The sequence below is a fragment of the Silene latifolia genome, chromosome 10, assembly GCF_048544455.1.
Source record: "Silene latifolia isolate original U9 population chromosome 10, ASM4854445v1, whole genome shotgun sequence".
Taxonomy (NCBI): domain Eukaryota; kingdom Viridiplantae; phylum Streptophyta; class Magnoliopsida; order Caryophyllales; family Caryophyllaceae; genus Silene; species Silene latifolia.
The window spans coordinates 4,424,614-4,533,773 of record NC_133535.1 but is presented as its reverse complement, the minus strand read 5'-3'; the positions used below and the strand labels follow the sequence as shown (position 1 = coordinate 4,533,773).

General features: G+C 40.0%; 5 protein-coding genes, 2 long non-coding RNA genes and 5 other non-coding genes across 20 annotated transcripts; 9 read left to right on the top strand and 3 right to left on the bottom strand.

Moving 5' to 3' along the window:
- The first annotated feature begins 7,220 nt into the window (after window positions 1–7,220).
- On the top strand, window positions 7,221–10,609 carry LOC141607037 (germin-like protein subfamily 1 member 17). Of its 2 annotated transcripts, XM_074426413.1 has the most exons (3): window positions 7,221–7,513; window positions 9,822–9,859; window positions 10,175–10,609. In XM_074426413.1, the coding sequence occupies exons 1-3, from the start codon at window positions 7,363–7,365 to the stop codon at window positions 10,412–10,414; spliced, it is 429 nt and encodes a 142-aa protein (XP_074282514.1). In that variant the 5' UTR covers window positions 7,221–7,362; the 3' UTR covers window positions 10,415–10,609. The 2 variants fall into 2 exon arrangements, with proteins under 2 accessions (XP_074282514.1, XP_074282512.1); XM_074426411.1 differs by having other exon boundaries at window positions 9,822–10,609.
- Window positions 10,610–15,165: 4,556 nt separating this feature from the next.
- Window positions 15,166–17,009, top strand: LOC141606967 (putative germin-like protein 2-1). The gene is made up of 2 exons (XM_074426346.1): window positions 15,166–15,310; window positions 16,432–17,009. Exons 1-2 carry the CDS (start codon window positions 15,166–15,168, stop codon window positions 17,007–17,009), a joined length of 723 nt encoding a protein of 240 aa, XP_074282447.1.
- A 581-nt stretch (window positions 17,010–17,590) lies between these two features.
- Window positions 17,591–22,379, top strand: LOC141604788 (uncharacterized). The gene is made up of 2 exons (XR_012526220.1): window positions 17,591–18,105; window positions 18,185–22,379. It is a non-coding gene; the product is annotated as an uncharacterized LOC141604788 (long non-coding RNA).
- On the top strand, window positions 18,951–19,035 carry LOC141609912 (small nucleolar RNA R16). The gene has a single exon (XR_012527815.1). It is a non-coding gene; the product is annotated as a small nucleolar RNA R16 (small nucleolar RNA).
- On the top strand, window positions 19,208–19,301 carry LOC141609911 (small nucleolar RNA R16). Its single transcript, XR_012527814.1, has one exon. It is a non-coding gene; the product is annotated as a small nucleolar RNA R16 (small nucleolar RNA).
- LOC141609932 (small nucleolar RNA snoR20a) lies at window positions 20,030–20,122 on the top strand. The gene has a single exon (XR_012527834.1). It is a non-coding gene; the product is annotated as a small nucleolar RNA snoR20a (small nucleolar RNA).
- Window positions 20,239–20,321, top strand: LOC141609908 (small nucleolar RNA R38). The gene has a single exon (XR_012527811.1). It is a non-coding gene; the product is annotated as a small nucleolar RNA R38 (small nucleolar RNA).
- Window positions 22,380–24,328: 1,949 nt separating the features above from the next.
- Window positions 24,329–25,787, top strand: LOC141604784 (uncharacterized). Its single transcript, XM_074423281.1, has one exon. It carries the CDS (start codon window positions 24,561–24,563, stop codon window positions 25,614–25,616), a length of 1,056 nt encoding a protein of 351 aa, XP_074279382.1. The 5' UTR covers window positions 24,329–24,560; the 3' UTR covers window positions 25,617–25,787.
- Window positions 25,788–27,496: 1,709 nt separating this feature from the next.
- On the bottom strand, window positions 27,497–41,946 carry LOC141604782 (putative disease resistance protein RGA3). Of its 6 annotated transcripts, none has more exons than XM_074423279.1 (4): window positions 41,593–41,946; window positions 39,857–40,499; window positions 28,991–31,296; window positions 27,497–28,396 (listed from the first exon to the last, which is right to left on the bottom strand). In XM_074423279.1, the coding sequence occupies exons 2-4, from the start codon at window positions 40,452–40,454 to the stop codon at window positions 27,659–27,661; spliced, it is 3,642 nt and encodes a 1,213-aa protein (XP_074279380.1). In that variant the 5' UTR covers window positions 40,455–40,499; window positions 41,593–41,946; the 3' UTR covers window positions 27,497–27,658. The 6 variants fall into 6 exon arrangements, with proteins under 6 accessions (XP_074279380.1, XP_074279379.1, XP_074279377.1 ...); XM_074423278.1 differs by lacking the exon at window positions 41,593–41,946 and adding an exon at window positions 40,733–40,882 and having other exon boundaries at window positions 39,857–40,694; XM_074423276.1 differs by having other exon boundaries at window positions 27,497–31,296; window positions 41,593–41,814.
- Window positions 41,947–42,920: 974 nt separating this feature from the next.
- LOC141604787 (uncharacterized) lies at window positions 42,921–49,490 on the top strand. The gene is made up of 3 exons (XR_012526219.1): window positions 42,921–43,143; window positions 49,179–49,264; window positions 49,343–49,490. It is a non-coding gene; the product is annotated as an uncharacterized LOC141604787 (long non-coding RNA).
- On the bottom strand, window positions 43,542–77,900 carry LOC141604783 (putative disease resistance protein RGA3). 3 transcript variants are annotated; one of them, XR_012526217.1, is made up of 5 exons: window positions 77,014–77,900; window positions 45,354–48,750; window positions 44,336–44,427; window positions 43,936–44,256; window positions 43,542–43,803 (listed from the first exon to the last, which is right to left on the bottom strand). XR_012526217.1 is itself a non-coding variant. In XM_074423280.1 (2 exons), the coding sequence occupies exons 1-2, from the start codon at window positions 77,657–77,659 to the stop codon at window positions 45,365–45,367; spliced, it is 4,032 nt and encodes a 1,343-aa protein (XP_074279381.1). In that variant the 5' UTR covers window positions 77,660–77,900; the 3' UTR covers window positions 44,944–45,364. The 3 variants fall into 3 exon arrangements, 1 of the variants encoding a protein (XP_074279381.1); XR_012526216.1 differs by having other exon boundaries at window positions 43,936–44,245; XM_074423280.1 differs by lacking the exons at window positions 43,542–43,803; window positions 43,936–44,256; window positions 44,336–44,427 and having other exon boundaries at window positions 44,944–48,750.
- An 18,957-nt stretch (window positions 77,901–96,857) lies between these two features.
- Window positions 96,858–96,964, bottom strand: LOC141610411 (small nucleolar RNA R71). The gene has a single exon (XR_012528321.1). It is a non-coding gene; the product is annotated as a small nucleolar RNA R71 (small nucleolar RNA).
- Window positions 96,965–109,160: the final 12,196 nt, after the last annotated feature.

Below are 109,160 nucleotides of genomic sequence, written 5' to 3'. Positions count from 1 at the left end.
TGTCTCCATATGTAATGGTTGTTAAACAACCTTGTTTTGTATAATTATCACTAATGATGAACTAAATGGGACAGTTTAATCCCATTCTTAAACATGTACTAATGTTGTTTTATTTTTTGGAGGGAGCAATTAACTTTATGCTTTATCTTATTTAACTACTAATTATTCAACACTCTCTCCACTCAACAAACCCCACCAAAGTCCTTTATTCATTCTTTATTCACTTTCTTAAAATTTGTGCCCCATCCAAAGGGGAAGAAAAAGAAGAATAGGAGGGAGTATATTTACCACACCTGCATTATTTTTCAATGTGGGACAAATAACACACGAAAAAGTACACCATCTTTTTTGCACTTATTTCGATCTCCAACCCGATTTAATAATAATGAGAAAATACTATACTATCTATTTATATTCGTACGTTCTTTTCCATTTTTTGCCACAATTAAAATATGTACAAATGATATGATTTAAATTACATTTTTTTTTCCTAACACGACTTTTAAGATGTAATTGAGGGAGCAATAAAATGTATAAACAAATGCAAAATATTTTCTTTTTCTGGTGCGATTTTTATTAATGGTTAAACATTATGATGTGTTATAGTTACTCAAATGTAATGAGGCATAATATTACCTATATTTGAAAGTTAAAAAGATTTAATTCTACTATTTATCAAAGTAAAAAAGCTCATTATTGATTTGTTTGTGGATTCAAGATCTTTTTATGCATCACTTGATTGTATTATAATTCTTAAATTTTCTATTTTTTTTTTTTTTTTTTTGGTGACGAGGGGTTAAATTTTCTATTTTAGTATAGAGATTATCATTATATGACACATTAATAACCAATTTATGTATATTTAGCACCCATTTTATTTTTTTATTATGATTTTATCTTAAATAAAATTATTATATTATCGATTTTTTTAAAATAAACATTATAATATCACTAATATAGTAATATATAATCGCTTTTATAAATATTTACGTGATTAATATTTGTATGGTATTGTTGTAACTAAGGTTTGTCATTAATACAAACTCCTATAAGAACTCTCTAAGATAATTTTTAAGCGATTCAAAAGATCGATTTTGGGTTGATACCCCTAAGTTTCAAATATGACTTATATTTATAATCATGTGATATCTCACCTCATGATAATCTTCTAATGTGGGACAATTCAACTATTTATATGTAGTATATTTACCACATCTACATTATTTTTCAATGTGGGACTAATAAATATGTGCAAATAATATGATACTATATTCTAATGCTAGCATTTATTTACCACGAATTTAATTATATAATTTTTCAAAAAAAAAAAATTATGTTACGTTTTTGCTAAATGAGATGTATAAGTTTTTATACAAAAATTATATAATGATATAAACTCTTAAGAGCTCTCCAAGACAATGCTTAAGAGACTCAGAAGGTTTTGGGTTGGTATTTAGGTTCTAAGGATGCCTTCGATTTATAATCATATGATTACCCACTTTATGCTAAACTTTCGATGTGGGACAATTCTATTATTTATATGTAATATATTCACCACACCAACATATTTTTCAATGTGGGACAAATAACATACTTAGAAATACACCATCTATTTCGCACATAATTCGACATCTAACCCGGGTTAATAATAATGAGCAAATACTATACTCCCTCGATTCAAGACCAAATACAACATTCATTTTTTACACTATTCATGAACGAATAGAATCTTTACGATTTCTTGCAATATGTAAGACAAAATATGGTCATGTGAGATCTTATTTGATTCACTTATAAAGTACAATGAGAATATCAAATTTTTAAATTTTTTATAATGTAAACTTAAAGATATTTACGTTGTAGTTTGTGTCTTGGCAAGTGTGTAAATGAAAATGTTGTATTTGGTCTTGAATGGGGGAGTACTATTTATTAATATTCGTACCTTTTTTTTATAATACTTTTTTGGCAAATGAGATGTATAAGTTTTTATATAAAGATTATAAACATCACTTGAATATAATACATAATATAGAAAAAATATGTATATATCATACTGTGAAGATAACGATATAAACTCTTAAGAGCTCTCCAAAACAATACTTAAGAGACTCAAAAGCTTTTTGGTTGGTATATAGGTTCCAATGATGACTCCTATTTATAATCATAGGATCACCCACCTTATGTTAATCTTTCGATGTGGGACAATTTTATAATTTATACTTATTATAATCACCACACTAACATTGTTTTTCGATGTGGGATATATAACATATTAAAAGAAGTACACCATCTTTAATTCTCGTATGTGCAAATCATATGAAATCTATACTCTAATGAAAGCATTTTTTACCACGAATCTAATTGTATTATCTTCATAATTTTTATAACAACATTTTTTTGCCAAATGAAATGTCAAAGTTTTTATATAAAAATTAGAAACTTCTCATGAATATAAAATAGGAAATATAGATATTATAATAATTAAAAGATTCTCCACTTTATTTTTTATGTGGAAAATATTATTTATGAAACTTTCCTAAATTAATTTTTGATGATGTGGACGCTCTAGAATCGCTCGAAAAAACTCTCTTTTATATATATATATATAGATTTTGCTAATAAACACCAATTTGCCAAAAAATTCCAGCCCTCCGGTACTATTATTTGGGATCTAAAACTGACTTTACGAGCCAGCCTTTTTAAATTCGTTCGACAACCTTCTCAAATAGAAAAAATTATGAAAAACACAATGTTATAAGATCCAATCAATGATATTATACCTCAGTAGCCAGTGTACACCAGAAATGAGACGATAATTTCTTGCAAACTTGAATGAACTCGAACTGTATCCGATCCGGTTGACTTGTTTACCAGGTCTACGTGAACGTACTGTATTAACTTAGAAAAAGAACACCATGCATTTAAGAACAAAATTAAAAGAACTTGAAGATTCAACAAATTAAACGTTAGGTTAAAGGTATATATCAGGATGAACAGCTGCCTAATTGTTAAGTAATTGATGGATTAATTGGGCAAGTAAAACAAATAAACAGATGATGTTCGATGTAGTATAGTAACCAATAGATCCAGAACAACCACCACCATGCATGCGTGTAGTTGGTAATCGATAAGCTTGATTAGGGAGGTTTGATACGGTGTAATAACCATCTTAATTATATTAAAATTTTAATTTGTTGGACACGTCTTAGTCAAATGCTTAATTTGGCACGATATTAGACCTCAGAAGCATCTAAATAAAAAGGTTTAAATGGATGGATATGATGTTATATTATACGTAAATTATACTATACGATAATTGGATGAAAATGACCATGATCATTTTATAATAAAATAGCGATCATTTTACGTTAAAAAGTGATCACTAATTATTACTCCATAAAATGAGCACTTTTCTTCGTAGCACAATACAACCATTTTATAAAATGTAATAAACTTACAAAAACCTATCTTCGTTCGCTGAATAATTATATATGAGTTTTTAGGGGTTACTTATGGATAAATATTTGTAAAATTTATAAGTAAAAGATTCCACAATAAAACAAATAAATTGTAATCAACATAAAAAAGACTAACTAATCACAAAAAGTGCGTATCATTCGAATTTGTCACACTTGGATGGTTGAATTAATATAAGTGAATAAGTGATTAGTAGGTTATTACTTATTAGGTAGACCTGGGATTATTAGCAGCGGCAAGTTCTCTCGTCATCTAAAAAAATATCATTAACGTATTAATGAGCAACTTGATAGTGTTAATTATTTGACATTTTTTTAGTGGAATAGTTATCTAACGTGGGGGGTGGGGGAGTGTCTTACACTTGGCCTATCTTTGTCAACGTTTCTTTAATTATTAGTAGTTGAAATTGAAATTTAGGGTTTAATGATTATTACACTTAATTAGTCAAAAAATTAAAAGAGTAATTAAGATTGGTAAGCTGTTTATTATGCTCTTCATCTCTTCATCACCATAAAATTTAGTTGGCGGATCGATCCCCCACAACTGCGATTGAGAGGGGTTTAAATACCGTAATCCTTGGACACGCCCCGAAATCCGGATTAGTCGGCCCAATGTGGTTCGGATTACCGGATGGTTTAGACCAAAAAAAAAAAAATTAGAATTGTTTTAGGGCAGTTAATTGTGCTTGTATTTATTGTATTTAATTAATGATTATTTCATAGGTCTTATATTACTCCAAATTTCAACTTTATCCGGCCAATTTAATCCCTCCTATCTCCCTCCTTTTCCAAATCAGACTTAGCTAATTTTTTTAATGGCTATATCAGATAATTTATATACGTTCTTTATTTAATTCTAAATTAATTCATTGTCTTTCTTCTTCGTTTACTCATCTCCTTCCTAAACTACCTCATATAGCGCGGTAAAAAAATTAGTTAACGTTGATTTGAGAAGGGAGGGGAATAGGAGGGATTAAATTGGCTTATTTGAAGTTCCGAATAATATAAGAAGGACACACATAGTTTGGATTAAAAATTTAAATAAAACTTTTTATAGGAGTACCTTTTTTCGTGTATAGTGGTGGAAAGCGTAAATTTAATTAACAATTTAACTACACATTATTCCATGCCGGAGTATATATTATTTCTCTTCCATATCATTCATTGCTTTATTAATGAGTGTCATATCGTTTCAGGAAATCACTTAACTCGTTTAAAAGATATGTAGATAAGAGGTAACTAGTTTTTAAACCCGTGCACTGCACGGGTGGTAACGGAAAGTTTTGTCATAATTAAAAACTTATATAATTTTTAGATTTAGTAAATTTACCAAATTATAGAAAATTTTACTTTGTCTACCTGTATACTTTGAAAATTTTATTTTAAATCTTATTAGAAGCACTCTACCATTTTTTTATTTCGACTTTTTAAATTATGAGAGTGGAAATCTAAAAAATGAATTAAGATTATTGTAGATATCACAACCTGTTTATTTACGTAATATATATTTAACTTTATGCATTATTATACACTTTCAACTATATTATTTCTCTTGTTTGATCTCCTTCGATTCTCTACGTTCTCTGACATTTTCTCACCCACCCATCCTTTTTCTGGAGGTCAGAAACCAACATTGGCCACCACGGCCAACTACCTCGGGACCCACCCAACACATCCTCCACCACGTCCAACACCTCCATTCCACTGGTTCACAACCTCCCCCTCAACCTACCTCATCAGCCTCTATAACTAACCACCACCCTCCAATCCATATTCTACCTCCTCCAATTCATCAACCCCAACCCTCTCTTGCCTCTATCATCCCTTACATCCCCTATATTTCCACCGTACTTCCAACATGATCATCATCCTAGTCCCACTCCATGTGTAACCCTCTAATACTCTTACGCATGCGCCTCCTCACCCCATCATTACCCATCCATATTATTACTACAAAGACTTAAAGTCACAAAAATGGCATTTCGTTTTCGTCATCTTATCAAATAATATCGTTTTAGTTAGACTTACTAAAGACTTAAAGTTACTTAGCTACCGTACCAGTTAATTTTAGAGCCTTAATCTGTTAACGTAAGTTATATTTATCTTTGTCGACAATTAATCTTTCATATAATTCCAAAAAAAAAGTTACTCACATGTCCCCATAAATAGTGCTCTAGTATTTACATATTACTTTCTCATTTAAGTTTATTGGTCTCATTACTATGTTATTGTCCAAATATGGATATAAAAATGAATCAAATAAATCTATTAAACATTAAAATATGAACAAATTAGTTAAAATAATAGTAATATTTTGTGATAATCCGAATCACTCAACCGCTACCAAACAATTATACATGTATTAAAGAACTTAAAAGGTATTTGTAACACTGAGAATTGAAGAATGTGTAAAAAAAAAGTGACGTGAGTACGAAAGGCGAGATACAAAATATTTGTTTCAGACTTGCCGATATACGAAATCTAAAAGTTTATGAGTTGTTCTCAACCGGATGGATTGTACTTGAGTACTTGACTGAAACGAAGGGGGTGTTGATAAACCTGCACATTTAACAAAATTGACTTGGAGATCGGAACCCTTTTTTCATACGTAAATAAGAGGTTAAATGATTAAAAATACATCATTTAACCCAAAATTATTCGACCGATAATGACCCGACCTGAACCGAAAGGGTAGGCTGCTTCCGATATGACTCGAGTCTCGACCCGACTTGACCGATCGAAACCCGATCCAATTGACACAATTGCCACCCCTAGGCATAATCAACAAATGACGATAAAAGTTGTCAACCTTGGCATGATCAACCGTTCCAGACTAATTCCAATAGTAATATATTTAGGTTAACTATATGGATAAAATGATAATAATAAGAGACGATGAACGTATGTCTCTTGAGTAGACTATTTCAAAAAAAAAAAAAAAGCGACAATAATTTAAGCTCAATCTTTGATTCTTTGGTAATAATAGCACCTGCAAACCTTCAACATGACATTATTAGTGAGACTAATCATGCCATGGAGGCATGGATTAAGCTCTCTGTTTTCCCAATCTTCGTTGATAATATGGAACACAATATTTATACAGAGAAGATGCAAAGTCATACAGCTAACCTATAGTTTAGGAAAGGTAGCAATTAAATAGAAGATTTGCTAGCTAATTATACGGAGAAAATATGTGAAAAATATAGTAACTAATTATTGTTAGGAAGATTTTATCATTGTGGAGGTTATTGCAATCGTAATTTGATTTCCATCTTTCACAATTATATATTATATTTAATTTTATATTTAATATTCATATATGGATATTAAACTTGACATTAAAAAGGTGGATAACATGTGGCAAAGTATTGTGAAGTGACACGTGGTCCACGTGGTAATCAAAGAAGTAGCTGGTTATTGCTTTAATATAATATATATTAGCTGGTGAATGACATGTATTTACCCATATTTTTGTAGAATAAGGCTGAAATTATTTGCATTTGACATGTGGCAGAAGCCATCTGCCGATGACATGTGGCAGATGGTTTCTGCTTTAATATAATATATGATTAACGAAGAGAATCCAAATCGATAAAACCGTAGCTTATCTATAATAGTGATATATTTAATCCTATAATTAGCTTGAATAGTGCACTTAGAAAAGGACGGTGGCTCAATTGTGATCACAAATACGACGATATGAATACGTTGCACGTACCGACACATGCATGGTTGTTAGTTCACTCTATTTCGAGTATAAAACGGTCACTACTTAGCAACAATACATACTACTACTTTTTTGCAAAACCTAATTGATTAGTAAGATTAAATAATATTAATATAATATTAATAAGCTTACTAGTCATACTTACTTGTGTAATTAATTATGGGAAAAAACCCTAGTGAATATACCATATTGGTGATTACTACCATTTGCATGGCGATTACGATGAGCTTGAACTTTAATGAGGTCGATGCTTCTGATCCTCCTCCGCTTCAAGACTTTTGTGTTGGTATTGAAGATCCTAAGTCTGCAGGTTCGATTTTCATTTAATACAATACTCGTATATATTTTTGTTTTCCAGTCGTTCAAATCGATAGTTGTTATTTGCTTGTTCTCTACGTTGCAAAATAATTATTGATCGAGATGAAAGGAGTATATATTGTTGAGTAATAATATCTTCGATATCATTGTGTGGTATCTTGCTAAGAAGTAGTTAAGTCGGCGAGCTTGACCATGTATATATAAACTGTAGTATATATACTAACACAAATTCGCATTTGTGAAGCACTAACACGTCATAAACTTTTATGACGTTTCACAATCGATTTAAATAATGTTAAATAAATTTTAAAAAGTGGTTATTGAGATGTCACAAGTCATTTTTATCCCAAGCAAAAATAGCTGATATACGAAAATGAAAATTTGTTGAGTTGTCGAATTAATGACTATATCATCATGTCATATATATATGGATCACTACATTAGATAGAATATTTTATTTTATTTGCACAAGATTGTTAAATACACGTAGCAATTTATGTTTTAGTCATTTGTTTAACTTTTTCTCTCTTTTCGTGAGTGAAATTGTAAATAAAGGTAATTAAATACGAGTAATATTCTGTAACTCTGTAAGTGATACTAAAAGACTAGTATAGAGTAATATTTTACATAGTAATTCAGGCAAAAACTATCGCCATGAATTTAAAAATTTCTCTTAAATCTACATAGAATTTGAGTAGAGATCACCTGTCCCACTTTTATGTCCCATCTTGTGTCCCATTCCCTTAAGATCTTGACACATCACACTTGAAATAATAAAAATGGTAATATTATATCTCCTAATGCTAATGTGTCATTAGGAGAAGTAATGGGACACAAGATGGGACATAAAATGGGACAGAGGATCTGCTCTGATAGAATTTTAAATTCGTAATTTATTTATTTGGCTCCACAATTAGGGTTGAGCAAAACCGGTTACCCGATCCGGTTTTGCAAACCGGTTCGGTCCCCGGTTTTAAAAAACCTTAAATTTCTTAAACCTCACCCGCACCTCTTTTAATCCGGGTAACCGGTTTTTCTGAAATTTTCAAACCGGATTTGAAAAGCGGTTACCCGAACCGGTTTTCAAACCCGGTTTTTGGTTGAATGCTCTTGAATGGCACAATAATTATGCTGCCAATTTGACTTTTGAAGTCAGTCGTTGTCAAATGTTAAAATTACTTCATAAAAAAGTCATATATATTAAAGTTCAAAGAGTCATAGACATGTAAATGGTGTTCAAAACTACAATTAAAGAGTCACAGACATCTAAAATTACTTCATAAAGAAATAGGCTTTTGATGTTTTGGGCCTAAGTCTTTGGCTTGGGTGTGTTTAACTCATAAATGAAATTATGTTTTTGAGAAAAAAGTCAATCCGGTTTTAAAAGCGGTCTCCGGTTTGGTTTTATTTAGACCCGCACCCGCACCTCATTTATGCTTAAAAATTCGGTTCGGGCCCCGCACCGGAAAAAACCCGAATTTTTCGGTCTCCATTATTCGGGTTTCGGTTCGGTTTCGGTTTAAAAATGCGGTTCGGCTTTTTTCGCTCAGCCCTATCCACAATTGTTTTTTCACATTTTGCTTGCTAAGATTATGTTTTATCAAATAATGTGCACTTAGATCGATTATGTTGTATTATATATCCATGGAAAAATTTTAATTCCAATTTTCTCATTTAATGGGAAATACGCGAACAATCGGTCTTCTGAAATTGTAACAAATTCCAATTTTAATTCCAATTTTCTGAAGTTGTCGACTTAATGGCTACATCATCGATCACTACATTAGATACAATATTTTATTTTATTTGCACAAGATTGATAAATACATATAACAAATTTCTGTTATAGTTATTTGTTTAACTTTTTCTCTTTTTTCGCGAGTGAAATTGTAAATAAAGATAATTAGGTAATTAAATACTCGTATTATATAAGTGATATTGAAAGACCAATAATATTTTACATAGTAATTCAGGCAAAAATGTCGCCATGAATTTAGAATTTTTTTGTAAAATCTAAATAGAATTTTGAATTTGTAATTTATTTATGGATTTATTTCGCTCCACAATTGCTTTCTCAGATTTTGCTACGATTATATTTTATCAGCTAATGTGTACTTAAATCGATTACGTAGTACATATTATCCATGGAAAATATTTTAATTCCAATTCTCTCTTTTAATGGGAAATACGGGAACAATAGGTCTTCTGAGAGACCGTATCCATCTTGAAAAATCTAACATTGTTTTTTCTTTTTTTTTTTTTTTTTTTTTTTTTTTTTTTTTTTTTTTTTTTTTTGGCAGTGTTTGTCAACGGATTGATATGCAAAAACCCAAAAAAGGTAACAACCCAAGACTTCCTATTCAAAGGGTTCAACGAAACAGGAGACACAAACAACCTCCTCCATATAAACGCAACATTAATAGACGTAGAACGTCTCCCATCCTTAAACACACAAGGCGTAGCAATAGCCCATATCGACTACGGTCCATTCGGGTTAAACACGCCTCACCACCACCCTCGCTCATCTGAAATCTTCGCCGTATTAACTGGCACCTTATACGCGGGTTTTATAACCTCGGATTATCAATTATTTAGCGTAGTACTTAATCCAGGGGATTTATTCGTGTTTCCTCAAGGTTTATTACATTTTCAGTATAATTTGAAGAAGAGTAAGGCTAGAGCGATTGCGGCCTTTGGTAGTCAGCATCCTGGCCGAGTTAATAGTGCTCAAGGGTTGTTTGGTACGAAACCGGCGATTTTGGATGATGTTCTTACTAAGGCTTATCAAGTTGATGATGAGGTTATTCAGAAGCTTCGAGCTCAGTTTTCTCGTTCTTTAAATAATGAGGTTCATATTGGAAGATCTGGTAATAATTTTGTTAAAGATGTTTGATTAAATGTACGAGATCGCATGTGATAAGGTGGTATTGAAACTCGGTGTCATTCAGTAGCTCCCTATCACTATTCATTTGCTTATGATTTGTTGTATATCATTAATAAACGTGTGTATAATATACTACTCCGTACTTGTTTACTTAATTATTTTGCAATGTGATTATAGTGTCAGAATAAAGGTACTAAAAAAATGCATGAATACACACACTTTGATTGAATTGTGTTTTATAAAACCTTTATTTGTTGTTTTGGACGTCCATTTCATTTCATTTGTAGATGATTAAAGCAAACGATGGCTTCAAGACCTTTAACTGATGGTTATGTTGGAGTCTTAACATAAAATTGGGCCGTGTCAAACCCAGTTATAAAAATGGTTTAGTGCCTACAACTCTCTTTTGGGCTTACAGAAGCAATCTGCTCCGTACTCCGTTTCAAGATCACATCGTTCGAACGTCTAAACCTTAGACTCTGATACTACTTGTTGGGCTCGTAGTTGCGTTGTCATTCACTAGTCCACATTAGTACGACTTTGGTCCAACCCTCACATTTCGGTTCTTAAACTCCTTTTAAAATCCGTCGGTAAAAAAGCACGCTCGTTATAAAAATGTTCTTTCATCCTTTTGTGATATAATTATGAGGTAGAACTTGAATTTGCCCCTAATAAGACCTATCTATACACGTTGAAAAGTTGTATTAGTCATTTTTTTTATTCCTACAATTGTATTATTAGGAGCAAATTCAACTTCTATCCCGAAATGACCCAAACGACACAAACGATCCGACCTAAAATAACCCGAAAGTGACATGAGAATATGTTAACCCGAAAATCACTCGATCCGAAATGACCCGTCTTAAACCTGGCCCAAATGACACATTTACCAGGTCTAATTATAAATATGTTAAGAATTCATCAATGAAAAATATGCCATTCTTATCCATTTTATCATTAACTAGTATAGATCTCGCGCGAATGCGCGGTTTTTTAAATAGAAATATTAAAGAAAATAATAATTATACAACTAAATCAATTTGAAATTTAATTGTAAAATTTATTATTAATGTTTTGTATTAATCGGTGGAAAAAGGAAAGTTCAGTATAACTCAGTTATAGATATAACTAGGTTTGGTGCCCGGCTTCGCCCGGACTACCTCTATTTACCGTTAAATTTTATTTTCAATGAAATAAATTATGCTGGAGTTGTCTAACTCATACGTTTACTCTTTGTAACATATTTTCTAGGGCATATCTTGTAATTATGATGAAATTTAAAGTTTATTTTCAAATTATGAGACACGTTCACTACCTCGCTATTAATATTATTACTTTCACGACATTCTTTCTCAATATCATTACGTTCACTACTCCCGCGGTTACTATTGTTTCTTTAACTACTTCCTATATTTTTTTTATGTTAAATTCATTATTCCCATTAATTTTATCCAACTTATATTTAAATAAATAAATATTTTCTTGGGTCAATTGGTTATTTAATTGTTCATACTTTTTCTCATTGTTACCACTATTACTTTCACTACATTCGTAGTTACTTTTACTACTCCCACTATCATTATTATAACTGTCACTACTTCCACATTAATACCGTTAATTTTAGTAATCTCGTTGCGGCTACTATTACTTTTACTACATTTAATTTAATGTATAATTCTATGATGATAGTAATTAATTACATAAGTGGGGCATGTTAATTTTAAGGAAAATCACTATATTCTTGTGTTTTCTAAAGGATTGTACTTTTTCACATACGGATTTACTCTTTCACATATGACTTTTACAATATTACCCTTTATCATTTTTTCATCCCTTCCACCCAATTTATTTTTTTTCTCTCCCTTCCCTCGTCTCCCTCCACCACCAACTCACCAACACCATCTCCTTCACCAACTCTGGTCAATCCAATTGCCGGCAAAACCTCATTCCGAACAATCTACTTCTGCACACTTTTCAATAAGGATGTCAGAATTTATAAATTCCGCAGATCATCAATTTTATCACATTTGTAAAATAATCTTTTGAAGACAAAATGGGTAGAACTTCTACTCAAGTTGCTCAAAGTTTGAAGATTTGGTGTGTGCTCTTTCCGTACCATGAATTTGAAAAGCAGCATGGCCAAACAGATCAACATGTGATACTAATCTATCCAAAGCATCCAAAACATCATATTCAACTCGGAAATTCACATATAAGATTACATTTTCTCTAAATGATAACCCTAATAATTTCAGTACATCGTATTAATAATTGCTAAATAACATAATTATTTTACTAATTGGAGAATTATAATTCATTGTTCAACTTTTTAGAATAATTAGATTCGATTTCTAAGTTTGGAAAAAGGATATGTGATATGGAAATTTTTCGTATGTGAAAAAGTAATTCCGTTTCTAAATTTAATTACTTTAATTTAATGTAATTTCCATAAATATTCTTCTCAAGGCATCTTTATATTATACTTTTAACCAAAACTATATAATATCTACATTGAGTTCCTTTTATCAGGTCCATCACACGGTGCTATCAATTTAAAACTATATAGTATAATTAATTTGTATAGATTTCTTTAATTACATTGAAGTCCCTTGGTTTCTGGAATTAATATATAGTACTAGTATTGGTGTCCGGCTTCGCCCGGGCTACCTTTACTTACCATTATATTTTTTTTTTCATTAAATAAAATTACTTAAATAGTATAACCCATAAATTTATCATTAATATTTTTTTCTATGACATATCCTAAATTTACGATGAAATAAATTTTGAGACAAATTCACTACTCCCGCTATTAATATTACTACTCCCGCTATTAATATTTTAATCTTATTAATAAAACAATAGTAAAACCATTTCACTACTTGCTCATAATCATTGTTACTTTTTTCCGCCGTAATTATTGTTAGTGTCACTACTGCCGCTTTAATATTGATAATTTCACTACTCCCGCCGTAATTATTGTTACTTTCCTATTCCCGCATTAATATTGATTATTTCACTACTCCCGTTGTTGTTTTTACCACTTTCACTAATCTCGCTGATAATATTGTTACTTTAACTATTCAAATGAGTGATTATTATCATATAACTATATCAAATGTTACTATACATCTAATAAACCATAAAGTTTAATAAAATTGCATAAATTTTAAATTTAATATATAATTTTATGATGATAATAATTAATACCATAAGTGTGCATGTTTATACTAATTAATTATTTTATTTTAAGAAAATTGATCTTCAAGTCTTCTATAAATATTTAGGAAAATTACCAAGCATCTTCTTTCTTTTAGTCTTTTTGAAATTGACCATCTTAATTAATTATTTTAGTCTCTTACAAATGTTTAGGAAAATTACCAAGCTTCTATATAATTTAATTTTAACCCAAACTATATAATATTTGCATTGAGATCCCTTAATCGGGTCCATCACACGGTGCTAGTGATTTAAAATTATATGGTATAATAAATTTGTATAACTTTCTTTAATTATATTGAAGTCCCTTGGTTTCTGGATTTAATATATAGTATTGATTGATATAATGAAAGCCAAGTTATAGGTATGATATGATAAAAGTCTAATTACAGATATGATATAATGAAAGCCCAATTACAGCCAAATTCATTTAGGCGGAAAAATTTTGGAGATCTCTTATTCTTTTAGTATAAGGGGATTAATTCATTTCATGTTCTCCACAAATGGTTGTATTATTATATCGAGACTTTGCTCTTTATTTGATGGATTACGGCTATACTATATAATTTGACTCTAATATTATAGTCATAGTTGTTTTCTTTAATTAGTTTGTTCTAAATATATTCGTGCTTGCACTCCTAGGTTTCGAGACTTGGCTCTTTTAATTCGCTCGACGTGCTTCGACTACGATGTTTGGAGACCCGGCTTTGAATGTGGATCATATTGACTTTTTAATTACCTCATTGAATTATTTGTGGAGCACTAGCACGGGCTAACCGCATCCACATTCGCATGTGAATTACTCTTTTCATTTCGATTATTTGCTTACTTCTGATTTAACCACTTTACGACTTTGTAAAAACGGTCTCTTAATAAGCTATTGAGATACCGTCTTTCGTGAGACTTACTCTTTCCGTAAGACTTTGGAAAGACGATTATCAAAATAAATGAGTTCTTTTGATTAATAAAGATATTTAGATATTACTCAGCAGATTAATATTAGCAGAAACAGATTGGTCAAACAGATTATAAATGACACATTAGATTGACAGATTTGACTAGTATATATTTTAATTGGCAGATTTAGTACGATACCTTTTTGAATTATGAAACATCTGCCGAAAATATGCCTCTTACTTTATAAAATTTTTAAGAAAAAATACAATTGAGTGTGAATATGGAGAAGTTCTGATATTAATTTACTCAATTATTATAACTTGTATAGTTCTATAATTGTGTAAATACACTACGAATGTAAAAGAGAGAAAAAAAAAACAACTCAACCGTAAAATAGAAATTCTAAGCTCGCGTATCAACTGTTAATTTGTTATTACTAAACAATAAAAATAAAAATAATACGTGTGACGTTACTTATTTCATTATCAACATACATTTGACTTTATATAAATATACATAAAAATTTATGATAAATGAAATAAATATTAACATAGTTGCTGCCCTATTGGGTATAAAAATGCCCTAACTGAATAGCTAATTATCCATTATCTATTGTACTAAAAAACCTTAATATTTGTCAAATTATGGTAAAATTATGGGAAACTTGTGTTGCTATGTTAGTCATTTGCATGGCATTTGCTATGAGTTTTCACTACTATAAGGCAGGTGCTTCTGATCCAGCTCCTCTTCAAGACTTTTGTATTGGTGTAAATGATCCTAATTCTGCAGGTTCATTTTTCTTAATTACATTTTTGATTTTACCTTCTTAATCATTGTCTTTTTATTTTAATAGTTCGTGTATATAATACTCCCTCCATACCAGACCAATGGTAACATGATAAAAAATGGGGTTTTTAAGAAAAGATGGTGAAAGCAGGGGTAAAGAGGGAAAAAAATAGGTGGGGTATGTAATTGTGGGTTCATTTGTGAGTTGATAGGTAGGGTATGTAATGACATTTTGTGTAAATATAAAAAAGGTATAAGGATAACTTGGTAATGTTGTGGGCCAAATAAGGAATGTTACCATTGGTGTGGTACGGCCGTATTAGGTACCATTGGTCTGATATGGAGGGAGTATTAAGTTTAGTCTAAATTTGAATCGGGTGGGATCATTATTAGGTGATAAAGTTCTTCCTAAAATTACTGCATTTTCAGGATTCAAACTCGAAATCTATTGTTAAGCTGGAATAACCTCTTACTATCTGATTTAAATGCTTAGTTATAAGTTTCTTCTTAATCATTGTTTGCTAGTCATTTATTAGCTTAATAATAATGGAGTTTCACCTTGTAATGAATATATTACACATAATACTGTCCTACAGAAATAACATTTTGTCTCTATAATTATAATACTCCTTCCATTATTTTATATATGTCATTCTCACATTTCGAGGCACTCACTTCTCTCTTCAATATCTCTCAAAATATATAAGTTAATAATATGAAATGTATACTCTTTTGAAAACAAATTTTATGACGAATCTAATGATATAATTTTTATAATTTTTTCTAGAGTATATTTTTATATAATTGAAAGTCAAAGGCTTATCTCGTAAAATGAAAACGTCATATATAAAAGAATGGAGGGAGTAGTACATATATTCTCCAATAATCATTTTTCGTTTATGTATGTATTCGTTATTAGCGTAATCTAGTCTCAATAATTTTGGAGAATTTGTGCCCGATAGGGTGACTTCATATATGTGTTCGAATTCCCTTTCCCCTATGTTGTATTGACCTTGCGTTTCAGTTGACACTAGAAAATTATTATTATCTCATATGAGAATTTATGTTTGAAATAAGCAAATATTTATTTTAATTTTCACAAAGTTGGTGATTTTGTTTTATAGTGATTGTCAATGGGTTGCTATGCAAGAACCCGAAAAAGGTGACGTCCCAAGATTTCGTATTCAATGGATTCAATCAAATAGGAGACACAAACAACGTCTTGGGTTCAAATGTGACAGTAGTGGACGTAACACTATTCCCGGGACTTAACACACAAGGTGTGTCCGTAGCCCATGTAGACTTCGGACCATTTGGTCTAAACACACCTCACCACCATCCCCGGGCTTCCGAGATCCTAACCGTCATAAGTGGAACCATATACGTTGGTCTGGTAACCACTGAATACGAGCTATTTAGTGCTGTGCTTAACACGGGTGACTTGTTTGTGTTCCCCCAAGGTCTGGTACATTTTCAATTAAATTTGGAGAACACAACCGCGAGAGTTAATACTGCATTTGGAAGTCAACATCCTGGAAGAGTTGACCTCCCTCAGTCATTATTCGGAGTAATGCCCAAGATATTAGACGATGTTCTTACTAAGGCATACCAAGTTGATAAATATATTGTTGAGGAACTCCGATATCAGTTTGATGCTTTAAATGGGATTGAAATTGAAAGGAGTAGTAAAAAAAATGAATGAAGACTTATAAGTGATCACGGTTTAACAGGGTGTGAGAACGTGTTACTGCGAGATGAATTTAATAATTACTCATTGAAAAAATCTTAAATTTATCAAGTATACCATATCATTGTATTGACATACACACATTTATTTTCTTTTTCATTTGTCGTCTTCTAATTTCAATAGGTTATGAAACTATGAAAGATTCTTGTATAAATTTGAATGAATTCTTATAGCCTTCGCTTTGTGTGTTTGATATGTTATTAGTGTATAAATATTTCTATTTCTACAAATTTTATGTTTATTTAGATTAGAGTTGGCAATTTTGACTGACCACACTTGAGCAAACTCGACTTGATAGAACCTGAGAATTTTGCAAATCGAAATCGACCTGACCCGATGATGACCCATAACCCAACACGACCAGATGATTAGTGATCCGAACCCGATTGACGACCTGACAATTATTAAGCTTAATATTGATCAAAATTAAGTGATTACTATTTTGTTTTTAAGATTGACTTAATAATGAAGTAATTAAACAAAATAATAGTCGAAAATTGAAATAATGCGATAAAGTAGCATGATAATGTCCCAGCCCAAAACCCAACCCGATCCGATACAATATTTGGCCCGAAATAACCCGACTCGACCCGAAAGAATAGGTTGACCCGATATGACCCGATTACCACCTCCAAGTGGTGATGACAAAAATGGGCCACAAATCACAATGCATGAAATTGAAGCTTATGACCATATTATGATCCAACCCAAAAAACAAAACATGACTCCCAAACCCTACTTTTTCTGCTTCTTATATTTCCACTTTGTATCCGCCTCATACCTCTCATTCTTTCTTTCTCTCTGCTTCCTCCTAATTCTCAAGGTCCTCTAGGTCACCATTACTGTATCCCGACTGAGCAGCAGTAGCTTAATTAGCTTAATCTCGAGATTAAGCTACTACTGCTCAGCCGGGATACATTTATGGTACGCCGAAAAGACACGAGAATTTTAACGAGAATTTTAATTTAAGTAGAAGCTCAGCCGGGATACATTAATGGTAGTCCGAAAAGACACGAGAATTTTAATCTTAATCTTAAGACGGATATATGAGGTAAAGCCAAATTGTCATTCCCGTTTTAATCTTAAGACGGATTTACTCGTTTTAATGTTTTTATTGGTATTTTGTGCAGCTTTCTTCTGGATTGCTTCTTGTTACTGGTATATTTCCGCTATTCATTGTTTTTTGTTTATATTTTGCCTCATCCACTTATCATCCTATCCCACACGATATATATATTTGTTTAATCGATTGTTCTCTTAATTGTAATACTGTGACTCTAGCTGTTGTTTTTGGGTTTTGATAAATTAATACTGCATTTGAAGGGATTTTTACTCGGTCCGTCCCAATCATTTGTTTACATTTGAAAGGATGAAAAAGGTAAACAAATAATGAGACGGAGGGAATAATGGAATATCATTTAATTAAATTGCTTGTGCTTTTTTTTTTGTTGCATCTGACTTATCTTCTCTTGAGTGAACAATACAAATTGCAATTTCTCAAGAGATAAAACAGATGCATATATTTAATCTTGGTCAGCTTACCAGCCCATCGCATTTATGTATCGTTGCTTTGGAGTCAAATGAACTTGCCAATATTCGCATTACAATTAGTCTCACTATAGACGGATACATCTGTCTATAGTTATAGACGATTCAAATATACTAGAGTGGTGACATTTTTGGGCCCCTCCACGCAACTTGTTGCTTGTCTTATAATTAAATTGCGTGAATATTTGGCCCACCTATAACTATAGACGGATATCTCCCATCTATAATGAGAATTTGTGTTTGTATTATTGTTACCGATTACTCCCTTCCGTCATTACTTACACAAGAATAAAAACATGAGCCTGTTGAATGTGAGGGAGTACTATTTTATACCTAATTACCCAGAGAAGTTGCATATGATGAAAATAACTTATGCTTAACACTGAATTTCTTTCTTGTTGACTACAAACTTCGCTTATTATCTGATGCTCTTCTCTAGTTTAATTACTAATTTTTCACGGGTTTTCTTTATTATCTTGTTTATCAACTTTTTATTTGAATTACTTTCTTTGTCCCTGTCATTTGTTTATCTTTTCTTTATTAACTTATTCAAAGATAAATAAATGATTAAATGTTTGAGACGGAGAGAAAGCTAATTTATTTAGATGGGCAAGTGATGAGAAACAATGCAATACTTATCCTACACACTGAATCTTTTTTCATGTAGATCACAATCTCCGCTTATTATCTGATGCCCATCTAATTTATCGATTTCTATATATATTGAAAAACGGTTTTTCTAACGTGTGCCCTAAGGGTAACCGGTAACCTATTTGTGGAAATTTTCGCAAGATATTTTCACTAGTTATGGTAAAATGATTTTATGCTTGAATATCTTATTAGAATACCTTGTGAATATTTCCACATTTATGTTATTAAGGGGCACACGTTAGAAAAACCGATTGAAAATTTATCATAAAATTTGTTGAGGTTTAATTGTGTTATGTTTGAATAATAATATCAATGATGAGATATTAACAGACGGGCGGTCGGAATTGATGCCATGTCGAATGTCTGCGTATTTCCTTAATTGGGACTTCTCTGAGATAATTGTGTTTTTAGTCTTCTATTACTGTAATTGATGATTTATTGATGGGAAATTTGGTTTACGAATTCTTGCAATGATGATTAGCAAAATTATGTCTGGACTTATGAAGTTCACCAGAACACTGATTATTTATGCTTTTTATATTTGCTGAGCAAGAATTAGTTCTTTATTTTTCTTATACGACTTTTTTAATGATGGTTAAAACGGTGAAAATGATGTAAATTTTCGAGGAGTTATTGATTACTCATTGAGTTATATGATTATCTCCAATTTGATAGGAAGATCTGATTCATCCTCTTTATCATTTTTTTTCAATTTTTATTTTTACGTCTTTTAATACGTTTTTAAATATCGGTTTGAACTTTGATCATTAAATTAAGCCAGTGATGATTTCAATTTGGTTGGTTCGGCAATGCATTGATTAACATTGCATAATGTTGAAATATTTTATTGAACTAGGACGGTCTGAGGCTTATTTTATTTTTTAAATACTTTTTCAATGTCTTAAATTTGTTATTTTTTAATCCAAATTTGATTTATTCAACAATGTTTTATTAGTTTTATTGGGTGGTAAACTGGTAGTATATAAATTGCGGATGATGAGAAAATTTTAAATTACAGTTATCCCTGTCTGATAATTCTGTGATGAAAATTTGTAATCTGACGCAATTATATTCTCTTCACTCTGTTTTACTTCCTAGTGTCTAATACTCCGTATCATTTATCACAAATTCTGGTTTAACACGGATATCTTTTCATTTTAAATTTTATCCTGGATATGCCACTCTTTCTAGTCTAGAGAGCAAATATTCCTTTATTTATAAGTTAGTAAATGGAGTATCTACAAGAACTATTCCTTTATTTTATCTTCACAATTTGGTCTTGTTCATCATCTTTTTTAATTTGGGTTACACCTAATTCCATCGACATGCTTTAAAGTTCCTGTGGCAGAAGTGATATTCACTGTGAAATTATCGCCACCTTTTAATTTTGTGATAATCACTCCCAAGTTCTACCGTATTTGGATCCTCCTCGTTAACTCCCTTAACTAAAAGGATAGGTCAAGGGGGTATTTACCCTATTCATTTGTCTTCTGCCTCCTTTGTTAGGACTTCGGAGTACTGGGCCCTCCAGCTACTGGAAAGGTTCCAAAGCCAAAGCCGTAAAATTTGGGATCGTACTTTTTGTAAAAGTGGTTGACTTATAATTACTCGTATATACATTTAGCGTTCTGTTTTGATACATTTAGAGAGCAGCACGAGAGTTGTGACCGCATTTGGAAGCCAACATCCCCGAAGACTTGACATCCCTCCAGCAATATTCGGAGTAATGCCCGTTATTTTAGACGTTTTATTACTAAGGCCTACCAAGTTGATAAGAACATTATTGAGGAGCTCCGATTCTGTTTTCTACTTTCAATGGGATTGAAATTGAAAGCATCAGTGAAAAGTTGAGTGAAGACTGGTAAGTGATCACGGGTGTATGGGGTGCGAGAATGTGTATTTGTGCAATGAAATTAATACTCCATTGACACACTCTTTTTCACTAAGAATATTTTTTTATTTACCTAGTATACTAAAATGTCATTCCATTGACACTCTTTTTCACTCGTCTTCTAAATTCAATAGGGTATGAATCTTTGAAAGATTCTTAATTCGTATAGCCTCACCTTGTGGATAAAAGGGATAACAAGATAGGGGACTGGCTAATTGATGAGCGAAGGTGTTGGAATGAGGTGAAGCTGTGTATGCACCATGGACCTTCAACAATTTGGAAAATTGAAGTTCCTCCAAAGGTCCTAAAATTCTTATGGAGGGCGTGTAGCAGTGCTTTACCTTGTAGAGCTAATGTCAGAGGCGATTGGGAGATGCAGACCCGGTGTGCTCTCATTGTCAAAGTGGTGGTTGTAAGTGATTTCCTTGCTCTATCTTTTTTTTTTGTGTCCCTTGGCCCAAATTATTATGCATTGGGAGGAGCTGGTGTTTAGGTGTTTGAAGCGGGAAGTGGTTTGTAAGGCTGTTATGGTACTGTGGGCAACCTGGAATGCTAGGATAAGGCTTTCCATAGGGTTATAAGCAACCCATGGCGGATTGCCGAGGAGGCATGGAGTTATTAGGAAGTGTGGAGGGAGCTGCAAGGGGAAAAAGGAGGGGGTGGTGAACTGGTGATTAAAAACCGCAGAGACGGGCTGTGCACTGGCAGTCTTGCAACAACTTAAGGAAGGAGTAATGATAACTAATGTCGATGCAGCAGGGTTGGGAGAGGTTGGTACTAGAATGGGGCTGGTAGTCAAGGAGCTTTTGTTTTGTGAAACGATAATTTAGGACTGTCAACTTTTGTTTTGTGCAACGAAAAGGAAATAGGGTGGCTCGTGGCATGGCACGTTTGACACCGGTGAATTACTCGACTAGATTTTAGGTACCATCGGTGCTGTTGGCCGTTGAAGTTTTTGTAATATCAGACATTTTGTCTGCTTTGATTAATAGAATTCCATATTTTTCCTCAAAAAAAAGGTCGAATGGATGTTTGTATTTCATTAATTGGATTAGTAGTCGATGTTTTCTTATTACTCCATAATACATCAAGTCGGATCCAAATACACCCCTACTAGAGTAGTAGTTTGTAAAAGTGATTACTAAAAAACCCGTTGTACAATAAATTTATGTAAACAGTCTTGTATAAGTTCGTGAAGACGTGTCCTCATAGTTTAGGAGAAAAAGGATTACGCATCTGATGTAGTATTTTAGACTTTGTAGTTTTTGAGCATATATACATTTTTTCTGAGCATATTACCATTTAAAAATATAATTATTGAGCAATATTATATTTTTTTAGTAAATGTGCTAAAAAACTTAATTAAAACAGAACTTAAAATTTTTAATATAAAACTCAGAAAATAAACAATAAGAGGTATTACCTCAAATGTATAGTCTATGAAGTGATAGTTTAGTGATTTATTAATTAATTAAAGAAAACTTTCCTTATTTTTGCATCATCGTTCAAGTATGGTTTAATATCATTCTAACGATGCTCATTTTAGCATAAGTAATTGGTATATTTTAAAGGGTGCTGATTTTCGCAGTACACATTTTACTCATCGCAGTACACTGTTGACAATTATACCCCTCTCATTTCCCCCTCCCATTTTCCCTCTCTAATTTCTCTCTGATCTGTTCTCTCGGATTTCACAAATAAATGTATTGTTTACTACATCGGAAAAAAAAATTCAACACAATCAACGTATTCCGTACTACACAACTTCATGTTACCAACACCATCTTCTACCCATTTACCACCAACACCATCACTATCGGTGGCTACATGCACCGACTACCCACGCATAAAAACAATCAAGAAACCCTAGTATTTCTCAAGAAATACTCAAGATTTGCGTTGCTTTTGGGCCATTTAACCTTCAACTAGAAGGCTTAAACGTACAGGAAACAAGAACAACTACCAATTTCATGCATTCTTTATGTGATAACCCAAGTACACTTCCTTCCTTAGCATTCCTTCTCTCAGACGAATTTAAGAGCCAATTTTCGTCATTTTGTGGATCCTTGAGAAAGCCACGACCGCGGTATACCATAATTTCCGGATAAAAAGATTAGTCATTAATTAGTAATTAATGGATTAATGAGTTAAATATCTCCTCTAAACTTGAATTATCATTCATAACCGAAGAATTTTGGGTATTTTGAAGGAGATAAAGGGATAACAATAAAGAGAAGTTAGAGAGAAGTAGTTTTTGATGTTTTTTAGTCAAGGGTAAACAAATGAAAAATCAGGTACAAAAAGTACTGTAATGAGTAAAAAATGTACTGCGAAAATAAATTGCGTATTTTAAATTTATCAAAGTAAGCGATTATTTCGCAAACTATAAATAAGATGCTCCTCTTTGAAGGTGGCAAGCACAATGACCGGGACGATAATAAGTCTTAGAATAGGTTCTTTTCGGCCAAAAAGAGTTAAACTTAATTTAGGGTTTGTTTGGTAAACAGTAGATTGACAAGTTTTTAGCATATTGAGACATTTTAGCATGTTTGACGTTTTTACAATATGCTGCTCATACCAGCATATTTAATCAGTAGATTAGAGAGTATTTCAATTGACAATTTTATCCTTGAGAAAAAAATATGTTATTATACTTACCAATAATTATTCCATGTCCATATTAGTCATTTTACAAAAAAATAAACAATCTGTTAATCTGAAATTGCTAATGACCAAACACCATTAACAAATTTTGCTAATTATATATTTTGGTCAAACCTGCTAATATAATCTACTAAACATAATCTGCTTTCAGAACCCGCTTATGCCAATATTAACCTGTTGTTTACCAAATAGAGCCTTAGTGAAACTGAACATTTTAGAGTTGAAGTGAACTGAAATCAGAGTTAATTAAAGTTCATGTTCTTTTCGGCTGAAAAGAGCTTACTGAACTAAATGAAACTGAATTGAATGAAGTTGAACTGAATTGAATTACATTTCACTTCGTCTGTGATGTCATTACAGATGGACCATAAAAACGCGTGGATCAGACCGGACATAATTAGAAAATACATAAGAATCAAATTAAGCAACATTATCTTCTTACAAAATTTAAGCACAATTACCCATCTTATAATATGTGTAAACAAAGTAGAAAATAAATTCAATAATGTTAACGATTTTAAAGATTCTTTGATATATAAGGTCGGTCCATAGTCCGATCCGCGATCTACTCGATTTGATCAAGGACTGTACCGAAGACCAAATAGAGTAAATAGGTGGATCGCTGCCAAACCAAATAAAATTCGACCCGGTTTGGTCCGGATCACGAGTGAACACCCCTACCTGGCTACTTACACCCTTTAAATTGCCGAATTCATTTTACAAAAAATCATTCAAGTTCGCGAGAAATCGAAATGCAGTGCTTGAAATTCAATGGCAGATACAATTTTATCCATGGCGGTTTCCAACGTCTTCTACTCTACTCAACATCAACATCAACACCAACATCATCTTCAAATTCAACAGATTGTTTTGCAGAATACATAGCTGATACTTTAGGGTTTTCTGACAAAGAAGCTCTCTCCGTTTCAACCAAGTTCCTTAAAGGGAAGAAGGTAAATGATTCTCGTTTCGTCGAAACTGCAAATTCTGTTGTTAATTTATTCAAAAAACATGGTTTTGATGAAACCCATCTCAGAATAATTGTGTCTAAACAGCCTCGATTATTGTCTTGTAAAGCAGAATCAACCCTAATCCCCAAATTTCAATTTCTGCAAGAACAAGGGTTTTCTGAATCTGATATCATCCGGGTTATTTCTGCAAATCCCACAATTTTAAATTATAGTATTGATTCTTCTATTTTGCCAGCATTTCAGATTTTGAGGCAAGTTATGGGTTGTGATAATTATGTTATTAGGGTTCTTTCGAAATTAGGGAATAGAGAGATTTGCAGTGTAGTTAAGAATTTGTTGCCTAATGTTGAATTGTTGGATAGTTATGGAATCTCAATTGAGTTTATGAGAAAACACTTGCTTAGGAATCCAGCACCTTATATGCGGAATCCGATTGTATTTAAGGAGGTAACGATGAAGGTTGAAGAGAAATTAGGAATAACTCGAGATTCTACGGTGTTTCTGTATGGGATTGACTTGATGTTTGGGTTGAGTGAGGAGCGGTTTTTGTCGAAATGCCGAATATTTAGTAGTTTTGGATGGAGCCAATTTGAGATTGAGACATTTATGATGAAAAATGTAAGTTGTTTTGCGTATTCTGAAGAACGAATTAAGAAAAGGTTGGATTTTCTGATGAACGAGCTAAAAGTCGAGCCTGCTTACTTAACATCTAGGGGTAGGTTATTCACTCTCAGTCTGGAGAAAAGAGTAGTGCCTAGATATAAGATAGTACGGGTTTTGAAGGAGAAGGGTTTGTTGACTCAAAACGCTTGTGTCTATGGAGCCATTACAATGTGACTAAATACCCGCTCCATGAGACAAAAAAAAAAACATCAGGCGCGGATTCAGCATTATGGCTGTCTCACACAACTAGGGCTGCGCACCGGACCGGAATCAACAAAAATTTCGGACCAGGACCGGAGACCAAACCAGACCGGTTGGAACGGAATTTGTCATTATATGTCCACTTTTTTCGATTATGATCCATTGAACCGAATTAAAATATAATTTTAAGAAAAGAAATTCAATTACAATAATTACTGTCCAAACAGATTCGGACCGGGAAAACCAGTCGCGGACCAAAAACCATAATTTTAAAAAATGTTGAACCAGAGTTAGTTTGAAATTTTTAATTTCGATCCCGATCCAATGGGTTCCGGTTCTTGCACACCTCTACACACAAGTAGACAAGTCTAGAAAGTAATTGTCGCTTCAAAAAAAAAAAAAAAACAAACAGAGAACAAGAAACGGAACTTGACCAATGCGCACCAAGTTCACCACCGCCGAAACACCTTTTTTGCCGTCGGCACACCTGCAGGTCACCAGTCACCATCTCCGGCATCGTTCACCGCACCTTGAATCACTACTTTTACTAATTCTCTCTTTATTCATCAATCATCATCATCTTCGTCTTTAGAAGTAGTAATTTAATTGTGCTATTACAGCTCTCGGAAGTCTAATTCTAGATAAATCGTTTGGTTTTTTTTTTGAAAGAAATGATCAATTCATTAATAAATAGTCATACGACATCTACAAGTCTACAACATGTGACAAATTTAAACGAATACAACTCGATTAGACCCAAATAAAATAAAACCTTGTTCAAAGAAAGATCTGTAAATTTGAATTGCTGCAAATCATGTCCTCTATCATATCGCCGCAAACAGCTAGCTTTTCACAAGAGGATCATAGGATCTTGAGCCTTGACGAGAGACGATTTCATCTGACCAAATTGAGTTCAACCAACAAATTGACAACATATGTAATACCATATAACGATCTATTATGAAACTGATCTTCCGCATCTTCACCATATGAAGAACGACCAAAGCGCTCTTCTTTATATTTCCAATTGAACTAGAACCTAGAAAAACAAGGACTGAAAAAATTACGAACTGAAAAAATTACGAAAATAGAGATAGACAAACGGATCTCATCAAAAGGGAGACTTTTATTAATTAATTCGTGAAGTCCCTAATTTAATTGATGAAGGTTGGGGTTTTTTAGAGAGGAGAGAAGAGAAGAGAGAGAGTTTTTAATTTGACTTACCGGGATGTAAATTAATTTTAATAAATCGTTTGGTTTTGGTGATATTAGGAATGCTAAGATCAGTTTTTCTCTCTCAATTTCTTGAAGTGAATCTCATATTATTGATTATTCTTTTTGACGGTAATAATTTAATTTACTTTATGAACCCTCTTCAAATAACTTATATCAGCCACATTTTTCCTTAATAGGGGTATTAAAGTCTCTTATAAATGGTTTTTACATTGTTTATTGTACAACCGTTTTATATTTTAACTTAATCGAAATAAAAGCGAATCCATTTTTGAAATAATGCTCAAAAATAAAATATTTGTCGTTTTGGGTCGGTTTTGAAAATATTTGTCAAAATGGTGTCCACGTAGGCTCGGGATTTCTGGACCTAAAACACGCCATTGAGAATGGCGGGTTTCGGAGCGGAAACACGTCATTCCCTATGGCGGGTTTATGTATTTTTTTTTTTAATTTCTGTTAGTTGAAAAAAAAAATTGTTGTAAAGACACGCCATTGCTAATGGCGTGTTTCCTTCACAAAACACGTCATTGGTATTTTCAAAACCGACTCAATAAAACTTCACAATCCTTCCGCAGAAAAGAAAAGAAAAGAAAAAAAAAAAAAAAAAAAGAAAAAAAAGATGGTGGGATAAGGTTATATTAAGTCAAACTCGACAAAATGCAGCAACTCAATTACAACACAAACCCATAGTAAATCCTCACCTCTTTCAACACTCACCACTCAACCCCACATCCAGCCTTTCAAATGAAAATTCCACGATGATTTACTTGCCTAGTTACGATTCACTCCATGTTTTGAATTACCTCATCATTTATCTTAATAAAGGGTATATGCGAGATCTTGGTCCAATCAGAGCCAACATCTTTGACACAACTTTCAGCTAGGATTGGACAATCCGAAATACGCAGTTCCCTTAATCGGGTCATCTGTAAGAAAACCTCCTTTGATGGTATATCTTTCAATTTCTCACATCGTATCAACCTTAATTCCTCGAGAGATGAAAGACGACCCACCCATTCTGGAAGTTCTTCCAAGTCATCAAAGTCCAATATCCACAAAGATTTAATCTGAGTGAGAAGTTGAAGTTGTTGAGGTAGAGACTTTATATTTGGGCTTCCTTTAAAAAATAATTCACGGAGAGATTGATTTTGTTGAATGGGAGACACATCAGAGTAGTATAATTCTTGTTCCTCCTCGTCATTGAACCCGGCGATTCTCAAAGTTGTTAGGTTAGGGAGATGTTGAACCGCCTTCAACAAGGAAATCATCAACTTTATGGAATTTCCAGCTTTAAATATCGTATTTAGACCCTTCAACTTGCTGAAATCTGGCGTTGGGCCCTTTATAGATGGACAGTCAAGTATTATGAGCGTCTCCAAAGACACGCATTTTTCCAAGCTGGTAGGGATATTACTTAGTGCTTCACATCCACAAATGGAGAGCACGCTTAAGGCAGCGAGTCCGTTGAAAAGATCATTTGGAAGAGAAGTAAGAGCAGGACAACCAGACACAAAAATATCCTTGAGAGATGCAGCTAACTGCAGCTCACTAGGTAAAGACACAAGCTTTTCACATGTCCAAATACAGAGCTCGCTCAGGGAAGCGAGTCCGTGGAAAAGATCATTTGGAAAAGAAGTAAGAGCAGGACAATCAGACACAGTTAAATTCTTGAGAGATGCAGCGAACTGCAGCTCACTGGGTAAAGACACAAGCTTCTCACATTTATAAATCTCCAGAATCTCAAGCTTCATGTTCGCAGTTGGCGATGCTATTGAAAAGGATCGGATGCCAAGATTAATTATCTCTACTTTCTTGAGGGATTGGAAATTCAGTGTAGGCAATGTTTCCAGCTCAGGACAATCTCTAACTTGAAGAACCTCAAGACGAGGAAAAACATTTGTTGCATCTGCTGAGGGTGACAGGACACATGTCTTCAACGCTGTGCAACCAGTAATCTGAAGCTCTATCAGAGATGGAAATGATACATGATTGACACTGCGATTGTTGAAATCTGGTGTTCGACCCTCTATCGTGAACGTTGCTAAAGAAGCGCGTTTTTCACATCTACCAATAAAGAGGTTGCTCAGGGAAGTAAGGGCAGGGCAATCTCTCACAATCATTGTCTTGAGAGGTGCATCGAACTGCAGCTCCCTGGGTATAGACACAAGCTTCTCACAGTAAGATATTTCCAGTGTCTCAAGCTTCAAGTTCACTTCAGGTGACAACATAGACGAGGGATTTTGTTTGGTAATCTCCAACGATCGGATGCCAACTTTATAAAGTTTTAGTGTTTTAAGGGATTGGAAATAATCCAAGGCGGGAATTGTTTCTAGCTCAGGACAATATATAAGTCTAATAACATCAAGAAGAGGAAATACAATTGTTTCTTCTCCTGTGGATGGCAAGACCCATGTCTTCAGTGAATAGAATTCGGATATCTCAAGCTCTGTCAGAGATGGGAATGACACACGATGAACCTTGTTATTGCTCTGGTTCAGAGGAGCACCATAGAAATCGTTTCCTATGCTTTCCACTTTGAGTCTACGCAAAACCAGATATTTCAGACAAGGTAGATGCCCTAGTGTAGGGAGCCTCTGGCATCTACTGCAATTCAGTAGCTTCAAAGATGTGAGATTTTTAAGCAGCGAGGACGAACCGCCCTCGGACACAACTGCCATCCTCATCATCCAGGAAGGAAACATCAGACCAAAAAAGTGTCGTAGTTCCAAAGATGTTATGTTTGGGTGAGGTTGAAGGCCATCTAGAACATCTTCATCAAAGCTCCCACCACTAATTTCATCTCTGTTCCGGACCCAATCTAGGGTTATACTTGAAACCTTAGCTTTTCCAGCAAGGTCAGCTTTCCTTGCATTCTCCTTAGTTTTCACACGTTCTAGACCAGAGATATGGATCTCGCCCATAAGCTTATGCAGACCCCCGAGTTCGTCAATAGACCATCCATCTTCATCATCACCCAAAGAAAGACGGGGTAAGGTGTGGAGGTTAGTTAATTCTTGTAATCCTCGAGATGCAAGCATGGAAGAAGTTGTTGGGATATGAATTAAGTTAGTCAACCTATACAATATTGCTGGGAGGACCTCCATATTGTAACATTTAAGAAGTCTGAGTGTTTGTAGAAGGTAAAGCTTCCTGATTGAATCTGGCAATGTTTTGATTGGATTATCTGACAGACTGAGAAATCTGAGATGTGTAAGCAAACCAATAGAAGAAGGCAGCTCTTTTATCTTACATCCGTCAACAGAAAGTGTATGCAGGTACTTTGCATGGGCCAACACATTGTGTGGCAGTCCATTAGAAATTGTTCTCAGCTTCATTAGTGTCTTTGTTATAGGAATGTTGGATAGAGCTTCAATATCTTTCTTATCAATAACTAAATGGCGACAACTGTCAATTTTTTGACGACCATTTAGTTTCCAGAACAACAAATCCTTCCCAGAAACATCCACGGCAAGATCATAAACTAAATCGTGCATCTTATATCTTGATGATCTGGTTTCCAGCAAAGCAAGCCTTGCCAAAATATAGTCACGATCATCAACTTCCTTTACTTCATCTAGCAATGAATAGTTCAGCAAAACCATTAGATACTTCTCGCCAATTTCCTCCATTGTCAAGCTTTTTATTTCAGATCCATCAAGGAAACCCTGAGCCAACCAGATATCCACCAACTCATCCTTTTCCATCAAGCTGCCTCTAGGACAGAAAGCAGGACAGTAAGCAAAGCATTGCTTTAGAGAGGGATAAGGCAAATGGTCGAAGGTCAACCTTAGTGATGGGAGGATCTGGTTTTCATCATTTTGTGGCAAATCCCATATCTCACTTTTTTCTATTAATTCCCATTCACTTGGAAGCTGCTTCGATTGAAGTATACCTCCGATTGCTTTTATGGCTAAAGGGACGCCTTTACACTTTTCAACAATCCTTTTTCCAATTTCCTCAAATTCAGATATATTTGGATACGTCACACCTACCAAAGCTCTCTGCTTTAAAAGAGCCCAACCTTCCCCTTCTGATAGTTCTCTTAACGAGTGTGTGTATACAGCTTGGGATCCCGTTGTGACTTCAATGAGACGAGTGGTGATTAAAATCAGACATCCTGGAAGTCCCCCGATCCTCTGCAATGCATTTTTCAGGGAACTCCATAGCTCTTGATTGTCGCACCATACATCATCAAGGACAAGCAAATACTTTTTATTCTTCAAATTTTCTTGAAGTTTGTTTATGATTGCATCTATGTTGGACAAATTTCCTTTATTTGATGTAACGTATTCAAGCATCTCATTCAGGATTCTCAGGATGGTAAAATTGTCGGACACGGTTATCCAAAGCTTTTTCTCAAAATGAGCTTCAATATCCTTGCTGTCATATAGGCATCTTGCGAAGGTCGTCTTGCCAAGACCTGTTAACGCGTATAGGATCAAACCAAATAGTGAGTCAAACAAAGTATCAAAATATTTACTAACTCTCAAAAATTATCTTCAACTTTTCATTATATGGAGACATATTTGTATTTTGATACGTTTTGTCGATTACAGAGGGAGATATACTAACTCTCAATCCGTCTTAAATAACAATTTGTGACATATTTGTACTTTGATACGTCTTGTCGGATTACACAGAGATATACTAACACTCAAAAATTAACTCTCAAACAAAGTATTACAGACAGATATGATCATGTGAGGTTGATTACACAGTGAGGAACAATGGCGTCAATTTGCTTCATGAATAAGTTAAGGAACAATGGTGTCAATCCCGCTTCCCTTTCACCAAAAAAAAAAAAAAAAATCACACTTAATGAGAAAATTAAGTGTGTTTTACTCGTATTTTGTAACTCCTTATGTGGGTATATTATTACTAGTAGGAGAGAAGGCATGTGTAGTGATATGCACATCACACATTAAACAAAAAGGCGGCATCTCTAGGTTCTATGTTTGCCCATCATTATGAGACTTGGATTTGGTAATGGGCACTTTGCGAACATAAGGATCCAATCGCTTATGCATAAGTTATGTCTCCTTATCAATCAATCAATAGTATATATTAAATTCAGAAACCAAGAGACTTCAATGTAATTAAAGAAAGTTATACAAATTAATTATACTATATATAATTTTAAATCACTAGCACCGTGTGATGGATCTGATTAAGGGATCCCAATGCAAATATTATATAGTTTGGGTTAAAACTAAAATATATATAAGCATGGTAATTTTCCTAAACAATTGTAAGAGACTAAAACATGGTCACTTTCCTTAAAATAAAATAATTAATTAAGATGGTCAATTTCCTTAAAATAAAATAATTAATTAAGATAATCAATTTCAAGGAGACTAAAAGAAAGAAGATGCTTCGTAATTAAATTATATAGTTATATGATAGTAATCACTCATCAATACTATATATTAAATCCAGAAACCAAGGGACTTCAATGTAATTAAAGAAAGTTATACAAATTAATTATACTATATAGTTTTAAATCACTAGCACCGTGTGATGGACCCGATTAAGGGATCTCAATGCAAATATTATATAGTTTGGGTTAAAATTAAATTATATAGAAGTTTGGTAATTTTCCTAAACAATTGTAAGAGACTAAAACATGGTCAATTTCCTTAAAATAAAATAATTAATTAAGATGGTCAATTTCCTTAAAATAAAATAATTAATTGAGATGGTGCTTGGTAATTTTTCTAAATATTTATAGAGACTAGAAGATGGTCAATTTCCTTAAAATAAAATAATTAATTAATATAAACATGCACACTTATGGTATTAATTATTATCATCATAAAATTATATATTAAATTTAAAATCTATGCAATTTTTTAAAACTTTATAGTTTATTAGATGTATAGAGATGTTAATTATTTAACATACAAAAATATAATATAGGTAGGTTATAAATAATTCAAGTTAAATTCCATAATATATTATATTGCATAATTCTTTCGATTTGATTTAATGCATATATGTAATATATTTATATAAATATATAATCCTATTAAAATTACATGCCTAAGTAGTAAAAGTAATTTCGTCTGTAAAGAAAAGAATTGTAGTAACATTGGATATAGTTATATGATAGTAATCACTCATTTGAATAGTAAAAGTAACAATATTATCAGCGAGATTAGTGAAAGTGGTAGAAACAACAGTGGGAGTAGTGAAATAATCAATATTAATGCGGCAATAGTGAAAGTAACAATAATTACGGCGGGAGTAGTGAAATTATCAATATTAATGCGGCAGTAGTGACAGTAACAATAATTACGGCGGGAGTAGTGAATGATTACGGGCAAGTAGTGAAATGTTATTACCATTGTTTCATTAATAAGAGTAAAATATTACTAGCGAGAGTAGTGAATTTGTCTCAAAATTTATTTCATCGTAATTTTAGGATATGTCATAGACAAATATATTAATGATAAATTTATGGGTTATGCAACTTTAAGTAATTTTATTTAATGAAAAAAAAAATAATAGTAAGTAGAGGTAGCCCGGGCGAAGCCGGGCATCAATACTAGTTTCAATAGTAGAAGTAACAATATTATCAACGAGATTAGTGAAAGTGGTAGAAACAACAACGGGAGTAGTGAAATAATCAATATTAATGCGACAATAGTGAAAGTAATATATACACAGCTTTCCATGATTTTTGTCTTCCAAATAAGGTTGTTAGAATGGTTATAGTTGTGGAGCTGGACCACCAGCATAAATTTAAGGTTGATGGCCCAGGAAATGAGAGAATTGGAATTGACGATAGTTCTTGCAAGTAACAGGTTAAAGTTTAGTGTAAGTAGGTATAGTGTTAGGTGATGTGGTATGTCGGGTGTATCTGTGGATTTTTTGTGGTTTGGAGTGATGGGAGGGGTGTTTGGTGGTTTGCAATGTACTAATGTGGCATTTGGTGTGGTTAAGAAGGTTAATTATCGACAAAGCCCTGGTTTATATGCTTATTTGGAGAAGTATATTATGAGTATTCAAGTAAGTCTTGGTTTGGGAAGTGCTGGTAGCGATTGTTTCTTTAGTGAATGAGCTTGTGAGTTGCTATTAATGATCAATTGGTGAATGGTTCAGCTGAAGGTTTCTTTTTTCGAGTGAGGAAGTTATGAGTTAGTATTGACATTCTTTGTCAGGAGTATATTTGTACGAGCGATTCTCGAGTATTATAGAGGTTGAGATGGTGGAGTTTATTGTTTGCAGTTACAGAGAACAATTAGCTATTTAGTTACCCGCGAAGAAACACCTGGTGAGTCGGAGTTGAATATGATCCATGAACACTATATTTTCTGCCAAAAACATGAGGGGTTTTCATTAGAAAACTGAAACTGATATGCGGACACTATCAACGTCATGAAGGGCTTGGTGTTGGGAATTGGAATTAATATGGATGCGTAGCCTACCGAAAGAAATACCCTGTATCACTGTAAAAGAAATACAGGCTTTGGTAGTTAACAGTCTTGAGGATAAATCATGTACGGGAAATATCATGTAAATAGAACTAGACTTTTATTAATTTATCTAATGGTTAAGGCAATATTTTAATGTGTGGTCATTAGATACTAAACAGGTGAATCAAATATTCAAAGCTAGAATCACATAACTTTAGTTTTCAGATAGTAGGCGTCTTCTTTTAACATGATAAATACTAATAACCTGATTAGGAGTCGTTGTGAGGTGCAAGTCTATGCTGTGATCAAACTTACTGAACTGCGTTAAGGAACCTGATCACTTCATTGGTGGCTTTTGTAGCATTCAATAAGGTTTGTGCAATGCATCATGTTTTTTGGAAGCTACGTTATGCACTCATTATGCTTAATTAGGTTCCTAAGGCTGCTGAATATTCCTAGGCGAAAAGGATGGCAGTGGCAGGACCTGGTTTACTTAGTTGTGATGGATAGATAGTTAGGAGCCGAAACTATAAGGGTACGTGGAAGAGTCCATAAATTGACAATCCAGGTATAACTTCACATTGTTCTCTAAATAAGCATATTTTCCTATTGGATCAATTTTTCGATGTCCATAAGTAACATTTGAAGCAGGTTGTTGATAAAATATTTGCCAACAGAGAGGTATTTTCCTTAAGTTTTAGTGATTTACTCTGCATTTATGAAGGTTTACCGATAACTTAGAAGTGGAAAATACAGAAATTTATCATGTTTGATTTATCTCAACTGTTAACTTTCATATCATCAATATATGGAAGATGACGACAATCCGAGCTTAGCTGTTTATGACGGTTGATTGCTAAAGTTAAATGACGACAATATAAGTGAGATGAAGAGAGTATTTCTTAATAGTATGGACCTATGGTAGTCGATGTATCATTATCTGATGCAACATATTAGCGGTCGTGCCATATTTTGATGAAGGTTTGATGATATCTAGCGTTAATCGAACAGTGAAATAATTGTGAACCTTAGATTGATTTAATTCATTCAAAACCGGGATCCATGTATAAGTGGCAATCGTCTTCATTTGCTTTTTTATTATTGTTTCCTACTAATTCAGCATGTTTGTTTGATTAGGCCACTTAAAAAAGGATACCGGTTTTGAAGACGCAGTTGTGCCCTTCGATGCCGGAAGCAGGTGAATAAGAAATTCTCTTTTCAGTTGGATAAGTATTTTTCTTGCTTTACTGTTGGAAACATTAGTTTCTTTATTTTTGGGTGTGTTGAGGAGCTTGAGCCATGGCAGCTCTTGGTTGTCTGTTTGAGAGTGGTGCCTGTTAAGAGTGAAGAGACATCCTTGTCTAGATAAGGTAGTTCAAGTGGTGGTTGTTTAGTACTTATGCTATTGTATAGGAGGTTTAAAAGCTGGTTTTACCTAGAGATTAGGCTATGATGGGTTTACATGCAGTGTGTGACGATCCGCACACTTCGAACCCTTAGATTTATTTATGCTTATGTAATTTCATTTCCCTTGTACATTTGTAGTAAGTATTTTCTTAGTAGTTTTAGAATAGGTTTCCATAAATAGGTATATCGCTATTCTACACTAAACTTGTAAATTCAATGTTTCCTGCTACCAGGACCAAACTATCAAATTTGCCTCTATGAGAGGTGCTAGTCAATGAAAAACCGCTTCTCATCCAAAAGCTTGTTGTTGCTTGTTGCTTGCTTTCAATAATCGTATTGCTTACTTTTATTGTTTTCGTGTGCCGGACTTGATAATCGTGACTAGGATTCCCGACACATCGACCCGAGACCCGAGTATCGTGCTAGTGGGCGATCCCTCACTAGTACGAAGATCTTTGTCGCTTGCATCTTGCCTTGAGACGGGCAAGGGTGCGCGCCACGGTCCGGCAAAAGTAGCGGACCGTGACACAATGGTTACAGAATAAAAATACTTTAGCTTTCTATGATTAAGCTTGTTTTGAATTTCTTGCTTTGGCACTAGTACGAAATTCTAAGGAACTAAGGAGCATTTGTGTGAAAAAAAAGGGTAGTTTGTTCACATATAATAGGTAGTAGGTAAGTATGTGCAAAGTTGGTATATGTAACGGGGGAATTGTGGTTAGGGTGTTTTGGGGGAGAGTGCCGGTGAAGGGAGAGTGAGACAGGCTTGTTAAGGTAGGGGAGAGTGAGACAGACGCGGTGGAAATGGTAGCAAGGGCTGAGTAGGAAGTGGGATAGGAATTGTGGTGGAGGAAAGGACGAGGGTTAGTTGTAATAACGGATAGACTAATTTTTGTATGAAGTTGTTCTTGCTTAAGACCGTCTTAACTTAAGACCTCTAACGACCTTCTTTTATTTATACTTTTATTTTAATCGGGTGTGGGAGTCGTCTTAAGTTAAGATGGTCTTAAATAAGACTATGCTTTCAGTAATCCATGCCCTCCATGTCTTCCAATTACTCTGAACCACTCATTTTGCTCCCGACTCTCCCTCACTTTTCATATTTTTTCATCTCATCATCTTTTATCTTAAAATTCCTCTACCTTGACTTCCCAATTACAGGTTTGTAATTGCTCATCGATTTGGTTTCTTAGCACCATTTTTAAGTTTGTTAAAGTTGATCATCAATTTGGTTTCTTCTTACCGTTTTTAGATTTATTGAAGTTGATTAATCCCTATCCTTTTGTGGGTATATTAACTTTCCAAATTAATTGTTGGTTGCTTAATTAACATGCTGGTTATTGATGTCAGGTGCATTTGTTATGAAGTCCTTGCTATTATGCCAGGTCTTCGTCTTTCGGAGTTTTCAACAAGATCATCATTTTTAGTCGAGATCATCATCCAGCTTAGTAAACTTCAACATGGGTGTGTTTCAATATTTTGCTCTTTTTTTAATTTTATTTTATTGTACCTTGTGGTTTTTGGTTTACCACTATTCCTACAATAGCGTTCATTGCATTATTACTAATTAAAGTTCTTACTTTGGTGAGTTGTAGGTTTGTTGGATGACTTGGAAGATCTAGGTTTTCTATTTGTTCCTTTAAATCTGTACCGTTAATTTAGCACTTATGATGGTGATGATGACTAGAGTGGTAATTTGCACACGTCACACCCCGAGCTCCTGAACTCCCTCTAATATCCACGTCGTCTTTCCTCTTTACATTCTCTAGTTCCTAAACACCCGTCTCTCTTCCCTAATAGTCTCTACTCAATTGTCAAGTTTAGTTTATGCAGTTTTGCTCCCATGAATTACAGTTTAGGTCTCCTTTTTGCATTGTCACAAAACTCACAATCGGTTTTATTTGTTGCGGGCGGCAATCCATTTGGGTCAGCCTACCAATATACAGGCCGAGTGCGGAAATTTATGCAATATATTAACGAAAATTTATGCTATATATTGAACTTCCAGGACTGAAGATTTTGAACTTTTGAGTTGTTCTGGCTGGTTTACATATGGTATTTTTTCCTTGATGGCTGCTTTTTATGGATTCTTTATCTCACCTCGGACATGGTATGCTACAATGTTACCTTATTCGTATTATTTTCAGGCTTGTGATCTGACACCAATCATGAGCTTCGTTTTCTTGTGATCTAACACCTAACATGAGTTTGAATTTCTGTGACACCAGGTAGGAGAGTGGTTTTTTAGCGAGGTTACAACCACTTTGGGACTGACTATCGCAACCACTTTCTTCAGAAATCTCTACCGTAGTATCTCTTGGCACCATGCTCAATAGGTACCCTCTTTCTCCACTTTCTTAATCTATTCATTTAAATCTTTTTTTATCATTGATCATGAAACCTGTTTCATTTGTTACTTTGATTGTTTCGATCTTTTTTTTTATTTGCTAAAACAGGAGTAATGTTGCTTACACCCGAACCCCGATTACCTCGCAATTTGCAGGAACCAAGTGCTATAAAGGCCCTGATAATGTTGTTTTGACTTTTTTCAGATCAATTGCCTTGTATTTCTTTCCCTTTTGGGTTGTGATTTGAGTTGTGATATTGGTCCATACTCCATACCTTTCTGCTTACAAGTGGTTTCTAAATTTCTCTCATACACGCTTTGATTCATATAGAATCCATCCAGTCCGTTCCAAAGTGATTTATGGGAGTGGACTCCTTGTGCTTATGGAAGTGTGGGGCTACCCATTTTGGCTCCTGAATTATCCTTCTGCTTATAGCATTACTCATTTGATTATATGGTGTGTTGGTTGGTGTCAGATGTGAGACGGTCTCATATAAATCGTATCATGAATGGATCAACTCTTACTAATTTTTTGTCCCATGCCAGGACTTCGTCCGTGGGATATCATAGCTTTGACCATCCAGGTCTCGCGTTCAGGCTTCCACATAAGGTAGATCCATTTATATGCCTTCTTAATGTCCTCGGTTGAATTTCACAAATAGGTTGGCTTATACCCAAATCGAAAGTAAAGAGAGTTCATTTAGTACTCCATACGAGGTTTCGTATCTAAAATAATTTACAATAGGAGGGCCGACATGTAGTTTCTAGGAGTAATCTATTCATGTGAAATAGAGCCACTGTTCAAATAGGAGTGGATAGATTGAGGGCTAATATGGTTGCATGAGCTGACTTGTCTCTTTCCTTGATTTCAGTCACATATTTTGCATGGAATAGTTACCGCCTCTACAATGAAAATTGTTTCATACACTAAATTGGTCAGGTGGACTATGTGCAGGTTCCAGATGCAAGCTTGTAGGTGAAGAAGGGCTTGCTCATGTGGACGAAAATAAATTAGTAGGAAAATCGTTAAGGTTCACATAGGGCAGCTAGGAAAGTAAGATTTATGCGGCTGGGTTATCGTTAAGCCATTAGTTTGTAACTCCAGAATTTGCTAAGCGTGTTTGTTGTCATTGAACTATATTAGAGTTGTATGGTCAGGTTGTTACTTTGTCTTTGAAAAACTTATCATGTAATGTGCTTTCTCTATTATTGTTGTATGCTTAATTTAAAGCAAGTGTCTTATGTTTTCACGTGCCCTTCATATTTCACATAACGAATTAGCCAAATTGGGGCACTGCGCCCGATAGGGCGCGGTGCAACAACTAGTTAAACAAAAAGTACTAAAAATATATCAATTATATAACATTTTTTTTAAAATAAAAAAAATATTAAAGCACATGGGCCGGCCTACGGACAAGGCACGAAAAGACCATGGGCCAGGCACGGCCCAACTACGAAAATGGTCGTGCCATGAGCAGGCCGCGGTGTGGGTTTGGATCAGTGGGCCTGGCACGGCACGGCCCGAGAAGCCCAATATTCGTGCCTGGGCCGGCCAATTTTGGGGGAAAACACGACGGACCGGCACGCAGGACGGCCCAGCACGGCCCATTGCCTACTCTAGCCCCCATATGCACTCAATATAACCTCAAAATGCAGTAATGGTAGCTTTTGTCTTTTGATAACTTGACCATACATGATTACATGTTGTCAAGACTCATGGTAATGACAGATGATTAATACGACATGATTTGGCATACAAAAATGGAAGACAGTACAAATAATTGAAGTCTGAAGTCATATAGTAAGTTTACCTCCTATTCCGCGGATGGCAACCGTAGAAATGTGAGCTTCCTCATTACTTGGGCTGCACATTATTTCTATCAATTTCTTCATCTCATCATTCCTTCCCACAAATTCAGCGGCATTAGCAGATGCATGTCGTCGAGCTTCACTCAATATGTCGCTACCTTCGTCATTGTTTGCAGATGTCCCTGCGATCCCGTCTGCTGTGATCTGCAACTGTTTGAGACCCATGTTTTGGGCGTTCTTGTCAAGTTCATCAAACATGGCTAGGGCATCACGAACCCTGCGAGACATCCTAATGCGAAATACGATGGAGTTGTTACGAGTGAAAAAGTCTTTGAACTGTTTCACAAATCGCTCTTTCTGCTCGTGTTCCCTGCGGATGATTTCATAGTCGTAGTCATCAATGATATCATCAGCAACATAAGCCGCATCCTTGACTTTCAGAACCCAATCGTTGACCTGACCTCTCTTATCAGCATGCTTTGCACTCCCCATGTCTTTGAGAAAGAGCTGGAGGTTCGAGAATTTGGTCTTAAGCTTTTCAAGCTCATCCTTGAGACCCCACATCAACTGCATCTCTTCTATGGTTCGATCCATTAACATTTGACCTATGGCCTTAGTGGCATCAGTCGCCAAGCTGAGGGCCGCCTTTTCAGCCATCACAATGTATTAATAATAAGGTTTAAGTAAACACAAGCTTTTCAATATTGATGGTTTATGGGATGGGTTGGAATAGAAGTACAGAGCACAGAAAGAGTAAAAGATAAGAGTTGGATATATAGTAGTAGAATTCTTTAAAAAACCATGTAAAAAATCAATGAAGAAAAGTCAGACATTAAATTTCTTCGGTAATTCTACCGTATGGCAATTGGCAAGTACACTATATCCGTCACAAAAATAAGAGTGGCTAGAGAGTGACGAGTGATTTATCGTTATACTCTCTATGTAGGTGATATTTGACTCGAACGGATATGCTCGTTACTAATAAGAATTTGTGAAATTTATTTCATCATTTTTAGTTTATAAGGCCGTCCTTATTTAAGGCCCTCATACATTCAAATAAAATAAAGGGGAAAACAACAGGAATATCTAAGAGGTCTAAGTTAAAATTTATCAGTAATTATTCGGTGGGACGGTCTTATACGGTAAAACGATCATTAAATAAACAAACTTTTAGGCTGTCTCACTGAATGAAACGGACTCATTTTGCAATTTATGAAAATTTATAAACGAAAGAAAAATTCTCAGTGTCCTCCGTGAGTACAGTACTCCTTACACCCAAAGCCAATCCACTAAATGAAATATTTTAATGACTTAGGTGTAAGCAGTACTCCATCCCGAAAGACACAAGAAATTTCCTAAAGGAAATATTACCGGTAGTGTCCTGGTCCTGGGTCCTAGCCTAGTTGGAAAATTGTCTTTGGTAAAATTGTCAAAAAGAGTGTTCACATCAACTTCAACATCAATGAGCTTGCAATTGTCTACTGCAAGCCTGTAATTACACTAACGTTTGGAATGGGGCCAAATTTAGGAATCTTCATAATTCTAATAAAGACCACCACTTATAAAGTAGAAACAATGTTAATAATTACTTCAAACAATTGGTTGGAAGAATTTTTTAGACGGTTTTCTTAAACTAAATTTTAATTAATCTAAACAATTTAAATTAATCGGCGTTAAACGAATCAACTTCCAAAAAATAAATAAAAAAAAGAGATAAGAGACAATTAACCATCCTTACCCATAATTTTTCCCGGATTCAACGACGTCGTTTCAATCAACCGCGTCGATCATCATTACCCAAACTTGATTTGCTCATCTTCTGTTTCCTACAAACCCAGTTGATTTAAAAAATTGCCTATTTAAATCATCAAAATCAGGTAATCATCATTACCCAGATTTTAAAATTGTGGGCGCAGAGTTTGGGTTTCTTTGTTGAAGGAATTAAAAAGTGAAAAAGAAGGATGGATCCAAGGGTTTGACTCATCATCTTCTGCATATGCTTTTGATTGAAGTTTTTTTTTTTTTTGTTACAATCTACTCAAATGGTAATTCATGTTAATAAGAGTACTTCGTATTTATACTTCCTACCTAGACATATCCAATGGGTCAAGAGAGCACGTTTTGGGTTCGCTTATTTTGGATTCGGTAAATTACGTCTCAGATCTCTTTGAGTTCGTACTGGTCGGAATTATATGAATTTTGGGTCGAGTTAGGGTCAGGACTCAGGAACCACAGTCCAGGCACGACCTATTTTCTTAATTTGCGGCCCAAGGACGGCCCATGTCGTGCCATGTCCGTGGTGGGCCGTGCGAATCATGTGTCGTGCTAGAATGGATCATAACAATATTATTATTCGCACACTTTATATTGTTAAATTTTGTTCGAATAGATTTTCTCTTTTATATCATTATTTTTTATAATTCAACAATAATGATAGGACGAGCGAGAAAAATATACATATTACAAACATTTAACTGTATCATAATGTAGACAAAAAACTAATTGTACAAACTGATAATTACTCCCTCTCACCAGTCATCAATTCAAGGGTGAATTATCGAAGATGTCTTAGTCTAATGGTTAAAACGAAGATATTGTGGACAATAGCCCTCTGCCCTCTATTGTAATGCCACTAAATACACGTTTTGTTAGATAAAAAAAAAAATCATCAGGCGCGGATTTAGCCTTATGGATGTCTCATATAGTGTTGTGCACCGGTCCAAAACCGGTACCAAAATAGAAATCGACAAAAAATTTGGATTAGAATCGGTCGTGTTAGGAAACATTCCGGTCCAAGACGAACCGGTTGCACTAGATTATGTGATTATATGTCCACTCTTTCCAATTTGGTTCAAAAATTTCGGTATTGATTGATCGGATTAAAATATAATTTTAAGAGAAAAATCAAATAATGAAAATTTCGTTCCAAATCGGAAAAAATGGGTCCCAAAATCTTAGATATATTGAACCGGAGACCAAACCGTAATTTTAATTTTGATTCCGAACCAATGAATTCCAATTCAAATCGATCCATTTTTCCGGTCCAGACCGAATTTTACACACCCTTCCCTGAGTGGCTGAGTTACCCACAAGGCCACAAGGCCACAACTACACAAGTTTATTTAGAAAGTAAATAGTCAAATACATTTCCCTCAAAAATAAAATAAAATAAAATAAAATAAAATACTCTACCGACGCACCAAGTTCACCACCGGCCCAATCACTCCTGCAGGTCACCAGTCACCACTTCCGGCGTCGTTCACCGCCCCTTGAATCACTACTTTTACAGGTAATTATCTCTTTATTCATCAATCATCATCTTCGTCTTTCAAATTAGTAATTTAATTTGTGCTATTACGCCTCTCCGAAGTCTAATTCTAGATAAATTGTTTGGTTTTGATGATATTTAGAAGGTTAAGGTCAGTTTTTCTCTTTCAATTTCTTGGTAGCGAATCTCATGTTATTGATTATGTTATTTGATGGTAATTATAATTAATGATGGCGAGAACCTAAATAATGATGAATTCTAGATAAATCGTTTAGTTTTGATGATACGTATTAAGAATGCTAACATCAGTTTGAGAGCAATCAAACAACAAATCCCAAATAAGAGTAAATGTGAAGGACTCTTAATGTGTGCCCTTAGGGTAAATGTAAGAATCAACTCATTTATTCCATATTTAGTAAAATATTCCTTTAACTTTTTCTATATTTAGACTCTTAATCTGTGCGCTTGGGGCACACGTTAGAAAAACCCATACACAAAACATACAAAAGTAATTCTTTCTTATAAACACACACAAGAAATTTTAGTACAAATACGGAGAACTATCCAGCTATATATGAGGCACCCAAACCGAGCTACATGATACGGAGTAACTCACAACGCGACTCCCGTCAAGCTCGACAGAATGCAGCTACACCCACCTCCAACAATCTCTAACAATCCCTACAAAATAAAATAAAGAGATGAAATTTAAATCAGAATAAAAAGAACAAAATTTGGGAATACGTCTACGTGGAAATTAAAGAATTCGGAACAAGTATTTCAAATAAAAATTTGACGATGATATATACTTACGATTCACTTGATGTTTTGAATTGCCACAAAATTTATAGAATATCAATAAATGGGATATGCGAGATCTTGCTCCAATCAAAGCCAACATCTTTGACACAACTTTCAGAAAGGATTGGACACACCCAAATACGCAGTTTCCCTAATCGTGTCATCTGTAAGAAAACCTCCTTTGATGGTATATCTTTTAATTTCTTGCAATTTCCCAACCATAATTCCTCAAGAGATGAAATTTGTATCAGGATGACCAGCCATTCATGGACTTTATCCTTGTTCAGTGTTCTTCCAGTGCCGTGTAGCGGCGTTGATCAACCTTAGAAGAGACTTAATTATTGTGTATCAAATAGCATTATTGCAACGCAAAAAAGCGGTAAAAATATCATCATGTTAACTTTATTATTACCTTTACGCAGAATCACAATTTTTTGCACGAAAAACTATTGTTGTCGATGACATTACCGATGAAACATCAATCTTGCGCTCTTGTTCTTGCCCCTAAAAATATATGAAAACCAATAATTAGACCTTCAAATAAAAACATTTGGACAATAAATTATATAACCAAGCTTATAATATTTTAAAAAAAATGGAACGCATGAATGCATCAAAAAAACAATATGTAAATAGAATAATAAGATGGAGAATAATAAGTAAACATATGCATCATGAAAAATTCTTGTGTACTCCGGGAGTACGGTACTCCTTACACTCAAGCTATTAAAATATTCTATTTTGTAAATTGCTTTTGATGCATCATAAGGAGATTGATGCATGAATTTTATTTTTAGCACTATGAATTAGACGCATGAGAATTTTTTCTTTTATATATACAAAATAAATTATTCCTTCTAATTCCAATACAATACAAATTCCATAATTAAGATTAGAATATACTTTTATTATTATCTTTCAACAATATTTTTACAGTAAATCGCCAACAAATTTGAGTCCATGAAGGACTTGTGTTATGATAAACATTAGAATTAGAGTAACTCTTAAGCTCTCAACCGAAGGATATTTTTAAGAAAATATGTCGTGGGTATTTCCTAAATCTCGGACTCTCTATAATCGCTCGAAAAAAGTTTATTAATATAGATGGATATACATTGATGATTGATTCTATTTGATGGTAATAATTTAATTTACTTTATGAACCCTCTTCAAATAACTTCTATCAACCACATTTTTCCTTAATAATAGGGGTATTAAAGTCTCTTATAAATGGTTTTTACATTGTTTATTGTAAAAACGTTTTATATTTTAACTTACTCTAATAAAACTTCACAAGAAAAGATGGTGGGATAAGGTTATATTAAGTCAAACTCGACAAAATGCAGCAACTCAATTACAAACCCATAGTAAATCCTCACCCCTTTCAACACTCACCACTCACCCCCACATCCAGCATTTCATATACTTACCTAGTTACGATTCACATGATGTTTTGAATTGCCTCACCATCCATATAAATAGAGGGGATATGCGAGATCTTGGTCCAATCAGAGCCAACATCTTTGACACAATTTTCAGAAAGGATTGGACTCCCCCAAATACGCAGTTGCCTTAATCGTGTCATCTGTAAGAAAACCTCCTTTGATGGTATATCTTTCAATTTCTTGCATCTTATCAACCATAATTCCTCAAGAGATGAAAGACGACCCACCCATTCCGGAAGTTCTTCCAAGTCATCAAAGTTGCATATCCACAAAGATTTAATCTGAGTGAGAAGTTGAAGTTGTTCAGGTAGTGACTTGATATTTGGGCTTCCTTTCAAAAGTAAGGTACGGAGAGATTGATTTTGAAGAATGGGAGTCACATCAGAGAAGTATAATTCTTGTTCCTCTTCGTCACTGAACCCACCGGTTGTCAAATTCGTTAGGTTAGGAAGATGTACAACCGCCTTCAACATGGAAATCATCAACTTTATGGAATTTCCAGTTTTATATAGCTCTTTTAGACCCTTCAACTTGCTGAAATCTGGCGTTGGGCCCTTTATAGATGGACAGTCATCTATTGTGAGCGTCGCCAAAGACACGCATTTTTCCAAGCTGGTAGGGATATTACTTAGTGCTTCACATCTACGAAGGGAGAGCTTGCTTAGGGAAGTGAGTCCGTTGAAAAGATCATTTGGAAGAGAAGTAAGCGCAGGACAATCAATCACTTCTACTGTCTCAAGCTTCATGTTCACAGTTGGTGACGCTATTGAAAAGGATCGGATGCCAAGATTCTTTATCTGTAATTTCTTGAGGGATTGGGAATTCAGTGTAGGCAATGTTTCCAGCTCAGGACAACTTATAACTTGAAGAACCTCAAGACGAGGAAAAACATTTGTTGCATCTGCTGAGGGTGACAGGACACATGTCTTCAACGCTCCGCAACTAGAAATCTCAAGCTCTATCAGAGATGGAAATGATACATGATTGACACTGCTATTGCTGAAATCTGGTGTTGGACCCTCTATCGTGAACGTTGCTAAAGAAGCGCGTTTTTCACATCTACCAGTAAAGAGGTTGCTCAGGGAAGTAAGGGCAGGGCAAAAAGTCACAGTCATTCTCTTGAGAGGTGCATCGAACTGCAGCTCCCTGGGTATAGACACAAGCTTCTCACAGTTATCTATCTCCAGTGTCTCAAGCTTCAAGTTCACTTCAGGTGACAACATGGACAAGGGATTTTGTGTCTTAATCTCCAACGATTGGATGCCAACATTTGAAAGTTGTAGTGTTTTAAGGGATTGGAAATAATCCAAGGCGGGAAATTTTTCTAGCTCAGGACAATTTGTAAGTTTAATAACATCAAGAAGAGGAAATACAATTGTCTCTTCTCCTGTGGAGGGCAAGACCCATGTCTTCAGTGAATTAAATTTGGATATCTCAAGCTCTGTCAGAGATGGGAATGACACACGATGAACCTTGTTATTGCTCTCGTTCAGAGGAACAACATAGAAATCGCTACCTATACTTTCCACTTTGAGTCCACTCAAAACCAGATATTTTAGACAAGGTAGATGTCCTAGTGTAGGGAGCATCTCGCATCTACTGCAATTCAGTAACTTGAAAGATGTGAGATTTTTAAGCAACAACGGGGAACTTCCACCCTCGGACACAACTGCCATCGTCAGCATCCAGGAAGGAAACGTCGGACCAAAGAAGTTTTGTAATTCCAAAGATATTATGTTTGGGTGAGGTTGAAGGCCATCCAAAACATCTTCATCATAGCTCCCTCCGCTAATTTCCTCTCTTTCCTTCGCCCAAGCTAGGATTATATTTGAAACCTTGGCTTTTCCAGCAAGGTCAGCTTCCCTTGCATTCTCCTTAGTTTTCACAAGTTCTAGACCAGATATATGAATCTCTCCCATAAGCTTTTGCAAACCCCCTAATTCATTTATAGACCATCCATCATCATCATCATCATCACCACCACCCAAAGAAAGACGAGGTAAGGTGTGGATGTTAGTTAACTCTCGTAATCCTCTAGATGCGTGCATGAGAGTAGTTGTTGGGATATGAATTAAGTTAGTCAACCTATACAATATTGCTGGGAGGACCTTCATATGAGAACAGTCAAGAAGTCTGAGTGTTTGCAGAAGGTAAAGTTTCCCGATTGAATCTGGCAATGTTTCAATTGGATTATATGACAGACTGAGAAATCTGAGATGTTTAAGCAAACCAATGGAAGAAGGCAGCTCTTTTATGTCACAATCATCGACTGATAGAGTACGCAGGTACTTTGCATGGGTCAACACATTGTGTGGCAGTCCACTAGAAATTGTTCTCAGCTTCTTTAGTGTCTTTGTTATAGGAAGGTTGGATAGAGCTTCAACATCTTTCGTATCAATAACTAAATGGCGACAACTGTTAATTTTCTGATCATCTTTTGGTTTCCAGAACAACAAATCTTTCCCGGAAACATCCACAGCAAGATCGTAAACTAAATCGTGCATCTTATATCCCCGTACTTCACCCTTTACTTCATCTAGCAATGAATAATTCAGCAAAACCATTAGATACTTCTCGCCAATTTCCTCCATTGTCATGTTTTTAATTTCAGATCCATGAAGGAAACCCTGAGCCAACCAGATATACACCAACTCATCCTTCTGTACGATGTAATTTTTAAGACAAATAGTAGAACAGTAAGCAAAGCATTGCTTTAGAGAGGGATAAGGCAAATGGTTGAAGGTCAACCTTAGTGATGGGAGGATCTGGTTTTCATCATTTTGTGGCAAATCCCATATCTCACTTTTTTCTATTAACTCCCATTCACGTGGAAGCTGCTTCGATTGAAGTATACCTCCGATTGCTTTTATAGCTAAAGGGACGCCTTTACACTTCTCAACAATCTTTTTCCCAATTTCATCTAAAATTGAAAAATTTGGAGAAGTCCCACCCAGTGACACTCTCTGCTTTAAAAGAGCCCAACCTTCCTCTTCTGATAGTTCTCTCAACAAGTGTGTGTATACAGCTCGAGATCTCGTTGTGACTTCTATGAGACGAGTGGTGATTAAAATCAGACATCCTGGAAGTCCCCCGATCCTCTGCAATGCATTTTTCAAGGAACTCCACAACTCTTGATCTTTGCACCATACATCATCAAGGACAAGCAAATACTTTTTATTCTTCAAATTTTCTTGAAGTTTGTTTATGATTGCATCTATGTTGGACAAATCTCCTTTACTTGATGTAACATATTCAAGCATCTCATTCAGGATTCTCGGGATGCTGAAATTATCAGACACACTTATCCAAAGCTTTTTCTCAAAATGAGCATCGATATCCTTGCTGTCATATAGGCATCTTGCAAAGGTTGTCTTGCCAAGACCTATTACCGCGTATAGGATCAAACCAAATAGTCAGTCAAACAAAGTACCAAAATAAATACCAACTCAAAAAAATTATCTTCAACTTTTCATTATAATTTGTATTTTGATACGTTTTGTCGAGATTAACTCTCAATACCTCTAAAATTAGAATTTGTGATTTTCATTATTTGGGGACATATTTGTACTATGATACATTGATACGTTTTGTCGATTATACTATGTGATCATGTGATGTTGATTACATAGTGAGATAAACAATGGTGTCAATTTGAGTTTGTTGGATGTCGTAAATATCCTCTTACACTTTGTGATCCACCCTAAATTGCAAGAGTACTTGTGGATGCTAAATTAAAAACTAAGAGATAGATGGCTAATTACGATGGATGATAAACAATGGTGTCAATTTGATTTTTAAAATTTGTGGCAGAATACAACATTGAAGAATTAAGATGAATCTAATCATGTGAATCCGTGCAATGATGGAGCTTCAAGGTCGTTGAATCATTGATACCGGTATGTGTCGTCATTTCTTTCGATTCACCAGTTTAGATATGATGTTATTTTTTCTCATCTTTCTTTCTAGTTAACCAGTTAATTGAATAAAAGTTTGAAGGTAGACAAAACATCGTCGGTCAATCAGTGCCAAGCATATATAAATATGCCAACTTTTAATGCATTCTAACTCTTTGATTAATTGCTTGAACAAGAGTGAATTTTCATGACCGTTTAGGGGATTTACAGAATGATTTTCATTATCAGCCATTATTTTATACGTTTTTAATTTTTTTTAAGTTGGTCTAATACTCCAAGGATGATGCTAAAAATACATATTCTGTTTGGTTAGCATGTTACTCTGTATAAATCTTTTGTACAAGGTTTTGATTTTATGAAAAGTCTTTAATTTTAAGACGCTAGCTTCTTATAATACGGAGTATTAGAGAACAGGAATGATCGTGAGGTTACTTTCGGACTTTATAGACATTTGGTAAATTCAACATTCCATACGATTCTTTAATTGCTCTCAACCTATAGTTTCATGTTTTGATTTCAACATAAAAGAAATAATTAGTTAGTCTAATTTAAGACGGAGGTATCCGTCATCTATATTAAAACGCGCAAGTATTATACTCTAAAATCGAGTAGCTGCAAATATATCCACTAGAATTGCTGTTAATATTAATAACACATATCTACTGAGTTTTGCAAATGAGTATTAGTTTATATTCGGAATTATCAACCTGCCTTGAATCCATGATACGTGAGTACATGGTTTATGGCTTATTGTAAGGTAATTAGATGGTCGTTAGTTCAGAATTTGCAGCTTTTTTTATTTGTTTCAGTTTTTGGTAAATGAGTATTTACTTACCTTCTAAACTATATAAGCATGGTGGCTAGGTGTCACGGTCCGCTACTTTTGCCGGACCGTGGCGCGCACCCTTGCCCGTCTCAAGGCAAGATGCAAGCGACAAGGATCTTCGTACTAGTGAGGGATCGCCCACTAGCACGATACTCGGGGTGTGAGTCGGGATCCTAGTGTCGATCCCACAAACACGGCTTGTTTGTAAAGTGAAGGCAAAGAGTCGTTCACAACAAAGCAACAACAAGCAATACGAAGGCACAAGGTAGGAAGTAGATTTTCATTCACTAGTACTCCCTAAAGAGGGAAATTTGATTATTACATCCTGGTAGCAGAAGACATTGATTTTACAAGTTTAGTTCAGAATAGCGATATACCTATTTATGGAAACCTATTCTAAAACTACTAAGAAAATACTTACTACAAATGTACAAGGGAAATGAAATTACATAAGCGTAAATAAATCTAAGGGTTCAAGTGTGCGGATCGTCACACTCTCCCCCACCTAATCTGTTGCCGCCCTCGGCAACACAAAAAATCTTGAATGGTGCTTCAGTGAGACATCCTCGGTGAGCTCTGACTGTCCACGCAGTGTTGGGGATTGGCTTGTACAACTCGGCTTGAATGTGCGCTTCGTCCCAAACAATGACTGGCCTCTTCGTCCCTTCAAGGATAGGCCGGAGTTCCTTGACATAGAAGCTGCCGAACATCATGTTCTCCAAGTCCACCACGTGCTCCTTGTCTCTCGGGAAAGTCCACTTTGCCGCTGCTTGAAAAGTCCTCTCTCGGGATTCCTTCAAGTACTGGCCCAACGGACCTTCATCTTGTCTCTCGTCACTTCAACACCTGCATTCAAGGGAATGTGAGATCTCCAGGACGCCGAATCAGCATTTCGGCGCGGCCCCTTGATGGTACGGGGCCTTATCTCTTTGGGGTCGACCGACCCATGCAAACCAGGACGTCGATTCAAAGACATCGACGCGGCCCCTGATGGTACGAGGCCTTATCTCTTGGGTCGACTGACCCGCAAACCAGGACGTCGATTTAGCACATCGACGCGGCCCCCTGATGGTACGAGGCCTACTTCTTTGGGCATCTCGGCCCTCCTTGTCTACTCCTCGGTGAGGGGGTAGACTCTTCTTTCGTCCCCAGGCCACTTAGCATCGTAGTTAGCCTGGGTCTTGTTCGCCCTCGGCACCACCGAACCTTTAGGCATTCTCCAAGGTCGCATCCCTTGTTTCGGCGTCGGTATCACCCTCATAGCCGAAATTCGATGCTGCCCCTTGTCTTCGTCGCTGTCTACCGTCTTCACTACGATAGATCCCATTAGTAGCATCGATCCGTCACTCGGTTTCAATACCACCAATGCTTTCTGAGTACTAACTTGAAGTCGTCCAGCGGAACGGTGGTGAAGTCGAGCTCCCCTGCCCACTCACCCACTTGGACCGCGACCTTCTTAGCCACTCCTTGGACGCGTCTCATTTTCCCATTGACCGCTTTAGGCGGTGTTAGCATCCCATGAGAACTAGCCCCAACCGATCGCCTTCCTCTTTCGTAACAAAGTTGTGGGAGGCGCCCGAGTCGATCAAGGCTCGTGCTTGCTTCCCATTCACCATCAAGTCCACGTACATGAGCCCGTTGGATTTCTTGGCGGAGGAATCTTCGTACTTCCCCATCGCGCTGATCCTTTGAATTGAGCCCATTCGTGGTTGGTCTTCCCCATCACTCGAGTCTTCGTTACACTCTTGGTGATAGTCGGCCAACGCCCCATCAAGACGTTATTGAGCCCCTTTCGGCATCTTCTTGAACATGGCATTGAACTCCGCGTTGTTCGGACAATCGGCCATCTTGTGAGGACCCTTGCACACAAAACACGCGAACGGTCTCTTCGTAGTAGAAGCAGTAGAGTTTTCCGCCTTCGAAGACGAGCTTGAGGGCGAGTTTGTAGTGCTCGCCAATTGGGCTAGACTTCCTTGTGAGCGGAACCGACTGTTCCCAACCGAAATGGCGCTGTTTTGTGGCCTTTGTCCATTGTACCCACTTTGTGACACACCAGTATTCCCCGTTGGTGCCACAACTCTTGGTGCCTCTCGTTCCCCATGAAAGTCGAGCAGGCGCTCCGCGGCCGATATGGCCGAAGACAGAGTTTTGGGATTCTGCCTCATGACCTCCTGTTGTGCCCACCTCTTCAACCCGTCAATGAATTCGAATGTCCTATCCGTCTCGGACATTTCGCTAATCTCGAGCATGCACGCCGAGAATTCTCTCACATATTCCCGGATTGATTTGGTGTGCTTGATTTCCTTCAACTTCTTCCGAGCAACAAACTCCGTGTTCTCGGGGTAGAAGTGATCCTTCAAGATCCTCTTGAAGTCGGCCCACGATGTCACCGTAATCGTGCCCGCATCGATTTCCTTGTACCTAGCCCTCCACCACATCTTGGCATCGTCGACTAGATACATGCTTGTCGTGACAACTTCCGCGTCTTCGTCGAGCCCACTTACTCGGAAGTATTGCTCCATATCGAAGATAAAGTTATCGACCGCTTTCGAATCCCTCGCCCCATCGTAGGCACGAGGTGGAGGTGCCTTCACCTTATGGCTCCCCAAAGATTTCCCGTCATTGGCCACTGCTTTCACGAGCGTGGCACACGTGTTCTCTAACATCTCAACCTTTCGATGTAGATGATTGATCTCTTCCTCCCGATCGTCGGGGATCGCACCACTGATCGCTTGGATGCGGGTGTCCATCCCGTCCACCTTCGTCTCAAGGTCACAAACCGTCTTTTGCAACTCCTCGAGGCTCGCAGCCATCCGCATAACGATGTCCTCGAGTTTGGGAAGCTTGACGTCGATTGTGTCCTCTAAGGCATCCACTCGGTCCTCGATTGTTTCGCCCATTTTCTCGATATCGATGAACAAATGCGGCGTGCAGAAACCCATCCGAAGACCGGGCTCTGATACCAAATGTCACGGTCCGCTACTTTTGCCGGACCGTGGCGCGCACCCTTGCCCGTCTCAAGGCAAGATGCAAGCGACAAGGATCTTCGTACTAGTGAGGGATCGCCCACTAGCACGATACTCGGGGTGTGAGTCGGGATCCTAGTGTCGATCCCACAAACACGGCTTGTTAGTAAAGTGAAGGCAAAGAGTCGTTCACAACAAAGCAACAACAAGCAATACGAAGGCACAAGGTAGGAAGTAGATTTTCATTCACTAGTACTCCCTAAAGAGGGAAATTTGATTATTACATCCTGGTAGCAGGAGACATTGATTTTACAAAGACATTGATTTTACAAGTTTAGTTCAGAATAGCGATATACCTATTTATGGAAACCTATTCTAAAACTACTAAGAAAATACTTATTACAAATGTACAAGGGAAATGAAATTACATAAGCGTAAATAAATCTAAGGGTTCAAGTGTGCGGATCGTCACACTAGGGATGACAACGGAATCCAGATACTGTCCAGATCCTGAGATCCAGATCCTACGGAGCGGATATGGATCGCAATATCTACTGAGTTTTTGCCAAGGCTTCGTATATTTTGGCCCATTAGGTAAAACTATTTTTCTTAGCCAGTCCATGTCTTGACCAAACTCGAAAATGATCACCTCTAATTGAATGTTATGAAAGCTTATTCGTATGGGAGATTAAACATCTATATTAATAAATATTATACTATATAATAATTTAGATGTACTATGTATGCATGTTCATTAACACGGACATACATAGAGTAGCAATATTTTTACAAGCTACTATCAAAAGTCAATTACATTCTCTTTCCCGTCTAAGCCTCCACCCCGTATAACACGCAAGTCTCATTATAGAGCCTACCACTAATCACATGGCCACTAGATATTATGAACTAATTTACTAATTCAGCCAATTAACCCTAATCAATCCAAAAATCGTTTTTTCTTTAGCGTATTTTGTATGCGGTATTTCTTTCACATGGTTCATCATAGTTGCTATAATTTACGGCTTAATGAATCAGATTTAGTGATTTACCATGTGTCTACATATTATATTTACGAATCAAAAGAAGTAAATAGTAAGCTTTCTATTTGACTTTACTTTGTTTTTAAATCATATTTTGACTATACTTTTTTTTATATGTATGCTAATCATATTTGTTGAAAATTTCAAAATGTATACTCCTTATACTTTGAAAGACCTTATGATGACGAGTAAAATATTTTGATTCTAATGGTATTTTATATATTTTTCTACACACGTAATACTACTTTACCAAATTCCATTCGTCAACTAACCAAATTAATCATCACTAGATCTGTTATACGGTTTGGGTCAGGAAACGGGTGAGACATACGGGTCGGATCATACGGGCTACGATCGAATTAGGGCCAGAATACGGGTCAAAAAATAGGTTTCAACGCCATTTTTTACCATTTTTTTAATTGAAAAAATACTTTAAAAAAAATTTAGACATATTTGATATTAATGTTTTAATCATATTAAATTGATATATTAATTATATTGACATAATAATAGAAGTTAAGTTATTTTAATAACTATTTTATTATTAAAGGTTACAAAAATTGTATAATATTGATTTTTTAGCTATGTTTGTAATTCAAAGTAAAAAAACTAATTATTTTTTAATTATTATTTCAAATATAATATATAAATATAAATATTTTAATAAAATTCTCGATTAACGTGTCATTTCGAGCCGAATAGGTAGTGTGTCGAGATTTTTCGCGCCTTGACCCTAGAAAAAGGGTCAAGCGGATCGGATTTTTGTGCCGGGTTAGAAAGATGTACTCCGGTCCCTCCATTCAACTTTTATCACTCTAATTTAATACTCCCTCCTATTCTACATAACTCTCCCTTTTCATGGAAATAAGGATTGTTGTGGGGTAAAGTGATTAAAATAAGATAAAGTATGAGTATTATGGGGTATTGTTGTGGGGTGGGGTGATTAAAATAAGTATAAATGTTTGCCAAATAAGGAAATAGGGAGAGTATTGTAAATAGACGAAAAAGGAAATAGGGAGAATTATTTAGAATAGGAGGGAGTATAATACTTCTCACATATATTTCAGAAGTGGGGTGATACAAGTTGAATGGAGGGAGTACTCACTATGATCCTCAAAATAATTTATACTAATTCAAACACAACAAATATTAAGAATGACAAGATCACTTGAATATATCCATTTATAGTAATTGGAGAGAATGATTAGCTTTAGGCATTTGATGTTATAGCAGTGTTATAATGTTATTTTTTAATTCTCTATATTACGATGTTGTTAACTTGATTTATATAAAAACATCCAACTATACAATATCAGAAGTATAAAATTTTAAAACTTAATTTTATATACGGATTTTCTAACATGTGCCCTTAGGGCACATGATAATAATCTAATTAGTGAAATATTATTGTGAATATTTCATGATAAATTAGAATTGAAACTCATATTTACCATATTTAGTGTAATAATCTTGAAAATCTTCCCCTATTTAGCTTATTATCATGTGCCCTAAAGGCACATGTTAGAAAAACCCGTTTATATATTATTTATATTTATATATGTCCGTGCGATTTTGCATGGGTCCTAAGCGTATATTAGATATTGTAACAGCCACATGAATCTTATTTAGTGTGTGTTTGATCTAACTTTTAAAAGTTTTTTTTGGTTAAAAAATACAAATTGGGCACACACATCATTTTCTAAAAAGTTAAAAGTAGTTTTTTAAAAACTCAAAAACCATTTTTTTGTCCTTAAAAATAGAAATAACAATTTCATGTTAGGCTTACCTTGTTAAAAGCATGTTTGACTTCACTTCTAAAAAATGAGTGTTGTTTTTCAAGCTTTAGTGTGTGTTTGGCCTTACTTTTCAAAGTGTTTTTGGACTTGAAAACACTCTTTGGCCAAACATATCATAAATTTAAAAGCTAATAGTAGATTCTCAAAAGCTCAAATACCATCTTTTTGCCCATAAAAATAGAAGCATCAATTTGATGTTTCTGTTTCTTGAAAAATACTTTTGAAAAATTAAGCTTAAAAAATAAAAACTCATTTTAAGCTAATTAGGCCAAATATGCTCTTAATTTTCTAAAAGTGTTTTTTAAAAGTAGAATCATCAAATTGGTGCTTTTATTTTAGGGTTATTTAATAAGGATACTCTAACCTATGGATGTGTTTCTCAAAATACTCCAAACTATATTTTAACTACCAATAAAATCAACAATTACACCTTTTCTCTATAAATAGAATCTGTGTTTTTGTGACTTGTTATAAGAGGTAAATCTGAGCGGGGGTGCACCCTTTACCTTTTATCAATCTTCATCCTCCTTTATTTCATTCGTCCTTCCACTGTACTTTTTTTTTCAAACCATTTAGTGAGTCATTACGTATCAAAATTAGATATTCAATTAAAATCAAACAGTTCCCACACGGGACTCCTAGATCGGTTTTAGACATAATGTACTCTCTTCTTTTTTTTTTACTGTTTTTTTTAGGGAAATAATGTACTCTTTTCACTTTCCTAGACTGGATTTTTTCAGTAATTTTGACTCTTAAAGTTTTGCATACTTTATCGCTTTTTATTTATTTTTCAGATTTATTTTGAATAACTTCTTTGTCTTATCAACTTCATGATCTATTATTTGCTTTGTGATTAACTTGGGATTGCACGAAATCAAGTGATCTAATTAGCAACACTGATTAATAGGTTCATGCTGATTTGGGATTGAAAATCTAATCAACTGTTGAGTGGGTTAACCTTGATTAATTTGTGATGTGAATTGGTAATTGTAATCAACATTTGTTTCTAATAGCGACACTATCCCTGGGACTCCACTTTCATAAACTAAAATTAGCTTTTTGTTTGTTTATTTATGTTTGTATGCAGGTTGAGTAATTGAAACTGTTTCGGGTGTAATTCCAGAGCAGATGTTTGTTGCCACTCGTAGCTAGTAGGATGATGTCCTTGCTTGAATCCTCCTTGCGGTCTCCTGAAACGATGAACAAACTGAGGGCTCGGCTTTGGCCGAGCGTACTCACTCCGACGCTCAAGTCAGTGAACTTAGAGAGAGGTTGTTGTAACTTGGCTAAGGGTATATTGTAGAGAGATAAGATATTACCAGATGAATAGTGGTTATTAGGTCAATTTGTGGATCCTTTCCTCAATGAAGGTTGAGGAGTATTTATAGGCATTCACCTTTTGTCACGTAGTGGCCAAGTGGCCAAATGGCTATCGGTGAAAAGAGGCCGTTATACCCTCGGCCGATGGACTGTGGCGGGAGCTCGCCGAGGGTCTTGGATATGAGTACGCAGATTTGTGTCATTTGGCGAGTTATCGGCCGAGACCGGGTGACAGCCGATGGGCTTCGCGGCTAGACTGTCTAAGTCGTTGACTTTGCTATGGATACCCTTGACCTTGCTCAATATGTTGATTTGGTCACGGTGCGAGAATATGCCCCATCAATTTGCCCCAGCGTAGTCTATGCCGTGGTATGGGCTCCGATGTATGTTGAGCGTATATTCTGCGCAAGTATTTTTGCAAAATTTAGTATCGGCTTCTTCGGAAGCATCGGCGTGGTTCTTGTTAGGCCGTACCATATACCCCCCTCCACATGGATGCGTAAAGGGTATCCGATGTGGGAAATAATGTGATGCCGGCCGAGACCAGGGCCGAGAGTCTTGGTTATTTTTGATTGCCCCCCCGTGCTTCATGGATTGGTCGATCATGTAGCCGGCGGAGAGCAGGCGCCTAGGAATTTGTTGAGGGAGATGAACAGGCGAAGAGATGTGAATGGGCGTGTTGAATACGCTGGTAATCGTAGCATTGATTGACATTCTCGTTGCAACGATTGACATTCCGCGGTTGCATGTCCGACACGTGTCCGCTTTGCCGATTGGTTGACGCTTCATGGTGTGCCCTAATTGGTCCTTCTTCATGGGCTTTTCCTATAAATAGGGTAGTTACTCGTGATTTTGGCCATTACTTTCATTTCCTCAAATTTTCAAAATTTTCTCCCAAAATCTTCATCTCTCTAAACCTTCAAGGGCTTTCTTTTCTTCCAATCTTCGGTCTTCGATCCGTGAGTGTATTTCTTCAAGGTAATCAAACAAATTTTCTTTTATTTCGTTAGTAATTTGCGAACATGTCCTCTGTTGATCTGGGGGCTAGTACTTCTGCGCCAGGGGGGTTCCGTCGCGCTTTGACGAGGAGGAGATATTAGAAGCGTCCCGTTAAGGTTTGGGGGCCCTAGGTCTCCCTCTCCCATTCTTTGTCTGCCCCTCCTGGAGGAGTTGGAGGATGAGGATGATGTCGATGATGAGGGGGCTCCCGTTGATGGTGGAAGGACGACTATCCCGGATCATGGTGAGGCCTGCACGACCGGCCTCGACCGTGTATTTACAAATAAATTCGCAAGCGATTCGGAGAGACTCTTTTCGGAGATCATTTCTCCTTCGGTGAGGGGTATAAGATTGTTATCCCCGAGGAGGGTCGGGCGGTCTCTTTGTCCTCCCCGGTCATATTGGCGTGTATATTAGGCATCCGGAGTATGGGCTCGGTTTCCTTTGAATGAGCACGTCATGGCCATTATCAAAGCTATGAACGTTGCCGTGGCCCAACTGCATCCGTTGGCCATGAGGACGATAGTCGACTTTGTGTGGATCTGTCTTTTTAGGGGGAGGTCCCATCGATTAACTTGTTTCGCCGCCTCCATAGTCTTGGCCGTCAAAATCCGGCAAAGTGGGGTGGTACGGCGTACGGGCGGAGCGGGCTACGTCTCGTGAACAAACTCACTTCTTGCAAAGATCGCAAGGGCGATGGGTGTACGTCCAGTCTTGGGATGACTACCCGTTGCCTCGGTCTTTCGAGCCCCGTTCACTTACGGTGTGAGACCGGGATGAGTATGAGAAACACATCACCGGGGTAGCAAGGTTAAGATGGACGCTTCGTTTGTCCCCCTATCTTGTGGATGAGAAGCGGGCGATGCGGTTGTTTGATGCTAAGGAGGGATGGTGCCCCAGGCTCGGATTATTATCCAGGATGAGTTGCTATGCGCGCGTCGGCCTCATCCGGCCCTCGGGGTGAGTGGGGTCGGTGTGAGGCCCACTTTTGCTTGTTATGTTTCTTTTTCAGAGCCTTGTTTTACTTCCTTTATGTAACTCTTGTTTGATTTCTTGCAGATCGGTTTGGGCGGGATTTGTCTGAGAAGGACTTGAAGAGGCTAGGGCTTGACAAGGACGGGAAGGTTGTCAATCTGCGTCCTACGGCTGATTCGAAAGATCGCAGGCTATCCCCCAACGAAATCATGGAAAAGCAGACTAGGGGATTGGATCGGGAGACGGCCCCGCACGGGTTCTTGTGGGCGTCGAAAAGATCGAAGAAGGCGGCGTCAGTCGGCGGCGGTTTCAACGCCAACTCCTCTTCGCCCCGGTGGTCCAAAAGGATCATGTGGAGGTGATCAACATTGCGAGGAGGAGGTGACCGTTGCTAAGGTCCCTTCTCAGAAAAAGAGGAAAGACCCACCGTCTGCTTCCACCGATCTGGGGGGAAGCACGCCTCTACCCGACCCTCCAAAAAGAGGGTCCAAAGCGGTACGGATCTAACTTGTGGTTCGGATTTAGCCGGTTCGTTGGACGTTTCGATGACGAGACTTTACGATGTGTCAATGCACGGTGACATGGATGCCCTGTGTAAATTTTTTGTAGATCCATCACCGTGGCGGCGTTCTCACCGAAGCGAGCGGGGAAGCGACTGAAAAGACGATTGAGAAGGCGGGTGTGGGAATGTCACCGTTGACTCCGCACCCCAGAAGGCTACTCCTACCGAGCTTGTGGCGGAGGGTGAGAGAATATATAAGAGGTTGGGGAAATGGAGCCGTCTAGCCGCCTCTCTCATCATGGAGCAGGAAAAGGCCGCGGCCCAATCTGGGCCACGGATTGCAAAGCTCAAGCTTGATCTCTCTGCCGCGAGAGGGGAAGCCGGTAAGGCTAAGCTGGATCTTCGTGTTGCCGAGAAGCGTGGGAAGGAGGCCGAGAAGCCGCTCTTTGAAGGCCGAGAGGGCCAAGGAGTTGAGAGGCGATGGCGCCACGGCCAAGATGATGGAGGAACTGGAGAGGTATAAGGGTGCCTACGACGCCGTGGTTGCCAAGAGGGACGAGTGGGAGGATCGGTTCCAGAAGCAGGCGGAGGTGCTCAGGGACACACAGGCTATCCTTGCTCAAAAAGAGAAGGATATTGACATGCTTCAAGATGATCTCCTCCCAAAAATGTGCGTTCAATTCGGGACCGGCCGAGGAGGCGCCAAGGAGGCAATCGAAAGCTCGATCCCGACGGCATTTTCCGTGGGATAAATATGACCGACTCCTGGATGAGATGGTCAAGCTGCGGAAGCGTGGCCGCCGAGAAGCGGAGGCGGCGAAGGCGGCTCGGATAGCGTTGGCCAAGACGGCCTATGATGCAAAGGAGGCCGAAAAGGAGGCCGAGAGGCTAAAGGTGCACGAAAATGTCGAGCCTTCTCTTGAGCCGGCACCGTGGATCTGCTTGCCTCGATGGGGGAGCAACAGGCATAGGGAGAGGCGGTCGTCACGGACTCACCGGCATCTCGGATAGCCTTAGGCTGTTCGGGGCCAACTATTGAACCTTTCCTCCCTGCCATCTTTTGGCGCTTCAATTGACATGCTTGTAATCTTTTGCTTTTCTTTTCCCTTGTTTGTAAAAACTTTCTTGGTAGGTTGTGTTTAGGCTTACCCCTATGGGGACGGCCGTCGTCTGTATTCTTCTTACAACTCTTTTACCAAAGTTTATCCTTTTGGCCTTTGGCTTGGCCGAGGCATTGATCAACCATCTTTGTTTGTCCTTTTTGCGTTATTAATTGAGTGCCTTTGTTTTTACCTTTGCGTTATTAATTGAATGCATATCTCAACTGCGTAACGTCTTTGATGTACTGACCGGTGCGTCCCCGTCGCTCTCGGCAAGTTGCGGAGGTAATGGGGGTTACGGCTCGATAGCAATTCTTCTAGCGTACCGGTCATTGTGTCCCCGTCGCTCTCGGCCAATTGCCAAGGTAACGGGGTTATGGCTCGGTAGCAATTCTTCTAGCGTACCGGTCATTGTGTCCCCGTCGCTCTCGGCCAATTGCCAAGGTAACGGGGTTATGGCTCGGTAGCAATTCTTCTAGCGTACCGGTCATTGTTTCCCCGTCGCTCTCGGCCAATTGCAAGGTAACGGGGTTATGGCTCGTAGCAATTCTTCTAGCGTCACGGTCATTGTTTCCCGTCGCTCTCGGCCAATTGCCAAGGTAACGGGGTTATGGCTCGGTAGCAATTCTTCTAGCGTACCGGTCATTGTGTCCCCGTCGCTCTCGGCCAATTGCCAAGGTAACGGGGTTATGGCTCGGTAGCAATTCTTCTAGCGTACCGGTCATTGTGTCCCCGTCGCTCTCGGCCAATTCTTCTAGCGTAACGGGGTTATGGCTCGGTAGCAATTCTTCTAGCGTACCGGTCATTGTTTCCCCGTCGCTCTCGGCCAATTGCCAAGGTAACGGGGTTATGGCTCGGTAGCAATTCTTCTAGCGTAACGGTCATTGTGTCCCCGTCGCTCTCGGCCAATTGCCAAGGTAACGGGGTTATGGCTCGGTAGCAATTCTTCTAGCGTCCCGGTCATTGTGTCCCCGTCGCTCTCGGCCAATTGCAAGGTAAGCGGGGTTATGGCCCGTAGCAATTCTTCTAGCGTCACGGTCATTGTGTCCCCGTCGCTCTCGCCAATTGCCAAGGTAACGGGGTTATGGCTCGGTAGCAATTCTTCTAGCGTACGGTCATTGTTTCCCGTCGCTCTCGGCCAATTGCCAAGGTAACGGGGTTATGGCTCGTAGCAATTCTTCTAGCGTCGGTCATTGTGTCCCCGTCGCTCTCGGCCAATGCAAGGTAACGGGGTTATGGCTCGGTAGCAATTCTTCCCTTTGGGTGGCGATTATGGAGGACAGGCACTTGGATGGAAAACTTGGTTGTTTCTTCATTTAAGATCACGCGTTGGGGTGTCCACATTGGGTTTGGACACCTCCGCCGCTATACAAAGTACTTTCTTAAGTTGTCGGTGTTCCAATGGCTCATCAAAGGCACGCCCTCCATGTCTGTCAGCCGGTATGTACCCGGCCTCATTTCTTCAATCACCTTATAGGGACCCTCCCAGTTGGCCGTTAGTTTACCGTGAATATTTCCTTTGTTGGTGGCGGCCGACTTTCTTAGGACTAGATCTCCTACTTTTAAGTCCCTCTTGTGGACTCTTCGGTTGTAGGCTCTTCTCATCCGGTTTTGGTATACTGCCAAGTTGAGGCGTGCCGTATCTCGGCTTTCTTCGACTAGATCCAGGGAGGCTTTAAGGCCTTCCTCATTTTCGACTGGATTAAAGGTAGCGTTCGAATGTCGCACCGTCGCTTGATTGGTAGGGCGCCGGATCCGTAGACTAAATGGAAGGGAGTGTACCCCGTTGCTTCTTTCTCGGTGGTCCGTAGGGACCACAGGACGCCGGGTAGTTCATCGGCCCATCTTCCTTTAAGGTCTTCCACTGTCTTCTTCAAACCGTTGAGGATTGTCTTATTGGCTGCCTCCGCCTGTCCGTTGCTCTGTGGGTGGCAGACGGAGGAATACGCATACTTGATGCCAAGCTCTTCTAACGAGTTCATTATCGAGTCACTCCAAAATTCTCGGCCGTGGTCAAATACCATGACTTGGGGCAATCCAAAACGGGTTATAACATTCTCCCAGATTACCTTTCGACGGCCATTTGTGGTCTTTGTCGATCTGCTACGGACTTCAACCCATTTGGTGAAGTAATCGACGGCGACGATCAGGAACTTCCTTCCTCCGGAGGCCGTTGGAAACGGCCCTAACATATCCATCCCCCACTGTGCGAAAGGAAGGGGGCTAAGCACCGGTTGTAGGTCTCGGGAAGGAGCATGTATCACTGGGGCATGCATCGACGATTCGTGCACTTCTTGGTCTTTGTTCGGAGTCTTGAAGCATGGTGGGCGAAGTAGCCGGCTCGGAGAGCTTTGTGGGCTAGTGTTCTTGCCCCCATGTGGTGTCCGCATATGCCCTCGTGAATCTCTGTCAATATTAGCTCTGCGTCGGTCGAGCCGACACATTTCAAGAGTGGTCTTATTACGGACCTTTCGTATAGTTCCCCTTCGAATACCAAGTACACGGCGGAGATCCTTTTGAGCTTAGCCGAGAGATTGCGGTTATCCAGAACTCACTTGTGAGTTTGTATTTCATTATCGGAGTCATCCACGTTGTCTCGGTTTCCACGTCCCCTATCATGCCGATGGTCTCAGTGATGCTCTTCGCATTCCTGATGTCTACAAGCACGGTTCGGCTAACGTTTTTGACGGTTGGTGGCAAGTTTTGAGAGAGCGTCGGCTCGGTTGTTCTCGGACACGGGGACACATTGGATTTGGAAGGATTTCAATTTTGCTATGTCGGCTTTTACCCTTTCTAAGTATCTTACCATCCCGTCATCCCGAGCCTCAAACTCTCCTCTGACTTGGTTAGTAACTTGAAGTGAGTCCGTCTTTAACACAATGTGTTCCGCTCCGTGCGCTCGGCCATCTCGACTCGGTTATCACCGCCGTATTCGGACTCGTTGTTCGAGGCCGAGAAGGTGAACTTCAAGGCGTACTCAAACTCGTCTCCGTTTGGGCTGATGATAAGGATCCGGCTCCCATTGTTCGTCGTGGAGGAGCCGTCGGTGTAAACCTCCCATACACCTAGGTTTGGCTCTTCTTGATATGTGCATTCGGCTAGGAAATCTGCAAGTGCTTGCCCCTTTATCGAAGGCCTTGGCTTGTGCGAATGCCGAGGCCGGAGAGTTCTACCGCCCATTTGATAAGCCTACCGGATTGTTCGAATTTCTCCAAAGCTTTTTCCAAAGGCTGGTCGGTTAGGACCAAATCACGGGATGAGCGTCGAAGTAGGGTTTTAACTTCCTTGCGGCAATGACGACGCGAAAGTCGCTTTCTCAATTAGTGGGTAATTTCTCTCGGCGAGCGTGATGTATGGCCGACAAAGTAGATTGGGTGTTCTTTGTTTGTCTTCTTCCCGATGATCACGGCGACCGTGGCCGAGGTAATCGCTATTATGTACGGTATAGCGTCCCCTAGTATCGGCACTGGACAGGTGTTGGGAGAGTCGAAGATGAGCTTTTAGTTGCTTGAAAGCGCGCTCTGTTCCTCCCCCCCAGTGAAGTCTTTATTCCCTTTCAACACTTTGAAGAATGGGGTACTTTTGTCGGCTGATCGAGAGATGAAACGGGCGAGAGCCGCCATTCTCCCGTCGACATCATAACCTCTTTTCGATTCCTTGGTTCCGCAGATTTAGGATTGCTTGGACTTTATCCGGATTGGCATCAATGCCTGCACCGACGAGCACACCGAGGAATTTACGCCGGACCCGGTTGCACCGTTGGGTTGAGCTTCATCTTGTATTTCCTTAGCGAACAAAATGTTTCCGTAAATCGGCCGGTGCTCATTTGTCGGACTTGCTTTTCACAATAGCGTCGTCGACGTAAGCCTCAATGTTCCGCCCTTTTTGACTTTGGAATACTTTGTCCACCGATCGGTGTACGTTGACCGGCGTTTTCAAGCCAAACGGCATCATTTTGTACATGTATGTGCCGTTCGCGGTGATGAATGCGCATTTAGGCATGTCCCCCTCATCCATGAATACCTGGTGATATCCCGAGAAGGCGTCTAGCGAGGCTCGGCATGGTGTAGCTGCCGTGGCGTCGATTAAGCTATCTATCCGAGGCAAAGGGTAACAATCCTTGGGGCATACTTTATTAAGGTTGGTAAAATCTACGCACATTCTCCATGCCCCCGATGATTTCTTCACCATTACGACGTTGGCTAACCACTCGGGATAAGTACAAGGCATAATAAAGCTCTTTGCTAGTAATTTATCTACCTCGGCTTTGATGGCGTCATCTTTCTCGGCCGAGGAGTTTCTCATCCTTTGCTTGGGCGAATGCGGGGAGTACGTTTAGCTTGTGAACGATTACCTCCCGGCTCACGCCTGGCATCTCGGCCGCCGAGTAGGCGAAGACGTCTTTGTTTTCCCTCGGCGAGATCTAGGAGAGCGGCTCGAACTTTGGTTTTAAGTCGACACCGATAGTCACGGCGCGGCCTGGGTCAATCTCTACCTCCTCGGTCTCCGCTCCCTCTACTATGCCGACGGTGGTATCCGTGTGCTTGCCATCCTGTCGTAAGGATGGGCTCTTCCCCTTTTCTGATTTCTTCGCCGCTTTGAAGGATTGCGGGTTGCACCCTCGGCGGATACTGGGTATTCACCACCTCATCGTTCTCGTTCTTCGAGACGAGTCATGCGCTTCCCCGATCCGAGACATACATCAATGTCGAGCCGGATGGACATCACCGCGTCGGCCTCACTCGGGATGTCTCGGCCTATGAGGACGTTGTAGGCGGATGAGCCGTCAATGACCACGAATTCCGACATAACGTTCTTGGCTGCACCTCGCTCTCCGAACATTTCGGCGGCTGATTGACCCTGGGGTACCATGCCCCCAGAGAAACCGTACAACGGGGTGCGGGGGTCAAGTCTTCAACCTTCGCAGGCCGAGGCTAAGAAAGCATTCTCCGTACATGATATTTGTGTAAGCGCCTGTGTCAACTAGGCACCTCTTCACCAAGTGGTTGGCTATGTCTAGGTGGATGTCGGTGGATCGTTGTGAGGAGCGACGACTCCTTCGTAGTCCTTCTTCCCGATGGTCATATCGGGGATCTTTGAAGCGGGGTTGCTAAGTTGGGCACAAAGTTGATGGCTTGATATAGCTCATTCAGGTGCCGTTTGTACCCACGAGTGGACTCGCCGCCCTCGTTGCCCCTGATGACATTAATTACTCCTTTCTGTTCTAAGACGGGTTTTTTATTTGATCCGCCAGCAAGCATCGCTCTTGACCTCGGCAATATATTTGCCTAGGCTTCCTTCCTTAGGATCGGTTCCTCAATGGCTTTTTTCGGATGTCGGCAATCGTTTGTTAAGTGGCGGTGTAGCCGTGGTACTCGCAGATTGGCTTGTGTCACCGTCGCCCCTCGGCTTAGGGGCCTTTCCCACTTCGACCTTCTCTTTTGCTCGGAGCGAAGACTTGCGGCGGATACAACCCAGGGGGGGTGTGATCATCGTCATCGCTTTCGGTAGTAAGGTGCCGAACTCCCCGCGCCCGCCGAGTTACATTTCTGGCGGACTTATCGGACCGTGACCTATTGTCGCCGCGGCGCCTCTCATCCAGGGCTATCATCCGGCGGCTTTTCCTCTCTCGAGGGCTCGGCGTCGCGGGGCCTACCCAGTCTTGTGGTAATCTTCTACCTTGATGGCCCGATCGGTCATCTTCTGGCGGCGTCCGTGCCCAAACCCCGTGCTTGATGAGCTCGTCTTTTAAGTTTCCCTTTGGGAGGCCCTTCATCGGTCGAAAGCCGCAAGTTCGGGGTTGATTTCCGAATCTGCCTTTGGACCTTGCCGTCGAACCTCTTCATATAGCTTCGTAGAGACTCGCCCTCCTCCGCTTGATAGTCGGGAGGTCCGACGTCTCCACGACCGTCCTTTTGTTGCAAGAGTCTTGGGCTAAGAAGGCGTCTTTTAGGTCGGCGAAACAAGATACCGAACCGTCGGGAAGCCCCTTGTACCGGTTTTGAGCCATCCCATGCAGTCGTTGGGAAAACTCGGCACCGAGACCTCGTGGTGCTCCCATACCGACATGTAAGACTCGAAAGCCTCGGCGTGGTCGGTCGGGTCATTGTCTCCTTTATATGTGAACGGCAACTTGACTTGGTTGGCACGGCGGTGTCTAGGACATAATCACCGAGGGGTTTGTTTGACCACGTGTCGGATGACACGCGGCGACCGACTCCTCGCATTCCTAGTCCGGCTTCTCTCCTCGTAGCGGGAGGGACTTCTTCTCCGGCTCGGGCTTCTTCTCCGACTCTCCCGAGTCGGGCCGCCGGCTCTCCGGGGTGTTCCTCGTCGGTGTTGCGGCGGCGATGTCCTCTCCCGAGTGCGAGAAGGACTTACGTTTACCACGACCACTTTGGGCTCCTCCGGCGTCTTGATAGGGTCTGCTTCTCCCAATGCTCCGTTCAAGTTTCTTGGAGTCACGTTCTGGGCCCTGGTTTCCTGGACGGCTTCCGCCGCTCGCGTCGGCGTGCCTATGTGAGCTGGTGTACTCCCAATTAGGTCCAGGAGTGTCTTCGGTTTTGCTACGTCAACCACCTGTCCCATGATGGTGACCTGGTTGGCGGGGGCGGCGTGTCCGTGTTATCGGCATTCCGAATTCCGGTTGGACTACTACGCCGGTGGAGGGTTGTACTACTCCAGAATGGTGAAATGTATCATCTTGGTAGAATGTGGCTTCGTCGGTTGCGACTATCTCTTGTTGTTTCGACATCTTAGCTTTTTGGGTGGGTTTTTTGTGTTTTTGTTTTTGTTGTTTGGGAATGAATGTGACTAGCTTCTAGTGTCTTCCCCACAGACGGCGCCAATTGTTCCGGGTGTAATTCGGAGCGGATGTTTGTTGCCACTCGTAGCTAGTAGGATGATGTCCTTGCTTGAATCCTCCTTGCGGTCTCCTGAAACGATGAACAAGCGAGGCTCGGCTTTGGCCGAGCGTACTCACTCCGACGCTCAAGTCAGTGAACTTAGAGAGAGGTTGTTGTAACTTGGCTAAGGGTATATTGTAGAGAGATAAGATATTACCAGATGAATAGTGGTTATTAGGTCAATTTGTGGATCCTTTCCTCAATGAAGGTTGAGGAGTATTTATAGGCATTCACCTTTTGTCACGTAGTGGCCAAGTGGCCAAATGGCTATCAGGTGAAAAGACCGTTATACCCTCGGCCGATGGACCTGTGGCAGGCTCGCCGAGGGTCTTGGATATGAGTACGCAGATTTGTGTCCCGGCTGGCGAGTTGTCTGGCCGAGACCCGGGTGACAGGCCGATGGGCTTCGCCGGCTAGACTGTCTAAGTCGTTGACTTTGCTATGGATACCCTTGACCTTGCTCAATATGTTGATTTGGTCAGCGGTGCAGAATATGCCCCATCAGAAACAATTGTTAAATTTTGATTACAAGTTGAAAGTATAATGCATGTTTCGGAGTTTTAAACATGGTCTAATCATGCGTGTCTTTGCAAATGTTATCTGCTTGATGAATGATACTAGAATCTCCATAGAAATTGAAATTGAAGTTCAAATTGGATGATACTAGAATACTAAATACCCAGAAAGACAAAGGTCATGTTCTTTTGGACTGAAACTTATCTGATCTGAACTGAACTTATAGGATCTGAACTGAACTTAACTTATAGGATCTGAACTGAACTTATTGGATCTGAACTGAACTGACCTTATAGGATCTGAACTGAACTGAACTTATAGGATCTGAACTGAACTGAATTTAAATTAAGTGAGGTATAGGATCTGAACTGAACTGAACTTATAGGATCTGAACTGAACTTATAGGATCTGAACTGAACTGAACTTATAGGATCTAAAGTGAACTTATATTAAGTGACTTTAAGTCCAAAAGAACAGGGCCAAAGAGGTAAGGGAAGGGTTTTAAGAGGGGTTAAGACTTAAAATATCCAAAAATGAGTCTAGGGTTCCTAGGGTTTGTCTAATTTCTCTTAGGCTCCTCCTCTTCACTCGGGGCTCGATTGTGAGTAGGGTTTTCTGTTTTATTTTCTCTTGCGTTCTTGTTTCATTTTTGCAGGTCCAGATGAGGAGTACAGTTCGTGGGTCAAACCGGAAAGATAAGGGTATTTGGCTGGATGATGTAGGGGCGGCGGAGGGTGATGATGCGGCCGTCGAATGGGAGGAAAGCACCGATGAGGCTAGGGGTAAATGGTTACTTGTTGGAAAATTATGGGCATCGAGATCAATCAACGTCAAAGCTGCTATCGAGACAATGATTCGCTTATGGAATCCGTCTAAACCAGTCCTGGGAAACGTGGTCGATGCTAAGGAGAAAACTTTCGTCTTTCGATTTGATAGTGAACGAGATAAGGCGAGAGTGATGGACGGCCAACCGTGGCACTTTGAAAAATTTGTATGGTGTTTTAACGAACCAAATCAAGCGGGCAAGGTAACTGATGTCCCTCTCTGTCATTTTCCTATTTGGTCTCGAGTTTACGACCTACCTATCGCGGGTAGGGCTAGTTTATCAAATATTCGGAGAATTGGAGAGAATCTGGGTACCTTTTTGGAGGCCGATTTAGGGCAAAATTATGAATTGGATAGAGCTGTTCGCATTCGAATTATTCATGACGTTCAACAACCTTTAAAAGCTTCAGTTCCCATTAAAATGAAGGATGGTCGAATTGTTAACTTTGATGTTAAGTATGAGCGATTACCCATTTTTTGTTACGGGTGCGGAGTGATGGGACATGGGGAGAAAGACTGCGAACATGGCCCGTACGATGATGAGGATCTTGTGTTCGGAGAGTGGTTGCGTGCGTCCCCATGGAAGGTGACGAAAACTGCTAGTGAGGGGGCGGGGAAGGCTAAAAGGAATTTGAACCCGACTTTTGATATGGAAAGAAAACAGGAGGCGGCGAAGGATATTTCTTTAATGATTGAGCGCCTTCAAGCTATTGCTATCGATTTCAAGACTAAGAAAAGCGGCTCAAAAAATCAAATTTCGGAGACGAAGCAAGCTGTTGAGGGAGATATGAGAGAGCAGGGGTTGGAGGACCGTGGCAGTAATAGTGAGGAGGGGAATTCCAGACAGTAATAGTGAGGAGGGGAATTCCAGACAGATTGTGGAGTGGATGGTGGACAAGTTCACTGAACAGCATGGGATGGGGGATATGTCGGGTGCTCAACTGCATGACAGGGGGTCAGTAGGAGGGGAAGACGAAGTGCAGGGGGTGGAGGAAGAATCTGGGATGGGCTCAAATCTGGGAGGACACACGGGGATGGGGACGAAGAAACGAAGGGAGTGGAAGAAACTAGCAAGGGTCCAGGGAAGGGACGATAATTGTGAGATGATGGGGGCAACGAGTGGAAGTAAGCGCGAGAGAGCAGAGGAAGAGGGGGTTCGGTGAAGAAAATTAAAGCTATGGCAGACGGGGGCGACTTTATACCTGAGGCGGTGGTTGAGGGCACTCAACCCAGCCGGGCCCAATGAATCTCCTAAGTCTCAACTGTCGGGGATTGGGCAACCCCGACACGGCTTCTGCCTTGCACACTTTTGTGCGTAAGGAAGCCCCGGCCATGTTGTTTCTTTGCGAGACGAAGCTATGTGGTCGTGATATGAGGAGGGTGAGGGAACGATTGGATGGCTACTATGGGATGGAAGTGGATAGTTTAGGGCGTTCGAGGGGTCTCGCTTTTCTTTGGAGGAAGGAAATTGATTGTCAGTTCGTGTCTGCGTCAGTTCATCATATGGACTTCCATGTAAAGGAGGGAGGAAAGGAATGGAGGGTTACTGGATTCTATGGCTGGCCTTCTGTTTCGGACCGCCACCTTTCATGGTCTTTGCTTCGGTTACTTCATAGTCAGTCCGAGTTACCGTGGATTTGCATTGGGGATTTTAATGAGATTTTATATTCAACTGAAATGAAAGGAGGGAGTCGGGCTCAATGGCAAATGAACAACTTTCAAACAGCTATTGATGATTGTGGTTTAAGACCGGTGACATGGGAAGGGTATGCGTATACTTTCGATAATGGACAGGCCGGAGACGCGAACCGACAATGTTTACTGGACCGTTTTTTGTGTTCGGAGTCTTGGACTGATTTGTTTCCATATGCTAAAGTTTATCACTTGGTTAGAGAATGGTCTGACCATGCTCCTATTCGATTGGCCTTTGATAGACGTGAAATAGGGAGCAAAACGAGATCCCGGTTCAGGTTTGAACAAGTGTGGGTGGGGAAGAGGGGTGCGAGGAGGCAATTCGAAGGGGTGTGGAACGGGGCAATGGGGATTTGGTCGACACCATATCAGCTTGTGCGAAGGAGCTTTGCGCTTGGAAAAAAATTAGCATTGGTAAGATAAATCGTTCAATTGAAAGTAAAAGGTGACATTTGATACGGTTAAATGAAGGGCCGAGGACTGAGGAGAATGTGAAGAAGCGAAAAAAGGTGGTGGCTGAGATTGCAGGCCTACTCAAACAGGAGGAGCAATATTGGAGACAACGGTCGCGGGCTCTTTGGTTGAAGGACGGAGATCGAAACACAAATTTTTTCCATACAAGAGCTGGGGAGCGACGTTTGAAGAATTTCATTGGGATGCTAATTGACGATGAGGGCAGGGAATGCACGGGAAACGAAGAGGTCGCAAGAGTGGCAAATAATTATTTTCAGGACCTGTTCACATCAGCTGATCCGTCAGGCTTTGATGAGGTTCTCACGGGGCTTGAGGGACGCGTGACGGATAGAATGAATATGTTCTTACGGGCGGAATATGGTGAGGTCGAGGTGACTGAAGCTCTTAATCAAATGCACCCGTTGAAGGCGCCGGGTCCGGATGGGATGAATGGTCTATTTTATCAGACATATTGGCATGAGATTGGTCTGAATGTGGTGAGTACTGCCTTATCTATTCTACGGGGACATGAGTCGCCAGCAAGGTTAAATAAAACCAACATCGTCCTAATTCCGAAGAAAAAAGCACCTGACAAAATTCGGGATTTTCGCCCCATCAGCTTGTGTAATGTTGCTTATAAACTCGTCTCGAAGGTGTTGGCCAATCGCCTAAAGCTCTTTCTCAGCGATATCATTTCAGAAAATCAAAGCGCTTTTACTCCGGGCCGTCTTATTTCTGACAACATCTTGATTGCTTTTGAGCTGTTTCACTTTATGAAGAATAATAGACATACGGAGGGATATATGGCTTTAAAATTAGATATGGCGAAGGCGTATGATAGGGTCGAATGGGAATTTTTGCGACGAGTTTTGGTGACTATGGGTTTCAATTTCCATTGGGTCCAACGGGTTATGAGCTGCGTTTCTACGGTGACATTCTCGGTTCTGATAAATGGTTCTCCCAGTGATGAATTTCAGCCGAGCCGTGGTCTGAGACAAGGAGACCCGTTATCCCCATATCTTTTTCTCCTTTGTGCAGAAGCGTTATCAAATATGCTACGGAGGGCGGTTGAGAATAATTCCCTGCATGGTATACGTATCTCGAACTCGGCACCTGCTATTTCCCATCTCCTTTTTGCGGATGATAGCATTTTCTTTGTCCGAGCCAATATTGAGGAGGCGGATATTATCAATTCTATACTTCGAAATTATGAGAGAGCTTCAGGACAGTTAGTGAGTTTGGAGAAGACGATGGTGGCGTTTAGCAAGGGAGTGGGGGTGGCCCAACGTTCTGTGGTGGCGTCTAGGCTGGGGGTTAGTGAGGTGGAGGAACATGCTAGGTACCTTGGTCTCCCTACGGTGATAGGTCGATCGAAGAAAATTATTACGGATATTATTCGTGATAAATTGCGTAAAAGATTACAAGGATGGCGCGGGAAAATGTTGTCGAGGGCTGGTAAGGAGGTTCTTATAAAGGCCGTGGCCAATTCACTCCCTACCTACGTGATGAGTGTGTTTAAGATCCCGCTAAATTTTTGTGATGAACTTCGGTCTTTGGTGGCCCGATTTTGGTGGGGACATGACGAGAACAAGAGAGGAATTCACTGGGTGGCATGGCGTAAAATGGCGAGACCAAAAGGCAGTGGCGGAATTGGATTTAGGGATTTCCATCTCTTTAATCTTGCGCTTCTAGCTAAACAAGGCTGGCGTTTAGTCACTAACACGGACAGCCTATGGGCGAGATTAATGAAAGCTAAATACTTCCCAACTGGAGAGTTTATGACTGCTAATTTGGGATATAACCCAAGCTACACGTGGCGTAGTATTTTGGAGGCGAGGGAAGCGTTGAGCAAAGGATTGAGAAGGAGAATTGGTGACGGGATGGAGACGATGGTGTGGGGGCATGCCTGGGTTCCTAATACGCAGTCGGGGAGAATAATTTCACCGTGTTTACCGGGTAACGAGAACATGAAGGTGGCGGAGTTGATTGCACCGAATAGTGGGGGCTGGGATTTAGAGAAATTGGACCTCCTTTTACCGTTTGATCGGGAACGGGTTCTCAATATTCGTATTAGCAATGTGAGTCGGAGAGACATATGGTACTGGAGCCTCGAAAAAGATGGGATTTACACGGTTCGAAGTGCCTACAAGATGCTTGCTGGGGACCGGGGGATATGGCGGGTGGATCAAGCTGAGAACGAGAACGTTGGCTTTGGAACAGATTATGGAGCACTCCGGTTTGGCCTAAAATCAAACTCTTCGCCTGGCAACTGTGTAATGAAGCATTAGCGACAAGGGCGAACATTGCAGCTCGACTTGGAGGTGAGTTCCTTTCCTGTCCTTTGTGTCTTTCAAATATTGAGTCAAGTGTCCATTTATTTAGAGATTGTGGGGTCGCTAATTGGGTGTGGGATGGATTGGGTTTTGAGGGAGTGACGGCAGCCAGGGGAGGGGATATTAAATCCTGGGTGGAGGAATGTTGGAGGAACATGGACGATGATGATTGTGTGAAGTTCTTGACCGGCTGTTGGGCAATGTGGGAGTTCCGTAACAAAGTCGTGTTTGATAATGTGGCTGTGGACCCGGAGCTGATTGTAAGACGCACCAAAGACGTGATTGCTGAGGGTGTGGGAGACTGGGGAGAAGGGACTGTTGGGACGCGTGCTGTACAGCGAGGAAGAGGGAGGAATATTGGAGAGGAGCAAGGCTGGAAACCTGCAAAAGAAGGCCACGTGAAGCTTAATGTGGACGCGGGGGTGAAAGAGGGGGAAGGGGTTGGGACGGGTGCGGTATGTCGGGATTCGAGTGGCTTGGTGCTATGGGGTTTGTCTGTTCATCGCTTGCAGGAATGGGAGGTTCACTATGCGGAAGCCATGGCTATCCTGGATGGGCTCGAAGAAGCTGTCAACCGTGGGATTACTAAAATCGAGGTCGAAAGCGATTACCTACCTGTGGTGAATGCTATAAGAGAAAGAAGAATTGGTCAAAGTGCTTTTGCGTTAGTTATTGATGATATTATAGAACTTAGTTTACGTTTTGAATCCTTTTGTTGTTCACATGTTAGTCGAGCAAACAATGGTGTTGCGCATGAGTTAGCTCATTTAGTTCCACGTACAATAGGTAAGGTTATATGGGACGCGGGGTTGCCGCCGTCTGCTGTAATTTCCGATCGCAATGCTATTGAGTAATGCCTTTTAGGCATTTTCCTTAAAAAAAAAAAAAAAAAAGGTGTAAAAGAATTGTTCACCTGCTTAGCAGGTAGTCGGTCAACCAATTCTAATATAAGTGAAGGGGTACAATTGTTGGTTTTATTGGTAGTTAAAATAAAGTCTAGAGTATATTGAGAAGCACCCCCTTAGTTCAAAGTATTTACATTAAATAACCCTTTATTTTATGGGCAAAAATATGGATGTTTTAGCTTTTGGGAATTTTTTTGAAGTTTTAAGAAATGTTGTGTTTGCCCAAAAAGTGTTTTTAAGTCCAAAAACATTTTTACAAGTTAGACCAAACACACACTAAGAGCATGTATGGCCTTGATTCTCAAAAATGAGTTTTTGTTTTTCAAGATTAATTTTTCAAAAGTATTTTTCAAAAGCAGAAACAACAAATAGCTACTTCTATTTCTATGGGCAAAAATATAAATGTTTCGCTTTTGAGAATTTTTGTTTAACTTTTAGAAAATCATGTATTTGGCCAAAAAGTATTTGTTTGAGTCTAAAAACACTTTTACAAAAAAGGTCAAACACTCACTAAAAAAGAATGTTTATTTTTGAAGCTTAAATTTCTAGAAGTGCTTTTCAACTAGAAGCATTAAATTGTTGTTTCAATAAACTTTTAAGTCCATCTGGTTCCAACACATTAGAAGCTTCTGGAGGTAAGTTTTCTACACATTATTTTACCCCAAATCATATCTATATTAATACAAAAGACAATACTCAATCCTTAGCGCGCCACCTCATTAATGCCGTTTTTTTTTTTGAAATTCATGTTATGGTGGGACCCGTGAGTGTGTAATGTATTTATTTATTCAGATTTCCGTCTTTTCAAACATGCGATAAATTCCGTCTTACAACAAATTCTATGAAATAATATTATGAAAAAATTCTATGAATTAATATTATGAAGTAATTTTATACATTCTGTATAAATAAAATTAATAACATATATGTAGAATGAATTACAAATGCGAGTAAATGAAATTGAATTACATGATTTTTAAAACAAAATTACATAATTTCAAGAAGGAATAACATTTATATACGGGATCGAACATAAAACGCAAATGAATTACATACATATGTTAAAGTTGATTATATTAGATTATATTTCTTTTATCCGGTTGTAAAGTTTTTTATGTATGCAATTTTTATTTACAAGAGTAGATTACGTTATTCCCTTATAAACCAGTGTATGTGAACACGTGTTTGTAACAAATTTAAACATAAATTATGTAGATCGTAGATTTAGACCAACTAGATAAGTACAATATAAATGCAAAAACAAATATACATCCAAAAACATTAATACTGCCCAAATACATACCCGTGCAATTTTGCACGGGTTTAAAACTAGTTATCATATACACCAAAATCATCTCTAAATTACCCTGGTTTGAAAGTGTTGGAAAAACCTATTAATATATGTAGGAAATTATTTTTGAGACATGATTCTATTTTTAATTTTTATGATAAAATCATCACTAAATTACCATTGTTTGAAAGTCATCGGGTTGTGATTTTCATTATCACTAAGTGTACCCCTAAATTTTATTTTCCATCAATTAAACTCAGTTTTAAGCGTTTGGTAATGACTTGACGCGTAACCAAACTAAGTGCACTATAATCGTTTAACTCATGAATTTGCTTGCGCATCTTCGTGGACAATAGGCGATTGCATTAACCCATTGTTGGTTTTTTTTCGAAAAAAAAAAAAAAAAAACCTCAAAATATTACAATGGTACCCATGAGCACTTAGATAACTGGCAAGGGGTTATTCTAACTTAACTGGAGGTTTCGTGTTTGAGACTTGGGAATGCAGGAGTGTTAAAACTCATCTAGGAGAGCTTTATCACCCTAGTGGTTCACCCTGCGGAAGAAAGATTTTCCGCATTTCTGTTATGGAATTACGGTAGATCTCAACTTCCTTATTGTTTAAAATATGATTCCGGGATATATTTTGCCAAAAGATTGAAGGATTGAAAATATGGAATAGAAAGTCGCCCCCGCTGGCGTATATCGAAAGTTTCGCCCCCGCTAACTTCAGGCTCCGCCACACTGACCCAGAGACTAAACCGGATGGTGTACAAAAAAAAAATCAATAAAGGTAACTTTTGTGTTTTCCCTTTTGATAACTTGACCATGTTGTCATGATTTGGCATTGTTAGAATTTGGGCAGCGAAAGTATCGTGTACCCAAACGTCACCAACATAGATCATTTGTATAAATTGGAGGGATACACTTTTATAATTGTGGGGAGGATGTAAGAGAGCTAATCTCATATGGTGAGACCTTGTACCTCTCAATGAGAGTACAAGACTACACTATAATGCATCGTACATAAACCTATTTATATAACTTACGTGACTTTAAACTTCTCTCAACTATTAATGTATATGTCTCTAAAACTCTCTTTTAGTTTAATTACATTTAACATGTAATAAACATAAACTAATGTAACTTAAAAAGTTAAGTTTCACAATTAAGTGTCAAATTCCAACATGCATAAAAAATGGAAGACAGCATAAATAATTTTTTTTTTTTTGGGCAGCACAGTACAAATAATTGAAATCTAAAATCAGAAAGTAAGATTAGGAATTACCTCCAAGTCCGAGGATGGCAACCGTAGAAATGAGAGCTTCCTCATTACTTGGGCTGCACATTATTTCTAGCAATTTCTGCATCTCATCCTCCCTTCCCACAAATTCATTAGGATTAACAGCTGCATGTTGTCGAGCTTGACTCAATCTCTCGCTACCTTGGTCAATGTTTGAAGACATCCCCGTAATCCCATCTTTTGTGATTTCCACCTGTTTGAGACCCATGTTTTGGGCATTCTTGTCGAGTTCATCAAACATGGCTAAGGCATCCCTAACCCTGCGAGACATCCTAATTCGAAATACAATGGGATTGTTGTTACGACTGAATAAGCCTCGGAATTGCTTTTTCTTCTCGCGTTCCCTTCGGATGATTTCATAGTCGTAATCATCAATGATATCATCAGTAACATAAGCCGCATCCTTGACTTTTAAAACCCAATCGTTGACTTGACTTCTTTTGTCAGCATGTTTTGCGCTCTCTACGTCCTTGAGAAACAGTTGGAGGTTCGAGAATTTGGTCTTAAGCTTTTGAAGATCATCCTTGAGACCCCACACCATCTTCATCTCTTCTATGGTTCGACCCATTAACAGCTGACCCATGGCCTTTGTGGCATCAGTCGCCAAGTTGATCGCCGCCGCTTCAGCCATCGCAATGTATAGGCAATGGTAGTACACTCACACGTTAAGCAAATTACCCAACTTTAAATGTTCAGTAATAAAGTTATGCCAAAGACAAATGTTTTCAATTTTGATTGTTTGTGGGATGGATTGAGAATAGAATAGAACACAAAGAGAGTAAACAAGGCGATGGTTATATATATCACAATTTTTCGGTAATACTTATTCCGATTATTTGTTTATCTTTTTTTTTTTTTGGATGTCTTATTAATTGGTTTATTTTTCTATATTTGAAGGGTTTCTTATGGGGAAGTTGATATCCATATACACTATGAACCACTTGTCATTTAATTCGCTCTCCTTTCCTCTCCTCGGTAATTATGTCAAAATTAAAAGTAAATAAATGATTGGGATGAAATGAATACTCCATATTCTTTAAAAACTGAAGAATGATCCAACATTATGTTTATTTAATCAAATTTTCATTGAAGACGGGCACATTTGTTATAAACGAAAGACGAGTAAAGTAATATGCAAACGAATAGATAAGACAAAAGCGGGATTAGAAAGATATTCAAAAGTTGTTTCGACCATCATTGAAATCTTGGGTCAAAATCGTCAATTTTTCGCTATAATCCAAATATGACCTCTGGAGTCGTAGCCTATAGTTGGAAATCTTGGAATATAATAATGTATTATTGCGGTGAGGCACGTGAGCTCACATAAAATTTGTACGATCCTACACATTAACAAGTTACTTTCACATTTGGTAGACAGTAAGTTGTCGGGTTCACATCTAGATCAACAAATTTAATAATTGACTATTTATTGTCTACATGACTGGATACTTCCGTTAAAGTTTGGAATAAGACGAAATTTTGGGGATCTCGACGTTCCTAATAAAGACTTAGTTGGTATTTAAATATAGGGATACTATAGGGTCAAAGATATATTCAGGGCCGGTCCTGGGCATTGTGAGGCTCTAGGCGAAATGTTAAAATAGGGTCCGACTATAAAAATACAACTACTAATACAATTCAATAATCGAAACAACAGACGCACAAAATTTTTTTAAGGACACTAAAAAAATTCCAAGTTTTGAACTTAAAAAATTTAGAGAGAAATGATTTTAAATTTGAAGAATGGGAGAGAAGTACTTATAATTCAACCCTTTACTATAAAAAAAGATCAAAATTCTTTCAAATAGTAGCTATGGGGAATCAAACACAGGACCTCTTATAAATTGGAAAGATGCATAATCACTGGACTACTTACCTTATTTTGCTTTTTATTCGTAATAAAGCATATTTGATAAAGGCCTCGACTTGTAGCCTAAATAGTGGACTTCTAATTCCGTCCTCATGGGCCCTTTCTAGACTTGGGCCCTTGTCACTTAACCCATAAAACCCCTCTATGGGCCGGCCCTGGATATATTAAGATAATACAGTATATGTTGTTGTGTCGTGGTCTAGGTTGCACGGACACAACACAGACACGCTATACGGCATTTCAAAATTTTTAGGACACGAACACGGTAAAAAAAAACCAATATACATATTAAAATAAAGTGAATTTGAACAACATTATAACCAACATCTAAAATTTGGCGACAACCAATATTAATGTCTTATACGTTAAAATCAACTACTATGTCTTAAAAACTAAAAATTTCCAAATTACAAACCCAAATTTAAATAAGCATTCAAGTCTTACACCATTAAATAAAAAGTATCAAAGGTTCCAAATTACAAACCCAAATTCGAGTCTTACAATACTATTCGCCATAGTTATCAAACTGAATATTTTCCGCAAAATATATTAACATCAAAAGGCACCAGAAATAAGTTGGACAAACAATGCTCACCAAAAGCTGAAAAAAAGGGAGTTCACGGATCATCCTTTGTACCATTCGTTATTCATTAAATTTCTTTCGGTAAGTCGGAATAACAACTCAGTTATTCTCTTCTGAAAATTACATCTAAATTAAACAAACCCTAACTTCCGAAAAAACAACAATAATCTCCAAATTTAAAACCCCCAAATTTAATAACAACAACAATAATAATCATTATTACGATTGATTTTGATTAATATTGTTCCGAGTGTGATTCCGGAGCAGATTTGTTACCACGTAAGCTTGTAGACTGATGACTTTGCTTGACTCTTCCTTTCGGCCTCTCCTGAAACAATGAACAAACTGAGGGCTCGGCTTGGTACCGAGCGAACTCACTCCGACGCTCAAGTCAGTAAACTTAAAGGGATTAAGTTGTGTGTTACTTGGCAAAGTATATAGTACAGAGATAAGGGAGTTTATACCAGATTAATTGTGGGTTATTAGGTTATTTTTCGGATCCTTTCCTCAATGAGGGTTGAGGAGTATTTATAGACTTTCACCTTTTGTCACGTAGTGGCCAAGTGGCCAAGTGGCAGAGCAGGTGGAAAGACTGTTCTACCCTCGGCCGGGGGACCCATGGCAGGCCGGCGGGCCCTGTTGACTCCATGCCGAGGGGGTTTGGATGTGAGTACGCGGATGTGTGTCCCGGCCGGCTAGTTGCCTAGATGGTACCCACGTGACAGGCCGACTGGTTGCGTCGGTTAGGCTGTCTAATACGTTGACTTGCTGTGGATATCTTTGATCTTGCTCAATGTGTTGACTCGGTCAGCGGGTGCAGAATATGCCCCATCAATTTGCCCCCAGCGTAGTCTATGCCGTGGTATGGACCTTCGATGAGTGTTGAGCGTATTCTGCGCAAGTAAAAATTTCTGCCCCGGCTTCTTCTTCCTCGGCTTGGTTCTGCTTAGGCCGTACCGTATCTGCTTAGGCCGTACCGTATCCCCCCTGCTTAGGCCGTACCGTATCCCCCCTCCACATGGATGTGTAAAGGGCATCAAATGTGGAAAAGAAAATGGCGCTGGCCGAGACCGAGGTTGTGAGTGCCGTGTGCTTTTGATTGCCCTCTAGGTCTTTGCCAAGCTTGGTTGAATCAGCGGGCCGTTTGGCAAGTAGATACCAAGGAGCGTGTTGAAGAAGATACGTCGATTGGCATTCTGTCAAGGAGCGTGTTGAAGAAGTTTTGTAACTGTTTGTCGATTGACATTCCATGGCTGCATGCTTGACACGTGGCTCGGCGTTGATTGGTTGACGCTTCATGGGCTTTGCCCTGATTGGTCCGTTTCATGGGCTTTGCTCTATAAATAGAGCAGTTAGCCTGGGATTTTGGCCACCAAAATTTCATTTTCTCAAAAAAATTTCTTCTTTCTAGCCTTCTTTGACGAAACTTCTCTCTAGTCTTCAAAGCATTACTCGGCGTAACACTTTTCCAAGGTAAACAAACAAATTTTTCAACTCTTATTTGTTAAGTATTTGTTGTCATGTCTTCTGCTGATGCCGGACCTAGTACTTCTGCGCCGAGGGGCTCCCCGTCGCGACTTGGTGAAGAGGAGGCGCTAGTTGTCACCCCGTTAAGGTCTGGGGGTCCTAAGTCTCCCTCTCCTGAGGTTGATGATCAGTATTTGGATGGTTTCTCGGATGATGATGATGATGACGGTGATGATGAGGAAAGGACTCATTCCGATGAGGAGAGGCCGCATCTCTTGGATCACGGCGACGCCTGTAAGATCAGTCCTGATCGTGCTTGGACAAACAAGTTCGCCAGTTGCTCCGGTTCTGAGTTTTTTGAACACCATTACTCCTTTGGCAGGGAGTATAAAATTGTCATTCCTGAGGAAGGTCGGGCGTGCATTGCCCTCCCAAGGGCTGTATCGGCGTATACATCAGACACCTGGAGTATGGGCTCCGGTTTCCTCTGAATGAATACGTTATGGCCATAATTAAAGCCATGAATGTCGCCGTGGCCCAACTGCATCCGTTGGCCATTAGGACTATAGTTAGCTTTGTGTGGCTCTGTCTCTTTAAAAAGGAGCCCCCAACGGTTAACTTGTTCCGCCGGCTTCACCATCTTCGGCCGTCAACCCCCGGTGGCACGGGGTGGTACAGCGTGCAGACAGAGCCGGGTTACGTTACCGTGTCCAAAATTACATCTTGTAGGGACTGGAAGGGGCGGTGGGTATACGTTGAGGTTCCGGAGGATTATCCACTGCCCCGGTCTCTCCAGCACCGCGTCAATTTGCGGTGTGAGAGTCGGGGGGAGCGTGAGAAATATGTCTCCCGGAGTAAGCTCAAGATGGACGCCTTTAGGGTCCATCTCAATGAGGACGAAAGGCGGGCAATGAAGCTGTTTGAGGCTGAGAAGGATGGGACGCCGAAGGGATGGATGCCCCCGACGCAGATCATTCTTCAGGATGAGCCGCTCGCCACGTCGGCCTCATACGGCCCTCGAACAGGGTGAGTGGGGTCGGTGTGAGGCCCATCTCTGCTTTTAATGTTTCTGTTTTTGAACTTTAATTTATTTCTTTTACTTAACTCTTGCTTCGTTTCCTTTGCAGACCGTTTTGGCCCGGATCTGTCTGCGGATATCCTCAAGAGGATGGGACTTGACAAGGATAAGAAAGTTGTTGATTTGCATCCTAAGGCCCAGACACGTGATCGCAGACCGGCGCCAAACGACCTCATGGATCAGCAGTTGAAGGCGCTAGATGTGACGGCGGCCCAGGCGAAGGTTGCCAGTAAAGTGTCGCGCCGCAAACCAAAGTCAATGTCTACGACGGCGACGGCGTCAACTTCAGTTCAACCTTAAATCCCTGCAGTCCAAAAGGAGAAGGTGGTGGTCGTCGATATTACCGATGAGGAGGTCACCGTTGCAGAGGAATCTCCTCTTTTACGTAAGAGAAAAGAGACAGCGTCCGCTGCTGCCGCTGCTACTGCTACCGAGGCCGGCAAAGAAAAGGGGCCAGTCGGCCCTCTGTCTAAGAAGCCCAGGACTGGTACGGATCTAACCTGTGGCTCGGATTTAGCTGGTTCATTAGGCGTTCGATGACAGCTCTCCGCATGTCAATGAATGTTGACATGGATGCTTTGTCCGCATTTTTGTAGGTCAACCGCCGTCTCACCGGTCCCTCCGAATGGCGATTAGAGATGCGGCTGTGCGCATCGATGATAAGAATGCCGCCGTCGTCTCCTCCTCCCCGAAGCCTTCCCCCCCTTGATTAGGAAGATCTTTGGCGAAGTGGGCCGACGTGGCGGTGCTCACATTATGGAGCAAGAAAAGGTTATGGCCGAGGCCGCCCACGCTGAGCGGCTCGGGCTTGACGACCTTGCCGGGCCGAAGAGGGAAGCCGAGAGGGCCAAGGTCGTGGCTGTAAAGGCGGTCCTTGCTGAGTGGAAATTTAGAGAGGACGCTGAAAAGGCGGTCCTTGCTGAGAGAGCCAAGGTTGAGGCTGCGGAGGCTGATTCCGCTAAGCTGCTGGAGGAGCATGACAAGCTTCAGGCTGTCTTCAACTTTGCCGTTGAGAAGAGGGAAGAATGGAAGTCCCTATATACGGCCCAGGCGAAGGCGCATCGGAACACGAGGGCTATCATCGCCCAGAGGGAGTTGGACATTGAGACGCTCCAAAGCGTCTTCCTGCCTAACATGTGCGCCAATACCGGGACCTGGCCGAAGAAGCCGCCAGGGAGGTGATCGGGGAGCTCTTTCCTGAAGGCTCCTTCCCGTGGCAAAAATTTGACGAGTTGTTTGATGTTAAGCTTGATAATAAGGCGAAGGCCGCGGAGGCGAAGGCTGCGGAGGAGGCAGCGGTGAAGAAGGAGAAAGAGGAGGCTGCGGAGAAGGCGGCCCATGCTGAAAAGGTGAAGGCGGCCAGGGAGGAAGCTGAGAGGGCAAAGGCGGTGAAGGCGCAAGTCGGCTCTCGGGTCGCCCATCAAAGATGATATCTTGCGATGTCGCCGTGGCGGCGCAAAGAACAGCATAGGGAGACGGGCGGTCGTCACCAAGTTCACCCGGCATCTCGGATAGCTTTAGCTGTTCGGGGGCCAATTATTAAGCCTCTCCTCCCTGCCATCTTTTGGCACTTCATGTCTTATGTCTGTACCCTTTTGCTGTTCCTTCTTTTTTGTAAAATTTGGTAGGTAGTGCTTAGGCTATCCCTATGGGGACGGCCGTCGACTTCTTTCTTGTATTACCCGTGAACATTTTTAATAAGAGTTTGTTTATTTTGCCTCTGGCTTGGCCGAAGTCTTTTTCTCATTTTTCGTCTGAGTTGTCTTCCTTCGTTATTAATTGAGCGCTTTTTTTCGTTTCTACCTTCGGCTTGGCCGAGGCAGTTAGAATGCGTATCTCAACTGTACTTAACGTTTTTAAACATGTTGGCGTGTCGGTCGCTTCCTCCACCGCCCGAGGCGGTCAGATTTGCGTTTCCCAACCGCCGTTGTGAACATGTTAGCGTATCGGTCGTTGTGTCCCCGTCACTCTCGGTCTGGCCGAGGCAATCGGGGTTACGGCGCGACAGCGTTCGTATCTGTAGACGTGTTGATCGCTTCCTCTTTCACTCTCGGTCTAGCCGAGGCGTCCGATTTGCGTTTCTCAACCGTACTTATACGTTCCTAAGCATGTTGGTCGTTGTGGTGAGTAACAACTGATGTGGGGCAAGTCGCGTTTCCTTCGTCACTCCCGTCTTTGGCCGAGGTGAACGAGTTTACGTTTTGACTGCTGTTGTAAATATCTTCGTATGACTATGGGAGGGACATTTCACTTTGATAGAAAACTTGGAATATTCTTCATTAGATATAATCAAGCGTTGGGGTGCCCACAACGGTCTCGGACACCTCCGCCGCTATACGAAGTATTTTCTAAGATTGTCGGTGTTCCAGTGGCTCATTAGAGGCACTCCCTCCATGTCTGTCAGCCGGTATGTACCCGGCCTCATTTCTTCAACCACTTTGTAGGGTCCTTCTGATATGTGAATTATTTACACCTTATTTCCCTCTTTCTTTGACGCATTCCGGCTCATAACGAGTCGGTTTCGTGTGCCTTTCCTTGCATTTGTGCCCGATCCCCGTACTTGCCATTTTGTGTGCCCTTTTGTAGGAACCGAGTCGAGTATGAAGGAATTGGGGCAAGAAAAGGCATTCTAATGCCTTTACATGAAGAAAAGGGAGATGAAAGATTTTGAAGAATAAATCCTCTGCCAAGAGCGTTTGAAGCACTGCCCACCTGGTAGAGGATATGGCTATATGGAGAAAATGGAGGAAACCAGCCAAGAGAGTGTTCTCTGCCGGCAGCCTGTAATACTCCGTATTTATAGTCTTGGGGGTACTCTATCGAGTAGCCCTTACTCTGTCGAGTAAGGGTATGTTGCAGAATAAAATAGTTTCGTTGTTGGGCACTCGATCGAGTAAATTGGGGCACTCGATCGAGTAGGGGTACTCGATCGAGTACCTTGGGTACTCGATCGAGTGTCCGGTTTTACGGGGGAGTTTTCTCGGGTTTTGTTAATTATGCGATTAGGGTATTTAAACTTAATCGTCGTTGTTTTAATTCACTTTTACCAAAACCTAAAACCTGTTTAAGAGAGAAAGCGATCGATCATCCTCCTAATCGCATCCTTAACAATTTAGGAGTTCGACGGTCGGTTCGTATCGTAGTTCGTGTCGTTGGATTCCTTGCGTCGAGGGTAAGCTTTTAATATAATTTATATAATGTTTTGCTAGGTTTGGTCAAACCCTAATTTAGGATTTGGGGTTTTGTGAATAGTAAGTAATTGGTAGTCTTTATGTGTTATATGTTAGGAGGAGAATTCGTAGAAGAGGCGTTTTGAGACAGTTGTAGATACCGTCTGCGTGTTGTGCTTTCCGGGTAGGATTTCTACTCGGTATTAGTCCCACAATGGGATATTGGTGATGTCTTTGTAGTTAGTTGTTTGATATGATAATTGTGATTGTGATTGTGATTGTGATTGTGATTGGTTTCTATGGCTCTCGAGATGCGTTCTCGGATGAGTGGGGTCACTTGCGGGAGTGATCTCACGCCCTAGTTTCGCCCTTCGTGGAACCCGCCACGAAAGGGGATGTGCACATTAATGGACGGGGTTATCGCTCGTACGATGAGCGGGGCTTAGGTGGGAACGGTGCGGTCCCCCAGCTGTGGTAATGGGTCCAGTGGACGATCGATATTGAGATGATGGGAGTTGGTGGTGTGTGTGTGTGTGTGTGATTGGTTTGTCTGTTTGTCTTATTGTTGTTATCTATATTGATTGTGTGATTAGTACTGACCCGGTGTTGTTTTGTAAAACCTGCGGTGATCCATTCGGGGATGGTGAGCGAGATATTGAACAGTATAGAGATGATCTTTGGGATAGCTGGGATGGCCACGACATGACGATAGAGTCTTCCGCTGTAGTTTAGTTTTATTTACATTGCAGTTGAGAATAGACAGTTTGGAATAATGTATTGTACTTTCAGTTTGGTTTCGAGGATTGTACTTATTCATTAAACTACTTATAATAAATGTTGTTTCTGTTTTGTCTATTTGATTATCATACCTCGGGCAACCGAGATGGTGATGTCTTCATACCTGAGTGGTCCTGGTAAGGCACTCGGAGTATGGGGGTGTTACAAATGGTATCAGAGCGACGATCCTGAAACCTGTAACCAATGAACTTAATAAACATAGGGAGTCAATTAAAATGAACCCGGGGTAAAAGTTGTAGGAGCTAGTGTAAAGGCTTGGGAGACGTCCTAAAGTCGTGGGGGTCGCCCTACAACTTTAAACAGGTCACATGGGGGAAATGTGTGTTGAGTCATGTGTGTGCTTAGTAACTTGCGTGACAATGTGATGGAATGTGTGATTGTTGGATGTTGAAGGAGGAGTTGAGAATGTGAAAGAAAAGTAATATATATGTAGACGCGATGATGGAATAACATGTTGGATGTTTACAATGTGGCTTTAATGGCATGATGAATTGGTCTTGTTGATAGTAGAGTAGATGCGTAGCATATTTATTATGATATCATATGATTTTATAAAGTTAGCATGTTAGTATACGACGTAATATGCGGGTAACTCTTACGTATTGGTGGTACTTGATCGAGTGAGGCTGACTCGATCGGGTAGGTTTTTAGCGATTTTGAGTCCAGAATCGAGTTTTGGGGCACTCGATCGAGTAACTAGGGGTACTCGATCGAGTAGGGGGTCACTCGATCGAGTAGCCTAGATACTCGATCGAGTGGGTTAGAGATCAGAAGGTCTGTTTGGTTCTGGAGTTTGGGTACTCGATCGAGTACATGGGGGCACTCGATCGAGTAGCCCGTTACTCGATCGAGTGGGTTTGGATACTCGATCGAGTAGGTTCTGGGCAGCGCGTTTTCGTGTTTTGAGGTTTAGTACGCGTGTTTATGTTTATCCATTTCTTATATAGCTTCAAGATGCCGCCCAAGAGAAATGCTTTGTACGCGAGAGCTGAGCTTATGACTACGGATGACATCGTTAAGATGTTAGAGCACCAGGACGCTCTTACTGAGACCTTGAAGAGAGTGAATGAGGACAAGGATAAGAGTAAGGAGAAGGAGGTTGACCATGCTAAAGTCAGCCTCTATATTGCGAGGTTTAACCCGAAGGAGTACAAGGGAGTTGAGGAGCCTAACCATCTTGATAGTTGGCTGAGGGAGATGGAGAACATACTAGATTTAGTTCGTTGTCCTGATGAGATGAGAGTGGATCAGCCGCATTCTATCCGAGGGAGGCGGTGGCAAGTGGTGGGATTCGGTGAAAGTGAGTGCCAAGGAGATATATACCAACCAGGGGTTACCTGCTATACCTTGGGAGGAGTTTCGTAGGTCATTTTGTGAGGAAGGAGTTCGTACGAGAACATGTGAGAAGTAAGTTGAGAGAGGAGTTCGATAAGTTTAAGATGATCGCCGAGATGTCCGTGGCCGAGTACTACGAGACGGTTCAATGAGAAATCCAGATATCGAGGATATGGGTTTGAGTGAGGAGAATCTGGCTTTGAGGTTTGAGAGAGGGCTAACCACGAAGATTATGGATAAGTTACCCGTGGGAGTCCTTGCGATGTGAAGGAAGCATATGAGAGGGCCGGGAGAGCCGAGAGACTAGTGGAGATGGCTCGGGAGAGGTCGGTGGAGAGAAGAGGAAGTCGAGAGCGAGGGTGGTGGCCAATCTAATTTCAAGAAAGGCAACCACAATCAATCTAAGGGATTTTCTTCGGGTCCGGGTTTAGTCTTTGGAACTTCCTTTGGGCGAGGCCGTGGGAGTGTGAGCAATAGCCGGGGAGTGACTGCTTTGGTTGTGGTGGCGTAGGCCACAAGAGACATGAGTGCACAAGTGCACCGGATCCTTTCGCAGAGACGCACAGCTTTGCGAGCAATGGACCGGTGGATCATGGCCAAACCGGGAGGTCGAGCTACCAGAGTGGAGGCAACCGCAAACGGCGGTAATTCTTATCGAAGACACCGATGAACAACAACAACAATCAAGGGTCGGGAGCTAAGCCGACCGCATCGCCTAAGTCTTGTCGGGGAGGTGGGCGAAGACCGATGGCAAGTTGTTCATGATGGACAAGAAGGCGGTGAGGAGGATGCGCACGTTATCACCGGTACATTCCTTGTTAATGGTATTCCTACGTTTGTTTTGTTTGATTCGGGGGCTTCTCGGTCGTTTGTGTCTTCGAGTCATGTAAAGCGATTGGGTTTGAGAGTATATGAGTCGTTAGGGAGCAAGTTTTCATACCTTCGGGTGAGTCCGTATCGTGTGGGAGGTTGTTTAGAGATGTATCTTTGATAGTTGGGCAAGTCGATTTCCCAGTAGACTTGCTAGAGTTTCCTTTTAATGGTTTTGAGATGATAGTTGGGATGGATTGGTTAGGAAAGTATAAGGCTAAGATAGACTGTCATCAAAAGAGAGTGTCCCTTAGAGGTCCTAAGGGCGTAAGTGTGTCTTATCGTGGGTTTCTAGTCAAACCCAAAGTTAAGTTGATTGCATCTGTCACTTTGAAGTCGTATCTGAGGAAGGGATGTCCTCGGATTTTGTGCCATGTGAGAGATGACCGGATAGAAAGCCCAGCGATTGATGAGATACAGTGGTGGGGAGTTTGCAGATGTTTTTCCAGAGGAGATTCGGGGTTGCCACCGAAGAGGGAGATAGATTTCACCGTTGAGTTGAAGCGAGGGACGGGGCCAATCTCTAAGGCACCGTACCGTATGGGTCCTAAGGAGATGGAGGAGCTTAGGAAGCAGTTGGATGATTTGATAGAGAAGGGATACATTAGACCAAGTGTATCGCCTTGGGGAGCACCGGTTCTTTTCGTGAAGAAGAAGGATGGAACTTTGAGGTTATGCATAGATTACCGGAGCCGAACCGTGTGACGATAAAGAACAAGTATCCTTTGCCAAGGATAGATGACCTGTTTGATCGGTTGAGTGGTGCAACGGTCTTTTCTAAGATCGATTTGAGGTCGGGGTACCATCAGGTGAAGATTAGAGATGTGGACATACCGAAGACGGCTTTCACGTCAAGGTATGGCCATTATGAGTATGTGGTGATGCCATTTGGGTTGTCTAATGCGCCGGCTGTGTTTATGGATTTGATGAATAGGATCTTGTACAGTTCTTGGATCGGTTTGTAGTAGTGTTTATCGATGACATCTTAGTCTACTCTAAGACTAAGGAGGAGCATGAGGAGCATTTGAGGATCGTGTTGCAGACTTTGAGGGATCATGAGTTGTATGCTAAGTTGTCCAAGTGTGAGTTCTGGTTGGAGAAAGTTGCCTTTCTGGGGCATGTAATCTCTAAAGATGGGGTAGTTGTGGATCCGGCGAAGATTGAGGCAGTGACAAAGTGGGAAGCACCAAAGAATGTTCTTGAGGTGAGGAGTTTCTTGGGTTTATTTGGATATTACAGCGGTTCGTGAAGGATTTCTCCAAGATAGCTAGACCGATGACAAAGATTGATGAGGAAAGAGAACAGGTTTCGTTGGGATGAGAGTTGTGAGACGGCGTTCCAAACCTTAAAGGAGCGTTTGACCACGCTCTCTGTCTTGGCATTACTGAAGGGAGCGAGAATTTTGAGGTTTATACAGATGCCTCGAAGAATGGGTTGGGATGTGTGTTGATGCAGAATGGTAAAGTGATCGCCTATGCTTCTAGGCAGTTGAAGCCTTATGAGGAGAATTACCCTACTCATGACACGGAGTTGGGTGCGGTGGTGTTTGCTCTCAAGATTTGGAGACATTACCTTTATGGAGCAATCTTTAAGGTATTTTTCGATCATAAGAGTCTCAAGTACATCTTCACGCGAGAAGGAGTTGAACATGAGACAAAGGAGGTGGATGGAGTTGATTGGCGATTATGACATGGAAATCATCTACCATGAAGGGAAAGCCAATGTTGTAGCTGATGCTTTGAGTAGGAAGAGTGTACATTCCTTGTGTACACTCTACATCTTTGATGAGGCCGAGAGATGAGGTAGCGAGGTTCGGGATACATATGATGCAAAAAGGAGATGCCATGGGTGATATGACAAGACACATGGAGTTTTATGATGATATTCGGGATAAGGGCTTTGGATCCTAAGATAGTGGAGTGGAGAGTCGAGTAGAGAAAGGGACGGTGTCCCGGTTTTCCATTCATACAGATGGTAGCTTGAGGTTTGATGGTAGGTGGTGTGTTCCTAATGACGAGGAGTTGAAAAAGACAATCATGACAAAGCGCATTGCACACCATATTGCATCCGGTGGAGACAAGCTCTACAAAGATTTGAAGAAAACGTTTTGGTGGCCTGGGATGAAGAAAGAGATAGCGAGAGTTTGTGTCCCGTTGTTTGACATGCCGAGAGTTAAAGGGGAACAGAGAAGACCACAAGGTAAGGTTCGGTCTTTGGAGGTGCCTGAGTGGAAGTGGGAATCCATTTCCATGGATTTCATTGTGGGTTTGCCTAAGAGTCAACAAGGTAACAATATGATTTGGGTGATAGTGGATCGTCGACCAAGTCACTCACTTTGTTCCAATGAAAGATACATGGACTAAGGCACAATCGGCTATGGCCTATCGAAAGAACGTGCTTAAGTTACATGGAGTCCCTAAGGACATAGTGTCCGACAGAGATGCGAGGTTTATATCAAGGTTTTGGAAGGAGTTGCAGGAATCGTTGGGAACGGCTTTGAAGATGAGTGAAAGATTTCATCCCGCGACAGACGGGCAGACGAGAGAACAATCAAGACTCTTGAGGATATGTTGCGAGCTTGTGTGATGGATTTTGGTGGTAGCTGGGAGCAGAGGTTGGACTTGATAGAGTTTTCTTACAACAACAGCTATCACACTAGTATTGGTATGGCACCGTTTGAGGCTTTGTATGGGAGGAGATGTAGGAGTCCGATCTGTTGGGACGATAGTGCTGAGGCAGTGGTTTTAGGACCAGAGATGGTACACGAGATGGTGGAACAGATTAAGATGATCAGGGAACGGATGAGAGCGACCCAGGATCGATGAAGAGTTATGCAGATCTACATCGTCGGGACATAGAGTTTCAGGTTGGGGACAAGGTTCTTCTGAAGGTGTCTCCTATGCGTGGGGTTATGAGGTTTGGGAAGAAAGGCAAGCTAAGTCAGATGTTTATAGGGCCTTATGAGATCTTGGAGCGAGTTGGGGAAGTGGCTTATCGTTTGGCTTTATCGGCTGCTTTGGAGAGAGTGCATAATGTGTCATGTATCGCAGCTGCGGAAGTATGTGAGTGACCCGTCACATGTGTTGGAGGCAGAGAGCTTAGAGCTGGATGAGTCTTTATCATACCTTGAGGTGCCTAAGCAGATCCTAGACCGAAAAGTTAGAAAGACCAGGAGTGGTGAGACAGTTTTGCTTAAGATCCTTTGGTCTAACCATGAGAGTGAGGAAGCTACATGGGAGGCGGAGGATATCATGAAAGAGCGTTACCCTTTCCTTTTTGATCAGGTATGTATGGTTACGGGGACGTAACCTTGTTTCTTTTAGGGGGGTAGGAGATGATCGCGAGAGTTTTTAAGAGTTTTTACACCCCTTTTATATGTTGTGTCGGTATGTTTGTCGGGATAAGTTGGGTTAGTATCATGTTTTACGTTGTGTTTATTTTGACCTTCGAGTCGGGAAGCTTATGGGAGTACCTTTATTTAGTAGTGGTTTGAACTTCGGGGACGAAGTTCCTTTTAAGGAGGGAAGACTGTAATACTCCGTATTTATAGTCTTGGGGGTACTCTATCGAGTAGCCTTACTCTGTCGAGTAAGGGTATGTTGCAGAATAAAATAGTTTCTGACCTGTTGGGCACTCGATCGAGTAGCTGGGGCACTCGATCGAGTAGGGGGGTACTCGATCGAGTACCTTGGGTACTCGATCGAGTGTCCGGTTTTACGGGGGAGTTTTCTCGGGTTTTGTTAATTATGCGATTAGGGTATTTAAACTTAATCGTCGTTGTTTTAATTCACTTTTACCAAAACCTAAAACCTGTTTAAGAGAGAAAGCAGTCAGTCATCCTCCTAATCGCATCCTTAACAATTTCCGGAGTTCAGACGGTCAGTTTGTATCGTAGTTCGTGTCGTTGGATTCCTTGCGTCGAGGGTAAGCTTTTAATATAATTTATATAATGTTTTGCTAGGTTTGGTCAAACCCTAATTTAGGATTTGGGGGTTTTATGAATATTAAGTAATTGGTAGTCTTTATGTGTTATATGTTAGGAGGAGAATTCGTAGAAGAGGCGTTTTGAGACAGTTGTAGATACCGTCTGCGTGTTGTGCTTTCCGGTAGGATTTCTACTCGTATTAGTCCCACAATGGGATATTGGTGATGTCTTGTAGTTAGTTGTTTGATATGATAATTGTGATTGTGATTGTGATTGTGATTGGTTTCTATGGCTCTCGAGATGCGTTCTCGGCTGAGTGGGGTCACTTGCGGGAGTGATCTCACGCCCTAGTTTCGCCCTTCGTGGAACCCGCCACGAAAGGGGATGTGCACATTAATGGATGGGTTGTCGCTCGTACGATGAGCGGGGCTTAGGTGGGAACGGCTGCGGTCCCCCATTGGCGGGCTGGGTCCCGGTGGACGATCGATATTGAGATGATGGGAGTTGGTGGTGTGTGTGTGTGTGTGATGATTCATTGTCTGTTTGTCTTATTGTTGTTATCTATATTGATTGTGTGATTAGTACTGACCCGGTGTTGTTTTGTAAAACCTGCGGTGATCCATTCGGGGATGGTGAGCAGATATTGAACAGTATAGAGATGATCTCGGGATATTTGGGATGGCCACGACATGACGATAGAGTCTTCCGTCGTAGTTTAGTTTTATTTACATTGCGATTGAGAAATGACATGTTTGAATAATGTATTGTACTTTCAGTTTGGTTTTGAGGATTGTACTTATTCATTAAACTACTTATAATAAATGTTGTTTCTGTTTTGTCTATTTGATTATCATACCTCGGGCAACCGAGATGGTGATGTCTTCATACCTGAGTGGTCCTGGTAAGGCACTCGGAGTATGGGGGTGTTACACAGCCGGCCCACCGGCAGGGAACACAATCCCATACTTAGTCAAATTTTTGAAGAAGTTTTTGGCCAAAGTTCAAGCAACGCGCTACCGGCACAGGTAGCCGGCAGCCGGTCAACCGGAAGAGGGTACCTGATATGAAGAATTGGAAGAAAATCTCAAATAGAGGAAATCCTCTGCCGGCCCACCGGCAGGGGATTACGCAACCTTCATTTCTCTCAGTTTTTGAAAGAACGCGCTGCCGGCAGAGGAGGCCGGCAGCCGGCCCGCCGGCAGAGGAGCACTTTACACGCAAATGGGCTTTTCCACTCTTTCCTCCCTTAATCCAATGATAGCCTATAAATACCCCCTCCTTAAACCCTTTTGCACATAACCCTAGATCTGAGAACTTTCCTTATTAATTGTAATCCTTTCTTAATCAAGCACTAATCTTTCCTTAATCTTTCCTTAATATTTAGTAAAACTAGTAATTGTTAGTTAGAATCAATAGCTTACTCTTGTTCTTTGAAGTTTGTATTGGGGATCTTGAAGGGTTTTCCTTCTTATTAATCAATCAAGCATTCATCTTTCCTTTTGTTGGTATAATTCCTCTCCTTTCTTTTACTTGTTTATCATTTGTTTACATTTTCCTTGTCTTTTGATATTGCTATAGCATTCATCATGTCTCCTCCTTGTGTTGTTTGCTTTCCTTCTCTATTTAGCATAATTTTCCTTAACATGAGTGAGTAGATCTGATACGAGTACGGAAGCGATAATAAACAACAAACGTTGCTGGGGTAAGAGTCGAACTCGGGACCTTGATTCACGAAGGGACGAGATCGTTCTTGATGGGATATTTGACTAAAAATCCGCCGAGACTTTGAGTCAATGAGATATTTGGGTCGAAGATCCGCCGAGACCTCGATCCAATGGGTGTTTAAAATAAAGACGCCGATCTTAATTTTAAACGAGATTTGAAAATACCGTTCAAACCTTGGTTGGTGATCAAATCATGATCGAGTTTTTCTAAACTTTTATTTATAACTTGTCTCTCATTAAAATAAAGATACATAAACCCCTTAAATAAGCTAATAGTCTTCTTAACAAACAAGACTCCTAATCAATTAGAAAATCAGTAAATAATCCTAAACTTAATCTATAAGCTAGAATGATAAGTTTTTATTCAACTAAACTACTTCCTATAATCTAAACACAGCTTACCCGTGTTCGATCCTTATCTATTGAATTATTTAATCATCAGAATATGTATCATACTCCCTTTCTTCACAAGAATCGTCCCGATTCTTAGAACCTTGTAATCCTCCGGGATCGAATACAATCCTTTCAAATTCAGATGCATAATTGATGACGAAAAACATGAAGTTTATATGTGTGCAAACCAATAATAATCTCGTCTTCAACTCATCATCCTCAATCTCCATAGATTTGCAATCATAATAATCATTTATAACCCTCTTGTGCCATCTGAACTCGTGCCTTCCACCCCTCCACCCTCCTTGCACGAGAATAACTTCAGCATTAAACTCATCCTTATAATCATCAAAAATAGGAGGCAATGTCGGATCAAATTTAACATTCTCTTCATAGTTGCTTTCAAACAAGAACACTCCCAACATGTTTAATTTTTTTTTTTTTTTTTTTGCGGATGAACAGTACCGGGCGCACGTGAACAGTAACTTTTTTTTTTTTTTTTGGCAACCGCACGCTTGAGTAGCAAGGTACTAGAATCTTGCTCCTGAGATGCAAAACCGATTAACCCTCGAACTACCTGTTCAAGTTTAACCCTTGAACTCCAATCGCAATCAGAAATTCAACTGATAACTTGGCTTTGACACGCCTAGGACCGTCTAGATTTAGGAAAATCAAGAGCCGAAGCTCTGATACCACTTATGATACGAGTACGGAAGCGATAATAAACAACAAACGTTGCTGGGGTAAGAGTCGAACTCGGAACCTTGATTCACGAAGGGACGAGATCGTTCTTGATGGGATATTTGACTAAAAATCCGCCGAGACTTTGAGTCAATGAGATATTTGGGTCGAAGATCCGCCGAGACCTCGATCCAATGGGTGTTTAAAATAAAGACGCCGATCTTAATTTTAAACGAGATTTGAAAATACCGTTCAAACCTTGGTTGGTGATCAAATCATGATCGAGTTTTTCTAAACTTTTATTTATAACTTGTCTCTCATTAAAATAAAGATACATAAACCCCTTAAATAAGCTAATAGTCTTCTTAACAAACAAGACTCCTAATCAATTAGAAAATCAGTAAATAATCCTAAACTTAATCTATAAGCTAGAATGATAAGTTTTTATTCAACTAAACTACTTCCTATAATCTGAACACAGCTTACCCGTGTTCGATCCTTATCTATTGAATTATTTAATCATCAGAATATGTATCAAGATCCCTTCTAGGGTTTAGGGTGATTCTTTATGGAATTTATGGGCATGACTCTTTGAATATTTTGGTCTTTGGTGAAATTGTTTAACTTTCCTATTCATTGCACTCAAGGTGTTTGTTGATTTGCTCAAGTGAAAGCTTTTGCCTTTCTCTCATTATTGCTTAATTCTCCCTTGGAATGAAAGTTTTTTGGGGTCTTGATGTATGTCTAGGAGGGGTGTGATGCTTAATGAAAATTAGTAGCCACCTTTAAGATAGCCAAGACATTGGTTCTTCATCTTAGGTTAATCTCTCACCATTGACCCTTTTTGATCTTCATGTTTGCCCCTAATCCATATTGATGACCCCGAAGGCCCTAGCTTTTAATTAACCGTATTCATTATCATCAACTTGTTTGTCTTTTGCTCTAGTGATTATAACCAAAACCCTTTCTTTTAATTTTGATTAAACTTGACTCCTAATCGAACTTTGTAGCAACCCCCGCCGTCCTTGAGTTCGACCCCGACTAAATACTACGCTTTTTCGGGTTTTACAAATAGTTTTGGTATAGGAAGTAGACGACAAATTTCCTACTATCAAATGGCGCCGTTGCCGGGGATGGCGTTAGGTTATGCTTAGTTTTATTTAGAGTCTTTGCTTTAATCTTGTCTCGATTGTTAGTTTGCTTTAGTAGTTGATTGTTGTTTGTAGAGTGTGTGTGATTTTTGCCTTTCTCTAGTGTGTAAAAACACTAGGAGACTTACGATTCGTTAAGTGTATGCCTAGAAGGAATCACCAAGCTCTTCTATTCAACTCCGACCCCGAGAGGCTTTTTAGGACCTTGAGGACTAGGACTCTTGAAAGAGTAAGGAATAATTCCACCCAAGCAAACATTGGCCAACCAAACTCACACATCCCACAAAATTTTGATACAACAACTACGATTCAACCAAATACCACAATTGAGACTTTAGTAGAGAACCCCTTTCATAACTTCCTTAATTACAATAGTCCACCTCAAACACCACCACATCAAGAACCAAACCACCCACCACAAATGGCTCTTAGAGATCACAACCGGCCTAACCATAATGATTCATGTAATCCCATCAATTTTGGCACCTTGGCCCCAAACAACTTTGAAATGCATCCCGCCCAAGTCGGGTTAGTTGAGAAGGACTTGTTTGGAGGTCATATTGAGGAGGATGCCCATGCTCATCTCCGGAAGTTTAAGAGGAAAGTTTCGATGATGAAGAAGAATGGGGTGTCCGAAGACACCTTGAGAATGATGTTGTTTCCGTTTTCGTTGACGGGCAAAGCGGACCGGTGGTTGAACATTCACCCACCGGATACTTTCACTACTTGGGATGACTTAGCCCAAGCATTTATGGCCAAGTACTACCCTTCCTCAAAGACCGCGATGCTCCGCAACGAGATCCATACGTTCCAACAAGAGGATGGGGAGTCCTTAGGTGAGGCTTGGGACCGTTACCAAGACTTGATAGCAAGTTGCCCCCACCATGGAATACCGGAATGGTACATTACTCAAACATTTTTCCAAACTCTACTACCAAGAACTAAGGAGATGGTAAATGCCTCCGCTGGGGAGGTTTTGACCACTTGAATGATGAAGAGGGCACGGCATTGATAAAAAAAATGGTAGACTCGGAGGCAAACTATGGTTCTAGAGGGAACATGCTACGAAGGAACGGGAAATTTCCTAAGGAAAATGCCTCCAACTCCGAGACAAATGCCAAGCTCGACTTGCTCACAAAGCAATTTGAGAAGTTTTCAAAGAATCAAGTGAACCAAGCCGCGACCTCGTATGGGCCGCCCATGGAAGAAGTTGCTCAAGTCGCGAGTTGTGAACTTTGTGGAGGAAGTGGTCATACATATGACTTGTGTGGCAACAATTACAATGGTGCCTATGAAGAGAATGCTCAAGAGGTGAACGCTTTTCAAAGTTACAACAACAATCCTAGACCACCAAGGCCTCCTTACAACAACCCAAACACCTACAATCCAAATACCAATTTCTACCACCCCGGGTTAAGGAACCACCCCAACTTTAGTTACAAAAGCACCAATGTTCAAAACCCCCAACATCTCCAACCACAAACCCAAACCAATCCACCCGGTTTTGCTCAACCAAGGGGAATTCTCCAAAACCCAAGAAATAATTTTGGAAATCAAAACCAATGGTCAAGCAACAATCCACCCCAAAACTATGGCAACCAACAACAAGGGCACCAAGAGTTTGGTGGCAACCAAAGCAACCAAGGGTTTTACCAAGGGAATCAAGTAAATCAAGCAAATCAAGGATTTGGGCAAGGGTATGTTCAAGGGTCTCAAGAACAAGGTCAAGGATCAAACTTCAACAACTATGGTCCGAGAGGTAACTTTCAAGTGGGGCAAAACAACAACCAAGGTCCCAATGCTAGATATGACTATGGGTTCCCTTTACCCATAGCCAACCAACCTCATCAAGAACCCCAAGGTGAGCTCTCTCAAGTGGAGCTTTTGAAGATGATTAAGAACATGCAACTTCAACATAGCCAAGAGATAGCTAATTTTGCAAAAGCTACTCAACAAGAACAAGCAAACTTGAGAGCTACATTTCTTAAGGACATGAGGGAAATGGAATCTAGGATGGCTTCTCATGCTATGGCTAACCCTCAAAGGCCGCCCGGTGGTTTGTTGGCTCAAGGACAAAGCTCCAAAGATGCCTCAAATAGCCACCATGCTCATGCGGTAGTGCTAAGGAGTGGTTTAGAGCTTGAGGACCCTTACAAAGACCTTGAGTTGGAAGTTGATGAAGATCCCAAGGGGAATGAGGTAGAAGTGGATGATGAAGAGGAAAGCTCACCCATTGAGGCTTCGGGTAAAGCTAATGAAGACAAGAAAGGAAAGAAAGCTTGTGAAGATTTGACTAGAAGAGGAATTCAAGTGGGCAAGAATGTTGATGGATATGTGGAAGACCTCCCTTATGAGGAGGAAGCTATTGAAGAAATACCTTTGCAACATTCTAAAAAGGTAACAAAAAGTTCGGCTCCTCCAAAGGTATCTTCCAATTCCCAACTTGTTTCTAAAATTCCTTACCCTTCAAGAGCCATAAAGAGTAGGGAAAACCTCAAGTATGCCAAATTTTGTGATATGCTTGAGAAACTTGAGGTTACCCTACCCTTTACGGAAGTGATAATGAACATGCCAACCTACTCAAAATTTTTAAAAGACATTTTGACAAGGAAAAGAGTCTTGGGTGACCAAGAAATAGTGGCTATGGAAGAAGCATGTAGTGCTCATATCCTTAACAAATTGCCCACTAAACTTGGTGACCCGGGAAGCTTTTCCATTCCTTGCGTAGTTGGCGGTGTTCCTATCTCTAGAGCTCTTTGTGACTTGGGAGCAAGTGTTAGTGTTATTCCTTTGAAAGTTGCAAGAAGGATTGGCATTCAAAACTTGGCTCCCACTACCATGACTCTCCAATTGGCGGATAGGTCCGTCAAACGCCCTATGGGGGTGCTTGAGGACGTGCCCGTCAAGGTTGGAAAGTTTTTGATTCCCACCGATTTTGTTGTCCTTGATATTCCGGAGGATAGCCACACTCCCATCATCCTAGGTAGGCCATTTTTGGCTACCGGAGGAGTTCTCATTGATGTGAAGAATGGGCGGCTAACCTTCCAAATTGAGGGCAACAAAATCGAATTTAACTTGCCAAATTTGATGAAAGGTACAAGTGTAGAAAGATTGAGCACAATCGAGGTAATTGATGAAGTAGTGCACGAAGTAGCCCGTGAAGAGGCGGAGATGGAAGAGGTTTTTCAAATCTCTTTGCATGATGAGGCAATGAAAGAGGATCACGATGTTGATGAGGAACTATTAAAGAAAGTGGAGGGCTTTCTCCCTCCAAAGGTACAACTCAAACCCTTGCCTCCCTCCCTCAAATATGCTTTCCTTGATGAGGGAGAGGCCTATCCGGTGATCGTTAATGCTAACCTAAGTGAGTCCCAAGAAAAGAAGCTTTTGGAAATCTTGAAAACTCATAGAGGAGCACTTGGGTATAGCATTGATGACATCAAAGGTTTAAGTCCGAGTTTGTGCATGCATAGAATAGTTTTGGAAGAGGGGAGTCAACCCAAGGTTGACGGTCTTAGGAGGATTAACCCAAAGATGGCCGAGGTGGTGAAAAATGAAGTGTTGAAACTCCTAGAGGCCGGTATTATATACCAAATTACCGATAGCAAATGGGTTAGTCCGGTCCACGTGGTACCCAAAAAGGGGGGGATACAAATGGTTGAACAAGAGGATGGCACCACCCTACCCACTAGACCCGTGACCGGGTGGCGAATGTGTATTGACTACCGCAAGCTCAATGCCGCCACCCTCAAAGACCACTTCCCAATTCCCTTCATTGACCAAATGCTAGAAAGGCTCGCGGGCCATGCATATTATTGCTTCTTAGACGGTTATTCCGGGTTTTTCCAAATTCCCATCCACCCGGATGACCAAGAGAAGACGACCTTCACTTGTCCAATAGGGGTCTATGCCTACCGTAGGATGCCATTCGGGCTTTGTAATGCGCCCGGCACCTTCCAAAGGTGCATGATGGCAATATTTTCAGATTTCCTTGAAAAAAGCATGGAAGTCTTCATGGACGACTTTAGTGTCCATGGGGACTCATTTGAGCTTGGTCTTGAGAACTTGGCTAGTGTGTTGAAACGGTGTGAGGAGCATAACCTCGTCCTTAATTGGGAAAAGTGCCATTTCATGGTGGAGGAGGGGGTTGTACTCGGCCACATCGTTTCAAGGAGGGGTATTGAGGTCGATGGGGCCAAAGTTGCGGTCATAGAGAACTTGTCACCCCCTTCCAGGAGTGAGAAGTTTTCTAGGCCATGCCGGGTTTTATCGGCGTTTTATCAAGGATTTTTCAAAAATAGCAAAGCCCTTAACCTCATTACTCCTCAAGGATTCCCCCTTTGTGTTTGATGATTCTTGTCTTGAAGCTTTCAATAGGTTGAAGAGAGCATTGGTCACGGCACCGATAATCCGATCTCCGGATTGGAATCTTCCCTTTGAGATAATGTGTGATGCTTCGGACTTCGCGGTTGGTGCGGTACTTGTGCAAGTTGTGGATAAGAAGCATCATGTGATATATTACACAAGCAAGACTCTTGATCAAACTCAATGTGGATATGCTACTACCGAAAAGGAAATGTTGGCAATTGTTCATGCCGTGGAGAAATTTCGGCAATACCTTGTTGGGTCTAAGGTGGTGGTTTACTCCGATCACACCGCCTTGAGACAATTGATGGTGAAAAAAGATGCAAAGCCCCGGCTCTTGAGATGGGTCCTTCTTCTTCAAGAATTTGATTTAGAGATTAAGGATAAGGCCGGTTCGGAAAATGTTGTTGCCGACCACTTATCTAGATTGACCGTTGAAGACCATGGGATACAAGACAAGAGTGGACCCATAAATGAGTGGTTGAGGGATGATGGACTCATGGAAGTTACCGCCAAAACTCCTTGGTTTGCGGATCTTGCAAACTACATTGTAAGTGGTTTCTTGCCGGATGAAATGGAGCCAAGAGAAAGGCGGAAGTTGAGAAATGATGCTAGAAGATACTTTTGGAATGACCCACATTTGTTTCGCAAGTGTGGGGATGGAATGTTCCGGAGATGCGTTTCTAGAGAGGAGGGCTTAGAAATTGTTGACCGGGTTCACAATTCCGCCTACGGGGGACACTTGGCCACTTCTAGAACAATTGCCAAGATCCTCCAAGGTGGGTTTTATTGGCCCTCCATGTTCAAAGACATTCACTACTTGGTTAAATCGTGTGATGCTTGCCAAAGAGTTGGGAACATTGGGAAGAGAAGTGAGATGCCCTTGACTAACATATTAGAGATTGAGCTTTTTTATTGTTGGGGCATAGACTTCATGGGACCCTTTCCCAACTCTTGTGGAAATGAATACATCTTGGTTGCGGTGGACTATGTATCCAAATGGATTGAAGCGGTTGCCTCCCCCACCAATGATAGCAAGGTTGTAATGAAGCTTTTTAAAGACACGATTTTTCCAAGGTTCGGAACACCAAGAGTGGTCATAAGTGATGGTGGATCTCATTTCCGCAAAAGTACCTTCAAAGCTCTACTTGAATCACATGGAGTGCGGCACAAAACCGCACTTGCCTACCACCCTCAAACTAGTGGGCAAGTGGAGGTTTCTAACCGCCAAATTAAAGCCATTTTGGAGAAAGTCACCAACAAGAGCCGGAAAGATTGGTCCCAAAAGCTCCCGGATGTCTTATGGGCATTGAGAACCGCCTTCAAGACACCTCTTGGCACCACCCCGTATAAGCTTGTGTACGGGAAAGCTTGCCATTTGCCGGTGGAGTTGGAACACAAAGCTTGGTGGGCTCTTAAAGAAATGAATTTTGACTTTGATGCCGCAGGAGAAGTGCGCTTTCTCCAAATGAATGAGCTTGAGGAGTTGAGATTGGAGGCTTATGAGAGCTCCAAAATCTACAAAGATCAAACGAAGAAATGGCATGATGCCAAGATCATGGAAAAAGAGGTAAGTGTTGGAGACCTCGTTCTCCTTTTCAATTCCAAGATAAAGGTGTTCCCGGGCAAGCTCAAGTCAAGGTGGTCCGGACCCTTCAAAGTGATGAAGATATTCCCCTATGGCGCCTTTGAGCTTTGGAGCGAGGAGGGAGGTACCTTTCGGGTGAATGGTCAAAGAGTTAAGCGTTACTACGACGGCGACAACAAAGGTTCAATTGAAGTACTCTATCTCGGGGAACCCCTCCCCGAGGAGAGGGAAAGTTGAAACTCTTGAAAATGAATTGGTTTGGTGGAGTTCCACAAGAACCACCATTTGTAAATAGCATGCATGTAGATAGAATTTGAGATAGTTTGGATTGAACATTCTTGACGAAGTTGAATTTGGAGGTAGGACCCCTAGCCTCGCCCAAAATCCCGACACGAGTCGTCGGTTTGAAAGTTGAAAACTCGAGAAATGGGCAAGATTAGGAGTTGGAAGTTTATTTGTGAGCATTGGAGGAAAAACAAGTTGAAATTGACGTAGTGTAACTCTCTGCCGGTGGACCGGCAACCGGTGCCCTCCACCGGTAGCGCGTCGAAAATTTCTCTGAAAAATTTGAAGGAATTAAGCTGAGAAGAATTCCCTACCGGCAGGCCGGCAGCCGGCCCACCGGCAGGGAGATCCATATTAGTTGAAAGTGGCGAAAAAGTGAAGGAGAGGAATCCTCTACCGGCAGGCCGGCAGCCGGCCCACCGGCAGAGGAATGCTTACTGAGCCAAGATTGAAGGAAGTATTAGGAGAAGGACTCCCTACCGGCAGGCCGGCAGCCGGCCCACCGGTAGAGGATCTCTGGCATTGGTGAAAGGTGGGAAATTGAAGAAGAAGGAATCCCCTACCGGCTGGCCGCAAGCCGGCTCACCGGTAGGGGAACCGCTGTACATCAAAAAGGGGAGTATAGGGAAATTCTCTGCCGGTGGACCGGCAGCCGGTGCCCTCCACCGGCAGCGCGTTGGATTTATTTTGAAGAATTAAGAATCCCCTACCGGCAGGCCGGCTGCCGGTTCGCCAACCGGCAGGGGTTCTTTAAAACGCACGAAACACACCCCGTGAATCCCATTTTCTCACAATCCTTTCTCTTTCCTTCTTCACTCATCTCCCTCATCCCTCACCTCCATTAACCCCAACTCACCCAAATAACCAATCATCAACCTCCTCACCTCACCCTCCTTCATTCCCCTCATCCTCCTTCCCTTCTAGCCTTTATTTCCTTCTTCAACCATGGCAAACAAGAGAACTAGGTCGGAAATGGCGGAAGCTCAACGGCTTTTGGTTGAGGCGGCGGCGAGCGACACTAACCCGGATCCCGACTTCCCGGATGTTGAGTTCGTCACTCAAGAGCAAAAAGGTAAATTTATCTTGTTCAAAAATCGCCCCTTAACCCCGACAAAATTTATTTGTAGACCGGCTATGAGAAATATGGGACTAGACAACGAAACCTTCGAGTTGTTTAAGGGTGTTGGTATGAAAGGCTTATATGATTTGCATGAGGAAACTTATCCCCGCCTCACTTGGGAATTCCTTAGTAGTTTCCGTCTTGATTAGCACCGACAAACCCGTATGGTTGAGCAAATTCACTTCCGGTTGATGAACCGTGATCATTCCTTGTCCCTAGGAAGGCTTTGCCGAATTTTCGGCCTTAACAACCCCCCAAAATTCAAGGCACCCGAGACCGCTCACTTTTCTCGGGTGTGGAAATCCATCTCGGGCTTAGATGACCAAACCGGAGTGAAAAGGCCGGAGATTGCATGCCACAATGCCCCCATTCGCATTTGGCACCGATTTGTGGGAGGTTCTATTTTTGCGACCCATGAGCCATGGGTTTTTCGGGTTACCGAATTGGAGATTTTGGGGTCTTACTTGCTCACCACCCCGGCCCCCTATGAAATCAATGTGGGTCACCATTTGGCCCTCCACTTGCAATCACTTTCTAAATCGCCGGGGCAAAAAGTCCCTCTTCATGTGGGTGGGATAATAACCCGAATTGCCAAGAACCTTGACCGGCCGGTGAACTTGAACAACATGAGGTGGATCCGGGGGGAGACCTACATCACCAAGCAATGGTTAACGAAAAACCTAGAGTGGATCAAGGTCAATCCTTTTGATGGGATCGAGTATTGGCAAGTGCAAAAGAAAAATTCCGTCCCAATTCCCAATGCCTCCAAATTCAAAATCAAGCCCGGTGAGGAGTCCTACCTCCTTGAGATTGAGGAAGAGCCCGATGAGACCCGACCTCCCCCGACCAACCCCATCACCTATGGTCGTGACAACCGGAGGGAAACTCCATCCTCCCTCCACTACTCCATGCCCTCCTTCCGACCGCCTTCCACCTTCCAACCTCAACCTTGGAGGGGTAACTTTGGTGAAGGCTCCTCTAGCAACGTCCCTCCTCCCCCGCCTCCTATGCATGCCGATTTGGTCAAATTCATGAGTGACATGCGGTTGGGTTTGGAAACCGCCGCTAGTGAAAGGCGGGGTATTGAACAAAGGTTGGATCGGATATATTATGACACCTCCGTGGGTCAATTTCCGATTTATGATGATTACATGAGGAGGAACTACGAGCACCCTCAACATCTCCACCCCTCCTACTACCTTGAGCCGGATGGTGGTTACCACAAGGATAACCGGTTTGTCTACGCCGACATCAATATTCGGCCGGATTATTTTGCCCCACCCGTTTTCCCCCCTCCCGCTTCTCAAGAGGAGGGGCATGATGCTCAATGGTTCGGGGGTACACCCTCCATTTTCTCCCACCCCGAGGTTGGGAGTGGCTCCGGGGCGGCCTCCGGCGGCTTCCTTTCGTCCGGCGGGAATTTCGGCGATTCCACCGCTCCCATGAACACCGACGACTTCCTTCGTGAGTCCGTGTTTGCAGCGGTGGACGGAGATGACAATGATGATGATAATGATAATAATGATGATGATGATGACGGGGACTTTGAGTCTTAGGCGGCCTCGAGTTTGGCCTATCTTTCCTCCCTTTTCAATCCAAAGCCTTCGGTATGCTCCCCACATTCAATCCAAATGTCAAGTATGTCCCCCAACAATCCAAACTTCTCATTCATATTTAAATTTTGTATGCATTTAGTTAGAAATTCATATAATTGCATTCATATAAAATTGCATTAGATTTCAATTTGTAATATATTGTCACATTTAGTAATTGCATTCACTTAGGATAACTTGCATTGTCATTTAAATTTTGCATATAGAATAGAGCATGCATTGCATTTTCAAAATCAAAACCAACTAAAAAATCGAAAACTGACTAAAATCGCCAAAAACATGTTATTTTATTTCACTCAATTGCCCTCCCATGTAAATGAATAAGTGTGGGGAGGGCCTAAAAAAAAACCAAAAACATGCATTTTAATTTCCAAAAATCAAAAATACCAAAAATATGTTATTTTTATTTTCAAAAATTAAAAAACCACCAAAAATATGTTGTTTATTTTTCCTTTTCTCTCCCTATACTTTGTTCCATTGAGGACAATGTAAATTTCAAGTGTGGGGAGGGAAATATCCACTTTGTGAATATTTGTTTGCACCTTTAAATTTGATAAAAATTCAACAAATGCCTAAAAATTGAAAAATTCCAAAAATTCAAAAAAAATTGCATTGTATATATATGTTTGTCTAACAAGTGGTGCAGGCACATACGGGACATTTGAGGCATTAGGAGACTAGAAGACCGCTCGGTTCAATCTTTCTTATCTCTTTCTCCTTTTCCATTCCTTTTCTTTTACAATTGTTGTATGTATGGAGGAGGATGGGCTATGTTGATGAGGATGTTCCATTTTGGAACTTGGTGTGTGTTGCTTACGTGCTGCTAGGTTTAGACAATTGTTGCATGTTTATTTAGGTTGCTAGTACTTAGAAATGCATTTCGTACCTTGTGAATACGTGTTTGTTGCTTTATTTACATTTTGCATCGAGTTTGTATATAAATTTTTGAACAAATTTGGTCTAGGAAGGGAGTATGATACCTCAATGATGATATTGTCTTGGCCACGTCTTTCCCCTCCTATTGGCTTGCACCTTGTGACATCCTCGTTATATACGGGAAATGAGGCTAGACCGGAGAGTTTTGACCACCTTGTGAGACCATAGACCGTAGACTAGGCCTAGATTTCGACCTAGCTACTCAAATGTGAGGATTAGAGCCTCCTTAGGACCGGTACATCCATACCCGGTCCCCCTTTAGGTGTGAGTAGGCTCCTCGCGTGGCGTGTCACATCACGACGCACAAGCATGGCGTCCTTTCCTTTTAGACCATGAGATGTTCATTTGTATGCATATTTTGAAACAACAAGTTGCATTTCAATTTTTGAGCCTCACATTGCCAAATAAGCCTAATTTTTCGACCCTTTAGACTAGGACCGATTTTGTTTACCCCTTTTGAACCTTGACCTTTCATTTGATACCTACAATACTAACTACAACCCAAAAACAACCGACCTTGATCAAGAAAGTTGTCTATGAGTTTGGGTAGTATGAAGCAAGGGGATTTGAATCTTGGTTTAGTGGATGTGCACAATCCATTTGAGTCGGAATGATGGTTTAGTTTGGTATGCTTTGAATAAAGAGGTTTTTGAAATAAGAAAAAGAAAAAGAAAAGAAAATAGAAAAAGAGAAAAATGTAATGAAAAAAAAAAAAAAAAAAATTTTGCACTATTACTTTGTTGATGAGAAAAAGCCATGCAACACTCCTTCATCAAAGGAGTAGAAAAAGGCGTTGCAAAAATAAAGAGGAAATGATGTTTTTCCAAATGAGTCGGATTTTCAAATTTTTGTGTGATTTAGGCAACTAATATCATGTTCTTTTTGATTCATTCATTTGTTGTAATAAGTTGGGAAGAAAAGGAAAATTTTGACAACTACTTGATCTTAAACTCCAAATGAGCCATATCGGTGCTTGCACCAATCCCGTTTCGACCCTTCGCCTAGCCCCATTACAACCTTTGTTTCTTGTATGCGTATTTTTCCTTTTTTGCATCTCACTAATGGTCTTGTAGGAGAGAATTCCATGTTAGATTGCGGGCATGTCTCACGAGTCGAGTAGATGAGTGATTTTGGTTACTTTTTGCACAAAAATCACCCGTTCCAAAAACAAAATGAGAGATTAGTGAAAACCGTGAGGAAGTCGGTAGTCTTGGTCCCCTTAGTCATGGGTCAATTTGGTTGAATCTTGAGTGTGTCATGTGATTCTCGAAGGTTAGGCTTTGTTTCCCCCTTTCCCGCCTTTGAATTTGTTTCCTAGGCATTTGGTTGTCAAATTTAGGTTGCTTGAGCCACCATTAGGGCATTGACACCCCGCCGGGACTATGAGATGGTATCTCCCGACCAAAACCTTTAATCGTTCAAAGTAAAACGGCCGCTTAGATGAGGAAAGCGGTTTGATTTTTGTGATGCATCATATATGTTGACTTGTGCTTAATTGAATGTTTGCATCAAAAATTTTGTAGCAAGACCCAACTTGCCTTGCAATAGGGCACTCTCCCCTCATGGGTGCCAAATTGTGAGTTGAAGGGGCGTTGAGTGCGCTAATACTCGATCGGCTTAAGTAGTAGGTTAGTTGAGTGATGCTTATATTGTGCACTCACTCTCCTTGTCTATTTTAGTAGGGACTTGTGCATTGATTTTGGACTTACTCGAGGACGAGTAAGGTTTAAGTGTGGGGAGGTTGATATGTGAATTATTTACACCTTATTTCCCTCTTTCTTTGACGCATTCCGGCTCATAACGAGTCGGTTTCGTGTGCCTTTCCTTGCATTTGTGCCCGATCCCCGTACTTGTCATTTTGTGTGCCCTTTTGTAGGAACCGAGTCGAGTATGAAGGAATTGGGGCAAGAAAAGGCATTCTAATGCCTTTACATGAAGAAAAGGGAGATGAAGGATTTTGAAGAATAAATCCTCTGCCGGCAGGCCGGCAGCCGGCCCACCGGTAGAGGATATGGCTATATGGAGAAAATGGAGGAAACCAGCCAAGAGAGTGTTCTCTGCCGGCAGGCCGGCAGCCGGCCCACCGGCAGGGAACACAATCCCATACTTAGTCAAATTTTTGAAGAAGTTTTTGGCCAAAGTTCAAGCAACGCGCTACCTAAGACTGGTGGGGCAGACTTCTGGCCAACCGGCAGAGGGTACCTGATATGAAGAATTGGAAGAAAATCTCAAATAGAGGAAATCCTCTGCCGGCCCACCGGCAGGGGATTACGCAACCTTCATTTCTCTCAGTTTTTGAAAGAACGCGCTGGCAGAGAGGAGGAAGCAGTGCCCGCCCGGCAGAGGAGCACTTTACACGCAAATGGGCTTTTCCACTCTTTCCTCCCTTAATCCAATGATAGCCTATAAATACCCCCTCCTTAAACCCTTTTGCACATAACCCTAGATCTGAGAACTTTCCTTATTAATTGTAATCCTTTCTTAATCAAGCACTAATCTTTCCTTAATCTTTCCTTAATATTTAGTAAAACTAGTAATTGTTAGTTAGAATCAATAGCTTACTCTTGTTCTTTGAAGTTTGTATTGGGGATCTTGAAGGGTTTTCCTTCTTATTAATCAATCAAGCATTCATCTTTCCTTTTGTTGGTATAATTCCTCTCCTTTCTTTTACTTGTTTATCATTTGTTTACATTTTCCTTGTCTTTTGATATTGCTATAGCATTCATCATGTCTCCTCCTTGTGTTGTTTGCTTTCCTTCTCTATTTAGCATAATTTTCCTTAACATGAGTGAGTAGATCCCTTCTAGGGTTTAGGGTGATTCTTTATGGAATTTATGGGCATGACTCTTTGAATATTTTGGTCTTTGGTGAAATTGTTTAACTTTCCTATTCATTGCACTCAAGGTGTTTGTTGATTTGCTCAAGTGAAAGCTTTTGCCTTTCTCTCATTATTGCTTAATTCTCCCTTGGAATGAAAGTTTTTTGGGGTCTTGATGTATGTCTAGGAGGGGTGTGATGCTTAATGAAAATTAGTAGCCACCTTTAAGATAGCCAAGACATTGGTTCTTCATCTTAGGTTAATCTCTCACCATTGACCCTTTTTGATCTTCATGTTTGCCCCTAATCCATATTGATGACCCCGAAGGCCCTAGCTTTTAATTAACCGTATTCATTATCATC

What these genes read in the sequence shown, in the direction of transcription:
- LOC141607037 (XM_074426411.1), top strand. Translation starts at nt 7,363, where the DNA reads ATGGGAAAAAACCCTAGTGAATATACCATATTGGTGATTACTACCATT. An exon ending in TGAAGATCCTAAGTCTGCAG is followed by an intron (nt 7,514 to 9,821) that starts GTTCGATTTTCA and finishes TTTTTTTGGCAG; the next exon opens with TGTTTGTCAACGGATTGATA.
- LOC141606967 (XM_074426346.1), top strand. Translation starts at nt 15,166, where the DNA reads ATGGTAAAATTATGGGAAACTTGTGTTGCTATGTTAGTCATTTGCATG. An exon ending in AAATGATCCTAATTCTGCAG is followed by an intron (nt 15,311 to 16,431) that starts GTTCATTTTTCT and finishes TTTGTTTTATAG; the next exon opens with TGATTGTCAATGGGTTGCTA.
- LOC141604784 (XM_074423281.1), top strand. Translation starts at nt 24,561, where the DNA reads ATGCAGTGCTTGAAATTCAATGGCAGATACAATTTTATCCATGGCGGT.
- LOC141604782 (XM_074423275.1), bottom strand. Translation starts at nt 40,511, where the DNA reads ATGGCTGAAAAGGCGGCCCTCAGCTTGGCGACTGATGCCACTAAGGCC. An exon ending in TGCCATCCGCGGAATAGGAG is followed by an intron (nt 31,297 to 39,856) that starts GTAAACTTACTA and finishes ACGCGTTAACAG; the next exon opens with GTCTTGGCAAGACGACCTTC.
- LOC141604783 (XM_074423280.1), bottom strand. Translation starts at nt 77,659, where the DNA reads ATGGCTGAAGCGGCGGCGATCAACTTGGCGACTGATGCCACAAAGGCC. An exon ending in TGCCATCCTCGGACTTGGAG is followed by an intron (nt 48,751 to 77,013) that starts GTAATTCCTAAT and finishes ACGCGGTAATAG; the next exon opens with GTCTTGGCAAGACAACCTTT.